This window comes from Podarcis gaigeae (assembly GCF_964106915.1).
Source record: "Podarcis gaigeae genome assembly, chromosome: 11".
In the NCBI taxonomy this organism is placed as follows: Eukaryota; Metazoa; Chordata; class Lepidosauria; order Squamata; family Lacertidae; genus Podarcis; species Podarcis gaigeae.
In genome coordinates this window covers 36093907-36215363 of record NC_139687.1, presented here as the reverse complement: position 1 = coordinate 36215363, position 121457 = coordinate 36093907, and the positions used below count along the sequence as shown (strand labels likewise).

General features: G+C 40.8%; 1 protein-coding gene and 1 long non-coding RNA gene across 2 annotated transcripts; both read right to left on the bottom strand.

Annotated features, from left to right (window-relative positions):
* Nucleotides 1-1003: 1003 nt before the first annotated feature.
* LOC310827612 lies at nt 1004-7930 on the bottom strand. Its single transcript, XR_014556465.1, has 2 exons — nt 7867-7930; nt 1004-7796 (listed from the first exon to the last, which is right to left on the bottom strand). It is a non-coding gene; the product is annotated as an uncharacterized lncRNA (long non-coding RNA).
* A 1781-nt stretch (nt 7931-9711) lies between these two features.
* On the bottom strand, nt 9712-108643 carry SV2C (synaptic vesicle glycoprotein 2C). The gene is made up of 13 exons (XM_083703206.1): nt 107899-108643; nt 75948-76640; nt 67205-67385; nt 61922-62073; nt 39386-39519; nt 38341-38430; nt 36280-36390; nt 35839-35927; nt 33616-33780; nt 32727-32860; nt 31114-31317; nt 29049-29208; nt 9712-11722 (listed from the first exon to the last, which is right to left on the bottom strand). Exons 2-13 carry the CDS (start codon nt 76528-76530, stop codon nt 11539-11541), a joined length of 2187 nt encoding a protein of 728 aa, XP_083559332.1. The 5' UTR covers nt 76531-76640; nt 107899-108643; the 3' UTR covers nt 9712-11538.
* Nucleotides 108644-121457: the final 12814 nt, after the last annotated feature.

Genomic DNA, 121457 nt, shown 5'->3' with positions numbered 1-121457 from the left:
AATTGTTTGCCCACACAGTTAATTAAAATTGAAAACTGCATTTGAATTAGTAACTTTTGGATCCTTTTATAGATGAATGATGTGGCCGCTGCAAGTAAAATAAACAATGTTTGCTAAGAGGCTTTTCACAGGGGTCGTTTAGCATGCTAAAAATTATAGAAAGTGATTGCGCTGATAAATAAATACATATGTAAAGCAGTGACATCTGAAGTGTGCTCTGTTTATTCCAAGGGCAGCTTGAAGCAATTTACATTTTAGTATGTAATCCCTATGGTATAAATAAAAGGCACACCATAAACTTCCCACATTGTCTAGTTATGTCTCTTGTGGGGCATTTTGCAGATGGATATATGAAAGAGATATGGGTTAAATGCATTTCAAAATAGTAGGGAGATAGATATGCAGTCGAGGGAATAATTTCAAGATGGAAAGAACATCATTTCGACACCCTTCTATGGCTGAGCAGCCAGGGCCAGAACCCAGGTATATTTTCGACCACAGGATTCACAGCTCACATTGTGAGACCCTCCTGGAGACCAGAACCAGAAATATTAGTAGGGAAGATGGTCCAAGCTTGATGCCTAAAAAGGGCCACCCACAGAACTCACTTGGTTGATCTTCTTCCACCTCATCTCCATCTTCATCCAAGTTTGATTTTTCTTCACTGGGAGTGAGATTTAGGAATGACAGCGTCCGCTATGCTTCTTGCAAAAAACCCCAGAATGATCTACTATCAACTGCTCCATGGGAAGGATTCCAGAAGAGAGAGAGAGAGGCAGGGAAGATCACCTCAGAGCATTAAAGTGATTTGTGTATGGGAGGTTAATTACTTTCAAAATGGCCGCAGTCCTGTAAAGTGTTCCAATGAAGCTTTGTGTCCTCAATCAGGCATTTAAAATGTACTTTTGTAAACATGTAAATGTCCAAACAAAATGATATTTATTATCCTTTTTTGCAACAATGAAAAAGCAAACATTTAATTAGTAACACACCCAGTAGAATCTCATTTCAGAGAAAGCTTCTTTATTTGAATATAATGGAGCTCCTTTTTTCGATCTGATGTACGTTAAATATCTTTGCTTTTATTACATGACTAATAGATATCTGGCAGATAATAAATGTATACACACTTCCACATTTTATAGATTTACACTGTACATCATCATCCTACACAAAACATGCCCTTTCACAAGTATACAAACAGCTTTCCCCAGGGAACTTTATAAAAACACACTTGGCTTAACATTTTTTTGGCAGTAGGCAATCTGACACAGAGGAGCATACCAGAAAGATGAGTTCACAATTGTACCAGCTGCATTTGGAATGAAAAATCCAGAAATCTGAAAGTGAGGTTTGATTAATATACAGACATGTAAGCACACACACGCACACATATATATTCACAAGTCATAAAACCAGAAATACAGGGAGGCGATCTTGCAAAGCAGAATTCTAAGGTGGAAGGAACTATTGCCAAGCTCCAATTCCACAGTACTTTGACCAGTGCTTATTCCTGTTTTTAGACACACACACACACAAATTAGTGGAGTGCTGCAGTGTGCTGTAGCAGTTGGACTAGGACCTGGGAGACAAGGGTTCAGATCCTCACTCATCTATGAAGTTCCCTGGGTGACCTTGGGTCAGTCAGCCTCCTCAGAGTAGCCTACTTCAGAGAGTTCTTGTGAGGATAAAACAGGGAGAGGGAGAACCATGTATACAACCTTTGCTATGTGCATGGTGCTGTTCTGACAGAGACTTGCCTCCACCTATCCCTGTAGACAATTTAGAGTTATCAGTACCGTACAGGAAAGTAGCCTTGTAATTAACCCTAGAAAAGTATTTCAAAGCACCCATTTAACACTCCAGTGTTTATCTATAATCATGGCTTTGAAATAGCTTGATGTAGGGCGTACAAATTTAATAATCAACCTACTGCCTCCCCTAATTTCAAGCATTTGCTGATGTTGTAAGACTTGAGCTGCTAGTAAAGTTATATATAGGAATATGTACATATTAGCATGGCTTTTCCTTTTGGGAAGTGCAAATCTTTATGCACACAACAGCCAGTGGCAATGTTTTGCTTTCATGCTTAGTTAGTTCCTGCACTTGCAGTGAAATCACTGGCCTTCTGTCCAAGGAAATAATACAGGCTCCATGGAAAATGTGAGAGGCATATCTGTTCACCACAGAGCAACTGACATCTTCCGACATGGAAAGAGGTAATGAAGACACGGGGTTAATACCATCATGGCTAGAACTGGTACTTGCAAGTCATGTAAACACAGTGCCGACATGAGCATTGGCACTTACAGCCATGGAATCTTGGCAGAATATGAATCAGTGCGGATCTGATCCTGTTATGGCACTACTAAAACTTGAGGCATCCTCCAGGAACGCATTCCTCTAGTGGGATAACACCCGTTGCAGGCACAGCTCAATTCTAGCTCAATTCTAGTCCAATGCTAAAGCCATACACGCACACAAGACCCAGAAGTGTCAGACATCACCTTAAAGCTACACTTTTAACATTTATTGGTTCATTGGGTAGACCTTTGGCTAGACCTGATATATGACCTAGATGCCTACAAGTCCATGGGAAGTAAATTTGCCAGGGAAGTCATTAATGTGCTGTGTGTCACTAGCTGCTTCTTTATTTGGCACGACTTCTGGGTGAGACAAAGCCTGCTAGTGCTGTTTCTTTAATGTGTTAATATGGGAGAAAATTTGGAAGGGGGGGGGGGAGAATATGCATCCAAGCCAATGTAGATTTTACATGGGCATTGGTATCAAATTTAAAACAAAGCACGCCTCAGATTGGTTCTTTATTGCAGGTGTATTCTTCAACTTGTCCTTGACACAGTAATAGTGGATTTGTTGTGGATTTGTTCTGCAGTTGAATGCTTTCCCAACACCACCACATGACTGCTGTCCAGAAGGACTATAGGGCAACAAAAGTGGGACACAAATAAACCAGAACATTTGTGCCATAATGCTGACTGCAGTGGGCTTGGGGAAAAAATGGATTGCAAACTTTAAAAGCATTTTAAAAACATTTTGTAGCACTGAAATTGGAGGTCTGAACCTGTTGTGAAATATCCGTTGCTGCGGTTAAAACCTTCCTCTTGTGTGAAAGCAGCATGTTTGCATTTGATAATCATATTCTATACCCACTGCATGAATGAGCCAGGGAGCTTCCTCTAAACTTCTTGTGCCACGTTAGCAGCTTTCCAGTTAGCAGGTGACTTTTCTGTCTCTGAGCCAATTCACATAACCGTCAGCTGCTTGAACAGCAGCACTCTGAACTACGATTTCTGCTAATGACCATGTTGCAAAAGCATAAATAGGAGGCCTGCCAGGCAACTGAGGAACATGGGTATCAGAACTTACTGGTCTGGACAGAAGGGTTCCAGTCCATAATTTGGGAAGGCCTCCTCTGGGTGCAAGTATCACAGAAAACACCTATCAACAAAAGTCTGCTTTCAAAGAACCAGTTTTTTGAACTATTTGCACCAGCCCTGAAGTTGTTCAGGACACAGCAGGATGCAACAAAACTCAGCTCTGGAGTGTAACCAATCACACAGCCTTGGTTCAAAGTGCTAAGTCCTTGGAAAATAATGTTCTACCCTTCATATTGCATAGAGAATGCAGAAACTCCCCTCACCCACCAATCAGAATCACCCCCTACATGCATTATGCAAAAGGGTAGATTCTTCATTTGAACTTTAGTCCATAGGGCCTTGTTTATTCATGTGGGAGGAAGAAGAAAAAACTGCTGCTGACTCCCTTACTTCAGCAGTTAAGCACACCCACTCGGTCCTCGGTACACAGACAGCCTAAAGTCACTTGCATAAGGGAAAGGACGTGTGCAATGAATGTCAGAGTTTGAAATAATAAACTCGCTTTAACCCTTGTTCTGTCTGGGTGTGTTTCCATTAAGCAACAGTAGGACTGCCAACATGCAACACTGATATACTGGACGGGGTTTTAGGAAAGGTAACAGTTAACTGAAAGGCAACTTGGCAATGGCTCTGTTCCTGTCTGGTCAAAGACCACCGAGAAAAGCACTAATAAGCAATTTCTAGCTGTAAGAACATTACCAGAACAGCGTCAGCTACCTGGGAAGAAACAACTTAAATAAAGGACATAAGAGACAGATATTTTCCCATATACCACAGAAGCTACTTTCTGAGCTATACAAAACATTAATTAGAATGTACATGTTGCATGAAATAAGTGGGGGAGGATATAACATTCTAAAGTCATATGTTTTTCTTACTTGGCTGGAACACAACTGATACTTTTTAATGGCCTGTTTCTTCATTGTTTACCAAAATGTATGACATGTGTTCATGTCAAAAGATACTTCTTATCTATGAGCTTTCTTTTTTGCAGCTAAAACAATAATGGAAAAATGCCACTAACATCTTTGCACCATCAGAGTTTCAAGGGCAAATTTGCATTCCAATACTGCAAAAATTAAATGGTAATATGGATAAACCAATACCAAGAACCAGCCAGCCAAAGTAAAAGCACTTGTAAGTTTCATTGATTCAAACATGTGGCTCACTAAAATCAATGGGACTTACAAGAGCTTATCTTTGGCCAGTTCATGCCCCTGATATATACACTGCCAAGGCAGGTGTTAGTCTATAAAATTATTTTGCTTGTCAAAGTCAAACATATGCACACAAACGAATGCATGTATGTACATATATTAAAAATCTATAAAATCAACATACATACCTATACATCACATGTTCTTTACAATATACAATGTTTTATTGTATCAGGGCTGTGACTAAATAATAGGAGGCTGGACAGGGGAGAAAAATAAGTTCATGACAAAGAAGACTATTTCTCTCTTTTAAAAAGGTACCATAGGATCACAGGAAGCTCCTTCCTATCAGATAATTCCATTTGTCCACCTATCTTAGCACTGCCTGCTGTGACAGACATAGCTCTCCTAGGTGTCAGGCAGAGGAATATCTCCAATCACCTACTCCTGGAGATGCCATGGATTGAACAGAGTTGTAGGTACCACAACGGGTAAAGGCTAGATTTTGGCAGAACACAGAAGCAGGAGTGCAGGCTGGGACACCTCAGGCGCAGGGCCAAATGTGGCCCTCCAAATGTCTATTTGGCCCTCAAGACTCTCCCTTGGCCATAGTTCCTTTTCCAAGGTCCCATCCCCCAGCAGCCCTGTGCTCTCCTTGAGTGCTTTTGCTTGGCTGGAGGATTAAGAGATGAGGATAGGTGGAGGTGTGTTGAAACCTTTGCATGGCTTGAACGTACCCTATTGCACATACAAAGGCAAGAGGAACAGGTATTGTCCTGCCCACTTCCACCTGCCCCTGCCCACCACTGGCATGCAACCCTCCCCAGAGGTGATTGATGAGGGAACTGTGGTTCTCAGTCTGGTGTAGGCTCTGAATTGACATTCAGAATTGGTCTAATATAGAGGGAGCCATACCAGAGTGAGTATCATGATGGATCTTGTTGGGATGGGGTGAAGGTGAAGGGGGAAGTTTCCTTCTGCTTCAGCACCAAATCTTGATTAAAATGCAATTAATGGGCAACCATACTCATGCAAAGAGTTAGCTCAGCAAAAAACCACAAATGCTGTGCCAGGGATTATTAGGAAAGGGATAGGAAAATGCAAGATCAGACGATTGTAAGCAATTCTGGACACCCCAGTTCAGAAAAATTTCAAAGAGGGCTGAAAATCATACAAAGAAAAACTAAAACAAGGAGTGGGTGAGATCTACTTCCTTAAGAAGGAAGTATTTCATTGCACAATTTACAATCAACCTAATGAATTTAGCACCAAAGGGAGCTGTGATGGCTACTAATGTGTTTAAAAATGAATTAGATTGATCAATGTTGTAGGATCCAAGAGCAACTTAAGACACATCAAAAATCCACACGTCAGCTTGTATGAATTTTGACTTTCCTCCCCTTTTGAATGACAGATCCCCCTCCATAGCACAACACAGAATGCTTTTGAAACTCAGTATGCCTTATACTTCATGCAAAGCTCTCATGAATGGTTCCTTGAATCCCAGCCCTAGTGAATATATTTGTGGCTCCTACGGGTTGCAGAACCTAGTCTCAAAAGTTGAGACATCTGACTAATATAAGTACAGAGATTGGTATCAGACCAAATTGGTGTACTAGGTTTAGTAATGTGTCACCCATTAACTAAATTAGTTGGGCTCATACTGTGTGCAAGAAAACAGAAATCACAGAACAGGGAGAAACGTTCAAGGAGAGCTGCTAGTAAATATATAGCTGTGTTTCCTGCTGTGTTTCCTGCCTGATAGGAGCAGATGTTATTAATATGAAGCAAGGGCCTGTGCTTTGATAGTGGGGAAAGACAGGAAATTCAGGAGAAAAAAAGAGTATGAGTGATTTGTTTGCTCCTAGACTGAAATGATTCTCTTTCACTCTACCTACACACACATTTCACTTACAGCAGCTTCTTTGAAAAGTTGCATTCTTTGTATTCTTATTCTGGTGACTCCTTTCTTCATGCCAAGACCTCTTTCCAAAAAAAATAAATAAAAAAAAATTACAAAGCAAAAGGACATGTGTACACATGCAGGGTTTATGTGTGCACTAATTTGGGAGAGAGCACATGGGTTTGCTTGCACACAAGTGACACAATGCAAGATGTAAATAATGACTGGTGGGAATTGGGAGTCAAACAACCTGTAAAGGGCCACTGGTCCCTCCCTGCATTATTTAAAATATATAAACAACAAAGAATTTATGATAAGGCATTGGCAGAAAGGATCTCCAGCTTCATCCTTCTCACTGGAGTAGGAAATGGTTGGGGGCTGGACTAATTATGAGAAAGATTGCTGAGCCTAGTTGTACAGCAGTATGGGCCAGCATTCAGGCAGGAGCCCCATGTAGCTGTTGCTTGCCTGGACATGACTTGGCAGTGTGTTTGGGTCCACCAAGGTTCTCCACTGCTGCCATTCCACTGGTGTCACCATGCTCCCAATCTTACAGGTGTGGCCTTGACAGTGGCCCTAAGTAGCAGTGTCAGGAGGGTGACTCTACCCCACAACACATGTAGCTATTACAGCTACAGTAGGCAGAAAGGGACAGTGTCTTCTACAGCAGTATCTGGAAAACGTAACTACTGAAGAGTGGTAATGTGCATTCACTTAATGCACGGGGGGGGGGGGGCAGGCGTTCCAAGTGATAATTAAAACAAAAGTGCCTTATAATGTTGTAACACAGATTTCATACCAATTGGTTTCAGAATAAGCAGGCCATTAGAAAAGTGGTTCCTATGTTCTTATGTGGTTCTGCACCAAATAAGAGGACAATATTGTGATTCTTTGTAGTCTGCCTTCCATTCGAGTGTGGAGAGGAAACCAGGTGAATATAACAGACTAAGATTTGCTGTTACTTCTTCCTGGGATTAAACACAGCAATATTTTCCCAACAGAAAATATACCTATAATTACACATGGTGAAAATGGGGTGTTTTAGCTATATCTAGCACAAGACAGAGGGATGACCGATTAGGCAGCAGCACTTCAAAGGAGGACTGACAAGCTGTTCATGAAAAATTGAACATGTGTCTGAAATAGAGTGTTGTGATATAAAGAAAGGCAAACCTTTTTAGGCTCTATTTACAGAATTGCTTTTTTCCTAAAAGAATTCTTGCATGCTGGAGTTTAGAGGAGCTGAAGCACAGCTGACATGTGGTCCTTATTTTCTGACTTCTGGTTTAATGTGACAAATAGCACATCACACATCTTCCTTGTAGTCGGATGCACCATCTATATAATCTGTAACTCACCCATCTCCCTACAGGAAAGATTCAAGACTCATAGGCGTTTTGTATATTACACAGGAAAAGTGGAAAGACATGGCAGCCATTTGTGCATCCTTGCTTCACACTTGTTTACACTTGTGTGAAGGTGTGCGCCTCCAACATAATGCATGCGAGCTTTGAACTGGCACGTGGCACCGAGATATAAACCGTTCTGATTGCTCAGGGTTTTTATGAACTGAATGATAAGCACTATGTGAAAGTGGGAAGCACAGCTCAAGCAAATTTGGTTTTACTTATTCCATGTATAGCATCTGTACTGTTGAAGAGCTAATATTAGCAACTAAACATCTGCATCTAAGCCACAGCCTTGCATCCGGTTGGATTGTTTTCTCTTCTCCATTTTGTGTTTCAAATGTAATGTGCTGCAGTGGTGCACTATCCCCCTCCCGGTGTTTTCTAACTCTTCCTCTGCCGCCTCAGATTATGTCCCTGACACTCACTCTGCATTCTCTTGTACACTTTAGACATTTCCCCCTCAGGGTTGGCCCAAGACATGTTGCTGCCTGAGGGAAAGGATAAGATGGCACACATATGTACCAAAACTGACCAGACTGGTTGCTGAATCTTCCTTCAACCCAGGAAACAGGACACCACTACACTGTAGGGTAGAAAAACAGGTTGGAAGGTGCAGCGGCGCACACAGCTGCAACATGTCATTACATCTGCCTGATCTCTCCTCCCCCAATCATCTGCTGCCTGAGGTGGTTGTCTCACTTTGTCTAATGGTAGGGCCAAGTCCTGTATTACCCATTCATGTAGGGAAGTGGGAAAATACAGATACAGAGATGAAACCGATCTGCCAGTATCATGCATCACACAATTCATACAAAATGAATACATATGCCTTTGGTCATTTCTGTTAACTTCCCTCTTCATATCTTAAAACTGTCTTTACTCTTACTGTCTACATTCTGTCAAAGCTACATCCTGAATAAGAATGTCATCAGTTTTCAAAATATTATTAGATTCTGAGAAAGTAACACAATGATAACAGCTTTGGAGCTGGTGCTTACTTCCCCCGCCCCCAAAGCTTTAGTTATGGCTCTAGATTTTTCGGTGATTACATTCATGAAGGCAGCAGACAAAATACCACATCAATTTAAGTGGACAGTGCATGTCAAAAGCATGATTTACAGCTGGCAGTTGATCATCACTCCCAATCTGTACAGAGGCTTCAGATTTCAATCTTAGAAGTCTTAATGAGGGTCCCTAATGACTAAGAGAGCATTGTTAAAAGGTTCCTCCCCTCCAAATGAAAAGAAAACTGTAAAAGATAAAAGGCTTAAAAAAAAACACCTAAACTAACATGAAGAGCTGTGATAAGGTGGAAATAATCACAGAACTCAACATTGCTTAAATTAATATTGCAATATTAATACCTACTTAGAAGAAAATCATGGAAATGTAGACATGATGGGCCCAATCCAGAGTAAAGCTATTGTAAATCCCACCAAACTCATTTGGAATGAAGCACATAGTTAAGGCAAGCATACATTTTTTCTGGATTATGCCTTATATGTTTCTTTGGAAATATGTGATTATGAGTTTAGAGATGGGTTGGCAGTTGGGCAAAGGGCATTCTGCAGTGGAGGGGGAAAGTAGAGTATTTTTTCAGTGTGGGACCTGCTCACTTTTGTCTCTTTTTCATTGGTTTAATCCGTATCTTACAGGAAGACTATGGCTTTGGCTGTGTTTGCACATTACACTAAGCCAAACCATGGTTTACTGTGAACATGCTGTTCCTTCTTGTACTTTTTAGTTCAGTGTGGTGCAGCAGCTTAACCAAGGTTTAAAGCTTCTCTTTAAGCACTATCTGTAGCTAAGGTTTATCCTATGTTTACTGTGGTTAACCGTGGCTTATAGTGACATATGAACAAGGTCACCATCAGGACACTGGTGCGACAGCGTCTTTTATTTTGTAGCTTCTGCCTAGCTCAGGTTGCAATCACTCCTGTCTTATCCAAGCAGGGTGGAAGTATTACTCCAGTGAATCAACTGCAAGGTGGTGGGACAGTTGAGAATGATGGCCTTTCCTTTCCCAAGAAATTTGTAAAGCCACCTGACCAAGAAGAAAAATGTAGTCACCCAATTTATATCCCACAAAATTGCAATTATTTGTTTGATTGCTTCCAAAATGGGAAAGGGGGCAATGTTTCCATGTAGTGCAATTTTATAGAAACTCTTCACATCATTTGAGGAGCATGGCACATCCAGAAAACGTTTCTGTTATTACACTTTTGCCTTACTTCCCTGTGAGGAGCTCAGCTGTGATAATGTAGTAAGTTATTAGATAGTTAACAGATTGAACAGCAACAGGCAGTTTGTGCCCAGCCTGAATTTGCATAAAAATGGTTTCTTATGAAAGTGGCAATGCCATTTCCCCCACAACCCCTTATTCTAAGAAAGCAGGAAATATGTGTTGAAGTACAGTCATGCAGCCTGTTCCATTTTATGTTGTATCTCCTGTTAGATTAACGTTTACTACTAAGAAAGGCCTTGAAGTTTCTACTTATTATCAGCTTAATTAAAAATAGTAATATTCACTTGTATGGCTTTTTGGCACAGAAAGCATTAGTGTTAAACTACAGGGACAGTTTCATGTTGCAGTTTTAAAAGATGTGACATTTTCCCTACATCCCGGTACTCATGAGCTAACAAAACATTCATTCCAAAACACTTCTTTTTTTCCTATTCAGAGATGACCTTGTTGTAGGAAAACTGTCACACATGAACTATTGATTTGTTTCAGCAAACTGTCCTCTTAAATCACTTAAAATAGATCGACTGGAAACAAGCAACTCTTAATGGGGCAATTCACATAATTCTTACCCTAGTGTTGTGCAGCTGAGGTCAAGGCGACTAATTCTTCACTGAACTGCCCTTTTAGCCTGAAATACAAGGGGCCATGTAGAATTTATAGAGGTTGAACAATAGCCCTCTTCAAAAGCAGAGGAGAAAGTGGGGGCGTGCCTACTTGACCTGCCCCCAATGTCAATATGTGCATGCCACCTCCACCCTTCATACATTTAGCAAATGTATGAAGGGTGAGCCACTATGCACACAGTTAAAAGTACCGTATTTTTTGCTCTATAAGACTCACTTTTCCCTCCTAAAAAGTAAGGGGAAATGTGTGTGCGTCTCATGGAGTGAATGCAGGCTGCGCAACTATCCCAGAAGCCAGAACAGCAAGAGGGATTGCTGCTTTCGCTGCGCAGCGATCCCTCTTGTTGTTCTGGCTTCTGAGATTCAGAATTATTTTTTTCTTGTTTTCCTCCTCCAAAAGCTAGGTGCGTCTTATGGTCTGGTGCTTCTTACAGAGTGAAAAATACGGTACTTGGGAATCCTGTACAACTAGAGGGTAGTATTCAATCACACAGAGCAGACTACCGATGGAGGCTTCCTCCTCCAGACTTTCGCTGAATGTGTGAGAGTCAGAGGGTGGAGTGGGTGGGGCAAGCAGGCAGGGTACTGTCCCCCCTTTTGTGTGTTGAATGAATGAAGAAGCACCTTGGAAAAGGGCTTAAATCTGTAACAGTGATTTCATTATGTTAGTGGGAGTTCTGCTATACAGTCACCTTCCATGCACTGAGAATCTGAAGCCTTTGCCCATCCAGCCAGGAGATCTGATACTTGGAAAGGGAGGAAAACAAACTGGAAATGGCTTTTGATCCACAATCCTTCCCAAGTTACATCAGCACTTGGGTTCTGGTGTCTGGGAGCCGAAGTCCTACCAAGCCTCCACATACTAGAACCGAGGAAGCCAAGAGGATAGGAATTGATTTGGTGATGATAACGAAGGAACCAAATATAAGGTTTCCAAGGACAGCTGCTGCTTTGCATAGTGCATTTAAAAAGCCAAAGCCTGTTGCCCTAAAAGGGAGAAAGAGAGAAAGAAAGAGAAGAAGTTAAAACCACAGGAAAAATAACAGTTTTATCGGGGCGGAAAGCAGATGAAGAAGAGTTTGGATTTGATATCCCGCCTTTCACTCCCTTTAAGAAGTCTCAAAGTGGCTAACATTCTCCTTTCCCTTCCTTCCCCACAACAAACACTCTGTGAGGTGAGTGGGGCTGAGAGACTTCAAAGAAGTGTGACTGGCCCAGCAGCTGCATGTGGAGGAGCGGAGACATGAACCCAGTTCCCCAGATTATGAGACTACCACTCTTAACCACTACATGAGAGAAAAATGGTGCATTGGTTTACATACTATTCCTGAAAATGGCCAGAACTCAGAGGTCCAAGACTTTTTGCACTAAAACGACAGGTGAAATATCCTTTGAACCTGAATATTTGCTTTGAGTTTTATAAAATAATAGAAGCTGGAGGGCGGTTTTTCTCAAAAAGGTCAGCTGAAGATGCAGCAACGAGTAGAAAATTACTGAGCAGCCCCTAATGACTACAGATCTTATGATAAACAGGCCCATACCCTCCCACTGCAATTCAGTGACATCCTGGGATTGCAAAAGGACTATGGTATTCACTCACCTTCACGTCCCCTTAACACACCCTGTGTCAGCTGTGAGACTGATCTAAATAAAGAGAACCGAACCAATCCAGAAGCTGCTAGACCTCAAACATGGAGGCTTCTTACTTCATGCCTTATAAATAAGTTGGGGCAGATGCTGAAAATTCACTTCCTCAGCAATTTATCTTAAAATAAGTTTATACTGCCCTCCAACTGAACTCCCAGGATTTTTTACAAAAACAAAATAATACATAAATAAAAGATAGCCAACATATTAAAATAAAAAATAATTCATTAAAAAGCCTGGAAGAATCAAGATATATTATGTCCATAGCATCCCCCTGATCCTCCAGGCTTGTAACTATCAAAAAAGATAAATGAGTTTAGAGCATGTGCAGTTGCCACATACAATAATTTATATGCAGCTTTCATACATTTTCTATATAAAAACACATGACATAAGGATGGGGAACCTGTGGCTCTCCAGATGTGGTTGGACTCCAACTCCCATCAGCCCCTGCCATAAAGCAGCACTCAGAAGATTGGAGAGAACACAGAAAAGTCTTTTTTTTAATGTTCAAAGTATTTAAGCTGCCTTTTCTCCCTTAGCCTTTATTTCACTGACTTGTTAGCACATTCTATTCTACCTTGGAAGCAATTCAGCGCCTTCCAATACATAATAATCTCTCTCTCTCACACTCTCTCTCTCTATATATATTACATCTTGTTCCTTTATTTCCAACTCAAATTATAGTTTTAAAAGCCAGTCTTAAATCAGAACACACTGATGCCCTTCCATGCTGAAGTCTCTTTCACATCTGATTTTTTATTTTTATTTTGCAAGACTGCCAGATAAAAGTAGCCTCTGGCAATTAGGTCAAAATCAGAGCGCCAGAGAGCCAGTTTACAGAACAAGGAGATGGTAATCTTTCAAGAAACAGAAAATATTTATGTCTTCAGGGACCCACCTACTTAAGGGACCTGTGGAAATCCTGATGAAATGACAGCCAGATAGGACAAGAGCTTTATCTGTTCAAATGTACTTATATTAGGGGCTTGAAAAACCAGTACCAAGATGATGGAATATCCTGCACCCTTGGGAAATAGCAAGGAATACGTGCTCTTTGGCAGTAAAAGCAGAATATTCTCTTTTAGTCTGTTTCCTTTCCTTTTTTTTTTTAAGCATTGCTTTTTAAAGGACCTCCATGTGCTCACCTGCTCAACAGATGGCTGGAGACCCAAGAAGGTAGTATAAACTTAAAAGGAAGAGGTCCTAGTTGCGAAACACTGCTTTAAAGGGGGGAGGGGGAGAATGAGGCTGACCTTATATGCATAAATACATGCAGATAAGAACAGGAAAAGGAAATATACTTCAGTAGAACTTGTTTACTTGAATCATATGCATGCCTCTGAAAAAAACCATCTCCCTGCTTGAATATGCAACACTTATGCTGCATACTTTTACTCTCCAAGGAAGCATTGCCTCCGACTGCTACTCAGTTTGGTCTCTATTGGCCAGTAGTGGATGACAGCATGGCAAGGTGCAAATGTGTCCACAGGAATCTGCCCTGTACCAGGTGAAGGTACGTTTCCAGTACATTTCTGAACACAATTCAAAGTGTTGGTGCTGACCTTTAAAGCCCTAAACGGCTTTGGCCCAGTTCCCTGAAGAAGCGTCTCTACCCCCATTGTTCAGCCTGGACACAGAGGTCCAGCTCCGAGGGCCTTCTCTGGCGGTTCCCTCACTGCGAGAAGTGAGGTTACAGGCAACCAGGCAGAGGACCTTCTTGGTAGTGGCGCCCGCCCTGTGGAACGCCCTCCCATCAGATGTCAAGGAAATAAACAACTATCTGACATTTCCAAGGCAGCCCTGTTTAGGGAAGCTTTTAATGACTGATCTTTTAATGTATTTTTAATCTTTTGTTGGAAGCTGCCCAGAGTGGCTGGGGAAACCCAGCTGGATGGGTGGGGTATGAATGAATGAATGAATATTTGCCTATCTAGCCCAGTTTTATCTACTCCGACTGGCAAGGGCTCTTCAGGATCTCAAGGAGAGGCTCTTTTTTAATCTCTACAACTGAATGATGCAGAAATTTGATAGTGTGCAGGACATGATGTTTTTGGGATTGGCCAAGTTACTTAATAGGAACTGTCGTGAGGATTTATTAAGATTTCCACCATCCAAATATGCAGTTAATTTAGCACTAAGGAAGGCAAACTGCCTTGTAAGGCACCTAGTGAGTATTTATTTAGATCCCAAGGTTGGGGTTTGAGAGAGGTTTCTGGTTCCACATTCAGAAAACTGAACAAGTTAATAAAATGTGTTTTCCCTGTATTTTAAAACCTTTAAAAGCTATACCTGCTGAGATTATCTGACACCAGCTACTGCAGAGTGCAAGTTCAAGGCAGCAGATTGGGGGAGAAAAATCAGGATTATATTACATATAAGTCTTCCCTGAGATCCTATCTGAAGCAAAATAAGAAATTATTTGGACCAAGGTGGGGGGAGATACCTAACAGAAGATGATAGTCTGCAACTTAATAAGAATATTACAATAGAGGAGGTGAAGGAGGCTATTAATAGGATGAAGCCCGGTAAGGCTCCTGGGCCGGACGGCTTGTCATCGAAGTATTATAAAACGTTAGGGGAATATCTAGCGCCGGTGCTTATGGACGTTATTAATAACATCCTTCAAGGAGGAAGGGCCCCCGATTCCTGGAAGGAGGCATTTATTACTTTAATACCAAAAACGGAAAAGGAAAAAACAGATATAAGAAATTATAGGCCAATTTCATTGCTCAATAGTGACTATAAGATCTTCGCTGATATTATGGCTAACAGATTAAAGAAACATCTAAAGAAATACATTCATAAAGATCAAGCGGGATTCTTACCAAATAGGCAGCAGAAAGATAATGTCCGCCATATATTGAATATTATTGAATACCTAGATATCAGGACAGACATCCCTGCAGCCTTGATGTTTATTGATGCCGAGAAGGCCTTCGATAACGTTTCGTGGGAATTTTTATTACAATGTATGAAAACAGCGGGAATAGAAGGTCCTTATATGGAAGGCATCAAGGCCATATATTCAGGGCAACGGGCCAGGCTGATCATTAACAGTAATCTATCTAAGCCCTTCCCGATTATGAAGGGGACAAGACAGGGCTGTCCCCTGTCACCCCTGTTATTTATTATGGTTTTGGAGGTTATAGCAAATAAATTGAGGGAAACGTTAAATGTAAGAGGGATAAGAATTGGGCAAAAGGAATTTAAGTTAAAGGCGTACGCCGATGATCTGGTCTTGACGATAGAGAACCCCCTGGACAGTGCTAGCTGTGCAATAGACTTGTTAGAGGATTTTGGCAAGCTGTCTGGATTTAAACTTAATAGGAAAAAAACTAAAATTTTAACAAAAAATTTGGATGCACAGGCAAAAATTAGGTTGGAGCAAAAGACAGGAATCCAGGTCGTGAATAGGGTAAAATATTTGGGAATCTGGCTATCACCGAAAAATATAAACCTAGTGGAAGATAATTATAATAAGATATGGCAGGAAATTAAGAAGGATTTAGATACTTGGCATAGGCTGAAGCTATCATGGACAGGAAGGATGGCTGCGATAAAGATGTGTGTCCTCCCGAAGTTATTGTTCCTATTTCAGAATATCCCAGTAATCAAGGGTACCACCCGCTTTAAGAGTTGGCAAAAAATTTTGGCTAAGTTTATATGGCAGGGAAAAAGAGCCAGAGTGAAGTTTAAATATCTTACGGACTCGAGAGATAGAGGCGGATTTGCAGTCCCAAATATAAAGCTTTATTATGAGGCAGTCTGCCTTTGTTGGATAAAGGAATGGGCTATTTTGAAGAATGCAGATATGCTGGATTTAGAGGGCTTCGATATAAGATTTGGTTGGCATGCCTACTTGTGGCAGGAGAAAGGGAAGGTGCACAGGGGCTTTTCCAACCATATTATCAGAGGTCCGTTACTTGAAGTCTGGAATAGATATAAGAACATGATTGAAAAGGGTACACCCTGGTGGCTCTCCCCGACTGACATTGTTAAAATTAAAAAACTAAATATGACAGGTGAAAGGTGGACATATGAGGATTTATTAGTTAAAACGGAAGAGGGATGGAAAATTAAGCCTTATGAGGAGTTAAAGGATAAAATTAAGGAGTGGTTACACTTTCACCAAATCAATGCACTGTGGGGAGATCACAAAAAATTAGGGATGAGTGAAAAAAAATCGAAATACCAAGTGGAAATTCTGGAAAGCAACAATAAACTCCTCTCTAAAATGTACAAACAATTACTGGAATGGGACACTAAAGGGGATGTAGTGAAAGGTGCGATGGTAAAATGGGATAGGGATCTTGGGCACAAGGTGGATTATAATAAATGGCAGATACTGTGGAAAAAGGGTGTGAAATTCACGGCCTGTGCAACCCTCCGAGAAAATTTAGAAAAAATGATATATCGCTGGTATTTGACTCCGGCAAAGTTAGGTAAGATGTACAGGAATGCCGATAATCTATGTTGGAGATGTAGGGATAAGGTGGGAACTTTTTTTCATGTTTGGTGGACCTGTGATGTGGTTAAGAGATTCTGGGGGCAAATCTATGACGAGTTGAAGAAGATCTTGAAATATAATTTCCTAAATCCCCCGAGGTGTTCTTGTTGGGTATGATTGAGGAGGAAATAAAAAATGCAGACCAAACCTTCTTTCAATATGCCATTACAGCGGCAAGGATTTTAATTGCACAGAAGTGGAAATCTCCTGAAATACCTTCGGTCAGAGACTGGCAAGTGAAACTGTTTCAATATATAGAATTAGCAAATTTAACACAAAGAATTAGGCATCATAATATGGCTAAAGTTAAAAGTGACTGGAATAAATTTTTAAATTATATTAAAATTAATCTGGGAATTAACAATATAACAGTAGATATTAGTTAACACTTACGGCATTCTGAGTAATTACTATAACAACTGCAGAAATTGTATAGGATTATGTAACCCTAAGCTGAAGTGGATGGAGGTCTAACTCATATATACTTTTTATATTCTATGTTATGTATCTTATTTATACTGATATTTTATATCTGTATTTGAACCTTATCTTTAGGGACTTCTGTTCTTTTTAAAGTTTTTTCTTTTAAAAAATGTGTTCAATAAAGATTTATGTTAAAAAAAAAAAAAGATCCCAAGGTTGGGGTTTGAGAGAGGTTTCTGGTTCCACATTCAGAAAACTGAACAAGTTAATAAAATGTGTTTTCCCTGTATTTTAAAACCTTTAAAAGCTATACCTGCTGAGATTATCTGACACCAGCTACTGCAGAGTGCAAGTTCAAGGCAGCAGATTGGGGGAGAAAAATCAGGATTATATTACATATAAGTCTTCCCTGAGATCCTATCTGAAGCAAAATACACTGCAGTAGCCTACAAATAAAGACAGCCAAGAAAGATTAGAAGAGCCGTGGACAGATAAAGCAGGGTAAAATTCCACACTCTGTCTGACCAGAAAGAGAATATAATAAAATATGAAAGAAAAAGGGGGAAAAAACCACAGTGAGGGTGTGATATGATTCTTTAGTACTTCTGGTCTGAAACCATAGATGTGGAACAGAAGAAAATATGGCAATGTGTCAGCCTAGAATTTCAAAAGACTTCCCAAGGAGGTGAGATGTAGAGTAAATGGAGGAAATAAATATTTTTTTTATTAGATAACTAGCAAGACTGACGACGTTTTATATGTGTTTGGTGAAAAACTACAGCCAGGCAAAGCTTCTGGAATGCATTATTACAGCTTGCTTCACAGAGAAACAGAAAATCTGATCGTTGCCTAAGCCATAAAAAGAGGCAAAAGTAAGGTTACCAGATGTCCCCATTTCACGGGGACAGTCCCCGGATTTACAAATCAGTCCCATTACAAAATCCATTGAAGTTGAAAAGTGTCCCCAGATTCATTGGGGGGAAAAATCTGGTAACCTTAGGCTAAAGAATACAGGAGTGTCATCCAGTTTTGCCTCTGGATAACATTATATGCCACAAGTGGATAATATGATTGGAAACTGAATTGGACACTCCTGTATTCCATTTCCACAAGGTGGCAGTAAAAACTCACACTTCAAAATTATGACATTATAGGTTAGTTTAAAGACAGGGTTTATCATAGCCCATAAACCAAGAAAGGAGATTTTTTTTCGGGGGGGGGGGGGTTAAAAAAAGAAGGTATTAAGGTGGGGGTGGGGAAACCAGATGTTGATCTACCGACTCATCAGCCCCAAACCAGCAAAGCCAATGGTCTGAAAAGATGGGAATTCTAGTCCAGCAACATCTGGAGGGCCACGGTACTAAGAGAAGACAATACTGAACAGCTAATAAATTTGTTCCCTCCCTAAATCAAACAGAAAAGGGTGGTAGTTGGGCCTACACCAACAATGAAGGTGTATCCCAGGGTTTCCAGCTGGTTTTAGACTACATTTTTCCCACCATCCCTGGGGACCCTAGCTACCAGGACCAATGGTTATGGATGATGGAAATTATAGTCTAAAAACAGGTGGAGATCCAAGTTTGGGAAACCCTGGTGTATCCTAACACAAAATGAAGTGCAAAAACCCAATGCAAGTAGACCAATGCAAGTAAAACTCCCGCAGGGCTGCCTAGGCTGCGGGTGTCTTCCTGAAGCCTGGAGAACGAGAGGGGTCGGAGCGCACCGACCCCTCTCGCTCTCCAAGCTTCAGCGAAAGCCTTCATTCGCCCCATAGGACGCACCCAGATTTCCCCTTCATTTTTGGAGAGGAAAAAGTGCATCCTATAGGGCGAAAAATATGGTAAATGGATTGCAAACATCTCACACTTGGAAATATAAGACAGTGGGCTAAGAAATAGACTGACTATGGGTTTTTCAAAAAGGTTAAGAGTTGAATGAAATACCAGTTAAGAGTCACATGGCATGCCTCTACAGAAGCCTACCAGACCTGCCTATTAATAGTTTCCTTCCCCATGCCTTGCCAATGGTGAGTTGGGGGCCAGTGGATACTGGTCTGCAGGCAAACAGGTCACTGCCTCACCAACCTCAGTCTGCCTACCTTCTTACAACCAGTGCAGAACATAACCATGGCTACCAGCGTCCTCCTCCTTAGCTACAACTCTGCCCTTGTAGAGCTCAGATGGGGAGAAACCTAGAATGATGACTCTGACTGTCTTTGGTTCTGGCTCCACATGCTGGTGGCCTGTCCTCCACCCTGCTAGTCCCAATGGGCACCAGCCAGCACCAATTGTGGTAAAACAACGAATGAGTGCTGAGAATAAAATGACTTCTCATGTTGAAAATTGGCATATATCAATAGAAGAATGGCAGATGAAGATGTTGGACTTTTTGGAGCTGGCCGACCTGACTGGAAGAATCCGCGACCAGAAGGAAAAGGAGACACAAGAGGATTGGAAGAAATTTAAAGAATATCTAGCTAAATATTGTGATATAAGATAAATAGAAAATTCTTGGAAGTAATAAATAGGCTTAGGGGGAGAATAAGAATATGTGGTAGTAAATATTAAGGATTAGAATATTAATAAAGGACAAGAGGTTAGTAAATGAAAGGAATTAATATTATTAGAAATATGAATTTGGAGAACTGTTATACAGGTGACATAATGAAATACAGTTAGAGGGGATTTGAGGAAGTCAGTTATCAATGTAAGGAGAATTAGGTATTTGAAGAAAAAAAATTCTTTGTGTTTAGTTTTGTAGTGTAATGTGTTTTCTTTGTTGTGTGTTTTGTTATGTTTTTGTGATAAATGTGGAAAATCAATAAAAAAATGGGGGGGGGGGATGGAAAATTGGCATATATCATTGTCACCGATGAAGAGTTACTGCTTAAAACATATTAGATGCCACATTTACCGAAGGGTTTGTTTGTTTTTCAAATGAATCAACCTTCAGCTTTGAGTTTTATAAAATAATAGAAGCTGGAGGGCGGTTTTTCTCAAAAAGGTCAGCTGAAGATGCAGCAACGAGTAGAAAATTACTGAGCAGCCCCTAATGACTACAGATCTTATGATAAACAGGCCCATACCCTCCCACTGCAATTCAGTGACATCCTGGGATTGCAAAAGGACTATGGTATTCACTCACCTTCACGTCCCCTTAACACACCCTGTGTCAGCTGTGAGACTGATCTAAATAAAGAGAACCGGACCAATCCAGAAGCTGCTAGACCTCAAACATGGAGGCTTCTTACTTCATGCCTTATAAATAAGTTGGGGCAGATGCTGAAAATTCACTTCCTCAGCAATTTATCTTAAAATAAGTTTATACTGCCCTCCAACTGAACTCCCAGGATTTTTTACAAAAACAAAATAATACATAAATAAAAGATAGCCAACATATTAAAATAAAAAATAATTCATTAAAAAGCCTGGAAGAATCAAGATATATTATGTCCATAGCATCCCCCTGATCCTCCAGGCTTGTAACTATCAAAAAAGATAAATGAGTTTAGAGCATGTGCAGTTGCCACATACAATAATTTATATGCAGCTTTCATACATTTTCTATATAAAAACACATGACATAAGGATGGGGAACCTGTGGCTCTCCAGATGTGGTTGGACTCCAACTCCCATCAGCCCCTGCCATAAAGCAGCACTCAGAAGATTGGAGAGAACACAGAAAAGTCTTTTTTTTAATGTTCAAAGTATTTAAGCTGCCTTTTCTCCCTTAGCCTTTATTTCACTGACTTGTTAGCACATTCTATTCTACCTTGGAAGCAATTCAGCGCCTTCCAATACATAATAATCTCTCTCTCTCACACTCTCTCTCTCTATATATATTACATCTTGTTCCTTTATTTCCAACTCAAATTATAGTTTTAAAAGCCAGTCTTAAATCAGAACACACTGATGCCCTTCCATGCTGAAGTCTCTTTCACATCTGATTTTTTATTTTTATTTTGCAAGACTGCCAGATAAAAGTAGCCTCTGGCAATTAGGTCAAAATCAGAGCGCCAGAGAGCCAGTTTACAGAACAAGGAGATGGTAATCTTTCAAGAAACAGAAAATATTTATGTCTTCAGGGACCCACCTACTTAAGGGACCTGTGGAAATCCTGATGAAATGACAGCCAGATAGGACAAGAGCTTTATCTGTTCAAATGTACTTATATTAGGGGCTTGAAAAACCAGTACCAAGATGATGGAATATCCTGCACCCTTGGGAAATAGCAAGGAATACGTGCTCTTTGGCAGTAAAAGCAGAATATTCTCTTTTAGTCTGTTTCCTTTCCTTTTTTTTTTTTAAGCATTGCTTTTTAAAGGACCTCCATGTGCTCACCTGCTCAACAGATGGCTGGAGACCCAAGAAGGTAGTATAAACTTAAAAGGAAGAGGTCCTAGTTGCGAAACACTGCTTTAAAGGGGGGAGGGGGAGAATGAGGCTGACCTTATATGCATAAATACATGCAGATAAGAACAGGAAAAGGAAATATACTTCAGTAGAACTTGTTTACTTGAATCATATGCATGCCTCTGAAAAAAACCATCTCCCTGCTTGAATATGCAACACTTATGCTGCATACTTTTACTCTCCAAGGAAGCATTGCCTCCGACTGCTACTCAGTTTGGTCTCTATTGGCCAGTAGTGGATGACAGCATGGCAAGGTGCAAATGTGTCCACAGGAATCTGCCCTGTACCAGGTGAAGGTACGTTTCCAGTACATTTCTGAACACAATTCAAAGTGTTGGTGCTGACCTTTAAAGCCCTAAACGGCTTTGGCCCAGTTCCCTGAAGAAGCGTCTCTACCCCCATTGTTCAGCCTGGACACAGAGGTCCAGCTCCGAGGGCCTTCTCTGGCGGTTCCCTCACTGCGAGAAGTGAGGTTACAGGCAACCAGGCAGAGGACCTTCTTGGTAGTGGCGCCCGCCCTGTGGAACGCCCTCCCATCAGATGTCAAGGAAATAAACAACTATCTGACATTTCCAAGGCAGCCCTGTTTAGGGAAGCTTTTAATGACTGATCTTTTAATGTATTTTTAATCTTTTGTTGGAAGCTGCCCAGAGTGGCTGGGGAAACCCAGCTGGATGGGTGGGGTATGAATGAATGAATGAATATTTGCCTATCTAGCCCAGTTTTATCTACTCCGACTGGCAAGGGCTCTTCAGGATCTCAAGGAGAGGCTCTTTTTTAATCTCTACAACTGAATGATGCAGAAATTTGATAGTGTGCAGGACATGATGTTTTTGGGATTGGCCAAGTTACTTAATAGGAACTGTCGTGAGGATTTATTAAGATTTCCACCATCCAAATATGCAGTTAATTTAGCACTAAGGAAGGCAAACTGCCTTGTAAGGCACCTAGTGAGTATTTATTTAGATCCCAAGGTTGGGGTTTGAGAGAGGTTTCTGGTTCCACATTCAGAAAACTGAACAAGTTAATAAAATGTGTTTTCCCTGTATTTTAAAACCTTTAAAAGCTATACCTGCTGAGATTATCTGACACCAGCTACTGCAGAGTGCAAGTTCAAGGCAGCAGATTGGGGGAGAAAAATCAGGATTATATTACATATAAGTCTTCCCTGAGATCCTATCTGAAGCAAAATAAGAAATTATTTGGACCAAGGTGGGGGGAGATACCTAACAGAAGATGATAGTCTGCAACTTAATAAGAATATTACAATAGAGGAGGTGAAGGAGGCTATTAATAGGATGAAGCCCGGTAAGGCTCCTGGGCCGGACGGCTTGTCATCGAAGTATTATAAAACGTTAGGGGAATATCTAGCGCCGGTGCTTATGGACGTTATTAATAACATCCTTCAAGGAGGAAGGGCCCCCGATTCCTGGAAGGAGGCATTTATTACTTTAATACCAAAAACGGAAAAGGAAAAAACAGATATAAGAAATTATAGGCCAATTTCATTGCTCAATAGTGACTATAAGATCTTCGCTGATATTATGGCTAACAGATTAAAGAAACATCTAAAGAAATACATTCATAAAGATCAAGCGGGATTCTTACCAAATAGGCAGCAGAAAGATAATGTCCGCCATATATTGAATATTATTGAATACCTAGATATCAGGACAGACATCCCTGCAGCCTTGATGTTTATTGATGCCGAGAAGGCCTTCGATAACGTTTCGTGGGAATTTTTATTACAATGTATGAAAACAGCGGGAATAGAAGGTCCTTATATGGAAGGCATCAAGGCCATATATTCAGGGCAACGGGCCAGGCTGATCATTAACAGTAATCTATCTAAGCCCTTCCCGATTATGAAGGGGACAAGACAGGGCTGTCCCCTGTCACCCCTGTTATTTATTATGGTTTTGGAGGTTATAGCAAATAAATTGAGGGAAACGTTAAATGTAAGAGGGATAAGAATTGGGCAAAAGGAATTTAAGTTAAAGGCGTACGCCGATGATCTGGTCTTGACGATAGAGAACCCCCTGGACAGTGCTAGCTGTGCAATAGACTTGTTAGAGGATTTTGGCAAGCTGTCTGGATTTAAACTTAATAGGAAAAAAACTAAAATTTTAACAAAAAATTTGGATGCACAGGCAAAAATTAGGTTGGAGCAAAAGACAGGAATCCAGGTCGTGAATAGGGTAAAATATTTGGGAATCTGGCTATCACCGAAAAATATAAACCTAGTGGAAGATAATTATAATAAGATATGGCAGGAAATTAAGAAGGATTTAGATACTTGGCACAGGCTGAAGCTATCATGGACAGGAAGGATGGCTGCGATAAAGATGTGTGTCCTCCCGAAGTTATTGTTCCTATTTCAGAATATCCCAGTAATCAAGGGTACCACCCGCTTTAAGAGTTGGCAAAAAATTTTGGCTAAGTTTATATGGCAGGGAAAAAGAGCCAGAGTGAAGTTTAAATATCTTACGGACTCGAGAGATAGAGGCGGATTTGCAGTCCCAAATATAAAGCTTTATTATGAGGCAGTCTGCCTTTGTTGGATAAAGGAATGGGCTATTTTGAAGAATGCAGATATGCTGGATTTAGAGGGCTTCGATATAAGATTTGGTTGGCATGCCTACTTGTGGCAGGAGAAAGGGAAGGTGCACAGGGGCTTTTCCAACCATATTATCAGAGGTCCGTTACTTGAAGTCTGGAATAGATATAAGAACATGATTGAAAAGGGTACACCCTGGTGGCTCTCCCCGACTGACATTGTTAAAATTAAAAAACTAAATATGACAGGTGAAAGGTGGACATATGAGGATTTATTAGTTAAAACGGAAGAGGGATGGAAAATTAAGCCTTATGAGGAGTTAAAGGATAAAATTAAGGAGTGGTTACACTTTCACCAAATCAATGCACTGTGGGGAGATCACAAAAAATTAGGGATGAGTGAAAAAAAATCGAAATACCAAGTGGAAATTCTGGAAAGCAACAATAAACTCCTCTCTAAAATGTACAAACAATTACTGGAATGGGACACTAAAGGGGATGTAGTGAAAGGTGCGATGGTAAAATGGGATAGGGATCTTGGGCACAAGGTGGATTATAATAAATGGCAGATACTGTGGAAAAAGGGTGTGAAATTCACGGCCTGTGCAACCCTCTGAGAAAATTTAGAAAAAATGATATATCGCTGGTATTTGACTCCGGCAAAGTTAGGTAAGATGTACAGGAATGCCGATAATCTATGTTGGAGATGTAGGGATAAGGTGGGAACTTTTTTTCATGTTTGGTGGACCTGTGATGTGGTTAAGAGATTCTGGGGGCAAATCTATGACGAGTTGAAGAAGATCTTGAAATATAATTTCCTAAATCCCCCGAGGTGTTCTTGTTGGGTATGATTGAGGAGGAAATAAAAAATGCAGACCAAACCTTCTTTCAATATGCCATTACAGCGGCAAGGATTTTAATTGCACAGAAGTGGAAATCTCCTGAAATACCTTCGGTCAGAGACTGGCAAGTGAAACTGTTTCAATATATAGAATTAGCAAATTTAACACAAAGAATTAGGCATCATAATATGGCTAAAGTTAAAAGTGACTGGAATAAATTTTTAAATTATATTAAAATTAATCTGGGAATTAACAATATAACAGTAGATATTAGTTAACACTTACGGCATTCTGAGTAATTACTATAACAACTGCAGAAATTGTATAGGATTATGTAACCCTAAGCTGAAGTGGATGGAGGTCTAACTCATATATACTTTTTATATTCTATGTTATGTATCTTATTTATACTGATATTTTATATCTGTATTTGAACCTTATCTTTAGGGACTTCTGTTCTTTTTAAAGTTTTTTCTTTTAAAAAATGTGTTCAATAAAGATTTATGTTAAAAAAAAAAAAAGATCCCAAGGTTGGGGTTTGAGAGAGGTTTCTGGTTCCACATTCAGAAAACTGAACAAGTTAATAAAATGTGTTTTCCCTGTATTTTAAAACCTTTAAAAGCTATACCTGCTGAGATTATCTGACACCAGCTACTGCAGAGTGCAAGTTCAAGGCAGCAGATTGGGGGAGAAAAATCAGGATTATATTACATATAAGTCTTCCCTGAGATCCTATCTGAAGCAAAATACACTGCAGTAGCCTACAAATAAAGACAGCCAAGAAAGATTAGAAGAGCCGTGGACAGATAAAGCAGGGTAAAATTCCACACTCTGTCTGACCAGAAAGAGAATATAATAAAATATGAAAGAAAAAGGGGGAAAAAACCACAGTGAGGGTGTGATATGATTCTTTAGTACTTCTGGTCTGAAACCATAGATGTGGAACAGAAGAAAATATGGCAATGTGTCAGCCTAGAATTTCAAAAGACTTCCCAAGGAGGTGAGATGTAGAGTAAATGGAGGAAATAAATATTTTTTTTATTAGATAACTAGCAAGACTGACGACGTTTTATATGTGTTTGGTGAAAAACTACAGCCAGGCAAAGCTTCTGGAATGCATTATTACAGCTTGCTTCACAGAGAAACAGAAAATCTGATCGTTGCCTAAGCCATAAAAAGAGGCAAAAGTAAGGTTACCAGATGTCCCCATTTCACGGGGACAGTCCCCGGATTTACAAATCAGTCCCATTACAAAATCCATTGAAGTTGAAAAGTGTCCCCAGATTCATTGGGGGGAAAAATCTGGTAACCTTAGGCTAAAGAATACAGGAGTGTCATCCAGTTTTGCCTCTGGATAACATTATATGCCACAAGTGGATAATATGATTGGAAACTGAATTGGACACTCCTGTATTCCATTTCCACAAGGTGGCAGTAAAAACTCACACTTCAAAATTATGACATTATAGGTTAGTTTAAAGACAGGGTTTATCATAGCCCATAAACCAAGAAAGGAGATTTTTTTTCGGGGGGGGGGGGTTTAAAAAAAGAAGGTATTAAGGTGGGGGTGGGGAAACCAGATGTTGATCTACCGACTCATCAGCCCCAAACCAGCAAAGCCAATGGTCTGAAAAGATGGGAATTCTAGTCCAGCAACATCTGGAGGGCCACGGTACTAAGAGAAGACAATACTGAACAGCTAATAAATTTGTTCCCTCCCTAAATCAAACAGAAAAGGGTGGTAGTTGGGCCTACACCAACAATGAAGGTGTATCCCAGGGTTTCCAGCTGGTTTTAGACTACATTTTTCCCACCATCCCTGGGGACCCTAGCTACCAGGACCAATGGTTATGGATGATGGAAATTATAGTCTAAAAACAGGTGGAGATCCAAGTTTGGGAAACCCTGGTGTATCCTAACACAAAATGAAGTGCAAAAACCCAATGCAAGTAGACCAATGCAAGTAAAACTCCCGCAGGGCTGCCTAGGCTGCGGGTGTCTTCCTGAAGCCTGGAGAACGAGAGGGGTCGGAGCGCACCGACCCCTCTCGCTCTCCAAGCTTCAGCGAAAGCCTTCATTCGCCCCATAGGACGCACCCAGATTTCCCCTTCATTTTTGGAGAGGAAAAAGTGCATCCTATAGGGCGAAAAATATGGTAAATGGATTGCAAACATCTCACACTTGGAAATATAAGACAGTGGGCTAAGAAATAGACTGACTATGGGTTTTTCAAAAAGGTTAAGAGTTGAATGAAATACCAGTTAAGAGTCACATGGCATGCCTCTACAGAAGCCTACCAGACCTGCCTATTAATAGTTTCCTTCCCCATGCCTTGCCAATGGTGAGTTGGGGGCCAGTGGATACTGGTCTGCAGGCAAACAGGTCACTGCCTCACCAACCTCAGTCTGCCTACCTTCTTACAACCAGTGCAGAACATAACCATGGCTACCAGCGTCCTCCTCCTTAGCTACAACTCTGCCCTTGTAGAGCTCAGATGGGGAGAAACCTAGAATGATGACTCTGACTGTCTTTGGTTCTGGCTCCACATGCTGGTGGCCTGTCCTCCACCCTGCTAGTCCCAATGGGCACCAGCCAGCACCAATTGTGGTAAAACAACGAATGAGTGCTGAGAATAAAATGACTTCTCATGTTGAAAATTGGCATATATCAATAGAAGAATGGCAGATGAAGATGTTGGACTTTTTGGAGCTGGCCGACCTGACTGGAAGAATCCGCGACCAGAAGGAAAAGGAGACACAAGAGGATTGGAAGAAATTTAAAGAATATCTAGCTAAATATTGTGATATAAGATAAATAGAAAATTCTTGGAAGTAATAAATAGGCTTAGGGGGAGAATAAGAATATGTGGTAGTAAATATTAAGGATTAGAATATTAATAAAGGACAAGAGGTTAGTAAATGAAAGGAATTAATATTATTAGAAATATGAATTTGGAGAACTGTTATACAGGTGACATAATGAAATACAGTTAGAGGGGATTTGAGGAAGTCAGTTATCAATGTAAGGAGAATTAGGTATTTGAAGAAAAAAAATTCTTTGTGTTTAGTTTTGTAGTGTAATGTGTTTTCTTTGTTGTGTGTTTTGTTATGTTTTTGTGATAAATGTGGAAAATCAATAAAAAAATGGGGGGGGGGGAGAGAAAATTGGCATATATCATTGTCACCGATGAAGAGTTACTGCTTAAAACATATTAGATGCCACATTTACCGAAGGGTTTGTTTGTTTTTCAAATGAATCAACCTTCAGCACCTTGAGGTTTTCTTCTCCTATTCTGATGTTGAACTGTGTGAACATTTTTCTGAAATGAGAACTGCAAGGACAATAGGGAGAGGAGAGGGGCTTAAGTGTTCCTAACTCTTTGATTGTGGCCATTATGTTCATAAATTCTAAAAAGGGAAAAGGCTCCCTTCTAAAGAGGGTTTATTTTAATACTACATTAAAGCTTGATAGTGGGACACTTTGAGGAAGTTTTATAAAAACAAAGTGCTATAAAAGCAAAGTGCTTTTGATTTATAAATAACCACAGCACTACTAATCTGAAAGCAAAAGGTTGAAGTTTATCTGCTGCTGACTGTAACAATAGCTGCACTGGGGTTAATCCAAATTGTCTGTGCAGCTTAGCACATTGCCTGACAGTGGTCAATGTCAGAGGAAAGGCTTAGGAAATATACTGTTCACTCTGTCCAGATAATTTATGAATACGTCAAATAGCCCTGGTCCCAAATGCACACCATCAGGGGACCCAAGTACTTACTTGCTTCTGTTATGAAAACTACCGGTACCTGTTTATTCCTACCTATTTGTCTCTATTAAAGACAAGTTCTGATCTTTTAATCTGTGGCTAACATGTTTCTGAATTATGATTCAGAATGCTTTAGAAAGCCAAGTATTTAAGAGTATACCTCCTGTCTGAAGGATAAAGCTCCACAGTGATAACATCAAGGGAGTTCCATGCCGAGATGGTGAGGCCGTTGTACAGACACAGCATGCCTATCATCATGGATTCACTTGTACCAAACCACAGGAAGAAGCAGCTAATTCCAGAAAGAATCATAGAACCACCTGCATTCAAGGGGAAAGGAAAGAATCACTATTGATTTTGTCATGAGCCTTTCAAAGAAATGCCATATGGCTGTCATGACTCCAAATCACAAACAGTATCCTGGATATCAAGGCAAAGTGTTGAGGCAGGCTGTGAGAGCCAGAAGCACCTGTAGAATTACTGGACCTAGGCGAATAGCCCATGACATCAAGTCTGAACCTAACAGGTAGGAGCCTCTGAAAGGCAAAGACCCCTAAATACAGCAATCCCTGAGCCAGGTTCCCAAGGGTCCTGCACTCTTGTCACCAAGGTTCTTGCAGCCCCCAAAACATTGCTCATCGGTGCACCCCTCCCTGGCAGAAACTAACAGAGAGGTTACAGAATGCTAGGCTCCATGCCAGAGGGCTACCTTAACTGCTTTGGAGGGGCAGTTCATTCAGGGAGGTTATAAGGGCCCAGTTGGACCTAGGAACCCCAAGGGAACAAGTTCTGCGCCTTGAGAATGCTCTGCCCAGCCTGGAATGCTAAAGATTTGAGTACTAGTCACAAAGAGTGATTAGTTCGCCTATAGAAGTTATTTTAGAACCAATCTTTATATTATATATTTGTACTGTAAACCACACTGAGATCTATGGGTATAGAGCAGTATACAAATATAATAAATAATAATAAATACATAAAATAATATATTATATGCCAGACACCTCTGTAACAATTTCCTGGCTATTTAAAATTTAAAAAGGAAAGGGAGGAGGAGCCTGTGAGTTTGATGAAAGGAAAAGCAAGAAGGTTGCTGAATCATTTGCTCTCACCATTTTTCCCAGTCAAGCAACCCTGATCTGCTTTCCCACTCACAGGAAAATGAAACACAAATATCCAAATCTTTCAGCATGCAAGTGAAAAAGCGGCTTTTTTGGAATCGGCTAGTGTGGAATCGGACGCGGGTGGCGCTGTGGGTAAAACCTCAGTGTCTAGGACTTGCCAATCGTATGGTCGGTGGTTCGAATCCCCGTGGCGGGGTGAGCTCCTGTCCTTCGGTCCCAGCTCCTGCCCACCTAGCAGTTCGAAAGCACACTTAAGTGCAAGTAGATAAATAGGTACCGCTTTATAGCGGGAAGGTAAACGGCGTTTCCGTGTGCTGCTCTGGTGCTGGCTCGCCAGAGCAACTTCGTCACGCTGGCCACGTGACCCGGAAGTGTCTCCGGACAGCGCTGGCCCCCGGCCTCTTAAGTGAGATGGGCGCACAACCCTAGAGTCGGACACGACTAGCCCGTACGGGCAGGGGTACCTTTACCTTTACCTTAGTGTGGGCTGTGGGTTGCTATTGAATAGGAAAAAAGAAGAGAAAGACTATGTCTAGCTACCTGGAAATGAGTCCCACTGAACTCAGTGGGATTTACTTCTGAATATACATATATAGGCTTGCACTGTCCATAGAACCATTCCTTGGCTCAGGCACACAACCTTCTGCAATTACAAACAAACAAAACCATTGGCTTGTCCAATTTTACCCTGGACTTGTAAAGATAATTAGCTAGACTTCTTTCTGTTTCTCTGCAGAGTTCATCAGCAGAGGATAGGGAAGAGTCACTCCCAACACCTGCGCTATTGCTGCTTGATTGGACAGTGTCATGCATGTTCCAACTCTACAGGTCTTTGAGTCTGTGTGCCCCAGTGAGAGCGACAGATTGGTGGCAGTGCTTCTGTCAGTGCAAGGGCACAGCCCCAATATTACCAACCACCCCAGTTCCGGCCACACATGAGACTTCCAGAAGATTATGTTCAAATATTTTTGTAGGGTATTTTGAATATACCAATTAAGTATTTTTGAGGAAACAGTTATCCCTCCCCTCGCAGGAAATTCTTAAAAGTAGGGTTGTGCAGGATAATATTTTTTAAAACCCATTTTCATGCAAAGTTCATACCTAACATTGTTAAACGCCCAATTCTGTCCATCAGAAGAGCGGAGACGATATTCCCTGGTAGTACAGCTAAAGTCCCCAGGAAATTAACGAAGTAAATCCAATAGGCACTGTAATCATCATCAAAGGATATTTGACATCCTGTCTTGTTGTGAATGAATGTGCAGTTTACAAATTGACTGCCAGGATATTTATATGGTTCAAGATCTATGGAAATGACGAAAATGAACAATATCAGGAATTCACAGTCTGTTCATATTAGGAATTCATCTGTTTTAAAACATTTCAAAAACTGATAGAAAACAACAACAACAAACTTTTGTAAGTGGTATAAATGGACTTTTTTCAGATAACGAATTAGATGTAATTGTCAATACTATATGCTTCCAGGACAGTCATATGCAGAACCTAGTGGCAGATTGGTGTGATCTGCATCTCAGGGAGTAAGTCCCATTAAACTCAATGGAACTTCCTTCTGAGTACTGCAGGACTGCACTGTGAAATTATTCACACCCATTATTCACAAGTCACACTCAATGCTTTTTTGGGGGAGGATTACGATCTCCTTATCCAATGTAGGACTGCACATTCCCCAAAATAAAAATAAATAAATCTGCTGTTTCTTCTTCCCTGCCATGCCCCGCCCATCCTGCTTTTGGCCAACTAGAAGCCAGATATGCAATGTCACAAATTCTTTACTGCCTCACTGACCAGTACTGAATGATGTTAACTCTTTAGTTCTCTGCAAAAGTTCTGGTAAACCAAGGTTTTAATATTTTCATGGTCCCAATGCTTTCTCAACCACCCACAGCTGCTATTTATATTAGAAGAAAGGTATGTGCTAATTGCATTGATGTCCCGTTTGGGTCTCAAAGTGCCCTGCCTTCAAAAGGGATGGGGATCCCAAAGGGGGCTTTTTCAGGTACAGGCCCCTGCTTACGTAATCCTCAGGCAGGCTGGAGAAGGCACCAATCCTGTTATGATTTAGATGACAGCTTAATACCTTTTTATCATCTAAGGCTTTGGATGAGTAACTGGTGGCTTCTCTTTCTGATTGTAGATACCTTTCTTGCTGTTGTTAATCTGTTTTTTAACTGTTTTTTTGTTTTTTTAAAAGAATTATTACTGTAAATTGCTTTGGAACTGTGATATATAGACATTTTAAATCAAATCAAATCTTCTTGTGTATCAAAAGAAAACTGGGCTGGGGATTCTAGAAGTGTGTGTGTGTGGGGGGGGTGTTCTACCTCATAGAAGTCCCAAGTTCCTATTACTTGCAATGCACCTTCTGAAAGGAAGGAGCTCCGCAATAACCCAAAGGCACAGATGTCAGAAGGTGCAGCTAAACCTCCCCACGCTTCCTCATTAAAATGGACATGGAAGCTTGGCCATAACATAGATGACATGGTAGAGTTTACAAGCCCAGATATCAATTCAACATAAAACAGTTAGTAGGAACACAGAGAAAGTGTTTGTTTTTTTTAAAAAAAAAAACTTATCTTGTATTTCATTGCAATCATCTATAACTGCTTTACTCCTGGAAAGAAATGCTTGAGAAAATGGAACCCCCATGGATTTGGACAGCAAACAATGAGCTTCCTTCCTGCAAAGCATACCTGTGTTGAAGAAAATGCTCCTCAAAAAAGTGCAGTTCCTGAAATACGTATTCAGCGTAGTAACATCTTCAAAATAACAGGTGTTAAAGACAGTATCTTGAAATGTAACTGCTTTGAATTTCATCATTGTGAACCTGAACAACAGAAGAGATTTTTACAGTCAGATTTTTACGGTCATCATGAACAAGAGGCTAACCTCACCTGGTTTAGCTGGCCTGTTGAAGCCATTTCCGGGAATATGGCCACTGTTGGATGCTGACAGCTTCTAGGAGCCACAGGTGAGAGCTTAGTGTAGGGTAGGGGCCAAAGGTGGACAAACTACACCAGAAGGAGCACAATGTGTCCCTCACCAGAGGTATTACCCCTCCCCTAACACCTCATACACCCCTAAGGAATAAATCCTACTCAAATATGGAGTGGAGTCCCTAAGACAGTTGGATGGCACCTTGCATGCCTCCTTCTAGCAGCTCCTGCAGCCAAGCTGGTGCCAAATGTATTGCTCTGCTTTCCTTTGGACCACATCAGTGAGGTTGAGATGGAGGTCTTGTGGTCTGGGTGGCCCAGGACCTCCATACACACTACCCAGGCTCGCACCCCATGGTTCACTTTAGTGTTACTGATGCAGCAGTTTGGCTTCACCCCAGAGGCGTACTCCATTGTCTCTCAAGACAGATGGATGCCAATAATTCATCACTCAATTCAAATGTTGCATGTTAGTAATTCAAACTATGGAAGTAGTATCTTCAAAGTCAGCATGGTCAAAGGAACCATAACAACTATTAAGGATGAAGACTGATTGTAGGAGGATGGGGAGGAGTCTGGATATCGATGCACACTACTATTTCTTTATTTCATAAAGTTAATTCTGATTTAATTTATTTCTCTCAACCTGTCATTGATGAATGTTCCATTGTAGTGAATCTGATTTTCCAAAGTAAAGTTGAAGTCAAAGTCTTTTATTATCTCATTTTCAAAACTCTTCCTTCTAGAAGCATACTCATCTGCTTGTAGATGCTTAATCACATCTGGAAACCAGACTGACAATCCATAGTATCTGTGAAAAGCAATAGATACAATTTCAATGAATCTAGTGTCAAAGCGGTACAGAAGAATTAGATTTCTTAAAACTTCGCTGAAACACACAATACACTTGTGTTTTGTTGAATATACACTGATAAACAAGTGATGTTTTAAAATAAACTGGTTGCATTTGGAAATAATAACAAACTGCCATTTAGTGCTGAGAAGCCAAACTATTCCTTGAGCTTGCACGTTGCCCCCAACATGGTCATAAGGAAATCTGAAGCTCAATTTCTATAAGAATAACATCCATTATTTGACTATTGATCCAAACTCCCAAAATGTATTTTATATAGTTAACTTTTTACCTTTATCCTCTGTATACTGCATTTTGTTTTAATGCTATGGCTGGTGGCTGATGCAAATAAAGATTCATTCATTCATTAACCATAATTTAGCAGGTTGTCCAAACCTTAAACTGTGGTTAATCTTAACTCTGGTTAGTGAAAACAAACCAACTTCATCAAATATGTTTTGAAGTTGCCTTGTTTCTACTAACCAGAGGTAAGATTAACAGCAGTTTCTTCTGGTAGGGATGACACAACAAAATTCAGCTAAGCAAAAATAAAAGCAAATGCTTCTGTATTCTGTCTCACAGCTGTGCCCCCCCCCCCAAGGAAGAACCATATGAGCCCAGTGCAGCCTAGGTATCATTCTTGTAACACTAAACTATGGTTTAATGCTACATCCAAAACAATCCATTTTGTGTTAATGTGTTTTTTACCTCATAGTTTTATATTGGAAGAAATGCTCTCTTTGATATCCTTAATTCTTTCTATGTTCTGGAGTTACTTTATACAACACCAAACTTAGTGTGTTTCAGAGAGAGGAATAGGCAGAAAGACTCCATATGTAAAAACATTGGTCACTGTCATTTCTAAAAGCTACTGCTAAGAATCACTTACACAATGTTGGATTCTGTTTGGAAGAATTGCTAAATTATAATAAAGTCAGAATTGTTTATGTCAATTGTTAATATATTGTGAACTGCTAAGTTGCATCTGGCCACAACCGTATTTACACAGACTTTGGCTTGAGAATCTGTATAAATTGCTTGAATCCATGTGTTAGATCTGTATCCAAAACTGGATAAAAAATTCTCAACTAAAAAGGGGCATTCAACGTTATCAAATGCCTTTTTTTGCATTGAGAAATTGTAATATTACTTCCTACATTATGTTTGAAGTATAATCTGTAATATGTAAAATTTACCAAATATTATTCTTCATCTTTCTTTGCCAAATGAAGCCTAAGTGGTCAGATTTACTGATTATACTACTTCCCCCCCAAAATGCCTGCAAATATGTTATAGACTGTGTTTAACTCAGGCATGGCCAAACATGGCCCTCCAGATGTTTTGGGACTACAACTCCCACCACCCCTAGCTAACAGGATGATGGGAACTGTAGCCCCAAAACATCTTGAGGGCCAAGTTTGGCCATGCCTGGTTTAACCGATATTTTCAATACACAGTGACTAGTGCAAAGTACTTCCACTCTTTGGGAACAACAATTATAACTGTAGCTTTTGAAGTCTCCTGTATGACCCTCATTTGATTACAGTGGTACCTCGGGTTAAGGACTTAATTCATTCCGGAGGTCCGTTCTTAACCTGAAACTGTTCTTAACCTGAAGCACCACTTTAGCTAATGGGGCCTCCCACTGCTGCTGCTGCGCCGCCGCCCGATTTCTGTTCTCATCCTGAAGCAAAGTTCTTAACCTGAGGTACTATTTCTGGGTTAGCGGAGACTGTAATCTGAAACGTCTGTAACCTGAAGCGTATGTAACCCGAGGTACCACTGTAATTACTTTACTCAGAGATTTCACTAGTACTGGAAAAAAAACCTTTTTATAGTATGCAGCTGTGAAGCCATCTGTTATTTCTCTTTCCATTACTTATCATTCTAATAACACATGATCTTCTATTGACAGCTGTGAAAATTTAATACTTGACAAAAATTGCTCTATTTCTTTCTTTTCTGTTTTGCTTAATCAGTATTACATCCACTTCATGCGTGCCTTGTTGCTCTTACCCAAAAGAAAGAGTAAACCATACTACTGCAAGTTTGGTTGTACTGTCCTTGACGGGATAAGTGAAACACCTCATAAAAGTTGACCAAATCTGTGAAAGATGAAGAAAATAAACATTTATTTTTAAATTTCAATTTAGAGTACTATGAAAAGGATAATAATAATAATAATAATAATAATAATAATAATCATATATGCTAAATTGAAATTATTGGGAAGAAACACTGGATAAAAGCGATGTATTAAATCAAAGTAGACACCATCATCTCAAGCACCCCTGGTGAGCATGGCAGCAGAGAGCATTTATTCATTCTTTAAAAAAACTAAAGCACATCGTCTTCAAATAACTTTTTGTGAGGTTAACAACAATCTTCAGTGGTTACATTTCTATAATTCTGCTTTCATATTCAGTGCAAATAATATTTTTCAAATTAATTACTTACACCATCCAGCTCTGTACGCACTCTGACATAGCACCGCTTGTACCAGGTTCCTGTATCGCTTTCTATTTCTATAAACTCATCTATTTGCTTGGGAGTTTTTATCCTGTTAACCTATGTAAGGCACAAAAAAGATTTTTATGTTCTTTCTCCTTAGCAAACATTATTCAATATTATCCAAATGAGGATAGGCAAACAGCTTCATGATGGGAAGGAACCCTGCCTAAAGCTTCTAGAAAGAAAGGGAAGCTGGATTTTTGTGTCATGAAGGGCAACTGCACAGAATGGTATGCAATATCAAGGCGGGAGCAACTTAGCATGTAATCCAAATTAAGCCCCATTGAACTCATTGGAACGTCTGAGTACAGTTGTACATCGGTCTAAGAACAGTTCTGTTAATGAACGATTCAGGCAAAGCACTCTGCAAAACTGGAAGGAGGTGTTCCGGCTAGCAAATTTTGCCCCAGAAAACGAATGGAAGCCGACCGGTGGATGGGCACTGGCGGCGAGAAGCCTCATTGGGGAAAGCGTGCCTCAGTTTAAGAATGTTTTTAGTGTAAGAATGGACTTCCAGAATGTATTAAGTTCATAAACGGAGGTACCACTGTAGGCATATATAGGAGTAGACAGGGAATGGGTTATTTTGCTGAGCATTATTGAGACAGCTGATTAGCATCCAACTCACCTATGAATTTCTTAATATGTTTTTACAAAATGAAGGCATCCCCATCCCAGCAAAAATATAATGAAAAAGGCAATATCACAGCTTCATATTAAATCGATATAAGACAAAATAAATACAAAGATAATATTTTTTACAAAAATACTTTCTTACAAAAATTCATTCTTTCTTATATAATCAGGCAGTGCAGTATTAAAATATCCCTGTGCTCCTTTACTTGTTAATTCACAAACACTACGTTACTATTTTTTTAAAAAAAGTTTGGCTATTATGATAGATGATAGATAGATAGATAGATAGATAGATAGATAGATGATAGATAGATAGATAGATAGATAGATAGATAGATGATAGATAGATAGATAGATGATAGAGAGAGAGAGAGAGAGAGAGAGAGAGAGAGAGAGAGAGAGAGAGAGATAGATACATGATAGATTAGATAGATAGATAGATAGATAGATAGATAGATAGATAGTCTTGGTTTGAACAATACCCTCTTGTTAATCTAAGTGAAAATTTGTAATTCTATGTGAAAACGCTTTTGGAAAGTACCAAACACATGTTTCTGTAATTACTGAGGTGACCTTTCTTACATTACACAAAACGTCTGGATAGCATTAAACATAAGAAAAGTCCTTTTGGATAAAACCAAATGCCCATCCAGTTTCCAAAATGGCCTACCTGATGCCAGTGAGAACTTACAAGCACAAAATCACTCTTCCTGTTTGTCCATCCCAGCAACTGGTACTCAGAGACACACTGAAGGTGCTACTACATAGTCATTAATAGGGAGCAGGTGGCACTGTGGTCTAAACCACAGAGCCTCTTGGTCTTGCCAATTGGGAGGTCAGGGGTTCGAATCAACATGATGGGGTGAGCTCCCATTGCTCCGTCCCAGCTTCTGCCAACCTAGCAGTTTGAAAGCACAGCAGTGCAAGTAGATAAATAAGTACCGCTGCGGTGGGAAAGTAAACTGTGTTTCCCCATGCTCTGGCCTCCATCACGGTGTTCCATTGCACCAGAAGTGGTTTAGTCATGTGGGCTACATGACCCGGAAAGCTGTCTGTGAACAAACACCAGCTCCCTCAGTCTGAAGAGAGATGGAGCGCCACACCCCATAGTCGCCTTTGACTTAATTTAACCATCCAGGGGTCCTTTGCCTTTGCCCTCACATTTACATAGCATTAGTAACCTTAACTTTTAAAACAGACCCTTAATCCAGTAAATGTTTTCCATATCTATCCACCTGTGATAGATATTCTTAATTGTCTTGTTTACCTTAAGGAAAAAGGGAGACTTTCCATACTTCCCAGTAATGATATCCATCTAAATTTTAAGTGATGTTGGGCTAATGAGGCATAATGGTGCAAATAAAAACTTACTGTGAAAACCTTTTCAGGCTGACCACGAGCTCTCATGTTTGTATCATGAATTTGTTTGAGAATCATCCAAGCTTCATCATGTTTCCCAACCTACAGATATGAACACATTTGGTAAAGGAACACATATATATTAAAATATAAATTGAAGAGTAATGTGTGAGAACTGAAATTGCTGAGAAGTTATAATAATGCATTGATAGCTAAGCAATTGACCTTTCCTGCCTCACTCACTACCATTATTCCCTTGGAAAAACTGATAACCATACCTTCTGTAGTCCCAGAATTCACCAGCTGCTTCCCTTTTTAGCTGATTTTCAACTGTGTGGTGTGGTATATTGAGTGCTTGTCACATGTGTGAAATGGCAGATCAGCTGCCACTTCCCAAGTCCTACTGGTTTGACTTTGGGGGACTTTGAGGGATCTTTAAAAAAACTCCTCCCATTGGTTCAAATGCGGGGGGGGGGGTGTTAGTTCCGACTTGCACAGGTGGTGGTCCCAATGCTGGGGTCTCTCTACCTTCTTCTGGCCTAACACAGGCTACTGCAAGTGAGAGCACTGCTAGCAAAATATCTTTGTCTTCAGAGCTTTCTGTGGGCATAGGTGGGCCTTTCACAGTATACAGGACTTCCTAAAAGGCAAAGAAGCACCTAACTCCCTCCAGCCAGCAGATCAAGGAGTTAGAACTTTTCTGTTATACATAAAGTTATTTTATCTTTTCAGTTATTTTTTATCCCATCTTTTAGAGCCACACCTTCAGAAGGCAGTTTACAAAACAAGATTTAGAACCAAGAAAATTACAGTTTTAAAAAATCCATAAAGTTTTGTGGAACCATGCCTTTAAAGTTCTTTTGAAAACCACCAAGGAGGGACCAAACGCTCTCCAGGGAAGGGGTTTCAAAGATGTGGGGGTCACCACTGATGAAAAGACCCTGCCCCAGTCCCCATGAGTCTGATTTATCTTAGTGGTCGTCTAGACAGCAGAGTCTCCATGTCTGACCTGAAGCCCCAGGTAAACTCACGTTATTTAATAATATAGGCATTTTACCTCAAGCAAGAACCTTGGACTTTCTGGCATGAAAGTAAGTGCCACCACAGCGGAAACACAGGGCAGAGCACACATAATAACAAACACTCGCCAGCTGTGAAACTGGTAAGCAGATCCCATGCTGAAACTCCATCCTGGATAAGAGAGAAAGGACACACACACATAAATGGGCAATGCCTTAGAAACATGGCATATTTTGTATGGCTGACTTTGTTGATCATGAGAAATTTACTGATACTCTGATATGGCTTATGAGATGTCACTTTTGAGAGAAGAGAAAAGCACCCGCTTTTTCCAGTGAGCCCACATTTTTCAAACTTTTTGAATCAAATATTACACTATATCAGGAAATAAAACAAAACTGAAAATTAAAGGCTACAGTGGTTTATCCCAAAATATCAGCATGTTCCCCTAGAAGCATCAAACAACCATGAAAGTTGCTGCTTAGTTGTGGTTCATAATTGCCATTAAGCATTATGTTGAGTTTTGTTTGTTTCTCCTGTCTAGTGTTATCTCTAGTTATATGCCATCACTTGCCCTTTTTCTTCTATGTACTAAGAAGAGAAGCACAACAAGCTGAAGCACAGAATGATTGGGATATATATTTATAATAGCCATACCATGAATAAAACAGATGCCCTTTTTGGCTATTTTGTTTCACTTTTCTTGAATTGATTGCAGTATTTTCTCAAGGGATTTCTCATTTAATATCCTGAACTACAAATGAACAGTAAGCAGTGTTTCTCAACTGCGAAAGTTCCATGTTTTCCCTACAACTTTCCACCAGAAGAGCTAATGAATCTTCAAGGAGAGTGAGAAACAGATAAATAAGACAATAATAGTCTATCAAATACTTTCTCTGTAGGTGTTTTACTAGTAATGCACTGAATACCATTGCTAGAAATAATCAGAAATTAAAACACACCCAGACAATTATTTGTTAGATGTTGGTTTTGTGATTGAGACAACCTGTGTGTAAAGAAAAGGAAGGGAAGCTAAGAACTAGTTTAAAATAGGAGAATGAAAAATCTGAAGTGTGTGAATGCGAAAAAGGAAAGAATTAAAACAAATGAAATGCTATTCTAGTGTGCTTTTAAATATTACAAATATAGCAAAAGGCATTTAGTATTTGTTTACAAAATACATTGTTTAGCATCATCCAATGCTTCTAAGAATGCCCTTTTAAAATGCAAATGCTACAATCTACATTGGCACGCTATTATGATTGTTCTGTCAGTGCAAGCATTTCTGCTTGCCAGACAGATAATCTCTTATCTCCTCTCCATCCCCCCGCCACCCCATGCACTGCTCTGGGGGTTCTCCTGATCCACCCCAGGCAGATTTGCGGGGTGCAGGGGGAGGACAGGGGAGGGAACATTCTTTTGCACTAGTGGGACTCATTGCACTGGCTCCCACTAGCAGAACTGTTTCATTGATTCCAGTCCTCTGTATTCATAACTACTTTGTTACGATGTTAAACATCCACAGGGTCAATAGTTATTATTCAACAAATTCAACACATTGTTACAGGCCACCCCAATCTCAGCAGAGTGGTAGTAAGATTACAGGGGTCTTGGCACTTTACCAGGGCTTGTGTTCCTTTGGAAGGAGGTACAGCAGAGACTGTAGTGTCTTTAAGAAATATGGTTTATTGACACATATTTACACATGAATTTAGGTGGAGAGAGTGCAAAACATTACGCCACAACAGCATCTCTCATTGTTTCCTTCATAGCTTCAGCAGGAAAAAGGAAGGAAGAGCACTCTTCCAAGCATATGTAAAGCCTGCCTGCCTGCCTTCCATCATGGAACCCAAGGTCTCTCATCCAGGCACTGACCAAACCTGGACCTGCTTAGCTTCAGCAAATTGGATGTATCATGTGTTCTTAGACCACATTCCAGGCTTGTAGTCTTTTACAAGATCGCACAGTGGTACCTCGGGTTACATACACTTCAGGTTACATACGCTTCAGGTTACAGACTCTGCTAACCCAGAAATAGTGCTTAAGGTTAAGAACTTTGCTTCAAGATGAGAACAGAAATCGTGATCCGTCGGCGCGTCGGCAGCAGGAGCCCCATTAGCTAAAGTGGTGCTTCAGGTTAAGAACGGTTTCAGGTTAAGTACGGACCTCCGGAACGAATTAAGTACTTAACCCGAGGTACCACTGTATTTGGTAATATATATGCTGTTTAACTCATTCACAACTTCACATTCATTTTTTTCTTGGCATCAGCATGTCATCACTCAACTAAAAGCAGCAGGTTTCATGCTGCATATGGTTTTTCTCATAGAAAAGATTGATTTCACTTTTTTCCCCCTTTTGTCTTCTAAAAAATTACTTCCCGCAAATGGAGATTGAAAGCTGTCTGGGAGCTCTGCATGTTCTGGTTTTTTACCATCATCCTTTAAGAAATTCAAAGTCAGGCTAAAGATTAAATTGACATACAGTTGCTGGTTAGTTGTCTTTGAAAAGTGAATCAATTATTTCTCTGCACGTTTGCCATGCACACATTCTCACAGAAAGTCTGATCTAACAAGCTATCTTCAAAAGTGATAATTAGCACAGATATTGATTGCTCAATCAGATGTGCACAAGAAGATGAAGCTGTCTTTCTTGTGCCAAACATCATACTAAAAATAAAGGGAATCACACTGGTTTACACACTAGCCCTAATTATCAATAAAATTAATCTTCATAGAAATGAACATAAAGGTTAAGTAAATTCTGAATCTGCAAGATCTTTTACCTGTGCTCAACTCTTTGTAATGATTTAATAAAGGATAAGATCTAAATCCAGTCAATACTTTAGCTTTAACAAATCACGTTGCATGTACTTCTGTATCACACAGGCAATATGTACAAGCTAGCAAGCTGTTTGTCCTGCAAACAAAATCCTATGGAAAAACTCTAAAACTGCAACTGCTACATTTACAGCACTTATATTGGTTGTACACGGAAGATACAGTCAGTAAAACAGAAGACCTGCATAAAATGTTTATTTTAGGCTTATGGTTTTCAGACCCACAGAATCCACAAATTCACTGGCACTATCACAGGAATTAGCCACACTGAAGTAGGTAAATTAGGATTATATTTGAGTGATTTCCAGACCAATCTTCATTATCAGGAATTTGCTATATTTGTTCATGCTAACTGCTTCCAGTGGGAGGCATTATACCTGTCATAGACTTGCTGTGAGACATGCAATCCCTGTGGCAAGTTTTTGTTCTCTGTAGCATTTAAATATGTTCACTAAAAGTTGCAGTACCATCATTGTTTATGCCTCTACTGCCACTGATAGGAAAACTCACAAAAGCATGAAGCCACATCACTGGGTTAAATAATGGTCTGGCTTCTGTGACGTGGTAAGCCAAACTATGACTTACCGGTACTGGAATCATGCAAACTTGCTTGCTCCCAAAGAGCTGCTTAAACCCTGCTTTGCTCCTCCTTGGTCCTTTTAGCTCAGTGCAATGTGGCAGCTAAACCATGGTTTGGCTTAGCATGTAGAGAGAACCTGGTCTCATGGTTAAGCTCCCTCCTCAACCACAAGCTGTAGCCAAATCTTAGGAGTTCAAGCATTGACTCATCATCATGGTTTGGCTTATCATTACGTGTGAACACAGCCAGGGATTGTACATAAACACTATGGGAGAATTTCCATGGGGCTGCCACACTGGTAACATTCCTCTATCAAGCCTTATTTCTATTTCTACTTTTAAGAGTGACTGCAGGAAAGAACCCCCTGCTGCTTCAGTATAGCTGGTCATACATTCTGATGCAAGCATCATAATTCATTCTAAAGCTAACACAAAGTCACAAAATGCAGCTAACATTCTGCCTGACGTCAGATATAGAGAAGCACAGTGGCGTAGCGTGGGGGGTGCAGGGGGGGCTGGCCGCACCGGGCGCAACATCTGAGGGTTAGAGTTAGGGGGCGCAAATCCACGGGTTAGGGGGCGCAAATCCACGGGTTAGGGGGCACAAATTACTTGCCTTTCCCCGGGTGCTGACAACCGACGCTATGCCACTAGAGAAGCAGTTGCAGATTTTTACCACTTCCTCAAGAATACCTGCTATTCCAGAAAGGCTTCACTGTTACTAAACAGTATGATTTAAGAGAAAGTAGCATGGTCGTGAATATGTGGAAGGGTGGGGCAGGATGCAGGACTACAAGGTAGAGTGTGATTAATCTGCAAAAATGAGGTGTCATTTTTGTACTACGGAAGTTGGCAGCAACCTGGGATAAACCTGATTCCCAAAAGCAATTCCACTTTGCAAGCTGATTCTTTTATGTCAAGCAAGTTATACTGATATAAAAAGTGACTACAGATGAAAGTAAACAATATCCTCTGACTTCCTCTATAGCTCCACAACCCAAACAAATATAAAAACCAACCATTCAATACCTTCAGACCTAGACACCTATAATTCCAAGGGCTTGATTCAGAGGATTCCTAATGATTGTGTCAGATGTTTCCGTCTCCCAGTTGTAATTAAGCTTTTGCTACTCTCCCAAGTCTGAAATGTTTCACTTGCAGTTTTGAAATAGTATACTTACGCACACACACACACAAAAATCCCAACAGGGAATAACATTGGCCACTTATTCAGTCCTGACAAGTCTGCTCTCCTTCATGTTTCCATATTATGGTAGGGTAGCAAGCCAGTGTCTTTTTAAAAAAGTGTTCTTTAAAAAGTATTTTTAATACAAAGAAGAACCAAACATACATTTCTACAGGGTTGTGACTCTAGTCCATGAAGAGTAATAACAATAAATGTGTCACAATAAATGTATAAGTCATTAAGGTGCCATAAGACTCTTTGTTAATTTTTGCAGCAACAGACTAACATGGCTGCTCTTCTTGAGACAGACATTTTAGATCTAATTCTAAAAATGTATGCTGAATGTATTTATCTGAAGATAAACTCTGGTGCCAAATGTAGATAGGCTACTGGCTTCTGACCAGTTTGCATCTACCACCCTTTCGCTATGACACAACAGGAAGATATATGTGTTCTTTGTCTGATTCATTTAGAAGGCAGTGCAGCTCTGCAGACTTAAACTTCACCCTTGCTCTCTGCAAATGCTGAATTCCAAAGTCATTAATCTTGAAAACAGCAGCAAGTTCCAAGGGGCGACGGGTTGTTAAAACAATAGCCCAAGTGCATCCTGGGAACAGTTTTCTCAGGCTGTGCTGTAAAATAAAACCTACAGTAACTGCATTTTTCAGCCTCTGCAGCAGCTTCACATTGAATATCACCTTCTCACTCTACTGATTACAAGAAATGACCAAATGAATCACCTAACCTGCAGTGACAGATTACAGAATGGTATTAGCGTAGGACAGATCAATGGCAATGGAAAAATGTACGAAGATTCTAATTTACATAGAATCACTTACTTAAAACATTAAGCCAAAGGCTGTGCAAGTGGCTTTCTCTTTAATATGGTCCCCCCCCCCCATTTTCAACATATTTGTTAAAACAGAGTAAGGGAAATTTCTGCAGAATGTACTAGAATTTTGCAACAAAGAAATGGCTGTTACATGATTTCTGCAGATGAATATATGTGAAATTGCCACGTCAGAACTAATACAATTTAAATGTTTGTGCAAACAAACCAAGATTTGGAAACCAATAACAAAATGTGGCAGCAAATTGTGGTTTGTTTGGAGTGATACCCAGTTCAGATATACGTAATGCTAAACCAGGGATTGTGACATGTTCCTCCAGTACGCTAGCAAGAAGGAGCTACCTTCACAGTAAAAACAAAACATTAATTATGGTTTAACATGACCAGCAAACAAAGCTGTTGAATGATCTGTTAGGACTGCACCAGAGGTTCTCCTGTGAACATTTTCAGGGTTGAGAAAGGACCTTTGTGGGCTCTCAAAACATTTTGTGAAAGAACAGAACACCAAAGGCATAGGAAAACCAATAACAGCAATACTTCTCTTGATTTGGGCAGGTTAGGCTCTTCTGCACCTTTTCGCACTAGCTTCATAGATTTTACTATAATTCAGATACAAGGCTAAATCCACCCTGTGTGCCCAGGCTTGGCAAACTGGTCAACATCAACTGGTCGAAGCTGTTAGTACTGCTATTTTTACTGCTATGTACTTGCGCGGTTTAATTTGTTTGTGAGTAGTTTATTATTTATGATTTACAGTATGATTTATGAAGTAGAATTTGTAAGTTGCGTTGAAAGCTAAGGAGAGGAGCTAAGAGGAGATAAAAAATATTTAATCAATAAATCTTAACAGAGCTGCATGTTTTAATTATTCCTTCATCCACCCACCCTTCATTTAGGAAATCTGACCTGAAATATTTTTATTCATATTGTTATCACTATGAGGGACACAGATTGAAGAGAGTTATTAGAAAGAGCAGAATTACAGGATTAATGTGTGTGTGTTTTTTTTTAAAAAATATAGTCAGGGAAGTTTGCTGAACAGCCACTGGGTGGCACCCTTAAAGCATTCAAATCAGTACTGATTCTGACTCTTTAGTAAGGGCTGTGTACACACTCCAGTTCACCCTGCATCCAGTGTGCTTCCACCACTGGTTTGGGAAGCTGTGTAAACACAACCCAGTCACAATCCGTATCCATCTTGTCATTTCTTATGAAATACAACATTTTAAAGCATTTGCTGCCAAACAACCTCAACCTGAATTGAGAAAAAGAATGACCTAAGCTGCCTTTTAAGCCATTAATATGTACACAGCTTAAGATACGTTGTTGGGAAAACAACTGGTTTATTATAGTAAGTCAGCCTACATCCTGAGTATACTAAATAACTAAACTTTTTTTGGTTGAGACTGAAATACTCTGGCACAGACAGAAGCCAAGAGACACTGCTGATGGAATTAGAGGTTTCATTCAGTATCTTAAATAATACTGAATTACAACAAGTGTTGTCAACTGAATAAACAACTGGAACAATACTAATATTCTGATAGATCAGTTATAGTATAATTGAGGTTTGTTCCTTGGCTACAGAAAACTAGCAAAGCAGGAAGAAGGCAAGGCTGGAATCTATTTCTCTGACATAACTTCCTGCTGTCTGCAATGGCACAGTCAAGAAACAGGTTTACCTCCTCCTCAGATGTTTGTGAAAACTAGGGCTGTGTCTGGCTCTCTTGTTACTATTAGTTTCTAACGTTAACAAGCAATGGCAATGCAATAAAAGAAGGCAGTGATGCTTTTAAACATTTGCCCTCATCTGGGATTATTTATAAAAACATATTGAATTTCTACTTCAGGATCAGTTTGCTGACATTTAAAAGCAATTACGACTTTTGGAAACATTTCCCCAGAAATCTAAATTGGATGCCTCAGCTATTATTAAAAATTGAGTGCCAGAACTATTGTTGATATACAGGAGAGAAGCTGGAGCCACTTAGATTTAAATCAGGTATTCATTTAGTACTTTGCATTCAGGACTATGACAAGCCCAGGAGGACTCCCATAGAGGCCATGCTGCTCTCAACGCAGGTAATGAGGGTAACTATGTGAATAACCCTTAAAAGTTTGTTTGATGTTATTTATCCCCACTGCGATGGTGTCCAATGCCTCAGTGTTCCACAATCTACACATGGAGAACTGGGGCCTAGAACAACAGGACTACAGTCACCGGGAATACTTAAACAAAACATGAACCCATGTCTCTCAATCCAACTCTAGTGCCCTATCTACAACACTGCTGCTAATCTGATGTATCTTTGCTTGAGTCAGGTGTGGATATAATGAGCCATGACTGAGTTCCTGGTTTGCTGAGCAGACATGCATATAAAGCACAACTGCGTGATTTCCATGCCAGGAAATTACTGCAGGCAAGCACTCCCACAGTAGAAAATGATTATATGGGAACAGAGGCAAAAGAACAGCAATTTACTAACCAGCTTGTGAAACTACTTGGCTTTGTCATTACAATTCTTCTTTTTCATCACCTTCAACATGCAAAATTCCGCACCATCTATTCCCTGCTGTGCTCACCTTTTCTTTAAATTGTATCTTTTGCTCTCTTAATTCTAAAAAGGCATATCCCAGTTCAACTACCCAGAGCTGTAGTTTTGGGGTTTATTTGTTACTGTTGCTAAATTCCACTCCAATTCAACTCATAGTCGTATATTAGTCTTCAGCTGGTGGGTCACAGCCTGACCTAAAGCAGGTCATCGCAGGACTACTACTGTACAAATTTCTTGAACTTTTAATAAACATCTCGCATTCATTATGATGCCTACAAGAGGATGCGTTATACAGTGGTACCTCAGGTTACATACGCTTCAGGTTACAGACTCCGCTAACCCAGAAATAGTACCTTGGGTTAAGAACTTTGCTTCAGGATGAGAACAGAAATTGTGCTCCGGCGGTGCAGCGGCAGCGGGAGGCCCCTTTAACTAAAATGGTGCTTCAGGTTAAGAACAGTTTCAGGTTAAGAACGGACCTCCAGAACGAATTAAGTACTTAACCCGAGGTACCACTGTATTTGAGATTTGCACTCCATAACAAAATGGGTTATGGCCATGCAGTCTTCCTGCTGTTACTGAGAAAGTGCATTGAACCCAAACTGCTTTATCTGCAGATGGGAAGATGCTCCACTTTTAGAAGCATTTCCTCCTCTGCAGATATCCTCATAAGGACAAATCAGCTGACTGGCAGATATAGAAAGCATCTTTTGAAGGCATGCTGCCAGCTCCAATGAGCACAGAAAGCACATCTTTAAAGAAGGTGGCTGTAACCATTGACCAGCAGTTGCTGCAACCTCCTTTGAATGTTGACAGGTGTTAGTCACCTGTCATCATTATCACATCAGGTGATTGACAGATAGATGTTCCTGCCCATGCATCAATGTTGACAGGGGGTGGATATAAGGATCCACTGCCTGGATCCAATTCCCCATCCTTCCTGTAAATAGCCCTTCCTGTAAATAAACTAGACAACTAATAATGTGCAAGTTAACACACCTAAGCACACGTAACTTGTTCGGAATCATCCTCACTGCTTTTCTACTGGTCTTTGCATTTGTGCTCAAAAATGTGAAAGGAGCATGGAAGAAACAAATTAGTGCAAGTGGAGTCAATTGCACTATTAGGGCTCAATGCAGATATATTTTCAGTCCATTTCAGTAGCTTCACTTGATTATGGCATCTGTTCCTCCTCACAGAATTTAATTTAAAAGAAATTGCTCACTCAGTAGCTGCACATATGTAAAATGTATTTTATCCTACAACTTCAGCCAAGAAAGCAATGTCACAATGCGTCCCCCCCCAACTTGCTTTAGAGCAGGGATGTGCCCTCCACAGATGTTGTCAAACACAACTTCCATCAGCCCCAACAAGCATAACAAATAGTCATGGGAATTGTGTTCGAACAACACCTGGAGGGCTAAAGGTTCCCCCAAGCCTGCTTATTGACTCATTCTCATTAAATGGATCATCACCAGTAACCAAAATGGCATTGCACGCCACCCAGTCTCCAATCGGTGCAAGTTTCCAGGGTGTCTAGGTGCTTACCCAGAGTTCATTTTTCCTTTGGAGATATGAGATACTGCAGAGACTGTGGAGTCTTTGGGTATCTATGGTTTATTTACGCATATATATGCAACCTGGGGTTCACAGCATCAGCACCCCAAGAGGGTCTTGTTTCTTTCACAGCCACAGCCTTGGATTCAAGCAGAATTCAATCATCATGTTCTGCCTCCTCTGGCTTTCTAGCCTGCAGCTTTACTCCTCAATCACATCACAGCCAACTCCTAAATTCTCGACTCTGGCTTTGTCCTTCTAACTATCTAAGAGCTGGAAGAGATGCCCCATATATTTGACATCTGGCACAGAGCCCTGACTCTTCTGCTCTCTTAATAGCAGATCACTTTTTCTTTGTTTTCTTAATGACCTTTCACCCAGGCAATTACCTGAACACAGGAAGCCAGCCTAGCTTACATTTTAACACTGGCTGGGTCCATGGGTTAGAATGGGTCTGGTACCCACAAACTCATAACAATATATTTTTGGGTTTGTTTTTTTTAAAAAAATTGCACAAACAACCTCCTTTGGGTTGCCAACCTACTCTGAAATGTCATTTCCTGTGAAGTGTGCTTGCCCCCTTCCGATGATCACTACTTTGCTGGCCTTTAGGAGGATTTTAAAGGCTTATTTATTCCACTCTACATTTGGTTAAATTTAGAGCAGCATGCTTTTGACTGAAGTTTTCATTGCTACTTTCTTGTTTGTTGTTTTAATTATCCATGTGTTGGATGTACAACATACAACAAGTAAGTTGTAATCTGCTTTGTGAAGGCTTTTGCCTTTAAAAGTTGGCTAGAAATCTAATTGATGGATTGAGTCATTTTCCTTTTTTATATTTTAGCACTGGAGTTGGTTTTGCTGTAAACATGTTCATTTACTAGAGGGAAACTGATCCCTTAGAGAAAGTCAAGTGTACTACAAGACCCTCTGGAGAAAAAGGCTGCCATCTGTGCCACTCTGGCAGGTGTAAAAGGTGAAATGGTTGGTTCATCAGGAGGCTATTAATGACTAGAAAACAAAAGGTCCTGCTTCCCTTACTAGAGGAAAATTAACACAGGGGGGCATGTAATTGGAGAGTTGAGCTGCAACTCAGACACCACTCTAATTTTCCACCTCTATAGCAAGGCTTTAACCAAAGCAATTCTTTCATATGCAGATTTTTCCAAAGACAAGCAAATAAGAGTTGCTCATGAAAACTAGTATGAAAGAATTAAGAGATACCGGTAATTTCATATCACCCCCCTGTGGGGCTGCTTGTTTTCATTTAGCCTCAACAGTACAGAGAATGTGGTAAAAGCGTAATCAACACAAAAAAACTATAATGTAACAAAAGCCATTATTGGCCAATACTTTTTAGGAGGCTAACCAAAATGTTACACAATAGTGAGCAAGGTTTGGAACTGTTACCTAGGTTTGATGTTAACCAAAATAATGGGACAGGAAGGGGAAGGGCAGGGGAAATGGCAGTGTTAAAGTCACAAAGTCTGTGGTGTCCCACTCTTGAGATCGCGTTTAGAAAGATGTAGCAGACTTAATACCGGTAATTTAGGCTCTTCTACATGCTACAGATCATTGTCAAACAAATGCATACACAAAATAAAACCAAAATAAATAAACCAGAAGTATGTGAATGCATAGAAGGTAGGACCTGAAACTATTTATAGCATAGACATAATGGTTATGCAAGACAAGGCTGCAAAACATGAACCCTATTATACCAAGGGAAAGTAATTATAGTATTCAAATGCCCTGAGTCACTATATCAGCCATATTTGTTCATAGGCCAAAGGGGGGTCCTTGGCCATATTCTTCCTAGCCTACAAATTAAATAAAGCCAGACCACAAACCTACATACATGCATATTTATATCCGTAAGCCACCTTTCCACAGTTCAAACCCTGCTCAAGGTGACTTACAACATGGGAGCATGTGGCGCTGTGGTCTAAACCACTGAGCCTCTTGGGTTTGCCGATCAGAAGGTCAGAGGTTCGAATCTGTGTGATGGGATGAGCTCCCATTGCTCTGTCCCAGCTTCTGCCAACCTAGCAGTTTGAAAGCATACCAGTGCAAATAGATAAATAGGTACCACTGTGGTGGGAAGGTAAACGGTGTTTCCGCGTGCTCTGGTTTCCATCATGGTGTTCCATTGCACCAGAATGCTGGCCACATGACCCAGAAAGCTAGCTCTCGACAAAAGCTGGCTCTCTCGGCCTGAAAGCGAGATGAGCACCACAACCCCATAGCCGCCTTTGACTGGATTTAACCATCTAGAGGTCCTTTACCTTTACCCTATATAACATGAAAAATATCTACAACATAATAAAAGCAGTCATAAACAATAAATAAAATATTAAAGTATACACAACCAAACTGAACTATTTCCACATCAATCACAACAAAATCTAAAATAAAGTTTAAAAAGCAGCAACAGCAACAACTCCCTACCCAACCTCCCCCAAACAACGCAACCCAAGTCTGTTCAGCAACCTCAGCTTTTTGTAGCTTCAGTCAGTCAGGGCCCTGCCCTCCCACACCAGGTGGAATAATGGCCTGCAAGACAGGCAGTGGGGTCTTCCAGGACTCAAAGCCAAGATGGTCTCAAGAGCAAACATGTTAGGTACCAAATCATTCTTTTTTCTCTGGCCACTGATGAATCTCAGCTTATTTGTTAGTTTTTCCAGCAAGGCGATATCCCACACTTTACTTTACCAAGTAGTAAGATGTTCTTTTTATGATGCTATGACTCTGAGGCTGCATATACACCATACTTTTAAACCATGTGACTTTTCCCAGAGAATCCTGGGAACTGTAGTTTACTCCCACAGAGCTACCATTCCCAGACCCTTATCAAAGAAAAGTTGCCAGCATTCTTTTGAGTAAGTCATATAATGTGTGGTTATATATGCAGCCTGAATCTCCAGTTCAGTATCCCTATCAGCATCCTAAATTGATGTTCTCTGGGTAGAGCAATTCTGTTCCCTTGCAAGTCATCATATTATTATTTTCTTTCAAATAAATAACTGAGAAAGGGTAGCCTGCTATATTCCAGGAAAGAAAGCTAAGAATATAAAGAACATGCAAAGACTAACTTCAAGCATGTTGTATTTTATTATTCTTACTCTCTTTCCTACATTATAGCAAGAACATTGGCTTTTGGAAATTTTCTGCAGAATTAGAGAGAGAGAGATTAAATTACACCTACTCCCATCTCAGGGTCCCATTGTGTTATTGGTCACAGTCCAAAAGGGAGTTTAGCAACTCAAGTCAACTGAAATATGGCTATGACATACGTTACTAGGCACTAACTATTCTGTTATTTATCTGCTGGTCTTAGTCAGAAAACAAGTTGTAAAGAAGGCATGATGATTAATTTTACAGGGGTTCATACCTGTTGATGATCACATGTAAGCTTTTAAACTGCACCAGAAGTTTAAGCAAAAATATGTACAGCATACCTGCTCATTAAAAATCAAACAAACAAACAAACAAACTTTATTGGCGTACAAGGACAGGAACATATGAATCAAAACATATGCTTTGAGATATACAGCTTTAATAAGGTTAAAAAGTACCACTCAGGTCTTATGACAACGCAGTTTCATGGCATTGCTCAGATATTTTGCTACTTTTTCCATGCTATCATGCCTTCAGCTATTCAATAAAAAGGAAACCCTGTAGGAGTCATAACACCCTAACCACTCCTTCAACATGGGGCTCAAACATTTGTCACAAATTACTGCATAAAATGGACAGTAAACAAGGCATGTGCAATGGTCTTGAACTGTCCTTGACCACAAGGACAATACCTCTCTGAACATGGAACCTTCAAGAACCTTCCCTGCAGAATGGCAGATAGCATAACGCTAAATCTTGCAAGGGGAAAAGCTCCACATAGGTGAGGATTATATAGGTAGATATGAAGCGATCTTGTCAAACAAAGGTAGGATCCCTAACCCCAGTGGTGAACAAGATTTGTCTGGGTGTATCAGTGAAAATTCAATCACACTGTGTTAGGTATCAGTCTAGACACTGCACCACACAGGCTAGTTCTAAAAAAGCAACTGGGCTGTCATTATTAAATATTTACACTGAACTTTCGATAACAACAGTTCAAGGCAGATCAGAGACAACATGAACTTGGAAAGGTAATGCTCTAATTATACAACAGAAAGGCTGAACAGGCCACTGTGGGTTAATGCTAAGCTGATACCATTGAAAATCTCATTACAAGGATTGCAGCACGTAATTGAGCTGACTCTATGGCTGAGTGAGTTAGCAGCCCCCGAGATTTATATACCCACAACATCTATGGAGAGTACGTGATTGGGTCTGGCTCAGTGCTGTTCTTCAGTCACAGCATTTTAAAATGCATAAAAATAGAGATGTAGGAATCAGCAGCAAATCGAAACTATCTGACAGTGTCCCTCTCCTGCTCCTCTCACCCCACTACAAAACACAGGCTTTTGGGGAAACATGGTATACAACCAACAACAATCTGTAACAAGGAAACAGCAACAGGAATGGGAAGCTGCACTTTGTTTTCAAAAGGTTACTTTCTAATTCCTTAGTTTGGCTATCCTTTTAGAGCGGTGTGGGGTTAATGTAATTTATTTTTATAGACATGCTCATTAAACATACCTTTCTCATCTGCACAATTACACGACATGATTGGTTTGTTCTCTTGCTTTGCTTTTACTCTTAAGCAAATACTTTGATCATTTCAAACGTAACAATATTTTCCAGTAGTAACTTTGCCTTGATTTCACATGCTCCAACAAAGAGATTCATATGGTTAGGACAAAGCAAGTACAATCAAAAGGAAACCAATGCAATTTTCAAGTTTCCTGGCCCCCTAATGGCATCTAGGCATTCCGTCTTGGTGACTGCAACTCTGGTTTAAGGAGCCATTTGGTGCCCAGCTGTTCGGAGCCTGCCCCTTGGGTTTCTAACACTGCCTGAGTCTTCCTAAGGGTGAGAAAAGAATCACATGAACTGTCTTCCCTGAAACTAGGTGAGCATGTGGAATTCACACCAGAGAACATCAGTATGGTGGAGGGACATCCACTACTCATTCACCCACACAGTTTAAGCACTGTCCTCCAGCAGAATATACAAATTTAATAGCTCTGGAGAAGTGAAGAACTTTAAGAAGCTGAGACAGCAGAACTGACACAAAAGGGAGGATTTTGCTTTGCACCTAGTTTCAAACATATCTGCAAAAGAAAAGAGGCTGTGGAAAGACCTTAAATATCACTGAATTTGCAAAACAACAACAACCCAATACTAAGAAATGTGTCTCAGCCATACCTCAGATTCTTTCCTTATCGCAGGATACCTTTAACACATTGTTAACATCTTTGATTAATCACTTCTCTTTTCTTGATCTCAACATTTATGCCCTTCAAGACATCCTGTGTCTGGATGCCCATAAATCACTTACTTCCACATCAACAACGAAACACCTGTTTGGTTGACATATACATTTAAAACTCGATGAATAGTATTTGGAAGGGATACATATGCAGAATTTATTGCATGACTAGCTAAGAACACTCCTGTCATACAAGCCTAGGCATCGTCAGGCAGCTGCCAAAGACCAGCTTTCCAAAAGGGGCCAAAACTTTCTGGTGCAACCTGGAGTTGAGAGGAAGAATCAGCTCAGAGCTGCAGCAACAACAGACTTCCACTGTTGTCACAACACACACATGCAAGCAAAAACACATACAAGTTGTTGTTTGGCCCACAGGCAAAGCAAGTAAATACCTTAAGGATAACCACCTCCCAAGGGAAAGCAGCAGGGTTTTTTTGAGGGGGGGTGTTTATATCAACAGCTCTTGTGGCTGATTTCTCCTTTTAAATGTGTGTGCAGGATGTGTGTGTGGGAGAGAGGGGTAATCAATGATATTTCACTGTCCCATCTAGTTTGACTTTGGCACTGCCATATATACTTTGGCTTTTATTTTTAGAGGATTTCCACTCCTCGTTTACCATCTCTGGGCAAGCAATTCCCCTCTTTTATTTCCTACCCAGCCTATAGAATCACAGGAAAGGGTAATTACTGCGCTTACAAATGAAATGTTTTCAGCGTTCATTAAGCAGATGTGCTAAAATGCTACTTAAGCTACTAACCACAGAGAAGGCAAACATTTAAATGATTGGGGTGGGGGACTCACAAAAAGAAACCCTTTGCATCATGGCAGAGAAAACACCACAGACAGATAACCAGGGGATTTAATTTGGTTTGCTTATCCTAATTTGCACAAGCATCTGTTCAAAATTCTGTAGAACTTTCTCATTCTTGTTGCTTTTAGTATTTTAAGTACATGCTCTAATGGTGTAATCCTGCACTGAAAATCCATTGGATGAGGGGCTCTAAGGTTTGGCAGAAGCCGCCAATGGGCGTAGCCAGGGGGGACAGGGGGGTGCAGCTCCTCCCCCAGATCAGGTAAAACAATAGAAATAACTAACTGACCAATCACATTGGTTCTGCCCACCCTAAGAAATGCCCTGACCCCCTCCCAAATGTCCTGCCCCCTCCAACAAAAATCCTGGCTGCATCCATGCCCACTGCACCAGTAAGTGTCAGGAGTGTGTGCAGGAGCCAGGCCCCGTGACCAGTAGGGCTTCGCAGGACTGGGGCCTTCCTAAGTTTGTTCTGGAGAGGCAAGGCACGGCTGCACAGGTGAGGCCTCTTGGTAACTCAGTGCAGGAAGGGATATAAGGTCAGCATTTCCCTCCGGCTCTTTGCCACAGCAACACGTTTCCTGCCTTGCTGCGTTTGGCTTCTTGCTTCCAGATCATCAGATCCCGGCTTCTTGACCCTCAGACCCTTATCTTCATGACTCCCTGCTTCCTGACCCTCAGACCCCTGGCTTCTGGACTCTTGTTCCTGTTCCCACCCCACCATCTTGCCCCCGGTCCCCACGTCCACAGCCGGGACTTCAATCGCCCGTAGAGCGGACCATGACAGTAAGATGTGAAATATGACAGATTCCCCAGCAGAACTCAGTGTGTCTGTTCTAGAGAGTATGGGGTAGATCCCTTCTCTTCCTGTATCCCCCACCCCTGTTTCCTCCACTTCTATCTGCATTGGAGATCATTTCCCTAGAAAATTCCATAGGTTGTCCATCAGAGTGTACATGATTCCTAGCAAACAGCCTTTAGAAGTAATAATGACCAATGCAATTTACATATGTAGAGGCTTCTGGCTGAAGTCTGAGCTGACAGCTTGCAGAGGGTTTTTGATATATATATATATATATATACATATATATATATATATATATATATATATATATATATATATATATATATATATATGCTTTCGTAGATTTTCACGGGTACAGGAATGCAGGTTTTGGTGTCCTCGGGTGTCTTCCCGTGTAAAAGCTGGGGTGTCTAGGCGACGTTTCGACGAGGTCTCACTCGTCATCTTCAGGCTGGTGCTTTCGGCTTCTTGTTACTGGAACAGAGCGGGATCTCAATGTTTGAGTTCCTATAAATACTGTAGAGGGGGTGTGGTGTCTAGCCTCCAATGTTCTGGGCAGAGAGGAAGTTCCCAGGCTAGTGTGCCTTTTCTTCTTTTGTTCCTTAATTACTTGAGAGATACCTTGAGTGATTTCTTGAGTGATATCCTGAGTACCACTTAGGAAAAGTCAGGAAAAGAGAGTACTTTATTGGAAGATATAAAGGAAAGAATAATAATACCACTAGTTTGTGAGTGTCTAGAAGAGAATGAAGGAGTAACTACTCCCTCTCTTTCCCCCAGTGGCCAATTCCAAATATTCTGTCACACACTGTAGAGCAAAGGTGGGCAACTTGAGGCCCTTCATATATATATATATATATATATATATATATATATATATATATATTTGCTTTCGTAGATTTTCATATATATATGAAGGGCCTCAAGTTGCCCACCTTTGCTCTACAGTGTGTGACAGAATATTTGGAATTGGCCACTGGGGGAAAGAGAGGGAGTAGTTACTCCTTCATTCTCTTCTAGACACTCACAAACTAGTGGTATTATTATTCTTTCCTTTATATCTTCCAATAAAGTACTCTCTTTTCCTGACTTTAATTTTTTTTTAACCTATTCTGGCCTAAGCAATTCCATGGGGCAAATTTTCTGCAATAATGTTTCAGAACTCTCTTGTCCATATCCCAGTCAGCATCTCTATTGGAACTCTTAAAAAAACAAAATAACCTACTTTTATATTGGCAATTGTTTTTTACATTTCCTTCTTTTATGGTTGCATCTGGCTTCAACTAGAGCCAGGGCCTTTTCAACACTGGCTCCGGTCTGTGGAACGCTCTGCCTCATGAGACCAGGGCCCTGCAGGATCTGATTTCTTTCCGCAGGGCCTGTAAGACAGAGTTGTTCCGCCTGGCCTTTGGCTTGGAGCCAATTTGATTCCCTCCCCCTCTTCTTTTTTTCCTTTCCTTCTCCTCCTGCGATGAGGCTACATTTTAATATTTTAATGTTGTATTTTAATCTTGCTTTTAAGTTGTATTCATTCAACTTGTTTTTATTATTACTTGTTAGCCGCCCTGAGCCCGGTCTTGGCTGGGGAGGGCGGGGTATAAATAAAAATTATTATTATTATCTCCTTAATTTGTTCTTTCATTGTATGTTTAATTATTGTAACCTGCCCTGGGATGTCACAGTAAAGGGCTGATGAGGTATCGTATAGTATAGTATAGTACAGTACAGTACAGTACAGTACAGTATAAAATAAAATAAAATACAAACTGCCCACCCCACATTGGATATGCGCTTGTCCATGTGTTTACGACACACACAAAATGACTGGTTTTTAGCATGCTAAACACATGTCCAATGCCAGTAAGAACACAGACCTTCAGTATTAGACAAAACCAAGACTGATTATTTTTTTTCTATTCTTCATTTTACAGATATCCCATTTGGTGTTGGTGCAGCAGCAACAACTGCAATAAATAATTTTGGAACACTTCTCCAAGGTGTGAAGTAGTTTTGGCTTCTATCTCTCAGGAGCAGTCTGCTGTTGTGACAGCAGGGTGTGAAATCATTTCCTATTCTTTTATTATGGACCATTGTAGGCACATCCCTGCCTTATGAACAACGAGATCTACCATATCAGAGAGATTCTAATCTCCCTCTAGGGACTGCAGCAGGACAGAAAAAGTACAAATAATTTAACTTACAGTTCCCAGTTAAAAATCATGCAAATTTTTCACCAGTGAATTGCAGCCTATCCTGAATAACGTCAGGCTGTGGTGGCTCACTCAGTTTGACTATTCCATCGTAATATTATCACAGGTAAAATCCCTACGACTTGCACCACATACAATGATGGTAGTTGCTAATTCCATCCCTCTATTTTCCACCACCACCATTAATTTTCCTTTATTCACATATCAACACATACAGGGTAGCTGGGGTTCAGTATGGAACAAACAGATAAATGTATTATTTATTTCAAACAATGTAACGTAACGTAATATAATACAATACTACAATACAGTGCCTGTTTAGACAAGCCTACCCAAATGCTTAGAAAACTGAGGTAACTTTAATCTGTTTTAGTTTTTTAAGTTTTGTATGTTTTAAAATAAGGTTGCAATTTTTAAAAAATGATTTTACTGTTTTATATTGTGTAACCACTTTTGAGGTGTAAATTTTACGACATAAATATGCAACTGCCTAATGAAGTGGTACAGTAAGATACACTAAAAATTTCTTCTGTACTTAAAGATAAATCCTAAGGACTTAGAAGGCTAAAGCAAACAGTTTGTGTGAAGATATTTATATACTTTATAGTTAAAATGCCCACATAACATGAAGCACAATACAAAAATATACAAATAAAATTAAAATCAAGTCCTATCAAGCTGTCAGGAAAAATATATACACTTAAACTTCTATGGTGGCTATTAAAGGTAAAGCTAAATCACTTATGGCACAACAAAACACCATGATGGAAACCAGAGCACACAGAAATACCATTTACCTTCCCACTGCAGCGGTACCTATTTATCTACTTGCACTGGTATGCTTTTGAATTGCTACGTTGGCAGAAGCTGGGACAGAGCAACAGGAGGTCCCCCCATCATGCTGCTTTGAACCACTGACTTTCCAATCGGCAAGCCCAAGAGGCTCAGTGGTTTAGATCACAACTCCACCTGCTATTACCAACAGCTAGCAAAAACCATGCTGAACAAGAAGGTTTTCAGCTAAAATTATATCAAAGTTGGTCTGTGCCTTATGAGGGGAGGGCCACCACAGGAAAGGCTCTCTTCCTGGTTGTTACCAGATAGGTCTCTACAGGCTCTGGCACAACCATGAAAGTCTCTAATGATTATCTAAGTGATTGGACAGGTCCGTCTGGGAAAAGATGTTCTCTCAGGTAACCTGGTCTGGTAGCAAACAGGCATCCAGTGCAGCTCCTTCAGAAATGGTGCTTCAAATATTAAGGGGAGCCCTTCATAGAACACACTGCAGTAATTGTCTTAAGGTTTTCAAAGCATTGGCAATAGTGGCCAGATGATTCTTTCTCCTGAAATGCGTATAACTGGTATACCAGCCAAAGCTGGTAAAAGGCACTCCTCACCACTGTGGTCACTTGGGCCTCTAGCAATAATGACAAACCCAGGAACACTCCAAGACTGTGCACATGTTCCTTCAAAGATAGTGCAACCACATTCTGAACAGGTAAAGTGCCGAATTCCCACACTCAGAAGCCACCCACCCACAGAATTTCCATCTGACAAGGATTCAATTTCAGTTTACTAGCACCTATCCAGCCCAACATTGCATCCAGTGTGACTTGGGGCTGGAATCTCTTTAGCTCAAAGAGCTACAAGGAATGATAACATATCTTCATTAAAAAAAACAAAAAACTCCAGTATAAATAGGCTTCATCTCAATATGTACCTTAATTCATGCTGAGTGAGAGATAAGCATTTGTGTTATTATGTATTGCATAATTCTTTTCATTGGAATTTAGCTAGAACAAGGACCTTATAATTTGCTGATACAGTTAATGCTGAAAACAGTGGAGTGCCTTATTTTCCCCAAGGGAACTTCCAGGTGGAATATTCCTCAAGAGGCAAGCACATGGATTCACTACACCTGATGCCATAAAGCCACATGAGAATTGTGCAGATTCCAGTGGTGATTCTTGCTAGGCTGTGCAGCAGACCAGGCATTAGCATGAATGCCATAGTCCAAGGGATGGAGGCATATGATCTTGTGAAACTGTGTTGCTCCCCCAACTCTTTTTGTGTGTGGGACATAATTTCCAATCAGGACCAGCCCCAGACATCTTGGCACCTGGGGCGAACTCTAAAGTGGCGCTACCTCCCATCAGAGAAGAAGCAATGAGTGAAAATCTACATCAGGAAGAAGTGGGGAATAAAGATCTACATTGGGAACAAGGTCTACATCTGGAACAAGGGGAGCGGGTGAAGATCTACATTAGGAAATGGGGAAATCAAATCAACGTTATCAACTTCAATTCCTTGAAGTGGGAATCAAAGGATGGTAAAGGGACCTGCTCTGAATCACACCAGGCAGGTGAAGAGTCCAGGAGACCCCAGAGGGCAACTCCTGCCATTTCATCCCTAGGGATGGGAGGAGACAGCTTGGAGGCAGCTGATGAAGAGGCGGCAGATTCAGCCTCCAAGGAACACACGGCAGTGGCAGCAGCAGGCAATGCATTCCTTGCCTCATGGATGGGTTGTCCTTTCCAATATATATGATTCTCTCCTAAACTGCAAAAGCAGTATTGCCTGTATCTCCTATCCGAACACAGCCCATCATTTACTGCATCACCAAGGTCTTTAAAGGTATGTCTGTGGGTCCAACAGCCTATCTCTATGTTACACCAGTTATGTTCACTCCTGAAGAGGGAGTCAATAGAATGAATAATTATTGTGGCAAGTTTTCTGTATCCCAGCTTGCATTTTTTATGATAAGGAAGCTACATCCTTTGTTATCCATGATCTGGGATGGCCAGTTTTACCAATGAATCTGCCACAACATTTGGAACTACCAGACAAAAAAGCACAGATGGGCTCCTAGATATGATACTGAAGATCAGCGATGAAAGGTTAAATTAGGCTGACTTAGAGCTGTAGGATAAGCCTCAGATTCGTCCAATGAGAAAATTAGTTCAATGCATTGCAGAAAGGTATTTTAAATACTTCTAGGCTACAAAGTACTGACATTTAAAAGTTAGAGAACAACATTGCAATAAAAATGCTAAGTTATCTACACTAAAATAAAGCAAAGTAACCTTTGAAAGCAATTTATTGTAGTCATGTATATAAATACCTTGCCTTAAGGTAAGTTTTAAAAATGCACATTTTGTAAAAGTTAACAATCATTGTTCACTCTTGATAATTTAAAAATGACTTTTAATTTTACTTTTATGCTCAGCTTTGCTAAAGAAAAGTATTATTGCAATTATAAAATATATAAACTTGCCATCACACCTTAGACTATTATAAAATAGTCTATACTATACACTAAAAAAGTATAGTAAATTAAACTGTTATGAGTATGCATATTTATATGACCCCATGCATTTATAAACCCCTTTCTTTGTCAAATGACACTAGTAGAAACCAGATTTGAAAATATATATTTGCATGGTCCTCTACACAAGTGAGATATACCTCTAAGCAATTTGGTACGACCAGACCTTTTTTCCAGCTGGAACTCACTGAGCAATTATCAACATATAAGAGGCCAAAACAAAGGAACTCTTCAAAATATCTCTCATAAGCACACCCCAATGTCTGTTTAGAGATTAAGTTAATCATATGTTAGGAACATAAAACGCGTGGACAAGTCGAATCACAATAGTACTACTACCTACTGTAAAGTGTTTGCCCCCACATTCTGCTTCTTTGAAACAATCAATTCTAACACTGAAATGCCTTGTAAATGATTATGGCTTAGCATTTATGTACATTGATATCAGTAGCTTTATGCAACAAAAAATATGCTTCTTACCATAGTGAGGGATGATTGCCCAGGCCATGGCGGATGCATAGATGCCCCCAATCATCCAAAACATGCAAAGCCAACTTAAGTGTTCTCCACGTTTTTCTCGAGCAAGAACTTCAGCAAAATAGGAGAATACAACTGGAACAGCTCCTCCAATCCTAATTGAAGACACAGAGTATAAATTGAATACAACCATAACAGAAACTATGAACAAGCACTGTCTTTATTTGTGTCTTTAATGGGTAGTGTACAAAACAACTATTTCACTACACCAGCCTTGTGTGTATATAACACAAAGTTATGGTTTGTCTAGTCAAAGTGTGGTTTGCTTCAGTGTTCCATCTCAGCCCAGCACATTAACCATTGTTTATTTTCTAGCAACCAACCATAAGGTGAAATGTTTGTTTTGTCTAGTTTGGTGTTTTAACTGAATGCAATAACTTGTCTACAGTTTGGCATTTTGACTGAATGCAATAACCTTGCTTGACCATGGTTTATTTGACAATCCCACCCCAGACGCTCACCAAGCTACAGTGACATGAGGTAAGAGCATTGTGGGGGACCCAGCTTGCTGGAGAAATGAGACATGAGAAATGGTTTGTTTTCCCCTCTGTTCGAAGATTTGAGGCTTGTTGAAATTAACTTAGCAAAGAAGAGAAGCAAGAGAAACAGGCTTAAAACAAATCATGCCTTTGCAGCTTGGGAGAACGCAGCCACTAAATCTTTTGGTGCAGTTATGACTCAGGATATAGGTAAAAAAAATTCAAATAATGTCTAAGAATTATTCAACTAAATTCTGGTTAAGAAAGAAATTATACAGTTTAGTTGTTATTGCATGGTCCTCTGTTGCATCAGGGTATTCTTAGACCTATGCTGAATTTAAATGCAGAAGGCAACACAATCTCAATTGTTAAATCATTATCTCTTAATGAACTCTATCATTCAAAACTGTAGAAATGTTGAAAGGTTATAATATATTGTACTGTTTCTCACATCGTTTGGGTGAATTTTCCTCCAGTTTATTTTTTAAATTCAATGGGCAAGTGCTGTGCATTTGGCAACTGAGCACTTTTATTCATTACTACTATGTTACTTCTGAGTTTCTGTCATCACTATACAAGAACTGATAAGCAGCTCCCACTCTACATAAGCTGTTCTTCACATCTAAAATTAAGCCTTTGATTACCATAAGCTTCTGATTTCTGATGTCAGCAGTGACCATAATGCTTAAAAAGACATGTGGGACAACAGAATCAGGACTGGGACTGCATTAAACATCTACCGCTGTATATCTGAGGAGCTTTTACTATTTTCTGTTTTAATATTTAGTATATTTCATGTACCATTCAGCTGATCAAATTATTACTCCAGAGCCACTTTAAAAATGATAATGCAGGGGTATCTGATGTAATGTGTTGGGTTACTATGTCTGGACATCACTGACATTGTTGTTTTTAGTGGTTTTCAATTGGTCACATCCATACCATACATTCAGAGCACATGTCTTCCCCCAAAGAAGCATGGGAACTGTATTTTACCCTTTACTGAGCCACAGATCTCAGCACACTTAACAAACTACAGTTCCCAGGATTCTTTGGGGGAAAGCTACATGCTTTAAATGTATGGTGTGGATGTGGCTGACATTTGTAAATTGCCTTGACATACACGTAGAAGGCAATTCATAAATAAATAATAAAAAATGGCAATGTTTGCTAGGGTTTAGGGGAGTTGGAGTCCAGTAACATCTGTAGAGTAGCATAGTATTAGGTAATGGAGTTTTCCCATGGTTTTCCTATTGAAAATCAAACTCTCCAAGCAGGCATTTGCAGCACCTTTTGGGGGCAATTAGTATGTTAAAGCAAGCAGCTTTCAGTAGACAGAGGTGGACTTTGGTAATATGGCGCCCTGAGAATGGACAAATTTTTACACCCCCACCTAAGGATTTCTATTTTTCACAATGATTCCTTTTGGTACAGTTGGTACTGATTACTGAATACTTCAAAGTGTGTCTTGGCTCTCTGGGACTAACGTTGGGTCCCTGTATTGTGCAAAAGGGACAAGTTCCTTTGTAGTGTTATTGAGACCCTGGCTGACCCAATATTTGAGAAAGTACTCCTGCATTATTTTATACAAGATTGGTTCATGCACTTGGAAAAGTATGCATGGTAGTCCCTTTTTGCAAGATTTTGTACTCTGCTGCAGTTCACAAATACAAAACACATACTACATCACTCTGTGGTTTTAAGCAAAAACATTGCATAATCGAAGACCAAAGTGATGTGTGTTCCTCCCAGAAAGAAACCACCCATTCTTTCCAAACTCTGCAAATTGACATTAGAGAAACAGAATGATTCCTGAAAAGAAAATGGTCAGAAAAAGAAAGGATCCTGGTGTGTGTATGCTTGTAAAGATAGATCAGAATTTGCCACAAGGGACAAAAAGGGACATTTCTCAATGTTCTTTGTGGGGTAGGCATCTTAAACAATCACTACTACGAAATAGGCATATACCCTTCTTTAAGTTGTAACCCATATCCCTGCTACTCACTGTAGTGAAGGTTAGTATAATGAAAAGGCTTTGGAAGCAACTTATATCAGCTATGTCAGGGAACTGCCATCAGCTCAGAGACGAGAGGTGGGAGGGCAGTTGTGTTATAGGGAACCTCCGAAAATCTTGCGAAGCAGTTCCTCCTCCAGCGAGGAGGAAACCCCCACCTCCAGTGGAGAGGAGGTGCAGGGACCAGGGGATGCTAGGGAGAGCCTCAACACCGAGCCTGAGCAAACAGGAGAGGAGGGAAGTACCCTTTTGCCAGCGCACATTCTGCGCAGTAGGTTTCGGCACAGGGAGGGGCTGAGAAGGTTGGGGGTCACGCGACTGTTATGCTGGGGGAGGTACAAAGACCGACAACTCCCAGATTCTGCTAGTGATTCAGCCAGAAATGAACTTACGACGCTCTTCACTGTAAATAGTTTGCACTAAGAATAAAGCCTGGAAAAGACAGGTTCTTGCCTGTTTGCTCTCGAGCAACCACATCAGCATCTGACAAGCTATGATAGATATTACCCTGATGTTCATAAACAATGTATCTTTGCATACAAGATATTGGGGAGAATCAAATGGGAGAGAAAAGCTGCTCTCGTGCCTTACTTGTAAACTTGTCAGATGGCATTTGACTGACAAGTGTGGTAACAGATTGTTGGACTGGATAAGGGAACTAGGGTCCCAAGAGGCTTTTGGACTTTAGCTCCCATGAGCCCCAGCTAGTAGGGCCACGATCAGGACTGATCCAATAACATCTTCCTAGATGTGGTTACGGGTTCCCCATCCCTGGACTAATGCTTTGATCTGATCCAATATGGTTCTTCTCATTCATAACATTTCATGAAAAGTTGTCCATCAGTGTGTTTGACAATCCCTGCTAGGACCCCTATGATTTTGTGTGCCACAGAAGTTCTACCAAGAATTAGTGAACACAATGATGGTCACATTTTGCAAAATCTGATAACCTCCAAACTACCTCTCAGCAGTTCCGTCTAACCTAGTGCCAAAATTATCTTTTCCATTTCCTTCCTTCCTTCCTTCCTTCCTTCCTTCCTTCCTTCCTTCCTTCCTTCCTGGCTCAGCTTTGGTTTGTTATTCAGAAAACCCAATGCATATGGACACGATTTATAATTTATCCCCTTTCATTTTCCTGCAGGTATCAGCAATATGCAGCCAAAACAGCAGTTGCAGATAACATTATTCAGTCATATCAACACCAGACATTGAAAGCACCTTTATACAATTTTAACAGACATTGAGAATTTGGGAATTGTAGGTCTGAGAGGTCAGCACCCTTAGCAAACTATAGTTCCCAGGACCTTTGGGGGGGAAGCCATGAAAGTTAAAGTGGTATAAGGGTGCCTTAAATGTATGGTGTTTCTGTTACCTTATTTAAGAAGACATTCTCCAATATTTTTTTCATATTCCAGTTACCCCTGTTTATCTAACACAAAAGTATATCTTATTAATAGTTGAAACTGATTTGCTAAGCAGTCTAAACTTACAATAGTGGAATATTTTCTTCACATAAATTATATTTTTCCTAATTCAAAATCCTGCTCCAAGGCACAGCTGTCTATTCTATTTGTACATTACTAGAGGCAAACTATAATGTTTGAAATCAAATGTCCTCCTCCGCTGCAATTCTAACAACTACTTAAATCTCGCTGTTACCACCCTTGAGAAATTACTTTACAATGTTAGAATATTTTCAGATATGTCAGTATTCCACACAAATCTTTAAGCAGTTGAACAAATCGAGGTATCACACTGGATGAAAAGAAAGCAGCAACTTCTAAATATTTTGGGACTCAAGTCCTTAAAAGAGCACCTCCCCCAACATCAACCATGTTGGATCTTACACTCAGCAAGTGAGATTTCATTAGTGGTGCTGCTACTGGGGACACTCAGTTGATGATGATCTGTGACAGGGCCTTTTCAGTGGTGGTTCCCCATTTGTGGAATGCCCTCCCTGGTGAAGTGCACCTGTCTCCCTTATTATATATATTATTTGGGAACTGTAACTTACTACTTTTCTGTTTTATTTATTTACATTGTGTCATAAAATATGTTAAATTTAGTGTACAATATCAAAAGTATACTCAGCTCTCTGAATCTATCACCACTGATAATAATGCAAGGTGGTTAAATCCTAAGCTATGCAGTGTGTGAATTTCTAAATGGATTGTTTTGACATTTTTCTTTCAGGCATACAGTGACAGATGTGCAAGTGAAATTTTCAGCCAAGCCATGCCACTTTAAGTACCCCAGTGTGTGTCAAAGGAAAACAATATTCACTTTTTTAAAACCACTGACCACTTCTTTGCATGAACTTTATCCATACAGGGCACCTTCACAGCACAACAGGCTAGAGTCTGGACAGCGAAGCACAAGAGCAAATGCAGATTGAGAAAGTCTGAGTAAACATAAAGCCCAACCACAATACAGTGGTACCTTGGTTCTCGAACTTAATCTGTTCTGGGAGCTTCCTGCAGTCAAGCAGAAGCCATGTCAGATGTTTGGTTCTGAAAAACGTTCACAAACCAGAACACTTACTTCCGGGTTTGCAGGGTTTGGGAGCCAAAACATGTGAGTACCAAGGTGTTCGAGAACCAAGGTACGACTGTACCCTCAATAGTACCTTGGGCTCTTGACAGCAGGATGGGAACAACAATGAGCAAGCTTTTCCCCAGAACAGGGAAAGGTAAAGTTAAATTAGAAAATGAAAGGAAGAAAGGAAGAGCTTACCCAAATCCAGAAAGTAAACGACAGAAGAGAAAGAAGCCATAGCCCTGGACAAATGATGAAAGGAAGGCAAAGAATCCATTGACAGACATACATATGAGAAGAGACTGTCTCCTTCCCACCTTGTCTGCCAAGCCTCCCCAGAAGAATGCCCCCACCATCATCCCAAGGTATACTATGCTACCTGCAACACACAAAAGAGAATATGTTACATTAGGAAGGATTGCATAGTTCTCAATATCAACTCCTAAGTCACTGTTCCTCCTCAGCTCCCACACATGGCACAATTTACTTGCAAAACAACTATGTACATTTATTGTAGGTGAGTAATTTGAATACAGATTTGCAAAGGAAAAAAACACTCCTCTCATATGCATCCTTTGTTTCTGACTTACTGAAAATTTGGTACTTGTTTAGTTATAGGCACATAGCTGCAAGAAAGTAAAAGAAAAGGCAAGCAAATCTGGGGGTTGAGAGGTTTATATCCTACCTTTTCTTGCAAGGAGCTCAATATGGTGTAAATGGTCCTCCCCCTACCCATTTTGCCCTCAAAACAGCCTTGTGAAGTTGACTGAGGGACTGTGCCTGGCTCACTGTCACTCAGTGAGCTTCATAGCTGAGCAGAGATGAGAACCCTGGTCTCCCGGATTCTAGTTCAACACTGGCCACCACACTGGCCCTCTCCATCTTTCCTTCAACATCCATGCAAGGTAGAGACATTATTTCAGTTCAGGGGCACATTAAGCTGGGGGGGGGGGTTAAGCTGGAGCAGAGCCAGTGAGGGATGTGAGCTGAAGAAAGTCCCAAGAGCCAGACAGAGTGGCCAGGGGGGCCATATTTGGTCCCAGAGCCTGAAGTTCACTACCCCTGCTACATAGCATCTCCTACCCAGAATTTTTCCATAAACAGCGGGCTAAAATTAGTTATGTGGATAAATCAATACCATGCAATTAACTAATGCATCTACGTTGCAGGAAAACTTTGTTATCAACAGGATTATTTTCCAAATCATGTGTGCGCTCTCAGAATGTGACCCTTTATAAATGGTTTCAGAAACTAGGATTATTTAAATTGCTTTAATAACAAAAGGGAGGAAATGAACAAGAGAGGATCAGGTTTCTATATGCTGGGAAACTTGATAGGTCAGTGTACAAAACTCACTACAGATCATGCTTGCTTACAGCTGTTTTCTCTGATAACAGTGCACATTATAGTAATGACTCTGCAGCTTTATCGCTTGTGCTTCAAGAATATTTTAATTTCAATAAACATGCCTTTAAAGAGGGTTCCACAAGACCAAGGATGCAGCCAAACCAACCATATAAAGTATGTTTGTGTATATAAAAATTTATTTTGTTTATTTATAAAAATATTTATAGACTGCCCCTCCATATAAATTATCAGGGTAGTATACAAGAAAATTGATGAGTACTATAAAACATTGAACAGGCTGCTGGCATAAAAAGATCTTCAAGAGGCATCTGAAACATATAGCAAAACTATTGCACAGCATGGAACTGGTAAAAGTACATGGCTGGCTTCTAGTTGAAGCTAGCTGGGCTTCTGAAACACAGAAGAATGGAAACTGACAGTGCTCGTCCACATAATCTCAGAGACTGAATTGGATATAAAGGCTCAGGAGGTCACTAAGTATGTACACAACTACACACACACACACACACACACATGCATATGTGTTTATGTAATAAATATGCATGCTCATACATGTGTGTGCACATAATCTTTATGGCATTTTAAAATAATTTTTACCTGCCTTGCAAGTTATCCACCAGCTCCAGATTGCCTGATATTTGGAAACTGAAATGATGGCACACAGAACACAATGCATACAAGATCAAAATATCTAATTATTAATAGGGTGTTGCTCTGATCACTTCTATGCATTGTGTTCCACTCCAAAGTGACTTACAAATCTGAATCCAAAGTGGCCTTAATATGAGGTGGAAGAGAGCTATTCTAATCCCACACTGTGAATAAGTTTGGCACAGATAAAGCCATATCTGAATGAACAGTTTATTGATTTAAACACACACAATGCCACACTTCAGTCTCTTCCCTGCTGCTCAAGTAGCCAAATTAACAGGTAGTTAAGAGACTATAACATTTAATTGGATGGACACAAATATTGATTTATGTCCAACTTTTTACAATTAAGACAACTGCAGAACAGTAAAAATAGTATTTCTGTCTCTATTCTCACCCTGAGCGTAAAAGAAAAACCACCACCCCCTACTACTATAAAAATGAGATACTATGATGCAGCAACTACAGAACAGGGTTATCGAAAACCTAGTTAATCCTAGGTAATGATATGAAGTCACTGATGGATTGCTTTAGTACTAGCGCTGAACGTATTATTTTGAAGGTATCTTCCCTTATCCGATAGTTCCCTCTGGCATTACAGCGAAAATCCTAACTGACAAGCCTGAGATAAAGCCTACTTTGTTAAGTCTTTGTAATGCCTCTAATGCCTGGTTTCACTTTTCTCTGAAACTGAGGTGCCTCTGATACGTTTTCTCCCTCTCAGACTTTTGATGCGAAATGCAGCAACAGCATTCACGTAGTTCTCAATCGACCCTGTCATGGTAACAAATTGGTGTGACTCTGCAATTTGAAATGCACTTTTTATGGCAATACTCCAAGCTCAGAGTGATTATGAATGGTGCATGTGACTGAACAACACAATGTGTTTCCCATGCAATGTTCTGGGATTAATTCTTCTCACAAACAAAAACCCTACCACCGGTAATTGGCCATAGGATCACTCTACAGTCATGTCTCTACATCAAATCAGAAGCCCCTGTTTGGCAAACAGGGAAAATTCTGGATGAAGGACCAGCATGTTCAGGGGTTGGCATGACGACAACTTTCTGCTGACAATTGTCTCTTCCTACAATGTTTTCCCACCTGTGAGTTGCGGAAAAGTAATAGTGGCTTGAATCCCAACAAAGGCAGCATACACACCATTAATTAAAAGCTCCCCCCACTGCAAAAAATCCTGTGAAATGTAGTTTGTTAATGGTGCTGGGAGTTGTAGCTCTGTGAGGCATAAACTACAGTCCCCAAGATTTGGAGGGGGGGGCGGTAGGTGTGTGCACTGCCAAAGTTGGCAATAGCATGATATTCAGTGCATTAAATGTGTCAAAAGTAATAGAAAACTTTTATTAGGTGACTAGCTGTGTGAGATAAAGAAGCATCTTTGCACAGGCAGCCAACTTGGCTGTCTCTGATGCAAAAAAATGAGCTTTTAAAAATGTTGCCTGATTTTGCAGGGGTGGGGGAAGAGATCTTTGTGTTCTCTTATGCCAACAGAAGTTGGGTCTAGTAAACGCTGACACATTCAATTTCATCAAAGAAAAGAAATCATGCCAGCACAAGCAAACATGGGACTTCCTTAGCTATCAAAATGCACTCCTCTAGGGAAAATAAAAAAATATTCACTGGAACTGAGGTTGTAATCCTTGGCCTCAGTAAGACAAGCAAGCAGTATAATCCAAAGACGCACAATGCACTGGGGATCGTTCACATTTCAGGGTAGAGCACATAAAACAGGAGAAATTAAATGTAGCACTGTGGCAATCATCCTGCCAGTGCAAGCTTTTCAGCTTGCCAGATGGAATTATTCACCTCTCTGCCCCTGCTGCTTTGGGATTTCCTCTGACCCCACCCCAATTTTGGGAAGGTGTAGGCAGAGGCAGGGGAGTCCCGTTGTGCTACTGGGATACGTTAGTTGAATCCCAGTATGTTTCTTAGCATGTATATATTGAGGTAGCTCATCTAGATGAATATAATGCCACATTGCTGTCTTACATGTCATCCTTTTCTGGAAAAAAAAAACCCTCATCCCTTGACAGAACTTTTTTTTTAATCAATTCCCTTCACTTTAAAATATCTGTTCTAGACCAAAAAGTGCCTACCTGAAGATTTCAAGCATGGCATTTTGAAGCACTGCCTATTTATATTGTGGAGCAGTGAGAAATGGAAGATCCATAGCTCAGTGGTAAGAACAGATGCTAGAGGTCCTGTATTCAAGTTACTGCCACTCTCATCAGGTAGAAGGCATGGGAAAGACCCTGACCTGGGATCTTAGAATACCACAGCCTGTCAGAGCAGATGAGTTAGATGGATAAACAGATTGACCTAGTATAAGGCAACTTCCAATGCTAAAAACATCATCCGGTCCTCAGTGAGCCTTTCAATTCCCCATGAAAAAGAGGGTTGAAGCCTCAAACATTTCAGTCTCTCCATTTTGAAATGGGAATATATACACATTAATGGCTTAAAATGTGGCAATGTTGTTTCCCTAAGCTGTGTTTGAAGTCATATTTGCAAGCTGCTGTAGACATCAGAGAGAGGGCTAGGGTCTCTTCACCAGATGCACATTAGGGCTGTGCAATAAATCGCTATACCCTTGAGTACCAGTATTGAAATAACATTGTGATAAGTAGTTCAACAAGGCAATATACTTGTGAACAAAAGGTGGACACATAACAGCTTGGGGGGGGGTAGCTCAGTTGAACAGGTACTTTACAGATAATTTGCAGGCACAGTGTCTCCAGCTCTGTTTGCTCTCTCCCTCCTAACTCATAAGCCCTCACACAAACCAGCATCTTCACTGGGTATCTTTCCACTTAGAGCTCAGCTAAGTATGCGGAACCTGCTAATAATCCAGGAGGGACCCCCCCACAGCTAGACAATCAAAGAGTCAAAGTAAACAAAGAACTGGAAAGTGGAATGAGGGCTTTTGGGGGGGGTCCCTTCTGGGGGGGGAGGAATGGAGGGGAGAAGATTTAGCTGGCTGCCTAATGCTGAAATGGGAGGTTGTGAGAATGATGGGGAGGGTGTTTTTCGGTCAGCAGTGCAAGCAAATGAGTGTCTGCTCACAAGCATGCCCTACTGAATTTAATGAGGCTTATTCCCAGGAAAGTAGAAGTTTAGTTGAACTGAGTGGGACTTATGCATGCACAGGTTGTACTTAGACCTCTGAGTGGGGAAGCAGATGCAACTTGACTAGTAAATCACTTAAACTACTCTTAAATTGGTTGGAAATATATTAAATATAATATATGAAAGTTTATTTAATATTTTTATTAAATCTACTACTTCTTTACCATTTAAGGCCCTCCTCTGCCACAGGAAGCCTCATTAAGGCCCTCGGCTGCTGTGAGGAAGTGTAGCGCACCCTCTGCCATTGCGGGGAGGTATGGCAGGATCCTCTGCCACTGCAGAGGTGTGGCAAGGCTCTCTGCTGCGGGGAAGCCCAGTGCACGCTCCACCGCTGTGGAGCAGTATGGTGGGACCTCTGCTGCCAACATAGATATATGCATATATCGTGATATATCAAGATATTGTGATATTTAGCTGGTGATATATCGTGATGTTGAAAATCAGATATCTTCCAGCTCTAATGCACATTACCTGGTTTGTTTTTCTGTACCTGCAACCCCTGAACTGAAAGTTGTTATCTGCACATGCACAAAGGCTGCCTGAAATGTACACACCTCAGTTTATTCACAGCTTGCATTTTCAAATTAGATGGAAGCTCATTTGAGGAGAAACACATCAAAGGAGTATTTCTTGAAAAAATGCAACACAGGTAGATTGTGCGGAACTCAGCTTCAAAAAGAAAGCTGTGGGAGTGCACTGGAGCAAACGGTAATATGCATATAGCATGAGAGTGAATTAATATGACAAAATGAATGGAATACACATTAACAATTGCTATAGATGTTGTTGGACATCCAGTTCCCATCAGCCACAGCAAGCATGGCCTACGCTTAGGGGTGATGGGAATTGGAGTCCAACAATTTCTGGATGGAACCACATTGGCTACCCCTAGTCTAGAAGCAACTAGAAGCTGAAGCAAAGTGGGCAGGGACCTGAAATATCTCTTTGGTGGGAGGCAGCTAGGTGTCCCAGAAGAGTATAGATAGTATGAACATTTGCCCTCTAGCATATTTTATTAATAAATGTTTTTATATGTGTGACACATTTTCTTCCAAAAGGGGCTTTGAGTCTCAGAATTTGGAATTCCCAGGAGCTGCAAAAATCAAATAAACAAGTTCAGCATCTTGATAGATGAGGTCTTGTAAACCATGATTTATCTATTGTGCAAGATTATCGAAACATGATGCCTGTGGAGAGCTCAATGATGTGTTAAAGATCTTCAGCTTTGTTTCAAAAGTAGATGTGACACCTAATGATTTAAACTGTGATGTATTTTCAGCCAAAGAAACCCAGACTGCTGAGGTGCCCACATACACAAAAATGAAGGCAGAGACCTAATTAAGTGTGTGAAGCCAACAAGGCTTTTTTCTATTTTCAACATATTTGCATTTCTATGAAACATGACCATTGGTTAATGGTATTATAATTAAAGTGGTACTCGAAGATGGAAGTTTGATACTGGCATAGAGCAAATGAAATTTTGAGCAAGTTACATATCACTGGAGTGGGAAAGCAAGTAGTTCGCTCTTACTCAATTGCAGAGTTGGGGTGTTTCCCCTGGTAACACCTTACTACACAGATTTGTATTTACTTATAATCCACTTGTCCAGTGCTTTTTTCTGGAGGGATGTAGGGTACACATACCCCTAAACATTTTGTGAATCTAAGTTTGACCTCATTGAGGGGCAGTATTTCAATATGAGTAGGAAAATGAGAGTACCCCTATATGTGTTTTTTTTTAAGAAAAAAAGCACTGCACTTGTCTCCCCAAGGGAAATGTCCAAGCTGCTCATGAAAAAGGCATAACATTGTCTAAAAACTGCAATATAAAATTAGTATAATCAAATACCAGAGAAAAGGAGAATAATTCCATAAAAACAACTAAATGGGAATATAACCACATCCAATGAAAATGTTATACTCTGGTGAGAAAGAGACAGACTATCCTTTTTTCAGAAAAGCAAAGGCAGGGGTTTTGTTGGGGGGGGGGACTGCTCATGATTTGTATATGCACCTCTCTGTTATTTCTCAGAGTTTCGTTTTGATTTAAAACACTGACGGGAAACCTTGTCTTCCCATATGTTGTTGGACTACTTCTCCCATTATCCCTGAGCACTGGCCATGCTTACTAAGGCTGATGGGAGCTGGAGTCCAACAATATTTTGAGGGCCACAGATTTCCCACCCTTGATTTAAAGACATGTTTTACAAATGTTAGCAGTGGGGCCAAACTCACTATGAAAAACAAAGCATCTCTCAAGAAAAACCATCTCCAGCCTTAGTAGCTATGGTTTTGCTTTATTCACTGAGAAGCACAAACACGTGTTCCGTTTCTCCAGCCCAACTTCTGGACAGAATGGCTCAATGCAACACTGAACCTGCCCTAAAGATATTTGGTAGCAAAGCACTTACTCAAATGCTCTCTGATTCAAACTCCATTAAAGTTTTGAAAACTTTGCAGAATAATTGTTTTGGCAAAATATACTGTCTACCATCAGGAATATCAGCAGCTTTTCATACAGAATCCAGGTGGCCAACAATTAAGACAAGAGCAAACTGAACTCAGTTAAAGTATATCTTTAAAAATTGCTACTATGCCTATGCCTATTGAGTGTTTTCCTGCTATATGAAATTGGGTGATAACCAGCTATGGACAGCAGCTTGCCAATTATGTTTTGGACTATTATTATTTTACAGAACCGTGCTCCCTTTGACCTTGAATAAGAGTCAACTAAGGGATAGCTCAGTTGGTAGAGTATAATTTCAGGGTCGTGGGTCTGAGTCCCACATTGGGCAAAAAGATTCCTGCATTGCAGGCAGTTGCCCTAGATAAGCCTTGTGGTCCCTTCCAACTCTACAGTTCTAGGGATTGGCTCTTCTGCATAGAATTAGAAACACTCACTCACTAGTGAATCCCTCCCCCCCACACCATGTACAGTCATTTTGTAATTACACACCATTTCAAGTACTTTTGTAACACATCTCTGAACTATTCCTGCACAAGTCCCATGGAAACAAACCGAGCTGAGATTTCTCAAAACAGATTTTTCTGAGAAAATTTCTGGGATTTCCTTTTTCTTTTTCACACACCCCACCCCTTGAAAAAAAGCAAATGATATTCTCCAATAATATTTTTTGTTATGGCCACCATTATTCTTCCAGAATGACACTAGGGCCAGGAGGATGCAAAATGGCAGCCAAGCTGCCAACAAACTTGGCTGCAGCTGCCACTTATAGTATCAAAGGGGGAGAGGGACAAAGCCAAGCTACTGCCACTACTAATGGAAAGCCCCACTCCCAGAGAAAGTGTTCAATAATTTCTCCTCCCCCAGGTCCACCACCAATTTCTTTGCCAATAGATAATTTTAAGAGGCCACTTGCACCCAGTTCTATTCAAACACTCTTAATGATGAGGCTCTTTCTTCCATCTCTTTGTTACACAGTATTGACATGTATTCTTGATACTAAACTATGCAGCACGTTATCAACACATTATATTTATTTTGGATTCATAAGCCTGCGGGTTTTTTTGTCCTATGATTTAGGAACAGCTACTTATTTTTATTGGTCATGACTAAGGGCAGAGGAAAATCTTTTCTTTTTACACATACAACAAAACAAAAGAGAGCCACGGTGGTATCTTAAAATACCTCACACACAGAGCTAACAAAGCAAAGATAGTTATTTGTTTTCATCAGAAGGAGCACTGTCAAATACATACTAGACAATATCTGTCTAATTTATGACACAAGCCTGGCGAGGATGTAAATAATACTCACCAAGCCATCCTGATCCAGAATTAGGGATACACATGTCTGTCTCAGCACTGGGCAATACAAATCCAACCACAAAAACTTCCACCCCGTCAGCCATCAGCGCCATCCCAAGAACAAAGAAGAGGGCCCACTGAAAACGTCCATGCCCACATTCCTGAATGATGAGCTCATACTGCTGTGCCAATTCTTCTTCATCAGCTTTTCTCTCCGTTTCCAGTTCAAGACGATCTTTGTAGTCGTCTCGTACAGGCTGACCTAAGGCTCCGATCCCATCCTTGTTCTGGGTCGCGTTTGGGATTCCCTGATATTCCCCCTCATAAATCTCATCATCTTCATCATGCCCTTCAGTCGCATCACTTGATCCTTCATCTTCATTCGCCTCCCCACCGTAATTTCCTTCTTGGGTATAGTATTCATCATCTTCTCTGCCTTGGAATCTATTGTAAGATCTTTCCGTATATTCGTCTTGAGCCTTCTCTACAACTGCATTCCCTTTCCTCCCTGTCTGTTTCTTGACTACCTTGGCAATGTCCTGAGCCCCTCTCACTAATGAAGTATTATCTTCCATCTTGTAAGCTCCATCCATCTTGTGTTAATCAATGTGTGACTGAACTGATTCCGTGTGCAAGGGAACTATTGTGAGCTGGAGAGCAGCAGCAAGAGGCTCCCAAGACACATTCGGTTCCAAAACAAGATCTAGGAGAAGAAAAATAAACACAAGAAAATATTTTAAGTTTTGTTTGTTCTGCATAGAATCACAAAACTAAAAAAGAACACAGGATCTACAGTCACCGTTGCTCAAGAGGCAAGACTATCTGCCCGCCAGTTCCCCATGGATTAACACTATTGCTAACCAAGAGTGCACCAAAAGCAGAGAACTGGTGCACTGCAGAAAGGCTCCTGCAGAGTAAATAGCTCCTGATGACACAAGGAAGGAACCCGAAAGGGGAAAGCAAAAAACGTTCAGGTAGTTTTGCTGGCTTCTCTCATTTACATGCAGTAGCGTCACTTTCCAACATACAGTTTAAAACACATGGGTTTGTGTGTCACGAACATATTACAGATACAAATATGTATTATGAAAGGTAACTGAAGCATTTCCAAAAAGAAAATAGTAGCTTGATATATAGTACTATTTGCTGTTCCTCAGTCCTGCTGTTTATAATGAGGAGCGCTGTTGAATTTTGAAATTCGTCGTTTGGAAGACCTAATAAGAGCAACTGGTAATGTTTACCTCAAAATACAAGGTGAGGATTACAGCCACATCTCATTTTTAGGCTTGGATTTCAGTCCAAATGGGAGAAGTCAGCTTCTTCTTCCTTCCCTTCCTGTCTTATTTCAAATACCCTCCCACTCTCTTGAGAGGGAAAAAGCTCTACCTCCCCCCCCCCAGCTCCCTGATCTCTCTTTCCTTCCACCTACCCAGCATGTAGCTATGACTGCAAGGTAGCCACCAGGGGTGCTGGAAAATGTAGTTTCCCCTTTACTGTTTCCCAGGGCTTCTATTTCCTAAGTATTGGGGGAGTAGTCCATTTCCAAAGTGTATTTAGGAATGTAAACATAATCACATGCTCAATGAATACATCAGAGGGATAGCAAAAGCATACATACTGACCCTACTTCTCTTGACCAAGTGTTCATCCAAACATGTAGAGCTCTTGGAGATACAAAATTGTGCATCTTTTTGTGTCTTTTCAAGCTTTCAGATCCTTAATTTTAGAGTACAAGAAGACTGCATTCACTGAATGCCCTTCTGTGCATTCATTTAAAGCAATATTGTTGCATAAAACTGTTCATCCACCTCAAATAACATGGCACACTGTGGGGATTTGGTTTTCCCTCTGTGAAGGAAGAGTGGGGAACTGCAAGCTTGCATGTCGGATTCATTCCCTGGGGCTCTCCCGCTAACCCCTCCCCTGCTACAATCAGGCTTGCAAAAAAGCATTTATTCACTCCTATCAAAGTCCTGTTTCAAACAGAAGAGGGGAATTAACAGAAGGGGGTATGCACAGTGGCGTAGCGTGGGGGTGCAGGGGGGGCCGGCCGCACCGGGCGCAACATCTGGGGATTAGGGTTAGGGGGCGCAAATCCATGGGTTAGGGGGCGCAAATTACTTGCCTTGCCCCGGGTGCTGACAACCCACGCTACGCCACTGGGCATGCAGCTGGGAAGGGGAGGGTTTAAAACATAATTGTTGCAGTGAGGTGGGCCAATCTTCCCTAAGAGTCCATTTGGGGATGGCCAGGTTAACGCTTCCCCCCACCCCTCAGGGACAATCCGCCAGAAGATCACTCCTATTCTGGCTGTTTTCAAGCCGAATTGTATGCATGTTTGTATGCAGTGTGTGGCAGGATTCTCTCTCTCTCTCTCTCTCTCTCTCTCTCACACACACACACACACACACACACACACAGAGAGAGAGAGAGAGAGAGAGAGAGGTGTGTGTGAGAGAGAAATGCAGGAATGTGTCCACACTCCATTTTGTCTTGGCTATGCACACTGTTGGCCTATGGCTCCCAAGCAGTTAGCTGTGAGGGAATGCAGCACTCAGTTTGAAAATACTACCCCACACCTGCTGTGAAGTCTTCACACTGTCTAAGGGATTCCAACTTGTGTTCTTAAGTGTTTCATCTACAGTCGTACCTTGGATCCCAAATGCATTGTGAGTCAAATGTTTTGACTCCCGAACGCCGCAAACCCAGAAGTGAGTGTTCCGGTTTGAGAACGTTCTTTGGAACCCGAACATCTGACACAGCTTCTGATTGGCTGCAGGAGCTTCCTGCAGCCAATCGGAAGCCTCGCCTTGGTTTCCGAACATTTTGGAAGTCAAATAGACTTCCAGAATGGATTCCGTTCGACTTCTGAGGTACAACTGTATAAGAAATTAATGACACTTGAAGGCCAACACATAGTGAAGGCGATCCAATTAGAAAGAAAGCCACACATCTTTTCAGGCACTGAGACCTTCCTCCCATACACTCTTATCACAATGATTTAGAATTCTGCTAAGACAGGAAAAGGGAGGAATTGCAGCCACACAATAACATGATTTCCAATGATTAAGTGATAGTGTATTATGTTCTGAGAGCAGCTCATGAGTGAAACATCTTTGATTTAAAATCTGCCTGACATTTCCCAAAACATCTCATGAAAACGACACTGTAAAGAAGGTGACCTCAGCATGCAGAGTTTGCGTTGTGCAATATATCATGTAAAGGTAATGTGATTTTGTGTAATTCGTAACTGAAAGCTTAGCCTGACAAGAAAATGCTGGAAGTCAGGATAGGGAACAAGAGAACTGATTCTATCCAAAGCCTACATACAATACTGATTATTAATTATGCCTCATATTCCCTCACAAAGCTAAATCACTTTGTGATCCTTCAGTGTTTCATTACAGGCAGTTCTTTCTTCCCATTCTTCTCTTCTCCCCCCCTTCTGTTGAGGGGGGAAGGGCTAAAAATTTTCAGGAACTGGCAGGGACAGTGCACCTCATTTCCCACACCTGAGGCAAAATGGGAAAGTGCCTTTCACCCTACCGAAGCTTCTTTTAGTTGGTTTGCATGGCAGTGCCTGCAAAGCAGCAGCAATGGATTCCAGCTAGTTCTCACGAAATCTCATGCACTGTGAGAAATTTCTCAAGGTCTTGGCAACATCTCACAAGAAGCCACCACTGCTGCTGTTGCTGCTTCTCTGCACCCATGGGGGTGCTGCCTCTTGGATTTCTGTTGCCAAAGGCAGCTGCTTCAGCCCACCTTATGGGCAGCCAGGTCCTGGGAACAGGAGATGTGTGGGGAGGGGGAAATAGTGCTTAACAGAGAATTTCCTTAATTTCTAGAGCTCTTTGAGGAAGGAGCAGAGCAGTAGAGATGGACAGACCTCAACTCAGGGCCCTTCCAGACATCCTTTTTATTGCATATTCATAATTATCTGTGCTCATGGTATTATCAGGGCATTCCACATGATCCCTCTTTCAATCTTGCTTGTGCCTGCAAAACTTGTCACACTGCTTCATTTTCAATCAGTCCTTAACCCATAACTCCCAGACTTCTCACACACACACACACACACACACACACACACACACACACACCAAGAACTTGAACTTATTTCTTAATACATTTTGTTTGGATAATCTTTGCAAAATTCAGGTGGTGAATACTTAATGGCTCCCTGAGGGGAAGGGTCCTCTTTAGGCCCAAAGTGCCTCAGTACTCATGGATGCAAAGTTATAGGTTAGTCTTGCCTGCTTGTACCACACCTGACAATTTAGTATGACTTGGCCAGATATGTGAACTGCCTCCAATATTGAATATTGATATTGAAAACCGTATATTGCACTGCCCTAGTATACAGTTCTTAGGATAAAAAGGTGTTTTTCATAAATTGTGTATGAATAAAGGTGTTATGTTAGTATTAAGGGTGTGCTTTCAATATAGTTAGTTTTGAGTTCCCCAAGGTATCAAGCAACAGTATGCACACTATGTTAATTGTGTGTTCCTTCAGTTACAAAGCAGACCCTTTGACGCTTTATCTTATATTCTGATAAGGTTGGATAGGAAGGAATCCTCATAAGGGTGGCACTTATATGTAACAAATGATACAATATTAATACAATATTAATGTTCAGGTATATACTGAATCTCTTACAGAATATATGTGATTTACTAAGCTGTTTTTAAGTCACAGGAACAGTCTGAGAACCAGATGTAAAGATGATCTCATTTTATAATTGATGTTATATTTAGTATGTCTGCTGGTATGAATGGATATGAATGTCTGAAGTATGAATGAGAACCGGATGATTAGTGGGTCTGAAGAATAAATGAATAAAAGAAGTTATTGAATCAAAGATAAAGAACTGCTTAAATTAATTTACAAAGGACTATTGCATTGAAAGGAACGGGGTGGCGCTGTGGGTTAAACCACAGAGCCTAGGACTTGCCGATCAGAAGGTTGGCGGTTCGAATCCCCGTGACAGAATGAGCTCCCGTTGCTCGGTCCCTGCTCCTACCAACCTCGAAGTTCGAAAGCACATCAAAATGCAAGTAGATAAATAGGTACCGCTCAGGCAGGAAGGTAAACGGCGTTTCCGTGTGCTGCTCTGGTTCGCCAGAAGTGGCTCAGTCATGATGGCCACATGACCCGGAAGCTGTATGCCAATAAAGCGAGATGAGCACCGCAACCCCAGAGTCGGCCACGACTGGACCTTGATATCCCGCTTTATCACTACCCGAAGCAGTCGAGCCCAAAGTGGCTAACATTCTCCTTTCCCTTCCTCCCCCACAACAAACACTCTGTGAGGTGAGTGGGGCTGAGAGACTTCAAAGAAGTGTGACTAGCCCAAGGTCACCCAGCAGCTGCATGTGAAGGAGCGGAGATGCGAACCTGGTTCACCTGATTATGAGTCTACTGCTCTTAACCTCTACACCACACTGGCTGGTCTGAGATAAAGAACCATTATCAAACTATTGAATATTGAGCCAGCTAAACAGAATGGATGAACAGTGAACCATTTACTGGACTTTGCAAGACAGGATGAGCAGTATGACAACATGTCTGGGTGAATCAGGGGACAAAGTGAGAAGATGATTGAGATAAATGACTGTTCTTAAAAAAGACATGTTGAAAGAAACATGCTATTCATAAAGACAGTATGACAACATAACAGAAAACAGACTCTTTTCAACTATAACTATTCTTATCTATTTGAGGAACCAGCATGATGACAGCTATCAACCCCCTTCAATACAAGACAATGTAACCATACAGGGACCTGAGCCTTGGGAAGGCCTTGGGAACTTTGCATGCTGTCCTACCTGCAGGAGGATGCTGTCTATAGACTCTTAAAAGAGACTGGCCATCTCTTTTAGTGGGTCCAACCATCTGGTAGGTATGAAAGCAATGAATGAATGAGTGAGTGAATGAGTTCTTATTGCTTATTGCTTGTTAAATAATAAAGGATTGTACTCTTATGAGATTTGTGTCATTTTGTCTTTCTTGAAAACGCTCTGATAAAAAGGAACTTAACTCTGTTTTCATTACACAATGGTAAGCCAAACAGTGGCTTACTGAGAGGAAAAACATGTTTGCTTACAGAGAAGAGTTTGCAGCTACTTTGCTCCTCCCTGGTCTTTTTCACTGCTATAGCAGACTACACTGAGCCAAGGTTTGGCTTAGCAGGCTATCCAATCCAAGACTCATGGCTAAGCTCTCTCCACACAAACTATGAGTGCTAGAAGGAAGAGCACTCCCTGCTGCAAGGCCTATTTGCACCTGGCCTAGGAGGCGGAGCCCACACTCACCCTAAACAGCTAAAAGGCTCCTGCAAGACCAGAGGGACATTGCTGGAATAACTCTTGGGTTGGGGCAACTGGCTGAAATGTTTTTAAAGGTTCTAATTTTGGTTCCTCTGCTTCATTTTTATCAGGTTGGGGTTGGTTAAATTGTTTAGCTGGGGCTGGCGATTACTTTAATTTGGGTATAATTGTAAACTGTTTATTATTATCATCATCATTATTATTGTTATTGGTTTCTATTGATTTATTGGTTGGTTGGTTTGTTGCTTGTATAGGGTATTTTGTTTTTTAATGTTTGATGTTTTGTTGTGTTTTTATATATGTTGTAAGCTGGGGGAACCTAGCCAGATGGGCAGGATATATATAGATATATATAGTAGCCAAAGTTTGCTTTTGGCTTGTTCTTGGCTTTCAAATTTGGCTTACTGTGTCCTGTGAACCAGCCTAATTCCCCCTAAACACATTTAAAACATCATTTAAATCAAGAATGGGCAGTCTTTGGATTTGTGGGATCCACTTTGTTTTTTACTAGAATTCTGAGATCCACTAATCAGAGCCAGGTGCAAAACAAGTCAGTCAGCATCTGCATAGATCAGAGATTCTAACACAAAACTCTTGAAGTGGCTAGCATAGATGCACAAACACCTCATATTTTACAAGTGAGGAATACTGTCACTAAGAGGTAAGGACAAGGCCAGCCATAATGGGGACCTGGATTTTAACAAGTTATTTTTACCTCAGACCCCAAATTTCCCCATCAAGCGGGTGCAGTAATAGGGGTGAAAAGGGGGGACAGTGTGTCTTGGCATGACAAAACAGACACAGCAGCAAATCTTCTGCCTTTATAGAAATGCAACATCTGGCTTTGAACAGTGCAATAATTCAATTTAGATTATGCTTAATTATTACTTTTTGAGACATTGATATATTTTATTAATATACCCAGTTTTCTACAAAGAACTAATAAGAACTTCCTGACAGTCTAGTCTCTTGCTCTTAGAAATTATTGTTAGTATGCTGTCTAAAATAGGGTTGTCACACACACAAAAACCAGTAGCCAAATACCGTATTTTTCGCTCTATAACACGCACCTGACCATAACACGCACATTGTTTTTAGAGGAGGAAAACAAGGGAAAAAACATTCTGAATGAAACAGTGGATGTATCATTTTTGGGCTTCATGCTGTGGCCACAGACATGTGATCTGATGGTGAATTTGGGATTACCCAATGCAAAGATCCTGAGAATCCCTGTGGATCCATGCTCTGTAACCACGTTTTTGCACCATTGCAGCCCCAGGCAACAGTGGGTGCGTGATTTTTTTGGTGCAGGCTGTAGCCATGGACATGCTATGTGATCTGATGTTGAATTTGGGGTGACCCAATGCAAAGATCCTGAGAATCCCTGTGGATCTATGCTTTTTAACCACGTTTTTGCACCATTGCAGCCCCATGCAACAGTGGGTGCGTGATTTGGGGGGGGCAGGCTGTAGCCATGGACATGCTATGTGATCTGATGGTGAATTTGGGGTGACCCAATGCAAGGATCCTGAGAATCCCTGTGGATCCATGCTTTTTAACCACATTTTTGCACCATTGCAGCCCCAGGCAACAGTGGGTGCGTGATTTTTTGGTGCAGGCTGTAGCCATGGACATGCTATGTGATCTGATGGTGAATTTGGGGTGACCCAATGCAAGGATCCTGAGAATCCCTGTGGATCCATGCTTTTTAACCACGTTTTTGCACCATTGCAGCCCCAGGCAACAGTGGGTGCGTGATTTTTTTGGTGCAGGCTGTAGCCATGGACATGCTATGTGATCTGATGGTGAATTTGGGGTGACCCAATGCAAAGATCCTGAGGATCCATGTGGATCCATGCTTTTTAACCACATTTTTGCACCATTGCAGCCCCAGGCAACAGTGGGTGCGTGATTTTGGGGGGGCAGGCTGTAGCCATGGACATGCTATGTGATCTGATGGTGAATTTGGGGTGACCCAATGCAAGGATCCTGAGAATCCCTGTGGATCCATGCTTTTTAACCACATTTTTGCACCATTGCAGCCCCAGGCAACAGTGGGTGCGTGATTTTTTGGTGCAGGCTGTAGCCATGGACATGCTATGTGATCTGATGGTGAATTTGGGGTGACCCAATGCAAAGATCCTGAGAATCCCTGTGGATCTATGCTTTTTAACCACGTTTTTGCACCATTGCAGCCCCAGGCAACAGTGGGTGCGTGATTTTGGGGGGGCAGGCTGTGGCCATGGACATGCTATGTGATCTGATGGTGAATTTGGGGTGACCCAATGCAAGGATCCTGAGAATCCCTGTGGATCCATGCTTTTTAACCACGTTTTTGCACCATTGCAGCCCCAGGCAACAGTGGGTGCGTGATTTTTTTGGTGCAGGCTGTAGCCATGGACATGCTATGTGATCTGATGGTGAATTTGGGGTGAACCAATGCAAAGATCCTGAGGATCCATGTGGATCCATGCTTTTTAACCACATTTTTGCACCATTGCAGCCCCAGGCAACAGTGGGTGCGTGATTTTGGGGGGGCAGGCTGTAGCCATGGACATGCTATGTGATCTGATGGTGAATTTGGGGTGACCCAATGCAAAGATCCTGAGGATCTATGCTTTGTAACCACATTTTAAGTGGGGACGGAAGGAAAAACACAGAAGGGACAAGGAGCAGGAGAGGGGTGTGCAGAGAAGCAGCTGGCTAAGAATGCAGGAGAGGGGTAGGGAGGAAAGGAAGGCAAAAGTTTTCCCCCACCCAAGCCAGCCAGCCAGCCAGCCATCTCTCTCTCTCTCTCTCTCTCTCTCTCTCTCTCTCTCCCTCCCTCCCTCCCTCCCTCCCTCGCTCCCTCCCCCCCCTCTCTCTCCCTTCCCCCCTCTCTCTCCCTCTCCCCCAGCAGCACCGGAGCTTGCCTGGAGGGGAGGGGCTTTCCCTGCTCTTTGTTCCGTTTCAGCAAACACAGCAAGGAAACAGAGCAGGGTGGGCAGTAAGACCCTGAGGCAGAATGCAGGAAAGCAGCTGCTTCCTCTTTTCAAGTTTCGCTTCTCTGTGCAGCGTGCAGCCCCGCGATTTGATTTTTGCTTGATTTTTCGGCTCCAGGGACCACACATTCGCTCTATAACACGCACAGACATTTCCCCTTCCTTTTTAGGAGAAAAAATCTGCGTGTTATAGAGCGAAATTTACGGTAACTGTCTGAGTAATAATGTAACGTATTTGCATATTAATAAAACATCAATCATCCTGAAGGGAAACAACACTCAATTTTGAGATTATGCACATTACTTTTTACTTTTAGTTTTACTTGTTTACTATATTTCTAAACTACCCTTCATGTGCCCGGATCACCGGGCATGTTACAAGATTCATATTAGAACAGCAATATAAGAAAAGTACAATAATAAAATAATTAAACCAATTACTAAAACTATTCAAACAATTACAATAATTATATTTCTGCAACAAACAAAGCACTGTTTTTTAATGCAAGTACTTACAAAAATCCCAGATCAGCTTTATTACTTTTTGTATACCTGTTCTATGATAGCGCCCACCAGTACTGTTTGTATGTACTTGTTTTAAAAAGTAATTAACTTTTTTTTAAAAAAAAAAACAAAACCTGCCTGATTGACTGATGGCATGTTGAATTGACTAAACATTGCAGTACCATTATTTTCTAACTGCTACTAAATCAGAACCATAGCCTTTCCACCATGCTACGTCTCCTTAGATTCATTTTATCTATATTTGTGTGTTGTTAACTGGGATGCGGGTGGCACTGTGGGTTAAACCACAGAGCCTAGGACCTGCCGATCAGAAGGTTGGCAGTTCAAATCCCTGCGATGGGGTGAGCTCCCGTTGCTCAGTCCCTGCTCCTGCCAACCTAGTAGTTTGAAAGCACATCAAAGTGCAAGTAGATAAATAGGTACCGCTCTGGCGGGCAGGTGAACGGTGCTTCTGTGCGCTGCTATGGTTTGCGAGATGAGTGCCACAACCCCAGAGTCGGCCACAACTGGACCTAATGGTTAGGGGTCCCTTTACCTTTACCTAACATTAGTTGTTGGCATCAAAGTGAAATAATTCTGCAGCATTTCTAAGCTGAACAGAGCGAGCCTGGAAAACAGCAATGGGGCAAGTTCAATGCCTCGATGGCATGAAGAAGAGGAAAAAATCTCAATCTTTTCAGTGCTATATTATTGTCTCCGCATCTCTGCTATGTTACCTGCCATGAATCTGTTTATCTGGCATAAGTTTTCTATCTTTTCAGAAATTACACTAAGCATTTCTGACATGGATGCAGTATTTCCAAATATGTATGTATTTTTCTTTCTGAACATTTCCCACATTTCATCTTCCCACTTATAACTGCATTTCATAATTTATGTTGAAGAGGTAGTGAAGCAAAAGAGCAGCTGGTTTACACATCTGCCTATTCACACCAAGAAATGTGAGTTGTTAGAATACAGAAGTGCTCCTCAATGAATGTTCCTTCATTTGGATGAAAAACCCCCCATTTCAACTTCTTTAAAGCAATGAAATGAACTTCTAGCTCACACCTCAACTCAAACTCCAAACTTTTTGTCATTGTAACTGACAGACAGTTGAGGGAGAGAGGCCTGCCCATTTTGTTGTCTGGCACAAAGCCACTTCCTTTGCTACCTTAATGACCCATACCTAGAGGGCCATTACCACACCAGGAAGCTCACCTGGCTATTCCAGGAATTGAATCCATGATGGATCCAAGAATTAGGAGGCATACAGCCTACCCACAGACACACAGCCCACAAACTCATAGCAGTATGTTTCCTCATCGCAATTCTTTCCCCTACACCAGGGGTCAGCAAACTTTTTAAGCAGGGGGCCAGCCCACTGTCCCTCAGAACATGTGGGGGGCTGGACTATATTTTGAAAAAAGAAAGAATGAATTCCAATGCCCCACAAATAACCCAGAGATACATTTTAAATAAAAGGGCACATTCTACTCATGTAAAAACCCGCTGATTCCCGGACTGTCCGTGGGCCGGATTTAGAAGGCGATTGGGCCAGATCCGCCCCCTGGGCCTTAGTTTGCCTACCCATGCCCTACACTTTTAAAACAAGCTTTAAAAAATTATTTCATCATTTAAAAAAAAAAAACAATTGCCAGATTTGTCTGGGGTCTGTCTGTTAAGTGACTTAGAAGTTCTAAGGAAGGAACTGACTGGCAAACACGTAATGCTCACTGGAAGTATCAAATGGTGGTGAACTAGGAAAGAAACAGCAAAGCAAGTACATCAGAGAATGGATCAGTGGGTCGAGCATGGAATGGAAGGCTACATTTGAAAAGAACAGAAGAGCTTCCTTTTGCTTGGAGGAAAGAATGGCATCAGTACTAACAATGAAGTTACATAACAAACAGGTAAACATAGAGCCAAGTAATGGGTAGCTTTAAAAAAATAACAACCAATGCGACAAAGCTCCTTCCAACATTTTGCTGGCTGCGCATATAATGTGATTTATTCTGATTGTGTCAAAATTAATTTCTAATTGATTGTTGAGTAAGGAACAAACTAGAGAGCATTCTCCCCAAACAGCTTTGTAATTAATAGGTCTTCACTTTGAGGTCTATTCATGTTATCCATATCACCCGTGAAATATATATGCTCTGTGTGTTGCTATAGCTGAAATTGGATTTCTTTCTTTCATTTTGCTATGACTATTAGGAATTGCAGATCAATCGTTGAGTTTTTGTGGCTCCCCATTCCGATCTGCATTATGCAGCATGTTATCACAAGGCAGCAAGAATCATGTCCAGCTATGTCTGCTGCTGTTAGATAACTGAGCTCATTTGTACAACTACCCTTCCTACATTCCTACTGTAACAGGGGTTTCCTTACAGTAACTGCATGCCGTCAGTGTGCAAAGAATGAGACCATCTTTCTTTCTTTTTTTGCTTAGTCATGGAGATGAATTGTAACTGCAATTTTAAAACAGTTGCTAAAGTAAATATGAGAAAAGAGGAAATGCTATTAGTGAGGACTTTCTCACAGATACCAATTGTTATTTTTAATTCTTAACCTATCTTTCCTGGTGTCTATGCACATATAAGTTGCGCTGTGTATTAGGAAAAGACCAACAAATAAGTTAAGAAATCACATCCAAAAGTATGCATAGGCTGAAACTGGAGTACTAAAATGGGAAATATTACATTACTAGTCACGCTGTATATACCTTTATAAAATAGAAGCTGAAATACAGCAGATGTGTCAGATCTAAATGTTTTAGAAAAGTGATCCCACTGTTTTTGCTGAAATCAACTAGTTTTAAATATATCTATACCTGGCCATCTATATAATTATGTTTAAGCAGAGGATGTACCATAAGGGGAGAGGCTTCGAAGTGCTGGGGACATGAACGCCACCTGATACATTAATCCTTTACATCTAGAAATGCAAATTAAAACAGGTACACACAATTCTGAGAAGATGACAGCTGAGTAGGAAAGAGCTATATGATTGATACAACAGTCTCTCCATTGGGGAATACAACACAGGGAAGTGGATTTCATGCCTCTGGGTGTACTACTACTACTACTACTGCTGCTACTACTACTACTACTAATAATAATAATTTATTTATTCTCCACTCATCTGGCTGGGTTTCCCCAGCCACTCTGGGCGGCTTCCAATGAAATATTAAAATATAATAATTAATCAAATATTAAAAGCTTCCCTAAACATGTCAGGATTAACCTAGGGTTGCCATATTTCAAGAAGTTCGGATATCCCCAAAGTTGCTGAGCTTGATTTCTTGGTTTACTTGCCAAAGATCCAGGACAAACGGCTGCCTTCCGAAAATCCCCCCACCCCCAGTCATCACTTCGGCCTTTGAAATCCCAGACGTATTTGAAAACAAGTGAGAGGCTAATAAATTTACATGGCCCAAAAGAGCCTTGCAACCTGATCCTATAAACACCAGAAACTGATCCCATTGTGTTCAGTGGGGCTTAAAAGTAAAGGTAAAGGGACCCCTGACCATTAGGTCCAGTCGTGACCGACTCTGGGGTTGCGGCGCTCATCTCGCTTTATTGGCTGAGGGAGCTGGCGTACAGCTTCCGGGTCATGTGGCCAGCATGACTAAGCCGCTTGTAGTGAACCAGGGCAGCGCACGGAAACGCCGTTTACCTTCCCGCAGGAGTGGTACCTATTTATCTACTTGCACTTTGACGTGCTTTCAAACTGCTAGGTTGGCAGGAGCAGGGACCGAGCAATGGGAGCTCACCCTGTCGCGGGGATTCGAACCGCCGACCTTCTGATCAGCAAGTCCTAGGCTCTGTGATTTAACCCACAGCACCACCCACATCCCTTCAGTGGGGCTTATTTCCATGTAATTTGCATAGGGTTGCAGCTGTACTTGTGCCCTGACTGGGATAAGGAGAAGCTGCTATTTAGGAGTTATGTCTACCTTCACAATCATGTTTGGGTTGATTTTCAATAGTAGCCACACTAGGAGCAACTGCTGCTGAAGCCAGAAAAAGTCTTCTTCACCAAGATCTTGGCAGGACACATACAGTAGAAGATGACAGAATCTTAACGTGGTATGGTAGATTGCACCACTTCAAACTCCAAGTGGGAGATATAAATAAACATGTCCCGAATGTTTGTGGATGTTGGATGACCAGAACAACTCACTTGTCAATCATGTGATATCATAATGACATCAGGTGATTAACAGCACTTCCCAAATGCCTGACAGGTAGTGTATTGCTTCCCAAGAGCCAAATGTAAGGCTGGCAAAGTTCTTTGCACAGTGTTTCCCCAAAACCAACCAACCAACTGGAAATTGCTGCACCTGCAAAACCCCTTTCAGTCAAGCCCCACCTGCCGCACACCTGACATAATATACATATACATAGGACAAATGGCCTAATAATATTGTACTTCTAATAGAGGGCACCTTCTGACATCCTTTCAAAACAGAGGGATGTCCTCAATAAACAAGATCACAAGGCCACTTTAATGAAAGCCGACTTAATAACTCATGGTTTGAAATGTGCTTGTTTCAAACAAACCATAGTTAAGTTTAACCCAAGTTTGCCAGGTTCGGACAACATGACAGCATGTGATTAATCAAATGAACACTTCCAAACTTCTCAAGGCTGCGTTGGAGAAAAGCACTCGTCTGAATATGCCTGGGTTTGTTCCTGTCATGGTTTATCATGACATCTAAAGATAACAACTGTGTTATCACAGTCTACCTGTGGACATATCATCATGGTAAGTTACCTATAGAACTGAAACCTTTCAAATGATATATCCATAATTCATTAGAAATGGTGTGGCAATAAAAACCTTGTTAATAACAGCAGATTCTTCCTTGTGGAATATGATTCTGGCAGAATGGGGAGATTTCACAGATAAGAACACGATATGCCAAATATATAGCAAAAGGAGCAATCTTTCCAGTGGAATAGAAAATGAAAATGAAAATAGCTTGATAAGGGGATACATCAGAAACCTGGCAAACAAATATCTTACATGTTTTCTGAAGGTTCAAAAGGCAGCTGCAATTCTAACTGAAATGGTACACCATTCAGCATTTCTCTTCTGTACTTATAGATATCTATCCTGTAACACTAGCTACAGATGTCAATGATGGTAAAAACAAACCACAGGTTAGTGTTTTGTGTAAATGAACATAGCCTAGGCTCTAAATCTTTCTCATACACTTTTATTGCTAGATATTTGCCCTTTTTTCAGATGCGTAGCATTTGGTTCAAAGAAGAGTACCTGATTTTATTAATACTAATGTTGCATACTAAGAATTCAGTAGTGGAGACCACATACTCAAGCAGGCTGCAACACATATCCCATGTTTTACACCATAAGCTCATCCAATGAGATTATTTAGCTTGCTCGTTAAATAGCATATAATAGTTGCAGGGTTTATGGAAAAGTACTCAAGTGAGTTCATTTTATTTTAGTATCTAACAATATATGATATTCTCCTTCAGCATCTGTGTAACAAGTACAAACAAGATAGCCTTTTCCCTGTTGTGAACAAGCTAATTTGGCTTCTTAATCTTCTTGGCTTTCTTCTGCTATTCTTAATTGCTGAGCCCAGGGAGTTCAGCTTTCTAAATTATTCAGTGTGTGTAAATTTGGTTCAACTATAATTAAATGACCCATCTGTATACTAATACTTTCCAATTCAACTCTTACAGTGTAGGAGCTTGAAATCATATTTTCAGTCAGCAGCTCTGTAAAAGGGGATCTCACTTCTATAACTTCCTATACATTTTTGGTCAAATGCTAACTATGGCACAAAAACACCTCGTCATCTTGGGGTAACACAAACCAGTCTGGTTCGCACTTAATGCTAAGGCAAACTATGGCTTAGTGTGAATGAGCAAGCACGCTGGTGCAGGACTTCACTCCTCCCCACTTCTGACATACTACCCAGAGCTAAGCCATGGTTTGGTTTAGCATTGTGGGCAAAGCTGGGATTGTCTCACTCAAAACAAACAATATGTTGCTGTCGTTAGTTTTCTTTTTTTCTTTTAATAAATATAGTTTAATTGATTTCCAATATATTAACAATTATTTTTAAAAAACCATAAAAAGATACAAAAACAAAATCCCACCCCCTTGATGTAGATCAATCTACATAGTTAAGTTTGCCAAATTCCAATATGTGATTTTGATGGTTGCCATTTTTCAGGGTTATCAGTAAAATAGTTTATAATTTTATATTTTACCATATTTGAACAAAATCGTCTATATCATCTATATTATTCAATGGATGCAATCTCTTTGCTAATTTTTTTGATACAGCAATAGACCCTACATTCTGTTTCCAATGAGAAATACACATACGTTCCAATGCTTTCCAATTCTGTGCCAGTAATAGGTGTACTGCTACTAAAATAAAAGTAATTTGTTCTTAATAACAGAGGTCAAACTGGCCTTCTTTAAAAATAGTTAACAATCCAAAACTTGAGGTACATTCCACATGTTGAATGGTAATATTTCTTTCTGTAAATACCCTCTGCCAGAAGGGGTTTATATGTTTACACACACATCCACCACATGTGAAATGTTGTAGTTATACTATTGCAGCCTCTCCAGCACAGGCGTGGGATGGACAAACCACAAATTGTATTGTTCTTGACGTATCACTCATGTTTTTTTCTTGGGAAGACAAATCACAAGCCCAGGTTCTCATGCAATGCTTAGTCAAACCTAGGTTTAGCTATCAATAGCATGACAGCAGCACAAACAAGGGAGAAGCTGCAATTTTCTAACTGCACCAGCACACTTGCTCATGCAAGTATAACCTTGGTTTGGCTTAGTAGTCTTGTTCACATGTGGAAGCAAATGCCACCGATTCCTTCACCGAGAGTTATTTTAATGTATTATGTTCTTAGTGGCTTACATGTCAAGCCCCTAATACTTGGGGGGGGGGGGGAGAGAATTAGTCTACAGTACAGTGGTACCTCGGGTTAAGTACTTAATTTATTCCAGAGGTCTGTTCTTAACCTGAAACTGTTCTTAACCTGAAGCACCACTTTAGCTAATGGGGCCTCCTGCTGCCTCCACGCCGCCAGAGCACAATTTCTGTTCTCATCCTGAAGCAAAGTTCTTAACCTGAAGCACTATTTCTGGGTTAGCGGAGTCTGTAACCTGAAGCATATGTAACCTGAAGCGTATGTAACCCGAGGTACCACTGTACTTTGCATCCTGTTAGCTCATATAGATGTTATGAAAGCAAACATTTTTTGTGATCAACTGTTCTTCTAAAGGCAAGTAAATTAAACAACTTATCTATGTTATCAAGAAACAAAAAAATAACATGTATTTTATTCTTTTGGGCAAACATGAAGAAGTACTTTTCCATTAACTGGACCACTTCAGCCAGAAAGTGAGGGATCACATGTCCTCCCTTTAAAAACAAAATCCACAACCTCCTCCAATTAAAAAATCCTACTAATCACGTTTCTTTTGCATATTTTAACCTCTTATCTTCTTCTAGTACCTGCCCTATATTTGCTATAACCCTGATTCTCCCATACTGAAAAAAACTTCTCTTGACCCATTGACTCTGTACAGTGCCTTTTTTAAATTTCTTATTGTGTGTTTGAGTTTGTTTTAATGAATCTTATTATATTACATTAATTATGTTGTATGCCCATTTGCATATTATATGAAAAGTGATTATATGAATCCTTTAATAAATCAATAATAAAATAATTTTTGTCCTATTTCTCTTGAATGCTGGTTTATTATTCAGTATTTCATATTTTGCTAATTTGCTGTTAGATACCCATCAACACAATTTCTGATCGTCCCATTGCACTGAATCTGCTTTTCTTAGTGACCTCTGCCTTGCTAAATCACACGGGTCAGTTTTCTGTTTTGCTTTTTTTTACTTCACAAGTAGCACCAATGGTAACTGATCCCCTTGAGCCATGCACTATCTACCTCTCAAGCTTTCTGGGAACATGATGGGTAGTTGGATGTCAGCAGGAATTAACATCCCGGAATTCAGAAGGTATAGTCAATACACAAGGTGTTTGTGATGGCTCCAGATATTTAGGTTGAAGCAAACAACCTGGAGTTCAACTCTGACATTTAAATTAAGTGATTCATCCTTGATGGTAAACTTGAGATGTGGTAAATTATTAGGATTGTTGTTGTTGTTGTTGTTTAGTCGTTTAGTCGTGTCCGACTCTTCGTGACCCCATGGACCAGAGAACGCCAGGCACCTCTGTCCTCCACTGCCTCCCGCAGTTTGCTCAAACTCATGCTGGTAACCTCGAAAACACTATCCAACCATCTCGTCCTCTGCCGTCCCCTTCTCCTTGTGCCCTCCATCTTTCCCAACATCAGGGTCTTCTCCAGGGAGTCTTCTCTTCTCATGAGGTGGCCAAAGTACTGGAGCCTCAGCTTCACAATCTGTCCTTCCAGTGAGCACTCAGGGTTGATTTCCTTCAGTATGGAGAGGTTTGATCTTCTTGCAGTCCATGGGACTCTCAAGAGTCTCCTCCAGCACCATAATTCAAAAGCATCAATTCTTCGGCGATCAGCCTTCTTTATGGTCCAGCTCTCACTTCCATACATCACTACTGGGAAAACCATAGCTTTAACTATACGAACCTTTGTTGGCAAGGTGATGTCTCTACTTCTCAAGATGCTGTCTAGGCCTGTCATTGCCCTTCTCCCAAGAAGCAGGCGTCTTTTAATTTCGTGGCTGCTGTCACCATCTGCAGTGATCATTGAGCCCAAGAAAGTAAAATCTCTCACTACCTCCATTTCTTCCCCTTCTATTTGCCAGGAGGTGATGGGACCAGTGGCCATGATCTTCGTTTTTTTGATGTTGAGCTTCAGGCCATATTTTGCGCTCTCCTCTTTCACCCTCATTAAAAGGTTCTTTAATTCCTCCTCACTTTCTGCCATCAAGGTTGTGTCATCTGCATATCTGAGGTTGTTGATATTTCTTCCGGCAATCTTGATTCCGGCTAGGGATTCATCCAGCCCAGCCTTTCGCATGATGAATTCTGCATATAAGTTAAATAAGCAGGGAGACAAAATACAGCCTTGTCGTACTCCTTTCCCAATTTTGAACCAATCAGTTGTTCCATATCCAGTTCTAACTGTAGCTTCTTGTCCCACATAGAGATTTCTCAGGAGACAGATGAGGTGATCTGGCACTCCCATTTCTTTAAGAACTTGCCATAGTTTGCCGTGGTCGACACAGTCAAAAGCTTTTGCATAGTCAATGAAGCAGAAGTAGATGTCTTTCTGGAACTCTCTAGCTTTCTCCATAATCCAGCGCATGTTTGCAATTTGGTCTCTGGTTCCTCTGCCTCTTCTAAATCCAGCTTGCACTTCTGGGAGTTCTCGGTCCACATACTGCTTGAGCCTTCCTTGTAGAATTTTAAGCATAACCTTGCTAGCATGTGAAATGAGTGCAATTGTGCGGTAGTTGGAGCATTCTTTGGCACTGCCCTTCTTTGGGATTGGGATGTAGACTGATCTTCTCCAATCCTCTGGCCACTGCTGAGTTTTCCAAACTTGCTGGCATATTGAGTGTAGCACCTTAACAGCATCATCTTTTAAAATTTTAAATAGTTCAGCTGGAATGCCATCACTTCCACTGGCCTTGTTATTTGCAGTGCTTTCTAAGGCCCATTTGACTTCACTTTCCAGGATGTCTGGCTCAAGGTCAGCAACCACACTACCTGGGGTATACGAGACATCCATTTCTTTCTGGTATAATTCCTCTGTGTATTCTTGCCACCTCTTCTTGATGTCTTCTGCTTCTGTTAGGTCCTTTCCACTTTTGTCCTTTATTGTGGAAATCTTTGTACGAAATGTTCCTTTCATATCTCCAATTTTCTTGAACAGATCTCTGGTTCTTCCCATTCTATTGCTTTCCTCTATTTCTTTGCATTGCTCGTTTAAGAAGGTCTTCTTGTCTCTCCTTGCTATTCTTTGGAAATCTGCATTCAATTTCCTGTATCTTTCACCATCTCCCTCGCATTTTGCTTGCCTTCTCTCCCCCGCTATTTGTAAGGCCTCATTGGACAGCCACTTTGCTTTCTTGCATTTCCTTTTCATTGGGATGGTTTTCGTTGCTGCCTCCTGTATAATGTTACGAGCCTCCATCCATAGTTCTTCAGGCATTCTGTCCACCAAATCTAAATCCTTAAACCTGTTCCTCACTTCCACTGTGTATTCATAAGGGATTTGACTTAGATTGTATCTTACCGGCCCAGTGGTTTTTCCTACTTTCTTCAGTTTAAGCTTGAATTTTGCTATAAGAAGCTGATGATCTGAGCCACAGTCAGCTCCAGGTCTTGTTTTTGCTGACTGTATAGAGCTTCTCCATCTTTGGCTGCAGAGAATATAATCAATCTGATTTCGATGCTGCCCATCTGGTGATGTCCATGTGTAGAGTCGTCTCTTGTGTTGCTGGAAAAGCGTGTTTGTGATGACCAGCTTGTTCTCTTGACAGAACTCTATTAGCCTTTGCCCTGCTTCGTTTTGATCTCCAAGGCCAAACTTGCCAGTTGTTCCTTTTATCTCTTGACTCCCTACTTTAGCATTCCAATCCCCTATAATGAGAAGAACATCCTTATTTGGTGTCACTTCTATAAGGTCTTGTAAGTCTTCATAGAATTGGTCAATTTCAGTTTCTTCAGCACAAGTAGTTGGTGCATAAACTTGGATTACTGTGATGTTAAAAGGTCTGCCTTGGATTCGTATCGAGATCATTCTATCATTTTTGAGATTGCATCCCAGTACAGCTTTCACCACTCTTTTGTTGACTATGAGGGCCACTCCATTTCTTTTATGGGTTTCTTGCCCACAGTAGTAGATATGATGGTCATCCGAACTGAATTCACCCATTCCCGTCCATTTTAGTTCACTGATGCCCAGGATGTCAATATTTATTCTTGCCATCTCATTTTTGACCACCTCCAACTTACCCAGGTTCATGGTTCTTACATTCCAGGTTCCTATGCAATATTTTTCTTTACAGCATTGGACTTTCCTTTCGCTTCCAGGCATATCCGCAACTGAGCGTCCTTTCGGCTTTGGCCCAGCCGCTTCATCAGCTCTGGATCTACTTGTACTTGCCCTCCGCTCTTCCCCAGTAGCATGTTGGACGCCTTCCGACCTGAGGGGCTCATCTTCCAGCGTCATATCTTTTATATGCCTGTTGTCTTTGTCCATGGAGTTTTCTTGGCAGGGATACTGGAGTGGCTTGCCGGTTCCTCCTCCAGGTGGATCACGTTTGGTCAAAACTCTCCACTATGACCTGTTCATCTTGGGTGCCCTGCTCGGCATAGTTCATAGCTTCTCTGAGTTCTTCAAGCCCCTTCGCCACGGCAAGGCAGTGATCCATGAAGGGGACAAAAACACAAAAGGTCTGCCATACTTAATCTGAATCCGTATTCACTAGATATCAGCCAGAGAACTCTTTTTTCTTTTACTTTGAAAATTAAGGAGTTACCTGACAGCATATGCTGTTTGACTGATAAAATAGGGAATTAAAATAGATAGCTTCGACCAAACATCAGATAAACGTATTCTCTCAGGGTGGTGGGGGGAAGTGTATTATATAAACAAGCATACACATACATGCAAAAACAAAACAAAATGACACACAAAAAAGAAACATGTCAAAAGGACATGAGGCTACTGGGCAACTATTCTATAACCGTACAGTAATTAATTACCTGTACAAAGCTCTCTACTATTAAACTCAAAAGGGCTGACAAGTCTGCCAACAGCTGTCTCCAAGCTTTCATTTCAGCAATCAAAGCTGAAACCAACAGATAAGTACCAAGACAGATTTAATTACTTTCCCCTCTTACTTTCATTAATTTTATTAGATGGAACATTCAACGTCCCCTCAGAATGGGGTACGCTGCTATGCTGCATATGAAAACAAAAGAGAAATGTTGTGGTGCTCAGAGACATCTAAAGTGAAATCTGTCTGGATGTCTGTACCAGATATAATTTCATGGGTGAATTGCGGTATTCTAATTCTGAATGCATAAGTTGTTATTGCAATTTCCAGGGAAACGTAAGTTGCAATCCTAAACATACTTGCTAGGAAACAATTTGATGATTGTGCTACAATGAGGCTGTCTGGCTGTTTGAAACTTCTTTCTATCTCAGGAACAACCAATAGTCTGTAGGCAGGATACAATTCCCAAAGCAATTTTATCTGTCCCTGGAATCCCTACCAAATTTGAAACAATGCAAAAAAAAAATTTTTTTAATTGACCATTTATAATTGTAAATAAATGTTTTCAAGTTACAAGAAATAAGGACGTTCTAAGGATGACTGAAGTTATACACCTGTCCTTTGAATTTTATATTTAAGGGTGCGTATTTGTATATAACATTGTGCATGGTCAATGAGTAACACTCATGGTCAATAACTGTGTAGCACCTAGAGATGAAACTATTAGGCCGTCACTTTGTGCTTCAAAAACCTCTTCTAGCCTTTGACCAGTGTTTAGTGGAGAACACCCACTCCAAATCAATAGAAAGGTCCACAAAGCTCTGCCTTTGAGTTTTCATTTCTTTGCTTTGGCAAATTGATATTTGAACAATGGCAAGTTATAGATATTGCTGTGGAATAAAACCAGTTCTGCTCCTTAGCAATCCCTTGGACACACACACACAAATGGTGTGCAGTCATAATTCATGCTCACCTCAAATGCAGCTTTAAAAAAAATCTAACTGCAGACAACATGATTATCTGTAAATCAAAGAAACACTTCCTCATCAATAATGTCCCCTGCATGCCATAGATAAGGTGCATTGTACTCTTATCAACACCTTAATTATACAAGCTCAGAAAACACACAAATGTCTACTATTCACTAAGCTCCTGATACAATTTCTCATTTGTTGTCATTGCTGTCATATTACTTTGCCTATTAACTATCCCACACATGAAATTTTTGTTTATAAGAACAAACTTCTTTGTGCATCCTTATAGCAGACAAACTTCAGTACCAACTGCACTGGGGGATGAGTCAGAAGGAAGATATACAGTACTTCAATCTCAAGGCAACAGTGAAAATAAGCTATCTTTTACAGACCCGTACTGCTGACAAATGGAAGGAGAAGCTTGAAAGAAGGCTTTTTGTCTGTCACCTTACATTTCTTGAAAGCCTGGCAAATACCTTTGACAAACCGGAGCATTAAACTGACTATACTGATCTCCCCTTTTGGGAGATTCAGTTTTTAACACTTCCCATTTGGAATCGCAAGTGCTCCTCTGAAATAAAAAGAACTCCTCAAACATCAAAGGAGTAATTGTATTAGTTGATGGTGTCCCAATACATGACACATGAATGGAAGCCCATGACAAAACACTGGTCATTGCCTTGAATTTGATCTTTTAATCTGGACTCAAACTAAACAAAGTGTATGTTATCAAAGTGAAATGGAATTCATGGGGCAAAGCCATGCTTTGAAAAGGTAACTGCCATTAGAGAGAATCCCAGTAACATTATATAGCTAAGATGCTCTTAGAGAATACTGAACTATTTATGTAAGTATTCGCAAGACATCTCATAACCACTAAACCTTTTACTAAGGTCCAGGGAGGAATCAGGAAGCTTCCTTTACAAAGATAAAGAACATGATCGCCAATGTCCCGATTTTGCATATTTGTGATGTCAACAAACCTACAATGGTTCATGAAGATGCAAGCAGCTAGTTGCACTAGTTGAAGTGCTACTACAGCTACTACAAATGCTCCCACAACATGTTTCAGAATGGATGCCAGCCACATTCTGTCCAATAACTCTTAATGAAGTAATGAAACAAAAGCACAGTGTTTTTTTAAAAAAGATATTTTCCAAACCTTTTACAGATAGCTATGTGGTCAACCTTTTTTAAGACTCCTCATAAAACCATAAATGCTTGGTAAAAGGGGGGAAATGAATCAAGTACATTACTATGCCAGTGTCTTCTAATAAGACTGAGGAGATTCAACAGGATAGGAAATTTTGTTTCATGGGACAGAAACTGTTAGTAGCAGACACCTTGTCAAGAAACTGCACAAATGCATACAAGTTAGAGGAGTTCCAAAATTATGTTATCAGATCCAGAATTTAAGAAGTAATTAGAAATACGCATTGAATGTAGCCCAGCAGATTTGCTGATGGGAAATCAGAACACTCATTCCAGCTACAGAGAAGAATCTCATTCCAAAGTAGCCTGATCTGGAAAAAGTTCAGAATATAAAGCTAAGTGAAGCTATTAACATATCTATAACTGGCACAATTCAGTGTGGGAGCTACTACTTTTAGAGCCAGGAGATAGCTTATAGTCAATAACGGAGAAAAGACATGTCACATTCCAACATCATTTTCATATTCTGCTGACGGGCCACCAACTACTTAACAGAAACAGATTTTTTTTTCTATTCCTAAGAATGAACAAATGCACAAGTTCTTCTGGAACCTGAATCTACTAAGACTCTGCCTGTGCCATCTTCTGATAGTATTACCTAATCTTGTTGAGTTGTTTTGACTAGGACCAGCAAAGCTAAAATCTGAAAATATTACACAGTTCACTTAGTTATTAAATCTAGTTTGTGCTTTTGTCTCATGTTCTGCAATTATACAGGAAAATATTGTTTCAATAACCATGCTTTTAAGAAATACTACCTCTATTAAAAGAAGCCTGCATTTACCAACATGCCCACTGCAAAGTAATATTTGCATTTGATTTGCATCTTTGTTATTCCTTAAATCCCGTTAGATTTTTTTTAGAGTAGGCACTTACATAAAAGTAAATGTAGAGATGAAAGGCATCTATCTTTTTGAAATTTTAACAATTTAGAACAGGGGTCCAAGAAATAAAATAATTGCAGAATGAGTTAGAAATTGAGGTTTCTCATGAAGCAAAATAATATGTCACAGGTTATTTTAATAAAATAGGATATGGCTTTCAAATTACTGGAAAATGTATTATGGTAAAGCTACAACACCGTAATACTCAATAATGTATCTAAACTCTGAGCATGAAGACATTTCTTCAGGCTCTTCAAAGTATTATAATTCTGGTCATATTTATATTATGGGCACAGCTGTGAGCTGATGCCTGTGGCACTAGTGACTTCAAGGGAATGCTGTGATAACCATCCTTTCCACTATGTAACAATGCATTGTATATGAATATATACTTCATTTTATTAGCTAGTGAATGAGCCAGACTGGACAAACTGAATTTACTTCAGAAAGAGAAAATGAGTAACATTAATCATTTTAGACAAAACTCTAATTCTGAACTATCTTCTTTGGAAATCCTATCCATTAATACCAATGAGTTCAAGGAGACTTACTCTTGTGTAAACATGGCAAGATTGCAGCCTGAGGCACAACTAATATTCTCTAGGTAGGGCTAATGTAATAAAATTGGGTTAAAAACATAGGCCTGATCCCTTGATGTTCCCAGAAACCAAATGATGTATGAATATATTTTTATAAAGGTAAAGGACCCCTGACAGATAAGTCCAGTCGCAGACGACTCTGGGGTTGCGGCGCTCATCTCGCTTTACTGGCCGAGGGAGCCGGCATTTGTCTGCAGACAGTTTTTCCGGGTCATGTGGCCAGCATGACTAAGCCGCTTCTGGCGAAACCAGAGCAGCACACGGAAACGCCATTTACCTTCCCGCCGAAGCCGTACTTATTGATCAACTTGCACTTCGACGTGCTTTTGAACTGCTAGGTTGGCAGGAGCGGGGACCAAGCAATGGGGAGCTCACCCCGTCACGGGGATTCGAACCACTGACCTTCCGATTGGCAAGCCCTAGGCTCAGTGGTTTAGACCACAGTGCCACCCACGTCCCTTATGAATATATTAATTATATATTATTACAGGCTGGATCTAGACACATCAAAGAAGTGTTTCTGTTTAAAGTGTTGTAAATTTAAACGGAAAACAGATAGAGAAAAATGGGACTCCACGTCACCATCTGGTGGCACAATGTTATATCGCATATACAACACATATGAATCACTTCTCTCTTTTTACCAGTTTAGCTGAGTCCACACTTTGATCTTACTGACTTGGAAATAAATCCCATTGATTTTTCTGTGGAGTTTGCTTTTGCAATATATGTTTATGGTTGCAGCTTTAAACTACTCATCAGCAAAGCTGATTGCTTGGGCTTGAAAAACATTTTAAAACTCTCTATGGCAGCAGGCTCAAAGTTCCAACGAAAAAGGAAGTAACATGTAAAAATCAGCTAACTAGAAAAGAAGCAGATGGTGTTTTAAAAAACAAATACAAAACACAAACCTGAAACGAATGTTGGTCAGGTTCACACTTCATATTAAGCCATAGTTAATGTTCAACTATGGTTTCACGAGAAAGTCCCCAATTCACTCCTTTCTGGCCTCACTATACTGGAAACAACAAACTACAAGTCTTGGCTTGTCATGTCATCTGAACTCAGGGTTGTGGTCTCTTTCTCTCTGGTTGTAGCCTTTCAGGACAATGAGACCAGGAGCCAGGGAGAAGTGAAGCAGAGCCGCAAAGCATGGATTTTAATGGTATTAAACAATTAACATGATTTAATGCTAACACAGTGAATTGTTATTTAGGAGCACTTTCCAGAGGGGTAGCCATGTTAATCTGTTGCAGCAAAAACAACAAGAGAGTCCTGTGTCACTTTTTAATACAATTAGACCAATGTATTTATTAAGCCATAATATTTATTATTAAGCCATAGAGGAAAGAATACTATTTTGGTTGTGAACACACAATACACTTTCTAAAATGGGAACACCTAGTAGCTTCCAGCTGCACAGCTGCCCTCCTGACACTGGGGTCACTGCAGCTTATCTGGACAGCGTGGGGGGAGTCAGGGAGGAGAGAAGTTGAGACTGCATTGAATTACTGGCAGAGCCACTTGGGTACTTGCATACAGACCTCAATCTCACTGTCGGCCCCCTGCCTCACCCCTCATCCATCCAGTAAAAGTGGCAGCAACACCAGTGTCGGAGCGGAAGTTCCGCAGCATTGCTGCTAACCTATATTAGTAATTTATAGTGTAAGTTCAAACAAGTGAGATGATAAGGTCTTCAAGGAAGTAACTTTCATGGACCTATTTGCAAGGTTTCCATGAACCATAACAAAGTGGCGTTTACAGCCACCAGGTCAATCATATTTCTCGAATTATAGCTGATTTCCTGACCATACTTTGTAAGCAGTTTGAGTATCTAGATTAATCAATAGTTATTATTCTATCTACTGAATAAATTAAAGTGTTTCTTTTTCTTCCTGAATGAGCACAGGACCACCACAGCTTTTTCATATGGTTTGCAGGAAATGTTGCCAAACCAATTGCAAGTTGTTGTTTTTTAATGTTAAGATCAAAATATTTTATTGGTTCTCTTTTGTTGTACCTATTACATAAATGAACAGTATCTCAGTAAAAAGATGATGAAAGGGGGAGATTTGTTGATAGAATAGACTCCTCCCTGCAAAAAAACCCCCCTCAGATTCAAGATTAGCAGTTCTCAAGTCCTTTAATTAACTGTTTTCCTATATTACAATAGGCCTTAAAAAGCAACACAATAGATTCAAGAAGTTCTTACACTTCATCTGTTATTTTTGTTGTTGTTGTTTTCCACTAGCAAGAAATAATGCAATAATCTTATGGCTGCTTTCTCACATCTACCCACTTGCTGCAGGTTCCCTACCTTCCCAGGTTAGGTGAATGGCAACTGATGATCAGTGACATGACTTTGTCAGTGGTGGCACCCAGGCTTTGAAACTGCTTCCCCAGAGCAAAGTATTGACTTTACTGCCAATGCAACATTAAATCAATGTGTCTGTCACCTTTGGGGATGGAAAATCAAAATGCCCTTTGATTACCATTTCCTTGCTGTTACTAAATTTAATTTGATATTTTAGTCTGGTTTATTGCATTTTATACTTTCGCCCGGCCATCTTGGATACCCAATGTAAAATGGTAGGAAAGAAAAAAATTAAACAAAATTTTTAAAATTGTATCAGAGTAAAACAGTTTTAATACCATTTTTTTTTTTAATTTCTGTGTTCTCCACTTCAGAAATCAGAAAGGACCTTGCAAATCCATATGGCATTGCTTTTCGATAATTTCATTCCCCCTTCCCAAAAAGCCATTTATAAGTCATAAAAATCCAATATCCTATCGCTTTCTGTTTCTAAAGAATGTGTTTCTAGGCCCTATGAATGCAAACCTAAGGCTGGAATTGTATGATCACAATCTTAGACCTGCTGGAGATGCTTATTAGGATCTCAAGATGATGACGTTTTATCACAGAGTACACAATATACCTACTTAATATTGAGTGTTCTAGCTTATGCTGCGCATGAAATCATAGACTGACAAAAAAAATACTTTAAAACCTCTGATGACCCCCCACCTTTTCATATAATGTTGTTCTCTTACATATAGCATCACCTATACATATGCAGCTATTCTTTGGTGAAGAACAAACAGAACGTTTTCTTTAAGAGTTTACACTAATTTCAAATAGGCTGTCAAAACATTACCTACCACAAGATTCTATGCATTTGATAGTTTGACATTTGAAAAAAACTAGATTGTACATAAAATTTAAAGTTATATGCAGAAATGGGCAAAACTTCATTTTAATGAATTATTTGTCATGCAGTTTTTATGAAATACCATTTGAAATCCTGCCTCCATATTTCAACTTTAGTCCTGAAGTAGGATTTTGTTTTCAGAAAAATGCATCTTTCATCTTAAAAGGAAAGCCTAGCACACAATTTTCCATTGTTCTTGGTGCCCTCCAGCACATAAGCTCAAAATATCCAATGCACTTTGACAATAAAAATGTATTTTGACCTAGCACGTTACAGATAAACACTCAATAAAATTAAAATACAAACACAACTGCTGTGACATTTTAAACTTATTCTTGATCTGTTCTAGTACATTAAACACTTTGTGCTACATAACACCAAGAGAGCAGCTGGTACGAGCTCCCTTTCATGTTTGCAAATTAATTTAACCTAATGGATGTGTTTTCGATTAAGCATGCATTGATATTCGGTTTTTTATAGGCATGATCGTGGAGTTCTCCTGCAAGATTTCGTCAGTGTAAGCGGCTTGCTGGGCGGGAAAGGAGCAATCCTAAGTGTATTCAGTGAGGTTCTCCGTTAAAGTAAACAATGGTTAGGATCAGGCTGTTTTGCAAGGTTCTCACACTTCCTTGGAACTAAATTCTATTGAATCAGTCAGGCTTTCTTCCAGTTAAGATTTGATAATAAGTTCAATAAAAAAAATTAACGCATCTTTTTATTTCGTTTTAAAGTGGTACAATTCTACTGATATTTATATTGGACAGAAGCTCCACCCTGCTTCTAGTAAGGTCAATTTTTCATGACTAGTAGGCATTTCATGAACAGGTCCCCTTATTATATTTTGAACGATAAGCTGATTTTCAGCTCATATTTTTTTAAAAAAACATTTTAATATATCCTACATGCCTACGTTTTAAATATGACGCATTTATCAACCTTCCGATCGCTCTTATCACATGCCATTTATTACATCTGCAATTAATGTCCGGTCCATAATGCAGCCGAAGGCTGCCCAAGATGCTTTTGTCCTTTCTTTCTCTTTCCTAATCTATTTGTTCAAAATCAAGGGGAATGCATCACATGTTCATTCTAGAATGCTGTCTTTTAAAATGGGTTTTGAAATATATAAAAAGAAAGCACTTGGTGTAAACCTAATTTAGAGCTACTCATCATGCTAGAGAATAGAATTGTTTTGTACGTGCTTACTGATGCTATAGATTAGCTTTATTAAATTAATATACATGAAAAGTAACTGTAGGAGCGTCCAACCTTATGCTTCTTTTCCCACAAAATGTCCTTTCAGACACACCAGTACTCATGAGAACTACTTGCAAAGTTATTTAACAAAATGTAACTTTATTATATTATCATACATAATAAAAATCACTTTAAATATTTAGAAAGGCTTCAGAATTTCGTGGGCCAAAATTTTGAGATAAGCAAGATTTTATGACATATTTAAATAAGAATGAAAGCTTTTTTAAAAAAAAAAATGTCATAAATCTTATTTTCCAAGTTTACTTCCAAAGGTGGGGAATTCTTATTCTCGGCGTTGCGTTTGCTATAGTAGAATCTGAGTGGTTCTTTTATGGAAGCAGTCATTCATATCACCCAACACAAAATCAATTAAAATCAAAACACACAAATAGTGGACCTATTATATGTATTATCTTTTTTCTGGTGGATAGGGCTTCCCAACAAATACTCAAATAATTTTAAATAATTATTGGAGGGTGGGGAAATACAGGCTTTCTTCAGCAGCTTCTTAAAAAAAAATAATGAAGCATGTTGATTCTTTTCTAAATTCCATTTACAGCCCTGTAGTGCTTCTAAATCACATCTGGGTACCATCTCTCTCTCTCTCTCAAAACACACACAGACAGAGAGGATCATATGCACACATCTAGTTGTTGTCAGCTCCCTGCACTGCAGTACAATGCAGCCCAATACAGGTAGGGCACTAGGAGCTAGATGGAGACTTCTCTCCGCATTCTGCCCCTTCTAGGACCATCACTCATAGCTTATCTGGAGGGGGGGAGCGAGGGCTTGCAGGCTGGAAAGGGGAACGCACCCCACAGCTCCATACAACTCTATAGAACATTGGATTCCAGAGGAATATGAAGCCACAGGAAGCCATCATTATCAGCTTATGCGGGAAAGAGTCCTGGGTGCTATTGCTCACCAAAGGCCAAAGTATCTCAACGTGGCTTGGCAGAAACAAGGCGGCGAGCTCTTTATTCTGCATGCCTTCTCTCTCCCCCCCCCCCAGTCCACCCCACACACCCCGTTTTCTGCTCACATGTCCAAGAGGCAACCCCCAGTAAGCCCACCCACCCCGACCACCGTCAGCATCCAGCCATTCGTTTCGCGCTCCCCAGGCGCGCGCGAGGGGGGGATTCCCAGCAGTGACTCCGGGGAGACGCACGCGCCGAGCTGGAGCACACACGCGCCTCCAGCCCCCTCGAAGTCCCCGGGTATGCTGAGTCAGCTTCGCCGGCCCCCACCTGACGACGGGCCCTCTTTGCCCCGGGGGCTGCAGACCCGCAGCGGAGAGGAAAGGGAGGGTGGATGGATGGGGGGAATGGGAAAGAGAGAGCAAGGCTCCGGGACGGGATTCCCTCAACGGCCAGCTGCTCGTTCCATTTCGCCCAAGTATGCGGCGATTTAGACAACAACAATGCCCTTTTCCTTAAAGTCTTTTCGGATCCTGGCGCCTAACCAACCCCCCAAGAACTTTGCAAGCTTCGGAAGGAGGGGGAAAGAATCTTGCAGATTCATCCTACGGGAAGCAAGTGCCCAGGTTGTTATTTCCCCGCTAATGCACTTTGCAACGCCTCGTGGCTTTTCCCGACGCATCGCACTGCAAGAAGTCTTTTTTGCAGCCGGCATAGATGCACGCTGCACCTTTTGCATTTCCCCGCGTTCGGGGCTTCCCCGCCACTACCTCCCGCATCTGCCTTCTGCAGACACTTTCTCCCACCTCGGAGCAGCCTTTGCGCGCCTCCCCTCCCCTCCCCGCGAAGTTCTCGTGGGGTTTTTTATTTGAGGGCAGAAGGTGTCAGAAAAGAAGGGGAAAGGGAGCCTGACTAGGGAGACTGGAGAGACAAGGACTGCAGGGTGGCAGGGAGGGTCCTGCAGGATGATCATGGCAGGGTCGCGAGCCAAGCTGGGGGAGGGGCTTTCCCCCTCGGGGGCCCCGTGACGTGGTCCCCCAAAGGGCTGCGATCCTATTGCGCCCGCTTCCTTCCGAGTAAGCGCGCCTAAGCTGAGGCTGCGAAGCCGCCGCCCGCTCCTCCGAGGCGAAAAGGTCCCGCAGAACTCGGCAGAACTTCTGCTTCCCGGAGGGGTCGCCGCTTCCCGCCATCTTGTCCCGCCGCCAAAGCGGCCCCGTTCCCGCCACAAGCGGAAAGTTCGACGCCTCAGAGGCGGCTCCAGCCTCAAACCGACCTGACCGTGAGGTGGAAAAAGTTCCTCGGGACTGCGAGCACTTCCCGAAGAAGGGAAGCCTCGCTCACTTACCAGCTGGAACTGCAGCCCGCAGCCGCCTCCCTCGCCTCACGCTGCCCGCTCCCAGCGCGGCGTGGTAAGCGCTGCTGCGGCTCCACGGAGGTGGCGGCGTATGGTGGTGTTTCCCCCCACTCAGTCCCGACGCACCGCGCCCGCCCTCTGCTCCTCTCTCCTGAGGCAGGAGCGCGAGGCGTGACAAGAGCCCGAGGAGGAGGAGGAGGAGGAGGAGGAGGGAGGCGGGAAAGTGGCTGTGCGCGCGGCTCCCCGGCGCAGCGCGCGCTGCCTCTTGCTGCAGTGCCGAAGAGCGCCTGGCGAGAGGGGAGAGTCACGGCGAGGGCGGGAGGCAGGCAGGCGACGCACCGTCAAGAATCGGAGGCGTGGGCGGGGTGCGACGGCTGGGCAAGCCCATTCTCCCTCGCCTGGAGAAAGCAGCGGGGAAGGAGGGGACGGAGGGAGGGCTGGCGGGCGGGCGCCGGCGGAGAAGCCGTGCGAAACCAGCCTAGCGCGCGGCGGGCAAGAAGACCATTTCCCGAGAAAGGCGAGGGAATGCAGCCAGGCAAATGCAGTGTCCATTCTTGCCGCGCGCAAGCCGCGAAATAACTCGGACTGGCATAGTCCAAAGCTTTTGAATGGGGCTCTATTGACAGATTTGAGTACTCCTTGCGGTCGAGCCAAGCGTTATACTATGTCTGGCATCCACAGGGTGTGACTGTGACTTCTTTAATGGCAACACACGTGCTGCTTTGATGGTCAAGGCATGGAGTTGGGGAGCGAGCTGCCGAGGAGGGGCGCTAAACGGGGCTCTGCCCCCTCTCCGCCCTGTATTTCTTCCGAGCCTCCATCTGAAGCGCCGTGACACAGTTAAGGATGCAACAGGTGAAGCTTCACGTATGATTTTCAGACGGAATAGCTATCCTAGTCTGCTGCAGATAGAGCAGCAGAGTCTTGTGGCACCTTGAAGACGAAATCTTATGCCACCGTACATTTTAGAGGGTGATCAGGTGTTTATGCAAAAAAAAACACCTAGACTTGCAACTGATTTTAAAGGTGTTACAAGACACTTTTAATTCGCTTGTTGAAATTCATACAGTTTCTAAAGACACATAATAACTCAGAGAGCAGGAATACTGTGTACAAACTTGTCACAACCTTGTATCTTAAATGGGATATGTTTGGTGGAAACATGTAGCAGGAGCGCAAACTGGCTCAAGCCAGCTACAAAGTCAGCCAAATGTTACATCTCACACCAAGAATTGTAAATCTAATAAGATGCAAGATGCTCTTAAAGCAGATCAGAGAATACATCTGAACAGTCTTTTCTTTCTTTTTCACAGGAAAAGACAGATGTCCAGGGGTCCCTCTACTGAGTTGCCCTCTACTGAGTCAGACCAATGGTCTGTCTATACTCACTTGTGGAGGATCTCCACCGTTTCAGACAAGGAGTCTTTCCAAGGAGCATCCTAGTGCCAGTAGACATCTCCACCAAGCACATGACAGAACCTAGAGCATAGAAGGGGCCCAGCCAGCTCCAGCACATAGCCATGTTTTTGCCAGGCCAGCTAGGCAGTCCAAGCCTCTGATGGCTCTCTGGCTATGCATTCAGATGTCAAACGCAGTGTTGGAGCCTATTATGTTTTAGTTGAATCATACAGGCACAGCAGATTCTGACTACATTGCCATTTTATGAAATTTGCGGTACTTTCCCTAATGAAGAAACTGTCACGGCACTATTTACACCAAGGGTCAAACTAGAATTGACATCAGAAACATGATCAGCCCTTCCGTATTTCTTCTTCTTCACTAAATAGCAGATGTGGGCGTTGGAGGAGGGCTTTAATTATTTGCCCCCACAGTGTCTATCCCCTGCAATTCCTACTTGTCCAAATGGGTGAATCCATCGATTTCAGGTTCTTTCCATTTCTCATTTTTCAAGTTTTCAGTTCTTCATATTTCCACATCAGTTTGCAATTTTAAAAAAGAACATCTCATGAAAATCCATCACCATTTTAGTGTGAATCTTGCCTAAAGTACTCATTTTTATGCACAATTTTGCCCAATATACACATTTTCGCAATGCAATTTTACCTAATACTGTATAATGCATTTTTGTATGTTAGTTCCAGTAATACATGCATTTTATGGATACATTAGCTTAGCTTAGCATGTGCCCTTTTTGTACACATTACTAGGCTGGAGAACTGCATTGCAAAACTTGGAGAAGTGTGAATTTTGGAAGATGGTTGTCTGAACACATACTGTTCAGAAAGTGCCAGTTAGGTAGGTTCATCCTTAAATGCAAATGAATCAAATTTCTTCCCCATCCCTATAATGCAATCTCAGTCCAGACCCCCTGCCTCCAACACACAAACACACGGCTGCTATTTAGTAAATTAAAATAAAGCAAACGGCATTCATGTTATTAATGTCACATCTGGTCCAGCCCTTGGAAGGCAGTAAGAAAGATAGTGCAGACAGGGTACAGTGGTACCTCGGGTTACATACGCTTCAGGTTACATACGCTTCAGGTTACAGACTCCACTAACCCAGAAATATTACTTCGAGTTAAGAACTTTGCTTCAGGATAAGAACAGAAATCGTGCTCTGGCAGCACGGCGGCAGCAGGAGGCCCCATTAGCTAAAGTGGTGCTTCAGGTTAAGAACAGTTTCAGGTTAAGTACAGACCTCTGGAACAAATTAAGTACTTAACCCGAGGTACCACTGTATTTGAATTTGAAATAGGTTCTCCCTTCCCCTTCTGCCAAATGAAAAACAGCAACAATTTGTACCTTTAAGAACAGTTAGTGTAGCCCTTCTCAGAACCGTTTGTTTCTTCAGCTGTGACATGCTAGCTGGACTATGACATGTTGCAGTCCAAATAAAAATTGTGACAAGATAGGCCTGTCACTTTCCTGACAGCCAGGCCAAAGAGTCACACTGAGCACAAACATGCCTCACATCTTTAAAAGGTTTCCACATGCCACTGGCATTCTCTCACATATGTGGAGTAACTTGGTGGTGAAAGGCTAAATTAAATGGGAATATTTATCAATCTACGATTAATACAAATCAATTAACTTTTGTGGGAATGTAAAGGAAGGTAGGAGAGGGTGTATTGTTTTGATATTATCCCTCCTCACTCACACTAGTGAGTAAACAGGAGTGCATATTCCCATTTCAACTTATTGAAAGCAAGTTGATGATTTGTTAGGATCCTTTAATTAAGCAATCCAGTCCATTCTTTAGCATCCATCAAAGTTCCAAAAGTATCAATTTGGGGTCCTAGTGACCCTAGGAAATAGCAAATTATCTGCTCTTCAACCAAAGGATACTGTGTCAATTCAAGTTTCTGAATGATTGCTGTAAACCCATAGATTAATCGCTGCAATGGAATCTTCCTCCTCACCAGTAGGCTTTTGATTAGTACCGGTAATTGCACTTAAAACTTTTTTTTGCCTAAAGAATTGCTATAAAACACTTTTTCCACAAAATAAAATTTTCCTTCTAATTTGGGCATTCCAAAGAAGATTCCACTTGCTATCTCAAAAGTTTTAAAAATATTCAAAAAATTTAAAATTTGAAAAAAAAATAGTCAAAATTCATAATCAAAATCTCAAAAATCAAAATAACTCTTCACTGCCTCAGCTGCTGTGAACTCTAAGGGAAGAGGAATGAAGCTCAATCCCCTCACACAATAGAACAATACATCCCACAACTTTCCATTTCCATTCAGTTTGATCTGTGCTCTTCAGAAAAAGGCTAAAAACTAATGTGGAAACACTAAAGAGCGGGGAGGGGTGGGACCTCATCTCTCTCCTTCAGCCAAGCCAGCTACAGATGTCAAGCTCAGCAGTTGGTAGTTACATGGGTCTCTCCCCGCCCCCTTTTGAAGATAGGGACAATATTTTCCTGCCTCCATTCTGCTGGGACCTCACCTGTTCTCCAATAATTCTCAAAGATTCTAGACAGAGGCTCTGTGATTGCACCCGCAAGCTTCTTTAGTACCCTTGGGTGTAGCTCATCAGGCCCTGGAGATTTGAATTCATTTAAAGTGGCTAGGTGTTCCCTTTCCACCTCTTTTCCTATCTTGGGCTACAGCTCCCTCCTTGCATTGTGGATTCTGTCAACACCAGGTTGGTCACTGCTTTACGCCTTCTCTTTGGCTCCAAATAGCATTTTTCAATCTTCTCCACACAGGCGATCTATTAGTTGTGGTCCGGAGGTAGAGGATACTGTGGAGCAGCCCCTAGTGGCGGAAATGCAGCCCCGCCCCCCAATCCAGCTGCTGCAACCCATGAATAAACAAGAGACAAGAGTTTACCATTGCAAGTGCTTTATTGAGCCCACTTTGGAATGTGGTGAATCTCTTAGTAATTTACAGAATATATTATCCATCTTCCTTTTGAATGCTTGTTTCTGATTGGCTGATACATGCTTTGACCCTACTAGCTGTGGCTGTCAAGGGCTGGCTCACATCAAAAGTGTGTTGGCCACTTCCTCTCCAGGCAAGCCTGTTTCTGTGTAGTAAAAAGGTGGAGCCAGGAGATTAACCAAAGTTTTTACAAAACCCAAATAGCTGCTTCTTTCTGTAATGAAGATAAAAAAACCCTGTTAGGACTAGAGTGGCGCTGTGGTCTAAACCGCTGAGCCTAGGGCTTGCCGATCAGAAGGTCGGCGGTTCGAATCCCCGCGACGGGGTGAGCTCCCATTGCTCGGTCCCTGCTCCTGCCAACCTAGCAGTTCAAAAGCACGTCAAAGTGCAAGTAGATAAATAGGTACCGCTCTGGCAGGAAGGTAAACGGCGTTTCCGGGTGCTGCTCTGGTTCGCCAGAAGCGGCTTAGTCATGCTGGCCACATGACCTGGAAAAACTGCCTGTAGACAAACATCGGCTCCCTCGGCCCGTAAAGCAAGATGAACACCACAACTCCTCAGTCATTCCCAACTAGACTTAACTGTCAGGGATCCTTTACCTTTTTTTACTCAGGAAATAATGGGGTGACTTTCTGCTTTCCCTCCGAATCTGTCATCTGTTACCTACATGTGATGATTTCCAACTGGAGATGAGGGTTAAACAACTGATGAGGGGAAAAGTACCACTGGTGGCATTGGGGCATGTCTGCAAGGCATGGGGTTTATTTCAGCCAAGCTAGTTTCATAACTACAGGGAATATAGTAGGCACCAGGCACAAGATTCTGTATCTGCTCCTTTCCCCAAAATAAGTATGCCTGTGCAATGTGACTGTTCAATGAACAGATAAGGTAATCTGATTAAATATTCAGAAATACATGGAGGACAGAGAGACTGCACAGTTTAGCTGTCTGAAGATTTTCCATATACCTGCTAAGTTGATTAGGTTAGTTGTTCAAAGACACCAAATGAGTCAGCCATATAAATCCCAACTATTCAAATATCCTTAAAGACAGCAGTAATCTTAGCTATGTAGAAGTTCAACATTATCCGTCTTCTATATAAGGCTTTTCTATAAACAAATTAAGTAGTGTATCTCTGTGAACAATCACAGAACCACAAAGCCATGTTCTTTAGAGATATATCATGGAGCCCCAATCTATCTGATCAGTTACTCCCTCAGTAATTTGAATGTATTTTTACAAATGTATAGTAAAATATCTTTTAATGCTCATGTTTCAAAAGGCTTTTCTCATCTTCTCTTTCTCCTTTGCTTTTACCGTATTTTTCGCCCTATAGGACGCACTTTTCCCCCTCCAAAAATGAAGGGGAAATCTGTGTGCGTCCTATGGGGCGAATGCAGGCTTTTGCTGAAGCCTGGAGAGCGAGAGGCATCGGTGCGCACCGACCCCTCTCGCTCTCCACACTTCAGGAAGACATCCTCAAGCCTTGCGCGCCTGGCGGGAGTTCCCGTGGGCGCGTGAGGCTTGAGGGCGGCAGCCTGTTCTGTGGGCTGGGGTCAGGGGAAGCTCGGGCTTCCCCCGCCCAAGCCCCACGGCGGGAGGGGGATAAATTTTTTTTATTCATTTCCCCCCCAAAAAACCGAGATGCGTCCTATGGGCCAGTGTGCCTTATAGGACGAAAAATACGGTACTTTGAAGCGTTATACTACTGTCATTTTATATTCTATGTTTAGAAACATTCCTAGTCAGCTAATAATAATAATAATAATAATAATAATAATAATAATACTAGAATTGTAGATTTGAAGGGGCCACAATAATAATTATAATTCTTGCAAATTGGAACTAAAAATGCTCAGCAGGTCCTTTCCAATATAATTTGTCATGCCATTGAATTTAATACATGATTTGAGGTTTCATAATATATTAAAATGTATCAGATTGTTTTCTTGCTCAGCCAAATATCCTTCAAATGAGTATGTCTTGAACAGTCCTTTCTACTGCACTTTACTAGCTTCTTCCAATTAACATGTTTTCTTGATCTCATTGTTTTAATATAAACCATTTTGTATTTCCTGAGATGAAACAACATACGTTTTAGAAATTACTATAATGTAGAAAGTGAACAGGGCTATAAAGTTCCAGGCAACTCACTGCTGAGAAAAGGGAATCTAAATACTGCTGGAAAGACTAAAGCACCTGTAGAAATTACAGCTAGGAAGCAGAACCATTTATATTTATATTTTCTTTTGCTTTATGAACCACAAAAGCCTTCTAAATAGTAGTTTTGATTCAATATAAAGATGGTCTATCGCATAATCATAATAAGCAGCCATCAGTTTCTTAAGGATGAGTGTGCTGAAAACTCTGTTTAACCAATTTACAGCCTACAAACAAAATAATAGTAGAAACTCTAAGGCTGACTTCACCAGGTTTTTTGTAGTTCCCCATACAATTTTTACTTGAAACTCTTTATTTTTTCATTTTAAAGGAGGGTTGTTTCCTTTCCCTTCTAAGCTGCTAATTTTCAATCAATATCTGTATGTTTAGAGAAGGTAATTTATATGCTGCCACTGGTAGATGGATATGAACCTTGTATAGCTGTCTATGTCTATGCATATACCTCAGCACTCCCAATCAGCATTATAGGCTGGTTAGTTTAACAACTGTTCTGGGAAAACTGGTGGAAAGCATTCTAATAGAGAGCCAGTGTGGTGTAGTGGTTAAGAGCGGTGGATTCGTAATCTGGGGAACCGGGTTCGCATCTCCGCTCCTCCACATGCAGCTGCTGGGTGACCTTGGGCTAGTCACACTTCCTTGAAGTCTCTCAGCCCCACTCACCTCACAGAGTGTTTGTTGTGGGGGAGGAAGGGAAAGGAGAATGTTAGCCGCTTTGAGACTCCTTAAAGGGAGTGAAAGGCGGGATATCAAATCCAAACTCTTCGTCTTCTTCTAATAGAATTATCAAGTGTATAAAACGAGTATTGATGAAGCAGTTGGTGCTTCATCAATACTCGTTTTATTGATGAAGTAGCTTTGGTAAGACCCATCTTGCTAACCTTTTAAAGTTCTTTGAGAGTGCATTCCATGTGGCTCTCAACAGCACATGGTCGGGAGAAAGAACAATTTCACGACACTGATTCATAGCAATGTAAGAATTACCTTGCTGGGTCCATTTTGCCCAGGAATTCTGTTTCAAATACAAAAAGGAAATCTGTATCCTGTACTCAAGTGTAAGAATTGTAACCAAAACTCCACACTTTGTCACAAAGAAAAAGACAAGTCTCTGTAGCCAACAACATGAATCACTCGTTTTCTAGCTCTGCACTATAGCCTGATTAAACTGTGTTGTCTACAATATATTAGGCATGTGGAATATTTATTACTTATCACACATGTTCACAGATGTTTTATAACACACACACACACTACACAGAAAAAGAGAGCAATGTCTCTAGTTGTACACATCAGGACACTTTAAGGGAGAAAAGGGCAATGCAAGGTTAATTACACTTCTTGACATTTGGAAAAAAATATGGCTTCTTGGTGTAGTTCAAGCATGAAGGAGCAGCTGGCAGTACCAGCAAAGGACTGCAGAGCAATGAACAATCAATACAACGTCACAATGGGAAAACTATTATTTAAGCTTAAATAGGAAGGCACTGTAATTGTTATATACAACATCAGTTTAATTTTTTTTAAGGAGAGAAAACAACCCAAGTATTTTCTGTGTGTGACCTTTTTTATTTTTAAAAGGTCATTTGCAATGTTGGGGGGATGCAGAAAATAACTACAGTGGTACCTCAGGTTAAGAACTTAATTCGTTCTGGAGATCCATTCTTAACCTGAAACGGTTCTTAACCTGAGGTACCACTTTAGCTAATGGGGCCTCTCGCTGCCGCCGCACAATTTCTGTTCTCATCCTGAAGCAAAGTTCTTAACCTGAGGTACTATTTCTGGGTTAGCAGAGTCTGTAACCTGAAGCGTCTGTAACCCGAGGTACCACTGTAATGTCTTTTGAAACAAAATTTGAAAGGAAATGTGAATTTACAGTTAAAATAATTAAATAGCTACAATATAATTTCCTCACTTGCTGAACTCTTATCCTTTGAGTGCTCATTTCCATCTGAATGTTGATAGGATCCTCCTTGTGATCCTCCCCTGCATTATCATGGCTCCTAGTCATGCAGAGACCTCTCTGTGTGATCATCCAAACACACTTGGATCCGGTTTGCAAGACATGGTAAGCCAAGCTATGGCTTTTCAGGACTGCGCAAATGTGCAGTCTCTGAACTAACAGCTTGCAACTGCTTTGCTCTTTCCTGGTCCTTTTTACTCCCCTGCTGTGTTGAGCTAAGGAAAGTTTTGTGTATCATCTTAGTGTATCATCTGAACCTGGACTCATGATTAAACTTCCTCCTCGCTAACCATGAATTGTAGCCAAGAACAAATACTGAGGACTAAAATTGGGAATATTGAAAACTACCTAATATCAGACTACTGGTCTATCTAGCTATTATCTGCGTGGAGTTGCATTAGTTCTACAAGATGTATGTCGCCCTACTTGGAAATTCTGGGCAGGTGAGGAGGCAGAGGCTTTGGTTAGCCATACGCCAACATACTCCAGCCTCTCTTATCTTGGCCAGGGGAAGACTGAAAACAAGGGAGAATTGCCCCAAGGAAGAAAATAAAATATGGACCTGATTTCTGCAGAAGGAAGTATGGTTTATTGGTTTATTGCCTGTCTCTTGACAGCAGTTTCCTCCTAGACTGTGCTCAGGCACAAATTCAATCCTATGGGAGGAATTAAATACTATACCAAATGGCCTACTATTCCTCAAGTTGTCTTCAATGGTGAATTTGTGGACCCTGCAACATATTTCTCCAGATGCATCCGAATGGAAACTTAATAGAGTTAAGAATTTGCTCCACACTTCTAGATTTCAAGAAAGACCATGGCAATAATAATAATAATAATAATAATAATAATAATAATAATGGTTGTTTTGACTTTGACAGAAGACAGTTTTTGATAACCTGGTACCAGAAAAGTATTATGTAATTTAACTCAAACAGTTAACTTTTTAACTAACAACGAGGTCTATCACTAAAACCTCTTGTTGCCCATTGTACAGTATGCAAAGCTGATGAGCTGATGTGTGGGTATTTGCATGAAAATATTTACATTCACAGCACTATGAATACAGTGTTTTGCAACTAAAGCAAAACAAGTAGGTGGCTTCTATTTTGCAATACTTTTGTGTGCATTTTATTTTTGTTTATTTATTAAATTTGTATACTGTCTTTCATCCATAGATCTCAGGGCAGTTCACAACATAAAATACAATATAAAAACATGAAATATATGATAAAAATGAGAACGAAAACCACAAACCAATAAAACTCCCTCCCCTTCCCCTTCCACAAATACATTTAAAAGCGGTATGTTAATATTTCTTGCAAATTGTGTTCTATATATAATACATTTTGAACTTGTTTGATTAATGTGATTCTATTGTCAATTTTTTGTCAATTTTATTGTCAACCTAGACAGCATCTTAAAAAGCAGAGACATCACCTTGCCAACAAAGGTCCGTATAGTTTAAGCTGTGGTTTTCCCAGTAGTGATGTTTGGAAGTGAGAGCGGGACCATAAAGAAGGCTGATTGCCAAAGAATTGATGCTTTTGAATTATGGTGCTGGAGGAGACTCTTGAGAGTCCCATGGACTGCAAGAAGATCAAACCTCTCCATTCTGAAGGAAATCAGCCCTACGTGCTCACTGGAAGGACAGATCCTGAAGCCGAGGCTCCAATACTTTGGCCACCTCATGAGAAGAGAAGACTCCCTGGAAAAGACCCTGATGTTGGGAAAGATTGAGGGCATAAGGAGAAGGGGACGACAGAGGACGAGATGGTTGGACAGTGTTCTCGAAGCTACCAGCATGAGTCTGACCAAACTGGGGGAGGCAGTGGAAAACAGGAGTGCCTGGTGTGCTCTGGTCCATGGGGTCACGAAGAGTCGGACACGACTAAACGACTAAACAACAACAACAACATTGTCAATTTTACACTGTTCACTGCCATGTTGTTGTTTTTTTCTTAATTTGGCAGTATAGAATTTTTTGCTATCCCCCACCACAAAGGCTGGATATTTTTTCATTGCAAACTGCCAACTCACAGCTTGGTTGCCTTTTGCAGTCCTATTTCCTTGCCATATGCAATCAACACAAAGCCAAAGCTTGTGATCAGTGCCTGCCATCATCTTGGCTTGGGTGTACAGATATTTAAGACAAATAACATATGCTTGCATCGGATTTAACTAGGAAACATTGAAACTTGGCTCACTGTATATATTACATTTTCTCTAAAAGCGTTTAGAGATCCAGATTTCCGTTTTCCATGATAAAAATTAATTCAGCGCACTGAATATACTTCCAAAGGATGACCAGGGAATAATGTAGACAAACAGGTACGGTAACTGCAATTTGGAATCAAGTTATGTATTGAAATACTGTATGTAGCCAGTGTCAGGATTCTCGTTTCCTATAATGCCCCTCAGGGAAGCCTCAGAGAACTAGAACTGTTTGGGATTTCACCATCATAAATACTTTCATATCACTCTCAAACTTTGACAACTGTTCTGTTCATCTCTGACCTCACCTTAGTTATGAATTCTAAACAGCATCAATTAAAATTATTTGGGTAATTACAATATACATTTACAGGGCACCCACTATTTATCTCCCTCCATTTATTCCTAACCTCTGCTTTTTAAATCAACAGCAGCACTTTTTCTCTCTCTTTCTTGTCGAACAGAGGATTAACCTTTTAATCCCATGATTCTTGACTTTTTTTTTTGTAGGAACTCCTCCTCCTCCTCATGCACTGCCTTCCCAGTAAGAATCCAGCCCCTGCTGCCTATAATTAATTAAGGATAAGCATGATATGTAGTTTCATGCTACAAATTGAATGAGTGTCTAGTTTTGCCCACAGTTAGATACAGGAGATGCCTGCTGATGAGCATACACAGTTTAGAAGAGGAGTCTGATGTCTGGAAAACAGCCAGTATAATCTCATTATTAAAGATAGATCTAAAAATACAACTATCTTTTTTAATTTTAGTAATGGACCAAGTCACAGGAATTATTTGAAGAGATTAACTACATAGCTAAGGAAGGTCATACTTTGCCTAAAAATAATAGAACTACTGGAGCAAACATGCAAAAGAAACATGTGATGTTATTTGTCCTTCAACATTGCTTCAATTTTTTTAATGTATATGAGAGGCAGCTAGACCGCTATGTTGCTGCACTTATGTGGAAACGTTGCCTTATGCCAGGGATGGGGAATCAATGATCTTCCAAAAGTTGTGGGACTATAACTCCCATTATCTCTAATGAACCATGTCAAGGAGGGCTTTTAACCAACTTAAGCAAGTCTGCATCTTACATGGAAGCCTAGCCACTGGATAAAGTTTAGCAAATAAATAATTAGCATATTGTCATTTAGTTACAGGTAGGTAGCAGTGTTGGTCTGCTGTAATCAAAACAAAACAAAATAAATCCTTCCAGTAGCACCTTAGAGACCAACTAAGTTTGTTAAAGGTATGAGCTTTCGTGGTCTCTAAGGTGCTACTGGAAGGAATTTTTTTATATTGTTATTTAGTTTAGTATAGACTACACAAACTGACAGTGCTTCTCCAGAGTTTTCTCCCAGCCTTTCTTGGAGATGTGGGGGGATTGAACCTGAGACCTCCTGCGTGCAAAGCAGATGTTCTACCACTGAGCTATACCTTCCCCCCTTCAGAAGCTCAAGCCCCTCCACTTGAGGCAGAAGCCCCTGCAGTATTAGCCAACCCCAAGAGGCAAGGGAGCACCTCCCTGCCTAGTTTGGAATAAATCTGTCTCCTATAACCAACATGCTTAAGTCTAATTAATACATGAAGGGGTTAAGAGCATAGAGTAAGCTGTCCAGCCAGGCTTATCTAAGTTACACACCCTCACCTTGGGAGGAAGGGTTACCAAACTCATTATTCTCTCTTTTCTACCATGTGAACCCTACCACTGTTATGGCTTAAGCAAGCCATCTTTGTCTTTCTATACAGATAATTTAGAAACCCTTACCATTTTGGAACCTAAGTTATGCTACCTGTCTTTTCTTGCTGCTGTATGGGAAAACACATGAATCTAACCTTTGAAGAGTTTATAAGTAAACAATTTTTAACATACCAAATGTGTTGTCTCTTTCTATGCTAAGGAAAGTGGGGAACTTCAGAAGAAACTTAGAAAGGGATATTTTAAGGTCTAACACCCTATATTCCACACTTTATTTTGCTGCATGTTTTGTGATTTTAAACATGGGGGTCTTTTGTCAAAGAGTACTTGCCCCAAGCTTGGATCTAGGCATCCAGGGAATTCTTCTTTTATTTTACCTAAAGTATTTTTCCCTTTAAAGCAAATACCAAAATATTTAAAACCAACACATAGGACCAGGTGATTTGTTAATTGGTACAGAGTTGGTCATGACTGGAGCTAATGGTCAACTTAAACCAGTATATGGAACAGGGGTGGAAACTGAGCTGGAAACTGACTGCATGGGTCCACAAACTCTCTTATACCGGTAGTTGTCCCTTTGCACCATATATTTCTCTGGCTTTCAAGAACAACTTTGCACACTGTTTGGGGGCTATTTCTGAAACCACCCTGCACTTGGGAAGCAGTTTGCCTGCAGCATGGGGGCGGAGGTCCTTCCCCCAGGGATGCATACCTGCATCCATTTGCATATACAGAGTTCACTGGAAACAACTTTTCCTAGTCTGTGCTCCACTGCGTCACAGCTATTCCATCCCATAAGCTTGCAGTTCCCTGAGCTAAAGTTGGGCTGTGAAATACTGAAACTTCAGAGTCTTAATAAACAAGAGAATTTCCGTTTCCTGGCATTGTGCACTTGCTTCTTTGGGGAGTGGGAAATCTAATTGAAATTTCAAGCATGCTCTTCAGAACAGACAGAAAGCAGAACTGAATCTTAATTCCATTACACCACTCCTAGATGTCTCTTTTTAGAAGTCTTTGGTAATAAAATAAAATTAAAAAAAAATAGCTGTGGATGATGTATGCAAATAGCTTACGTTCACTTGCAGAGGAGGGGGCGGGAATTAGAGTCGCAAAGCTATTTCACAAGCTAGACAAGTGCTTGGGAAAAT

Bases quoted from the DNA above. Each gene is read 5' to 3' on its own strand.
- SV2C (XM_083703206.1), bottom strand. From the start codon at position 76,530: ATGGATGGAGCTTACAAGATGGAAGATAATACTTCATTAGTGAGAGGG. The intron at 33,781-35,838 runs GTAAGAGCAACA...TGCTTTTCACAG, and splicing joins TGGTTTACTCTTTCTTTTGG to ATACTATGGATTGTCAGTCT. The intron at 11,723-29,048 runs GTATACTCTTAA...TCTCCCTTTTAG, and splicing joins CTTTATCCTTCAGACAGGAG to GGCAACAGGCTTTGGCTTTT.